This window comes from Vanellus vanellus (assembly GCF_965231255.1).
Source record: "Vanellus vanellus genome assembly, chromosome: 2".
Taxonomy (NCBI): Eukaryota; Metazoa; Chordata; class Aves; order Charadriiformes; family Charadriidae; genus Vanellus; species Vanellus vanellus.
In genome coordinates this window covers 44,682,148-44,802,790 of record NC_138906.1, presented here as the reverse complement: position 1 = coordinate 44,802,790, position 120,643 = coordinate 44,682,148, and the positions used below count along the sequence as shown (strand labels likewise).

The window sequence follows — 120,643 nt, the reverse complement described above, 5'->3', positions numbered from 1 at the left end:
ATGCAGTGAAAAGCAGTCCCCATCCTGAGGAACTTGTGGTCAAGCAGCAAGTTGTGACAGCCCAAGAGGAGGCACATGATTGTCTGGATTTGGCTAAAACAAATTGAATGAAAGCACAACATAGATAAGGGGAAGCTTTAGAAAGTGTCAAATTAGAGGATTAAAGCTTGTGCTTTGCATAAGGGTTAGATATGAAGAAAAATACTGTCATAGAAAACAGGGCTGGAAAGGACACAGAGCAGTTACTCATTGTTGTCCCAATTGCTTTGAGTTGTAATCTTCCAGAGTGCTCACAGCTCCCTCCAGTTTGACATTGTCTGCAGATGTAGTGAGTCTTTACCAGCTTCCAAAACACAAATGTATGTATTGACTAGCTGGGGTCCTAGAGCAGTGTTCAGCATAACACAGGTTGATATACTTTCCAGTTGGGCTATTTCTCATTGGTAACTCATAATTCTGAATATGTTTTTTCCATATTGTTTTGCATCTGTCTTACAATGTTGTCGTGGCTTGCCTGTGAGACTGTTACGTGATACAGCATCAAATCTTAACAAAGAAACGATTGCTTATGTCTCCGCTGGGTTTTAGGCTTGCTGCTTGCCTTAAAGGAAATTAACTTGGACTGAAGTGACTTGTTACTGGCAAATCCCTGCTGATATGTCCTTATCTTTAAGGTGCTTACATAAGAGTTGACTGATTTGTTCTGGTGTCTTTCCAAGAACTGAAGTGTTAGGTTAAGTGCTGTGTCATTTCTAGGATCCTCCTTTCTCTCTATTTTTACAGATAAGCACTGCATTCACCCTTTTCTGTTTCTCAAAACCCTCATCCTTCTTCCACAAATTCTCAAAGATAATTAGTAATGGCTCTGAAATAGATTCAGGCAGTTCCTAAAAATATTCTGGGGCAAACTTCACCAAGGCTCAAGTCAAACCCCTAGTCTGTTCTCTTTCTTTCCTTGATGGAATTATGTCTGCTTTGTTGGTTATATTCTGTCTAATCCCAAATAATTAAAAGTGCCTGCTAAACAGATTAGTGGCCTATAGTGTCACTGTAAAGGACTTCTGTTGTTGCTGAGTATAGGTAGTAAGTCAATAATAAGCTGAGTAATAGAGAGGCCAAGAATTTGTAGGAGATCTCAGAAGCCAGAACAAGCAGAGAGTACTGAGTAGAAAAGAAGTGATAGTGGAAGAGTTCAAAGGTGGGGGATGTCATAAAGCAAGTGTTTTGCCAAGGTTATTCTGACAGTGGAGCAAATCTACAGTCTGGAAGACCACAGAATAGAAGACTGAACAGTCATGGAGAACAGGAGAGGTGCTTGAGAACTGGAGGAAAGCCAACATCGTGCCAGTCTTCAAAAAGGGCAAGAAGGAGGATCCGGGAAACTACAGGCTGGTCAGCCTCACCTCCATCCCTGCAAAGATGATGGAACAGCTCATTCTGGATGTCATGTCTCAGCATGTAGAGGAAAAGAAGGTTGTCAGGAGTGGTCAGCATGGATTCACCAAGGGGAAATCATGCTTGGCCAATTTGATGGCCTTCTATAGTAGCATGACTGGCTGGGTAGATGAGGGGAGAGCAGTGGACATTGTCTACCTCAACTACCTCAATAGCAAGGCTTTTGACGCTGCCTCCCATAACATTCTCATAAGTTAGCTTAGGAAGTGTGGGTTAGATGAGTGGACAGTGAGGTGGATTGAGAACTGGCTGAATGGCAGAACTCAGAGGGTTGTGATCAGTGGCACAAAGTCTAGTTGGAGGCCTGTAACTAGCGGTGTTCCCCGGGGGTCAGTACTGGGTCCAGTCTTGTTCAACATATTCATGAATGACCTGGATGAGGAGACAGAGTGTACCCTCAGCAAGTTTGCTGATGACGCAAAACTGGGGGTGGGGTGGGGGGTGGCTGACACACCAGAAGGCTCTGCTGCCATTCAGCGAGACCTGGACAAGCTGGAGAGTTGGGCAGAGAGGAACAACAAGGGCAAGTGTAGGGTCCTGCACCTGGGGAGGTATAACCCCACGCAGCAGTACAGGTTAGGGGTTAACCTGCTGGAAGGCAGCTCTGTGGAGAAGGACCTGGGAGTCCCAGTGGACAAGAAGTTGACCATGAGGCAGCAATGCGCCCTCGTGGCTGAGGTGGCCAGTGGTATCCTGGGGTGCATTAAAAAGAGCATGGCCAGCAGGTCAAGGGAGGTCATCCTCCCCCTCTTCTCTGCCCTGGTGAGGCCGCATCTGGAGTACTGTGTCCAGCTCTGGGCCCCCCAGTTCAAGAAGGACAGGGAACTGCTGGAGAGAGTCCAGCGAAGAGCTACGAAGATGAGACCTGGGTGTGTTAACCTGGAGAAGAGACGCCTGAGATGGGATCTTATCTATGCTTATAAATGTCTAATGGGTCAGTGTTGAGAGGATGGGCCCAGGCTCTTTTCAGTGGTGCCCAGCAACAGGACAGGGAGCAATGGGCACAAACTGGAACACAGGAAATTCCGTCTCAACATGAGGAAAAACTTCTTTACTTTGAGGGTGGCAGAGCACTGGAACAGGCTGCCCAGAGAGGTTGTGGAGTCTTCTTCTCTGGAGATACTAAAAACCTTCCTGGATGTGATCCTGTCCAGCCTGCTCTAGGTGAACCTGCTTTGGGAGGGGGGGGGGTTGGACTAGATGATCTCTGAAGTTCTCTTCCAACCTTTACCATTCTGTGATTACAACATCTGTAGTAGTGCATAGTTAAACATTGACATCTCTGAATGCAACGGTGTCTGAGAGAGCTTGTTTGCTTCGGAAAAAAGGTGGAGACTTCAGTGTAGCCTGGATGCAAGGATCCACAGGGAAAGCTGTGTCACTAATGCCTGTTATGGGCTTGAGATGCTGGGGCCAGTTCATGCGTAACTGACTGGCTCCCCCACCTGTGCTTCATATGATGTAAGGGTTAGCACTGACCAGCTCAGCTATTTTGAAGGCAGTTAAGCTCTGGCTATGCTGACATTTTAATATATTTTTGTTGAAATGTACTGGCTGTCACTCAGTCTGAGTGGAAACAGGAAGAGACAAATATAAAAGGGAACAATACGTAACAGTGTATACAATTATGTACAGAATTGTTCTTATTCAGTCCTCTATCCCCTGCTTTCCATGGAGGGGAAGCATAAAGCTCAGTGCTGTAGATCTTCTCTATGAATATTCTTACCTGAGTGGGAACCATTTAGAGACAAGGTCTTGAACTCAAGACCACTTATTTTTGAACATTTTCCTTATTTACAGAATCTGCTTAGTTATCGGAAGCCTCATTTATTCTTTTTTTCTCTTTGTCAAGATGAATTACAAAAAGTACTGTCTTTCTTTTCCCTTCACTTTTTGTCTTTCTAAAGACTTTTAGTTACAGCTTAATTAAAATGTCTGTAACCCAGTAACAGGAATATTTAGTGTATTTTTGTTGTCAGTTCTTGTGTAAAGGTCTTGGAAAGCTAATACCCTTCAACAAAAACATACTCAGACATCACACCCTGGTTTCAGGTAACTTGGATTATTTACAGTACTAGCTTTCTAACAGTTAATTACAGTGCATGATCTTGTTACCAAGGATAATGAAACTGATTCGTCTATCTTCTAAACAAAGAGCTTTGTGTTTTTTTTTCCCCCCACTTTCTTTGTTACACGTTGCTTTCTGCTGTCAGTGTGTAATTTGTTCTGATTTATTCCAGTATTAATTGCCCATGGAGGCTGCATTGTAGTGGTCATTTTTAACCATGGGCATCTGAAATGTTCCACACTGCACCTTTTACCAAAGGATACCAAAGTCTAAGCATCACAGGTACTAAGTAATTTGCAAAGCAGATACACCTTCATTTTTACTATTGAAAACTCAGAAATGACTTTTTGACTAGAGTCTTAAGTTAATTAATGACTAGAGTAATTTTCTTGTCTGTGCACACTTCCTGAACAGATGTAGTTTTCCATTCTAACTGGTGGTTTATCAGTTGTTGGTATGGAGAGAGCATATGGGTGAACTATCTAATCAAAACATTTATAAACACCAGATACTGGAAAAATTGAAGAATGTGTTTGTCAAAAGGGAGGGGAAATAATTTTCTATTTCTTAATTTTGCTACTAGTCGAGCTATCTTGACTATGGCCATTGTCACAAGGTGAAAGGGTAGTTGATTAGAGGAATAGCATATTCTTCTCACGTATTATAGAAGAAACTTCCTAGGTGGTTGCTGTAGTTGGGTGAACTGCAGAATTTGAGTTAAATAAAAGTTCTGTGCATCTACAAATTATTTATTTTCATAGCACAGTGAAATAATACATTTCAGTGGTAAATTAAATTAATACATTTACCAGTGAAGAGACAAAATGCCTATTTGTATACGGTTTAATCATAATGATTTTTGAAATCCACAACAATTAAATACATTTTTGAAAGATGGAGTTCGTTCTTCAGACACACAAGAAAGTTGTCAGTATGGCAATCAATCAATGCTGTGCCATTCTCCTGTAACTGAAGGTAACAGTTAAGGTCTACAAGACAAGACTGAAAAGATGTCAATTGTTAGTCCAGGAAAGAGAAATCAGAAGAAAGATGAAAAAAGTCATCAGACAAGATACATACAAAATGGAAAGGAATGAATGATTCCATATGTTGTTTGTGCATAGCACTTGAGTTGCAGCAAGTGATGTTTCGACTGGATGCTAGCAAGGCCTCATTTAATAGCTGAGGTAGTTAGCACTCACAGAGCGATTCTGCAACCTTTAGGGGAAAAGATAAAAAACTGCACAATCCCTGTGTCAAGAATCATATAGGTACTGCCGATTCTGTCTCAGGGCAGGAGAGGGAGACTTCTAGATGAGGTTCCTTCTGGACCTGTATTCTATGCACTTTGAAGCTATTTTAAGGAAGGAACTAAAGGATGAGCTGGAATCAGCTAACCTTATACATGCAAGTATTGTGAAAGGTGCTGCCAATATTATTCAGTACTAACTGTTTTGGTACCCTGGTTCTGTGCATGTAGTGTCTTCCTCTTCCACTAACGAGTCTCAGGCAGGAAAATTGCCAATTGAGCTGCATAATGTCTGAACTTGTTTTCTAAGGCCTGAGTTCACAACTTTAGTGCTTTTGTTTGTGAAATCTGTAAGACAATGTTGTATCCCCTCTCTCTGTGTTTGGCTCCAGCAGACGGAGGTGTGGAACCTGAAGGCAGCCACAGAAAAAGAAAAGTACATGCTGATCACCGTAGATAATGGACCAATGCAAAATATGTAACCTATGTATGGTAGGTTTCGTACCATTTTAAATTTTAGATCCAAATGTTATGGAGAACACTGACATTTATACTATAAAATTGATAAAGACATTTTGTGGTGGCCAGTGATAATCTGCTTGATTTCTGAAATTGACATTTGTGACTTTGTAAAGGAAGAGTCTTTGTCTTCTTCCTGTGGTTTATACATAACGTGGTCTTGTATGTTAGACCAATCCATGAAGCTTTCAAATTTATTTTAATTCCCCCCAAAAGAATAAAGGGTTAATTTTAACTGATACACCGTGCTCAGTATGCAAGATGCTGCCTTGACCAGCTATAATAAGAAGTCTAACAATTCTTCTCATCTCTCCTACTTTGTAAGTTCATTAGAAGCAGACACACAAGATAGAAACATAGAATCATTTAGGCTGGAGAAGACTCTTAAGATAATCAAGTCCAGTTGTTAACCTAACACTGCCAACTCCACCACTAAACCATGTCCCTCAGCGCCACATCTACACATCTTTTAAATACCTCCAAGGGCTGGTGTCTCAACCACTTTCTTGGGCAGCCTGTTCTAGTGCTTGATAACCTTTTCAGAGATGAAAGATCGAAATGGCTAAAATATTTCCTCCTCAGAATTCATAGATGTCTGCATGAACAGTGGTGCAGTTCAGTGCAAGAAGGCCATTTACTGGCCCATCTGTGTAGCATTGTCTCTTGGAGCACCTGAAGAGAAAGGTACCTAGGAATTGGCAGTGGCACTATCAAACTGAGTAACTGTGGCTTCTTCCTATATGCTATAACAGGTAGTGGGGAAGTTCTGCCAGTGTCTCAGCTCCATGTGCAGCAAGTTGCATTCACTTAGTGAAGCTGCAGACATTTTCCACCAGTTCACCTGCTAGCCAGTAACGAGTCACTTGTGTTGTGAATTACTCTGGAAGTGTACATATCTTAGTTATTTGCTACAGGAAATTTTAGGATGTGGATTGCAGAGGGCAGAGTGAATAATCCAACTCTGGTATTAGGACTTGGTAAGGATGTGGTCCTGACAAAGGTATGTTTTTCAAATATATGTTTAATGACTCAGGTTGAATCACTTGATATTCAGTGAAATTTAGGTTTGGATTCTCAAAGATACACAGCTGCCCAAATTCCTCAGATTAGGAATTAAGCACCTTAAAAGATATAGGGGTAAAATACTATTGACAAGTACTGATATGTCATTTTCTGAGCAGGTCTGGGTGGCTGATAGGCATGCAGGTGAAAGTTTACTGGGAGGCTGGAATATGAGTGAATGTGTTTGCTGCGTGTATTTGAATGAGCTGTTCTTGGCGCTGCTTGAAGCAGAGCATGTTTTTACCTGCTCTCACTTATTTTAAAAGTATCACTGGACTCAGCTCTTTTTTTTTAATTTATTTTCCTGTGGGATCATAAATACGTGACTTGGTGAAAGTGTGATAGATCTGCAGCATCTGTCTGAATGCAGCTGGCTGCAGAGGGATTCTGCTTAAGTTATGCCAACCTGAGGCAGGTCTGTTTATGCCATCAATGACACTATGTACCAGGATTTTAATACAGAATTACATCTTTTTTCTTTCTTAAAGGCAAAAAGGTACTTTAAGTGGGATGTAAAAACATTGCAGCAGTACCTGTGTGTGTGTTGGAGAGAGGAAAGATTTCATTTTAAGGCTTATCAAATATGTTTAAAGGGAAAGACCAAATAATTCTTTCTGGAAGTAGGACTAACTGTGAGAAAACTTTACTAAGTGGGGTTCCCAGTTCTGATTTTGCTTATTTGTGCTTATATAAATCTGAAATATCTGTACTGAAGTCATTGGAGCTGTCCTGAATTAAGCTATTGCAGAATTTACATCAAATGGTCCTCAGAGCTCTTTGTGCTGCTGTAAGCAGTAACAATTCATAACAGTAAATGAGCTAATATGTGTATGGGACATTCTTTTTGGATAGTGAGGTACAGAGACTGTCAGTAAAATTTCACATGAATGGAATTTTCTACAGCAATGCTGAAAAAATACCATTTCCTCTTAGTGGAACTTTGGAAACTTAGAGAGATAGGAAATTCACTTTGAGCAAAAAAAAAAAGTCCTTCATTGGTATCTGGGTGATATTCTTATGATCTTTTTACAGTCCTCAATTAAGGCATAACACTGACAATCTTTAAAGTCATTTCTGTCAGCTAAAATAGGGCTAATGTTAAGAGGCCCCGTTACTGCAAAACTAGCCTTTTCTCTTTCTGGTCCAAGAAGCAGAAACAATATTTTATTTGGATTGCCCTATCTCTAGGGAAATAATAACTTGCATGTACACCCTTTTAACTAGTTAGCAATTTGACGCAACTTTTTGGTAAACTAACAGTGTTCCACACAAAGCTTTAAATTTACTGTATCTAACATTAGATGTGATGCATTCAATCAGAGAGTTTTCCTTAGGCAACAGCTAACCACAAAACTAAAGGAAATCAAAGCAAGAATCGAAACATTTTATGGAAAGCCATCAGTCTCTTTTCTCCATTGCATCCTCTCTCCCTTTCACTTATTAACAGATTTTATTAATTTATTTTTAGCGAGTCTTCAGTCACCTATCCTTCAGCTGAAAACAGCATTACCACATTGCCAAATACAAATTTCTAGAAAAAAGCTATAGCTGTAAGTCCAAGTCTGCTATTCATTTTATTTCTCCCTCATTAAGATAGTGTAATGTGTGTCCAGTACTGGTTCTTCAAGAGTGTTAAGCTCATAAAAAGTGTTGTAGTTGCTTGCACTTATGGGATCCAAAATGTGTACTTAGCATATCCAACCTGTGTAGCACTTACTGTGTGAAGATGTCATATAAATCATATATTGTATTAAAACCAATGATACTGACATTTAACCATGAGACAGGAGGAGGTACATTTTTCCAGGTATGCACATATCTACTGGCTAAGTTGGAAAATATTTAAATATGACTGACTACTTACAGGAAAAGATGCTTCCATGGGCATGGAAATAAACAAAAAGAAGTCCATGGTTGGTCAGATTAATTTTTCACAAATAATATCCTTTGCAAGAACAGCAGAAAGATAAAACCTGGCTTGAAGTTTTGATAAGGAGTTATTAAATTACTTCTATTTCTACAGACCTGTTCCAATAAGATAACATAAGAAGCAAATATTACACGCACAGTAGTCAATAAACAGAAAGTTGGTTTCAACCTAGCAGCAGTGATTTGTGTGACACAGGCTGCCAGTGTGAAGCCATGTACTTTGGTACAGCATAGAACAGTGAATACAAATCAATCTCTGCTAGCAGAAGCAAAGAGAGAGGCTATAGTGCTCAGGCTAATTCCAAATAGACGAACTCAGGCTGACTGTTCGATTTCTTTATGCCTGTCACCAGTCTTGGCCAACATGACTAAAGCAAGGTCTGACACTAAAAGCCAGAACAATTAATGGCCTTTTGCTGCTTGGATGTTGTGTTTGTGCTTGGGGTCTTTGTGGTGTTTCATTATTATGAGAGACTACAAACAAAATACATCAGGCACTGAGAAGAGCATCCTACCAGTGTCCAAAGTACTGTTCTGTAAGACCCTTTTACTGTGCTCCATGTCCTACAGATGTGTGTTCAAGGTCAAGTTTCCATGTTTTTCATTGCAATAACAATTTTATATTCCATAAATTTATTAGGATTTAAAAACAATCTGGCATTGCTTCTCAGCTTTTTCACCTTGCCACCCTTCCATTACAATGGAAGTGGTGCAGTTGTATGTCTCTTTTAGGACTGCCTGTATCAGAGGAGTTAAGGAGATGGACTAGTGCTCTTCGCATTGCGTGTGAAATGAGTACATGCTCCTGGGACGTAGTCCAGGTGCCCATCAGGAATGATCAGGAGTAGCAGCAGAACTTAAGGCTGTTTCTCTGATGCAAGAAAAATTGATTTGTAATCACAGTTGGGAAGCTTGAAATCCTGGATTAGTGAGTCATTGCTTTTTCTATGAAAACTTAAGGGAGAAGGGACATTGCCCAGGTGGGAAGTATGCCCTTCAGTTGAAGGTGGTGATTCTAGATTTTGTGCCAAAAATAAGAGGGGTTTCTGAAAGAATGCTTTTCCTGGTGGGTCAGCAGAACTCAGTCCTGCCTTTCTTGGCTGCATGTGACCTTCCCTCGTAGCACAGTGGAGAGGGAGCACTTCACTGATGTGGGATGGCTTTCTAGGGACTTTTTTTCTGAGCACTGAAGGAACACAGAAGCACATCTTCAGAAGTGCAGATCTTTTAAAAAAGCTGCGAGCAGGCATCTCTTCCTCACACTGATACACTTAAATTAATGCCATTACAGTGTGAGTAACAACTGCAAAGGCTTTGGTCTTTCCACCCTCCTTGGCTCATAGCATTGGATAGGAGCAAGGATAGATTTCATTACTACCTAAAAAGGCACCGGATGTTGAGTTTGATAGCTTGACAGGCCTCCAATAGGCCTAGATTTTATATTCCCATTGTACATTATCTTACTATATTTTGCAGATGTATGGAGAAATTAGAAATGGGTGGAACGGTCAGAGTGTCAGGATATTTATTTGTAATACTTAAACAGCCTTCGTAGCTGCATGAACATATTCAGTACTGTAAAACTGGGTGAGGCCTGAAAAGATAACGTACACTATGTTGAATAGGATTGTAATATGCTGATGTTTGTGCACTACCTCAAATATTTGTCTGTGTAAACATGGTGGCAAGATGCTAACTTTTGACCTGTGCCATTTTGCTTTGTTTGATCATATCTTGATTTAAAAAGAAAAAAAAAGTTTAGCAGTAACAAATCAGAAGATATTTAATTAATAATAATAAATTCCAAAACCTATAAATTCTTACATATTCATTTGTCTTAAAATATATATATTTAAAAAAAAAGAGGAAACTTTCCAGATACTGACTTCCTCTGTATCAGTCAGTTTGGTTTAGCTACAGTACAGACAGATAAGAAGGCAAGCTATGTGGCCCCGTGAGCACCAAGTTACCCATGGACTGAGTAGTTATTGGTTTTGCAACTGTCTGGAAAATTTCATCTTGCATTCTGCAAGATGCGTGAATGCCATCCAGTGAATACCTTGTCAAAATTCATTGACTGAGAAACATATTTGGGTGTGGGCACTTGCATAGCAGTGTTAGCAAGTGCCTGTCAGCTGCACTGTGGGAATTAACCACGTGTGGTCTCTGCTTGCTGCAGTTGTGAGGTGAAAGGTGTTAGTTTGAACTGCTTACTTGGGTGTCGTGGGGATGCATGTAGCTGCATCTTGCAGACAGGTTAACAGGCTGTCACATGCTACTTTCAGTGCTCTGCTAGCCTTCTGGTGTGCTTCTCAGTGCAACTTCTTGGTCCTTTCCTTCAGTCTGCTTCATTGGGACGTATCTCTGGATCTTAAAAAGTCAAATTATTTCTTCCCTAGCCACGTGTATACATCACATACCTTGAAAAGGAGGGGAAATGTAGATTGCAGACTTCCTGAGTAAGAAAAGTATGTGCCAGAGTCACTAGAACTGTATTCCCTGACTGTTACTGTGTCTCTTTCAAAGTCTAGGTTTTACCTGACTAAGGACAGAGCTATTCCTATTGTATGTGAAGTCTGTATCCCCTCCTCAGTGTATATTTGCCATCAGGGACAACTCCTCAAATCCATCCTCTGTAGGCACTGCCAACTGTCTGCCTCCTGAGTCTTGTGAAGCATGAGTGACAACACAGGAGTGGCAACATTGCCAAGTTTGTCAAGGACCTTTCTATTCTGGAAGAGAGCAACCTGGGTTGTGTGTTTTCCTCACTTCTCAGTCAGGCTCTTGCCGTGCCTTTGCCTCGTGTGTTTCTCAGCAGAGCCCAGTTTTGCTTTCCACGCTGCAGCAGCCACGTAAATGTGTTCTGCAGTAAGGCAGTACAAGCCCACAGGCCTAAGGGATGCAAGAATCCTTTCCCAAGCAGCAATACAGTTTTGAGCTGGAGGTTTTGTGTGGCAAAGTGGGCAGGAAATGGGCTTTGCAGAAAAGGGTGATGGCTCTCGTGTCTTGGTTCCTGGGTGGTGAAGTTCTAGTGAGTGACTGAAGTAGATATTACCTCAGGAACAAAGAAACTGTGGGATAGTTGCTGGAGGCTTGTTCTTACCAGGACCAGTCATGTAGCACCTGTGCTGGCAATCTACTATCAAAGTATGTCTAAAGAGTACAAGTACTGCTGTCTTATTTTAGTAACAAAGTCTAGACTTTGTTACTAGGAATCTTGTTTGGGCCTGTTAACAAAGGTAATTTGGACTGGCAAAGATTTATAGTATGCATCTTGCTTGAGGACTGTAGAAAGGATAGAACGAACAGCCTTTGATTTGTCCCTACCTTATTGCCTGAAAAAACCACGCTGCTAAGTGCTGAGTCACCTCCTTTTCATCCTGCAAGCTTGGTGTTTTTGAGGAATCTCTACATTTGAAATAGCACGGGAGGCAGCGAGGCATCTCGTGTCAGCAACATGCAGGTGACACACAGAGCTTTTTCACCAAAGCCAAGATGTGTGGACTTACTTTGCTAGAACCAGGCTGAAAGTGGGCTGAAGGTTAGAACGTGTCTGAAGACAGAGTGGAAGAGCCACTGTCTGGTGTTTAGACAGTATGATAGGAAAAGCCCAATCCCTCCTCTCTTTCATAGTAAGGCCTGCTGGCTTGGGTCACTCTGCTGCTCCAGAAGACAAACCTGCAGCTGTAGTGGCTTTTCATTACGGAACCCTATTTCCTTCTGCTGAGCCTCACAATAATTCATGTTTCCCTCCTTCAGACTACACTACTGAAATGCAGGCACGGTGAGCATGGATAATGGCTAGTTTAGTAGTGTCTGGCCCAGCAGTAACACAAATGCTCCTTACCTCACAACTCTTTTTTTTTAGCTATGTATAGTCATGTTTATGGCAATAGCAACAGGCACCACCACTTGAAGTATTGCTACTGGTATACACATCACATACTCTGGGAATGGCTGCTCTACTGGATCTAGGATATGTCGATTTTATTGCCTTGTGACTCCAGCTGAAAGTTTTGTCTTGTATTTGTACAGTATCTAGCAGAGACATAGCTAGTGCCACAAAGAAGACAGTCACATAAACAAGTCTTGCAAATGGGCAGGGTAAGTAAATAAGAGGGATATTTTTGATCTATGTTAATAGGAAGTTGTCACCACAGGTCAGCAATTTCACCCATGTTAAGTGCAGGGGGATTGGAAGGGGAAGAATAAGATAGCTCGGGGGATGCTTACAGAGAGCTTTGGCTAACTGTGAGAAGCTGCATGAGGAAAGCACAAGGCTTCAGTCTGAAAATCTAATGGAGGGGACAAAGGAGTCTGATGTGATGGGCAAACCGGAGATGAGAATAAAGGTGCAGTATTGCAGCTACTGTAGCTGACCTACTGGGGACTGCCATAGTCCTTTCTCATTCAAGGGCTGAGCCACCCAAAAATGAATCCTTTTTTTTTAGGATTGGTTTTCAGCCAGTGCACTTCCCTGAACAATTGTAGAATCGGCAGTGCTAGGACAAGAGAGGTAAATGGTACCGTGCAGAGGAGAGCAGGACTGCAGCAGCTCAGATTCAGATTAAATTACACAGCTAGGGGACCACACGGCAGCCTTCTGACACTGAGTGAGAAATAATAGGTGCAAGGGAAGGAGTCTCACTAGTTGTGAGTTGATTTTTCCTTACTGCCGTGAGCTCCGCAAACAGCTAATATGAGCTCACTCTCAGGGACTAGGTTTGAACAGAGCATTTCAGTGGTAGAAATAAATTGTGAGACATACTCCCTTGTATGGGACAATGTGCAAAACTCGAAACTTGGTAGTAGCAATAAGCACTAGGATTGTAACTTGTCTCTGGCCTAGACATCTTGTGAGGGCAGTGATATAATAAAACACTTGAGGTATTTTCGGTGTAGCTTCTTACAGGGGAAAATCCTTTCTCTCTGTAGCCAGACGGAATGTATAGTAGCCAGAAATGTTTGATTACTGTTGCTTCTGCTCTAAGACATAATGGAATTTATCATCTGTGTTGCAAAGCTGTCCTCTTTTGATGGAACCATTTTTGTCCACTCCAAGGCTTCTCCAAAAATACTATTGGCAAAAGAATTTTTCATTAACTAAAAAATGAGAAAATGGAAAGCCAGATGTGCTTTTGAAAGTGAATTATTCTGGCTGTAGAAGGAATTGTTTTTTAAATAACATAAGTCCTTGCAGTCTGTTCCTACTAGTGCCAGAGTTCTTTGGGGAGTTATTCTAAACTCTAGTCCTCAGCAAAGTAAGCTTTCCTGCAGCCAAGTATTAGAGTTAACCTCCAAGCTTTATTTTTATCTAGTTTTCTTGGCAAATTATGAAGCTTATGTTAGGCGTTTTATTTCCCTCTACAATCTTCTATCTTTGGTTTGTATTACACTTTCCAGAGCTTAGAGCTTATACAGGGTTTTGGGTGGGTGATATAAATTCTAATAAGTTTCTATATAACCTAATTTAGAAGCTTAAACAAAGAAAGCTATATCCTGTATTGGAAGATTTGTGCAGAGCTTTGCTAAACTGATATTAGTGTTGAATGAACAACTACTTTCAGTAGAGTTTTGTTTTTCTTTCAAATGAAACTGTAATGGAAAAGAAGGTGGAGAGCAAATTTCTTACTGAAATGCAATAGAGCAGTAACGCTTAAATATCTTGGAGGACCCAAGACTAGAGGCCAAACCAGAGCCCCTAACTTTGTCATTATTATGTACATTTACTTTGGGAAATCAAATCCTAGAAACTGTTTTATAGCCAATTTTGGTATGCTAGATTTCTGGAATGTGTTTCTCTGCAGCTTTCATAGTAATTTTTTATTAGATAGAGCAAAAAGTAAGTGTATATAATGACTGCAAGACTGTGTGTTCTTATTGTACCTTGCAATTAGGGAACAAAAAGTATCTTACAACCATTAGTTGTACTAAGTCAGAACTGAATGTGTAAACCCAATTTCTATATCTGGTGATGTAAATGGATGTTTTACTCACAGCTTAAGCAGGACTGATTATAATTGAAATTGCCAAAAGTGCTCCAAACCATACCACACAGCTGAATATAAAAAAAGTTGTCTCTATGTTTTTACTTTGAAAGAACAATATAAATAAAAGCTTAAGACAAATACCGATGGGGAGATAAAGTGGAATGCCAAACCATTGACAGTGCCTGTTGCCTTTAAAGTTCAGCAGGGTGGTGGCAGTTTTAAACAGGGAAGTCTCATATGGGTTTGTTAAACAGACTTCTAGTACTGGTTTAGATCCAGAAATTGGGAAGGAATAAAATAAGAACTATTTCTTGGCTATAAATGGCATCTCACATAAAAGGCAAAGGAGAGTCATAAAATGTCAGCAACTGTCTGAAGGTATGTCTATATGAATTATTTCTCACCAGGGTGATTAGCCCCAGCAGAGTGTCATGCTAATGTGCCAATTTGGTTCTCAGTTCAGGATGGTCTAATGTCTGATCAGCTTTTTTCCTCTGTCTCTCCCTGCACACTTTTGAGATGATATGCTGCTATTGCTTTGGCTGTACATGGACTGCTTGACACGAGTGCAGTCAGTCAAGCCAGGGTAGCCAAATTGATTTACACAAGCTGCAAATCTTAAGTAAGGAAGATTTTTGCTCAGAGTGTATCTTGTCCAGGGAATAATGAAACAGCAGTGATTGTGTTTGTTTTTTTCTACCCCTTCTACATCCAGGCCAAGATGTTTTTCTGTTAGACATATTTAGCATGGGTCTTTCTATTCAAATAGTGTTGGGGAATTAGAACTATAAATATGCGAAAAAATAAATTCTAAGCTCAAATAAACAGACTGCAGGAGAGTTAAGTGCTGTACATGGGATCTTGAAAGTGGGTATGTGTTAATTATAAGTGCAAAGATGCATTTAGATCACTGGTAGAAATCATCAAAGTCAATATCCTAAAAATCAGCTTAGCCTAGGATGTTTTAGGTGATACTGGTGTTGTCCTGTGATACTTTGTACTTGCGGCAACATTCTTCCTTTGGTGCCATAGGAACTTCCATTGTCCTGGAGATAGTGATAACATTTGTTTCAAAAATCCTCTTATATCTATTGATAAAATGCTTAAACCAGAATAGTGAACATTATGGGTTTTTTTAAAGAAGAAAGAATCTGAAAATTTGTATCAAAACTAGAGGTGAACCAAAATTCTGTGTAGTTCATCACAAAGTACTAGTGAGTCTGCTGATATGTCTCAGAGGCACTGCTTTTAGTTGATGTTGCTACTAGGGGAATAACATTCATGTCAATGTGGATAATCCTGGGAAAAAGTGAGCTCAGTGTTTAGTGGTGGGCAAACTAACCAGCAAAATGTTAGAAATTATTAGGAAAGGAATAGCAAATAAAAAGAAGATACTGTTATATTAGTATGAGAAATCTGCTGTTTCAATACTGGATGCAGCTGTGCCTCAGAGTACAGCAGAGCTGGAGATAGGGACAGGGGTTCAGTGGTACAAACTGACTTTTATGCAAAGGAGGGACCATAGTGACCCGGTGTCATCAGTCACCCCTGTCCTCAGGAAAAGATAGCCCCCTCCTCAGAGACATAAAATGACAGAGGTTTACAAAAATCATGTGACATGGGGAAAACTAGCAAGAAATGGATATTGGCTATTTTTTGTAACTTAACTGTAACTTTTATTTTCATTTGCTAAGCCTCTGCTGTGGGCCAGCGTCAGAAGCAGAATATGGAACATAAAGAGCTATGATTTGATCCGGTACAGCAGTTTTTATCATTTTATATTTCTTCTTACAGGTACCCTGAACAATGAGCCCAAATGAGGTGTGTGTTCTACATGATACCAAGCCTGAGGGAGTAACACAGGGATCCTTGCTTTGTTTTGTGCTTTAGACTGGGAATACTTTAGCAGATGCAACAGTCAGCAAAGTAGGCAAGAGTTTTGTAACTGGGAGCTGACTTGAAATGAGAGTCATGAGTTAGGGTCAAGATTTATGCCTGTTTTCTTAACTTTTTTTCCAAGTTTGACTATTTGAAATTTAAATGGTTACATGTGCACTAAGTAAAGAACATAGATTTTCTATTTTCTTAAATTTTAGAGTAACCACTGTAACCCATTTGGCACATGTGGCAATCTAGTCACTAATACAGACATGTTGTTATAGATGTAAAGCATTTCAGGTTAGGTAGCCTGGTTTAAAAGTTGGAAGTAATTTTTTGTGTCTTGTGAATCTCGTTCCCAAATAATCCACTTCCGTATTCTGTTTCCACTTATTTTCTCTTTCTTTATTATTTATTTAAACTTAATTTTTCTAGATATTGATTCTACCTTAAGTTTTTAAAAGAGAAAATTTAACATAGAAAGTTGCCAGAATAGTCAGTAAAGAGTATACAATAAATAGCAATTCAAATATATTTCATAAATTATCTGATTTTACTAAAGTCACTTTGGATGAATTCCTGAGCAAATATTATGTATGAAACTTTCTGCTATGGTAGGTAAGCTGCACGATCACAAAGAAAAGTTTTATCTTTCAAGAAATCTGACTTTTTTATTATCAGACAAGAATTTGAGACTGTCCAACTATGGTGCACCTTTAAACCAGACCATAATAAAGAAGTAGCACTGTGAAGAATATAAAGAGCGTTTTAGCAGCACAAAGATAGTATGGTCTATCCCATGTATTTGTAAAGCTGTGCAGAACAGCTTTTTGCAATAAGAAATAAACAAGAAACTCATAGTACAAAGGAATCTTGAAGGCACCCGTGTGGAAGCTGACTGTGTCAATACAGACAGATAATTTTTGCAGATGGGGAGACAGGATAAAATTCTAATTTTGCAAATTCAGAGGAGGAAAATCCAGGAAGCTCTTTATCTTTTCTGTCTAAATTTTGATATGGATCGACTCCAGCTTACCTTCTCACCTCATCCCCCACTAATATCAATCAATCAATCAAAAGAAAAAAAGACACTTTTGAGATAAAATCCATGTGGGCTGGCTTTAGGCATTTTAATCCTTTGCTAAATAAAGTACATTTGCAAGTACATTAGCAAACTTTTGCTGAACTTCTATTTTTTTTTCCCCCGGATTGGCCTGTAACTTGACAGGCAAATTGTTTTGCAATAGCTGCTGAATTAAGGTGAAGTCCGTAATTCAGATCTGAAACTCTTAAATGCAACTTGTCCATAATTGGAAATTCAGTGCCTAGATGTCTGTCAGGGACACAGCTATTTGTATCTTGCCAAAAACAACTTGCTGGTTTGCAATCATAAGGGAAAACTTAGCTTCCCAGCTGGCTGATGGGTTGTAATCTGACTCCTACTCAGTTACCAAAGTGCTGCAGAAACATGTGTTCCATTTGTTGACAGAACAATTGTCCTGGATAGCATTTACTTACAATTCGGTACTTTCATAAATATTATAAGAACTTATGTCGTATAGCACAGAAAGTGCAGGTAGTAGTTTCCATTTTCACTGTGATGGCCTAGGGCCATCACTTCTGAGCACACTGCCAGCTCACTCAGTAAATCTTCTAGAGTGAAGTATAGGCAATTTAGGAATTGAGACAGATCATGCTGTACCTTGCTTTCCTTAGATGGCCATTCTCATTTCTGGCTGCTTTCTTCTTGCTCTAACTCTCATAGCTGCTTTGCCCAAAATTGCCTAATGGGTGGGATTTGTGCCACGGTGATTTCCAGACTGGAAATAGAGTAAGTGATTAGAATAGAAAGCACATGTGGGAAGCGTCCTGAATGACAAGAAGAGTGCACTTTGACACTGGCTCAGGAAAATCACAGAATCACAGAATGGTCAGGGTTGGAAGGGACCTCTGGAGATCATCTGGTCCAACCCCCAAATATTCAACTGTGATCTGACTTTTCTAGACTTTTTTGTGGACATCCCACCTCTTAGAACAATCTGATGAATACTTCTTCATTAAGAAAAAGATAGAAGAATAGATCAGATTACAAGGACCTGGAAAGTTGTTTTGTGTTATCTGTTGGTGATTTGTGAGGAGTCATCTTTCCTAAGAAAAATATTCAGAGGGACAGTAATCTCTGAATTTGTGCTGTAATCGCTTTATCTCCTGAACAATGCAGCTAAATTTGCCGTTGATTCTTTTTCCTTTCAGTTGAGAATCTTCACGTAGTACGTTGTTACAGTATATTCTTTAGGTGTCTCAGATAGGAGACTTGAACTTTCTAGAGGTCGCATTTACACCAGGGACTTCGACAACAGTCTCCTCGTGAGGAGGCTATAACGTCAGTAATTCCTAATCTGATTTGCATTAGGGAATATATACAGCTCATTAGCAGAACTGTCGTCTTAAAGTTAATTACAACATAACAAAATGTGGGACATGAATTTGACTTGTAAATAAATGTTCCTTAAATCCATGCTCCTCTATCAGTGCCAGAAAACCAGAGACAGAGGGGATGATGATCTATGCAGTAAGTATTTCTCTTTAAGTGAGGGAGGAAGCAAAGTAGGCCACCCACTTCCTCCCCCAAAATATCACAAAGCTGTGCCTAGTGGGACGTGTAACCTCATTTGCATCTGTCACGTCCTTCATCAACAAACACATTTTTCACTATCCTTCCCATGCTCTGGTAGAAACAACATTCAAATCTGTTCTGTCTCAGGAGGCCAGGAATGAAAGAGTTGCCTCCCTGTCTTATTGATATATTCTTGCCAACTCTCACCTTCTTGCTTAATTCCCCTTTTAAAGTAAAGGTTCCCTAACTCTTGTGGAGGAAATAGAAATATATAGGGTTATGTTTGAATGTAAGACTAGGAAAAGGCAATGTTTAATAAATTTGATAATATTCAGTAAAGCACTGTAGTTGCAATCTGTAATTAGATATTTTATTGTAATTTATTATAATGATTTATTAAAGGCTGTGGCTTTATTATGTCGCTGTTTTCTGTCCCTAAGTACCTTACTTTTCAAGAGCTGAAATTTGTCAAATGTAGAAGAAAAGTTAGACATGCTTTTTGGCTTTGTTGTTGGTCAGAAAGTAAAGACCACAATAGCAAATTGAAAACTTAGTATGTAGTAAAGCTACTTCATTTGTAAAGGTTGAGATTGCATAAATATAGTGTCTATTTTTGTTATTAATTTTGTAGCCCAGTTACATAGTTTCATAAACAAAAATTAAGCTACTGGTAGCGTACTGAGTAAAGAATAGTTCTACTCATAAAAACTTAAAAAAAACCCCACTTTTATGTTTAAAATGATTATTGAAAGAAAGGAAAATTATGTTAATGCAGATCATGTTACAACTGTTTTTAAAGGTACAGTCACCCGATCCTGGGTTAAGACCTTGTGGTACGACATTGTGAAATAGAAATGCCAACTCTGAAGGCATTTTGTATGTAGATAATTGGCATGTAGTTAATTGGGCGTTTTGGAACTGAGTCCAGAGGGTGTCCAAACTCATTTAGAAGTTGGCTTTTCATCACAACAGGTATGATTAAACTCCCTGGGGTGATGGAAGAGAAACTGTGTGGGAAGAATATGATCATCTAAAGAGCCTTATGGGAAAAGAGATTTGTTGTCCCATATTGCACAATTTACCTCAACTACCTGGAACCCAGGATATATGAATATCTTCAGTGTTTATTTGCTATCTTCCTGCTGTGCATGTGAAAAATTTTTTACAGAAGTTGACTAACCTTTAATATTCTTCATTGGCTGAGGAACGGGTTAAAGGTTAAACTCGGGACATTAGGCTAAGCAGTGCTATAATAAAGGGTGCTGATTGTTTTGGTGATCTGAAGGCCTGCACAGGTGAGGTTAAAATATTACACTGAGAGCCTATGTAGAATACAAGGAACAAGTGCAGATGTGTAATGTGTGAGACCACAGGATTGGAAAGAACTTCTTGGAAGCTTTTCTTGGAAGAGTCCTCTGCTACTGCAGGCATTTACATGCTAAAATCCTTAATGACTGCTTCAAGGTCCATCTTAAATGAAGTAGTTTCTTGCTTTCTCAAGGTTGCCCTAGACTTAAAAGTGTTTCTTTCATTCTTCTGGTATCTAGAAACTTTTTCCAGCCTAAATTGTGCCAATGTTGTCTTTTAAGTTAAACAACTGTTCCTTTCTTTGTCCTAGGGAAAAAAGTAAATATAATGGCTACCATAGAGCTAAACAATATAAAGGTGGAATGTCAGGAAGACCTCTTCTTGTAGTAAGCTGGCCATGGTGATGCTGAGTTGGTGCCCTGATCCAGTAAGCATTAAACATACGATTAAGTCTGAGGATGGATTTCACTGCTTTTCTGTACTGGGGGTTGAAATTTCTTGAATTTTAGATATTGCACACAAGCTGGATAAGGGAAGAAATATAAATTTGTGTTAAAAATCAGGTGCATATATTTTCACATGTATAGAAATTTAACTGAAAATTTTCTTTGAAGTCTGCTGCTGCTATTGTTGATTGCCAAATTCCTTATTTGTGTTACTGTGCTCATACAAGGTAAGTACTCTGTATGAGTAAAGCTGGTAATAAAGAGGGATAAATAGCAACAGACGGACACACAATCAAGACATTTGGTAGATTGTTAGAGACCTTTCATACTATCTGACCATGCCCCCTAAAATGGCTGGTTCTATAACTGGAGCTAGTAAATCTTTGCCTTCTGTCAGAGGTCGGTACTGATTTCAGTATTGTGACATGATTAAGTGGTAGATTTTTCTTCTCTTTTTTTAAAGACAAACTGAAACAAATTTCCCTAGCCTAAATCTCTTTTGAACTATGTAACAGCTCAAACACATACCCGTTTTAAAATGTGTATTTTTCTTTCTCTTTATATGGAAGAAAGAAAAAACATAAACACAATTGATCTTCTAAAAGACAGGAGAATTGAGGAGAGAAAATGAAGTGGAAGTGATTTTGTTTCCTAAGTAACCTGTCTTGACTTGCTATATACCTTTCAAATCTACTTTACTCATCTGAACCTGTACTCATTCAAGCTAGTGACTGTAATGATGGTGACATCACTGCTTTGTTTACACTGAAATCTCTTTTGAGGGCATCACAACAGAGGTGGTTTTAGGAGAGGTATTGATTACGCCTCAACTTTGGAATTTGGTAATTTTGGTATACCTCAAACATGCTGCACTTGTCCTCTAGTCTGCTTTTTTTCTTAGCTTTAGATTATGAACTCCTCAGGCCTGTGATTATTTCTTCATAAGCATTTAAAAACCACATAGAACAATAAATCTTCTGGAAAGAAACAAGACTAGCTTTGATCCCTGGCCATATTAATATACAATAAATATTTGGTCACAATTTTGCATTTAATATTGCACCCACAAACTGTGAGGAGAGAAGCACTCAACACTTGTAAATCTTAGTTTAGATCTGCCAGAATGCAGGTTGCTCTTAGTTTTGATTTGACCCTGTTGTTCATATGCCTTATGAGATGGTCTTAATTTACACAGTTGCTTCAGTTAGTCTGTTTTTACAAGACCATTCTTACTGCATTCAGCCCACCAAAAAAATGACAGCATTCACTTAATGAACCACTTCTCAGTGTTTTATCTTAGTTCTGCAGGCTTAGGATGTATTTATGACTTTATTATTTACTGCTCTGGGGATCAAAATATTTTTCTTTTGTGCTTTTTACTAGTATTCATCTTTATATGTCTGGTTGTTTTATAAGCATTGACTTTCACGACAGCTTTCACAGGTAAAGGAAAGGGTATTTATCCTTTTGCAGATGGCTAGCCAATGTCAAGAGCTTCAACTAATATTCAGTATCCAATTTTAGACACCTGCAACTAGTCATTTTTTTAAGTGTTAAGTATTGTATGACACTCATCTTCAAAATGCAACATCCTCTGGTTTTATTTGCAAGTGTCTTTGGCTTTTTTGCAGTCTGAACCTGGCAAACGGGTACCTAGAAAGTAAAGAATGCATGGTTTAGTTGCATTCTAAGTTTCGTTAATTAAATTGTGATGTAGAAAGTACATTGGCAGGGGTTCTGAGACTTCAGTTTTTCTGCTATGTTTTGCTTCCTAGCAGAGAACTCTTCTCTCCCTAGACCCTTTACTTTGTATGTTAACACTAGTATTTGTGTCTCTCTGCCCTTACCCCTTTTGTTTGACTTTTGTTAGTCCTATTTAAATGTTCTTTGTCCTACTGCAGCTATAGGAACTAGTTTTTGCATATTGTGTCCCTCTCCTCCTCACACAGTAATTTCATTTATTGAATTTTTGTTTGCTTCTGCCAGCATCAGATGCTCTAATGAGAAAGAAGAGCCAGTCCCCTTGTCTTCTTTCCCCTTTCAGCTCCTCTCTCGTTTTCTTTTTCCATTGGTGGCTCCTCAGTCTGAGACTCTGTCCTAGCCATGGAAATTATTTCTGCTTTCTCTGGGGAGAAAAGGTAACAGGGACTATGGAATACTGACTCTTAGCATTTTCTTCCTTCACCATTCGTAGGGCTCTTCTTAGGGGTACTACTGCTGCCAAAATAATCTCTTGTGATTACCTGCACCCGGTACTCCCCACCATTAAAGTTGCCAATGTTTTCATTAATGATATTGTGTCAGTCTGTAAGAACAGCCAGCATTAACAGCCAAAAACCTTGAGAAAGAGTCTGCTTTAGTGGAGGTAATGCCTGTTGCAGTTATCCCATCAAATGCCATCTTTTCATCCTGTTTGTGAGGTCTGTGGTAACTTCCTGCCAGAGGTCATACTTGCCAGAGCAGCTGATGACTGGAGTGGATTGGATGCTGGTGTCAGACTGGATGGAACGTGCTTTTATCAGCCCCTAACTTCCCTCCTTTGAGCCCTGTAAGTGCCTGATAGTTGGCAAGAAATTAAACAGCAGGAGAGTAAAGTGTAAAGCTGACAGTGATGACTTTGCCTTAAGGAGACAGGCAATTTCCTAATCAGAGATCCAGCTTATCCTGCAATTTCTGTCTTTTCCATCCGTGTCCAAGAATGTGTGTGGGGATGGGGGGAAGAAAGGGAGGAAGAGGAGGGGAAGAAAAGCACCATCAGGCCACTCTTGGTGGACCAGCTACATTATCTTACTGCAAATAATGATGATCCACTTCTTCAGTGCCACATGAGCCCTATCCATCTCCTTTCATATGTTATCTGGTGTGTCAGAGACAGTTGCACTGTCACGTATGCGCAAAGCTGGCTTGCTTCTATTTCAGTAATGGCTTTTGGAAAAGGTAGGTTTTGAACTTTGTGAAGCTCTGGTTAACTTGATGTGAACAGAGGTATCACTCTTTTTACTCAAGCAGCATGGCATGGGGAAGCTAGGTTGGCCTTTTCTGCTATAGTTATACATACAGTGACCAGATGGAATGCAGTGAGCAAACAAGTTTTTCAGCTCAGCAAATGACTGGGTGTTCACCTGGAGATACTGTTCTGAGCATAGTGTGCCAAAGGAAGTACGATGAATGAATGCTGGGCCCTACTGCCCTACTGCGCCTTGGTTTGTCTATTGGATGTACTCTGATGCCAGGGGAAAGAGTGCTAGAGCATCTCGGCAGAGATCCCTCTTCAAAACCCCTCTTCAGAGATCAAAAGGATCATGGAAAAGAAACATCCTTTAATGCCAAAACCTAACTGACATTTATGTCAATGGGCTCCTTTCTGATGGACTAAATGTTCTCTCTCTGGCTGAGTTTTCAGAAATGCTGTCTGCTGTCCCCTAGAGGAACCTCACTAAATACTGTAGTTTACTGCATATTACCGGAAGTCCTTATGTTAGATATTACTGTTCTCTGGGCTGAGTCTCCAGAGAATGGAGAAGTTCTGTGCTTGTGAAAGATGGTTTGTGTTCACCTGACTATCAAAGGAGGACCTTTGTGATCTGCCTCCCAAGACACCTATTTAGCACTAATTATGTGGGGCCTGAAGTTACAATCCATCTCAGTTACTACCCATGCTGTCTGGTATGAGATCATTTTCAGTGGTTTATCTGAGTTGAAACTCTGCCGGTACTGTTCCTGGAAGAGGAAAGGACAGAATAGGTCACAGTTACACTGCAGATGTATCAAGGCATTTTATATCAAGGTTATTATTTTTGTGGCAGTGGTGCACAGTGCTTTATTTCTGTCTATTATCTGTTCAAACTCAGCTGAGACCTGATCCAGGTCATAATCTTTGATTGAAGAGTGTGTTAAGATTGCTGCCTGTTCAATCAGTTCCACACAGCTTGCCTTACTTCATCTCCTCAGTACAACCAGGCAGGTGTAGCTTACACTAATGATATGTTCCTCAAAGTACAGGTTATAGTGACCTGGTGTAGACCCGTGCCAAGTCATTCATTTGAAAGCTTCCTCCAAGCTGTGTGGGTCAGGAGCTTTGGCTTCACAGCCGGGTCTGCATCTGTGGCCAGTGCCATCCAACAGTGTGTGCACCTGCTGTTCCTTCCAGGACTTCTGCTTCTGTTCAGAGAAACAGTGAACTATTTTCATCTGCAGAATGATCTGCCTCTGCCAATGCCTTTCCTGAAAAGCATAGAGAGGACTGCTGGTCACCAACCAGCTCTTCTTGCCCACACTCAGGCAAGGGTTCAGAGGCTTTTGCTAGCCTGTGGCCAGCCTCCAGAGCAGGCGGCTCCCGAAAGCCCTGCTAAGCCTCCTGCTGGTAGGCAGCAGGAGAGGCCTGGTTTGCCTCTACAGCCAGGTTTACATTTTTGTCTGCTGCGGGCTGTGCAGAGCCTCCTTTTATAGTGTTCCTAGTCCTGCACGGTGTTTGCTGATGCACACATTCCTGTTGCTTGCTGCTTCTAAAGCTGCTGATAAGACCAGCAGCTCTCTTATCTCCGTTCAAGAGGTCTTCTTTGAGATCCAGACTAATTCTGATCCCCTTCCCTTGATCTGCCTTGACCATGTTACACGTGCGTCAGTTAGCCTGCCTTCTCTCTTACAGTGCATCTCCTCTGATGCCAGCCTGATCTTCAAACCTCTGCGCCTCTCTTCAGGTCACCCATCCAAACTCTCTTTCAGAGACAAGCAGGGACTGGGCCTGCAATTAAGTCACTGGTATTTTCTCCCTGACACTTCAAAGTTCCCCCCTTTTTGAATAAAGGATTGTTGGAATATTTACATGAGGGCAAATAATATTATTTTTGGAAATGACTGAATTATTTTGGTTACACGCCCCCGAAAAAAAAAAAAAAAAGCACAACAAAATCAGCCCGAGGAGGGCACCTGGCATGGAAAATTTGAGGTTGCGTGGTAAAAGCTTGGCAGAAGTTACCAGCATGTGAAAAGGGCCACTGCGCCAGGCAAGCGTCAAACAGCCGTCGTCTACTCAATCTCCGTCCGCCGGCACTGGCGGCTCACCGCGCGCCGCTCCCGCCAACCCGTCCCTTCTGAGTCTTTCCCTCAGGGCAGCTCCCCCCGCCCCGGTAACGGGCGGCCTCCGCGCGCTGCAGGCGGCGGCTGAGGCTAGATGGGGGCCGCCCGCCATGCGGCTCCGCGTGGATCAACACTCCCCGCCGCCCCCTCGCGCGCCGCGCCCCGCCTCGGGTGTGTGTGAGGGGGGGTGGGCGCTGCTGGGCGGACGTGGGGGCGTTGACGCGCCGGGCGCTGCGCTCCCTCCCCATTGGCTGGAGGCGCTGCCGGTCGCGCGCGCGGGGCGGAGGGAGCCGGGCGCGCCGAGGCGGTCTGGGCTCAGCCTCTCCCCCCCCGCCTCGGCGCGGCGGAGCAGTTGCGGCGGTGCCGTCCTGAGGGCACCAGCGCCGCCCGGCTCCGCCAGGCAGCTATCTAGCCTCGGCTCCAGCCCGCGCGTTCGCCTCCCGTTCCGCTTCCCTCTGCCAGGCGATCTCGGCGGGACCGCGATGGAAGAGGAGCGGGCGGGCGAGCAGATGAGACCGTTGCTCACCACGGTAAGGCAGGGGTGGGGTGCGGGATGTGTGTGTGTGTGTGTGTGTGTGGCGGGGGGGCGCACAAAGGGCCGCCGCGGGGCAGCGCCTCCCGCGTCCCGTTACCCCTTTTGTCGAGTGAAGGAGAGGGGAAGATGGGGGACCCTCCTCTGGCTCCCCAACCCCCCGGCGGCGGTAGGACGCGGAAGCGGCGCCGCCGCTACCTGAGCGCCGGGGGGTCCGCGGCCCCTCTCGCCGCGGGGCAGGAGGGCGCAGGTGTGCCCGCGTGGTGGCCTCGTGCGCGCGGCCGTGCGCCCCCCACCCCCGGTGGCGGGGCCGGAGCCTTTGTTCCGCCGCCGGCTCCGGGCGCCGCCGCGGCGTCGATCGGCGGCTGCGTCCGCCCCGGCCCCGTGTGTCTCGTCGTCCCCCCCCCTCCCTGTCTCGCTGCCTTTGTGAGATCCCCGCGGGGCTTGTGCCGGCAGCGGTGGGCGGGCGGCGCGGCGCCCCCCCCCCCCCCCCCCCCCCACCCCCGGCCTCGCCTTTCTCTCCCTGCCCCCCGGCTCCGCTCGCTGACGAGTTCCTGGGCGAGGGAGAAGTGCGCACACATGGCAGGCAGCGAGCTTCCCCTTGTCCTCATGTTGCACGGCCGCGTAGTCGGGTCAGGTGGTGGATACGGATCGCCGGCGGGTTTCTGCCCTGGTGGGGCGGGAGTTTTGGTGGGGGGGAGAGATGGATAAAACTACGGAGCTCGGGTTCGTTTTCTTCCCTGGCCGGTGGCTAAGTAAAGCAGACATGTGTTGCCGTACTTCCTGTGCTACTGAAAAATACATGTGGTTCCACAGTTGTAATTTCCCCTCCCTTCAGATGACTCAAAGTCTGGATTTTGTTAATGAGCCTCTGAGCCCTTGCTCTGATACTCTCCTTCGAGGCGTTTTCCAGAAAGGTGTCGCACAGCGACTTGTTTTCAGTGCCTGAAGAGGAGCGATGTGTAGTCTGTGACACAAAGAGCGCTGTGATGGACAGAGAAATAACACTGAAAACGTGTGAGTTTTCATCATCTTTCCACTACTCCTCAAGGAGAGACTTGAGTCATATTTGATAAAATTGGCAATCTAATGAAGTGTTGGCTTCCTGTGGCATCAGGATGTTTAATGTGTCTTTCCTTTGTTGTAACAGGAGCGTTGATAACTTAGTGGTTCAAAGGCCCGTGAATTTTGCAAATTCCTTGGATTGCAATTTTTGTTTTCAGAAGTTAAAGTATGTGCTCACCTCTAAAGATTTTGGAGATCTGTTCTAGACTGCTTCTCCACCTTCTTGTCTCTGCCCCCATATTCCTAATTAGTGTTAGCTTGTTCAAGATAAGTTCTTGGTAAGGGCAGACTGCTTGATAGGTTCAACTCTCATGAAAACTACCTTCCCTCTCTGTAGGAGGTATCTCTTCTTAGCTGGCAGGACAATACTCCCATCTAGTAAAGAGATGTTAGGCTGTGTGGAGCAAGTTGCAAAAGCTTTGGGCTTCGAGTGTGTGGGGTTAAAGGGGAAGATGCTAATCATTACCCTCAGGTGAATCTAAATGAAAAGAGGATTACAGACTTCATGAAAGTCAAGGTGCCCTGCAGGAGTCACTTACATTCTATTGTAACAGAAAATAACTAGGGGCTTTTGGGACAAACCCGTAAGCTGCTGTACTTACTACTGTATGGACATTTTTGGTGTAGGAATTTTGAACAGAGGCGTTCAGTGGAGCGGTCCAAGTTGGTTTCCTTGCAACAGCAATGCCTAGCCAGGAGCCTAACCTTGGTGCCGAAGTGTATTCAGGAGCTAACTGCAGCTGAGACAAAACTGAAACGGTTAGAAGGGTGAGAGAGCAGAAAGATTGGTAGGCACTAGAAAAAAGGAGTTTCTAGAGAAAACACATGAAGTAAATGGCTTAAAGAAATGACGGGACATGCTGATCTTTGGGCAATTACATAGTATAGCATTGTTGGATTTGTTGGAGTCTTTGTATGCAAGAGGTATAATTTTATATACGTGAAAGCTACTTAATCCAAAACATGAGTATTTTTGACAATACAGCTTGACTTAATTTTTCTAATCTTGTGCTTCTGGTAGTACAGGCCACCTTCCTGCTAGCAGAGCTTGCTGAAACTGCTTACACATGCATAGCTTTTTCAGAAATAAACGTCTCGGTAAGGCAAAAGGACTTTGTGGAGAGTGTGAACCAAATCTGAGAATTTAAGTGCTGCGGCTTAAAAATACAGAAGCATGATCAAACAAAGAACTCACTAATACTTCCTTTTCTTCCTTCCTCCAGTGTTGGTAAATTAGGTGGTTCTGTGTTTATGTAGTATTAGATATGTAATGAGTAAGCTCTGGTGCTCCTTGCGTGGAGGAGCACCCCTGTCAGTTAGGCCCCCCCCCCCCGAATTTATTTAATCAAAAGTGTAAAACTTTTTTTTGTTAGTTGTTTTGTATTTTAGGTCTAGTCTTAACAAAAAGAATGATCAAGGGTTTAGGACTGGTATTTTGAGGAGACTGCTTTGCGGCAATGTGTACGTGAAAGTCGAAAGGGGGAGGTGAAACATGCCTGATAGAGTTATTACAACCAGAGAGCAACCAATGTTCAGAAGATCTGGGATGACTGGAAAATACAATAGGAAAAAGATATGTACTACATAAGGTATGAAAGAAACATGGATTTACGTACTGTAAGCTGTTCTGTCCCTCATGTTAGAAAAGTTGCATTATTATTGGAAAAGGTTCACTAAAGGGCAACAAGATGTGAATTAACTCCTAGATGAGAAATATTTGAACAGGCTGGGACTTGTCAGCCTGGTAGAGATGATGGGACAATGATATGGTAATGCTCTATAAAACTCCTGTGGAGAGCAGGTGAAGATGGAAGAGGAGGCACAGTCAAATCAGAGGTAGGGACTACGTTCAGAACAAAAAAAAAAAAAAGGAGGTGGTTCTTCGCTCATTGTAGGGAATTCAGAGGTATACTTGCTGTACGATGTATCCACAAGTTTTTGTGGACTTAAGGGGAGGTTGGACAAACATTGGAAAACAGATACACTGAGGTTGGTAAATGATGAGCAACAGCCTCAGGAAGTCTGAGCTAGAAATAGCTGGAGGTTGTGAGAGTCTAAGGAGGAGTTCTATGCTTGTCTTCCCTCAACAGCTACTTATGCTCATTCCTTTTTTGTTTGTTTAAGTAGGAGTGGAGCGTGTTAGTATGTTGCTTTCTATACAGTGGTGAGTTTAGGAGTTACAGTGATGGTATTAAAATACTTGGTACTGTAAACCAGTGATCTTGGTTCTAGCTTCTAGTGTTTGTCATTGTGGGTTTCTTTGCAACAGCTGTAAGTAGCATTTAAAGGAACATATATTGCAGTTCTGTCTCTAGGTACTTTGCAGGTAATATTTTCAAAATACTTTGTTATCTTAAAAAAAAAAAAGTAGATGGAAACTTTTTTCTTTAGTATTTGATACTACTTCATGTATATCATGAAATGGTCATAGCCCATGCAGTAGTGCTAAGTAATGGGTTTCTGTTTCTTTGTGTCTTCTTTTTCCTTCAATGAAACAAGTCTGGTTTTATCACTGTTCTACTATAGATGATGATAGAACTGAAAGTGGCTCTTGTTGGAGACGGGCATATTTCCAGGCTTCTCCTTCTGGCTTTCCTAATCAAGGCATTAAAGTAATGCGGTCTGCCATATCTGACTGAAGAGGGCATTAGTGTGCCTGTACTTTTTCTGAAGTGGCTATGTGGTTGGCTACCGCTTTTATTTTTTAACAGCTGTGCATGCACATTATCAGGTGGGTTTTAGACTTTCCTGTTCAACAATGGCTGTGTTTCAGTGACAGCTTTTGGGCTGTCACTTCAGGCTCTGTTTGAAGACTCTTTTAGGTACAGCCCATTTCACCAGCACACACCATTGCCTCAAATGGAGTCTGTTCATTCCTTTATACTGATGCATCTTTTCAGAGGGTAGCGTCTAGTACTCCAACTTCTCAAATCCATAACAAAACCCATGAAGGATTGTAGGAGTATAGGGTAACAGATGTCAGAACCACTTGAAATTAAAAAAAAAATACACAAATTGATGAGAATTATCCTAAGTATCAGAATCTGCGGGTAGTTACAACTTCAACAGTTTAATAATCAAAAATACAAAGTGCTTTTTCTTTTCAGGAAAAATCTTAAATATAACTTCATTTTTTGTGAATGGATTTCAGGGGAGAACCAGGTATTTGGTGGCAGCTAGAATAGAATACATGGTTTTCAAACTAAGCTTTGGTTGCAGTTACTGCATTTCAGAGAGCTTGGCAACTTTGTCTAACTGTAGTACTTAGCTGTGTGGATGGTTATTGAAACAATTTCTTTTAAAATATGCTCTAAGCCTTGATTTACCTTGGTGCTACTTTATATGTAAGTATGTAAGTAGCATCAGTACAGTAAAACAGTTCTACAAAGTAGTCTGTTCTGTATCTTTCCACATATCTTGGATTACATACTGTTTTAGAAATTAAATAGTGGAAAGTGTTCTTTTGTGTGATTATTTGTCATCTTATTTGACATGTGGCTTTTGTGACAGTAAGTCAAATAATAGGTCTCTGAAGAATATTATGCTGGTACATAGAATTTTTTTTCATATTAACATAGTAAGCTCGAACCAGCATTTTCCCTTTATGGCTGGACAAGGGTAACTGAGGGTATGTTTATACTGCATAATTGAGGACTGTGCAGGAAACTGTCCTCCCCCATGAGTTCGTGGCATCTGGCCGAACACATGCTCTCCACAAGTTACAGCAATACAGTTATACTGGTGTGGCAGTGCTCTAGCTAAATAGCCCTGATGAGAGAGAATTTTACTAGCTTGACAACCTTGCAGACTTGAGTCTGACTTTTGAGAGACAAGCTGCTTTTCTGTATTGTGCTGTTTGGATAGGGTGCATACCTTCTACAACTTGCACCATACTGTGGGCTATGAGCAATGTCTCTGATCACCTCTGTAAGCTGCTGTTCAAGTGTATCTTTTTGAGTTCTTAAAAAGTTGCCATGGCTGTCAAAAACTTGATGTGTTACTTGAACTTTAATTAGGCTTTCTTGCAGTAGTTCTATTTGCTGTCCAAAATAAACTGTAGGGTGTACTGGGTACTTGTTGCCTTGTATCCATGGGATTGATCTGCTCCTGTAGGTGACCTTTGACATGGCACCGTGATAGTTGTTAGGTTTTGAATATCCATATCCTTTATAAAAGGATATCTGTTACACAAGATCTTTGGTGGCTGTGAAGTAGTACTTAGTAAATAGAATGGCTCTATAACTAGTGATTAATAAAATACAGAGTGTAACTTGAATATACTTGAACTTAGCTAGAGAAGGTCTCAAAAGAATACTGTCATACTTTTGGTGTAGCATATTCTGGAATGATAAAGTTTAGGGACATTTCACATTTTTTTTTTGCGAAAATTAAGGTAGTTGTCTAGCTAATGTTTTGAAATAGTGATGTGAATAGTGAGATTAGAATGAGGTTTTTTGAAATAAGCAGATGGAGAAAAGCATTACAAACTACTTAACCCTGTAGATCAGTCAATGTCTGAATGTGAACATGAGACTATTGGTTCTTATACAGATGAACTTACAATATTCTTGAATATGTTTTTTTAAATTTACATTTGCACAATTAACAATGTAATATTTTTACCTACTGCTAGTTTTAAAAAAGTAAGTTTGCATTTAAAAAGTCAGTCCTAACATCTTAGAAGCTCCTTTTTGTGTTACTGAGAATAAATATCAATCATGCAAGCATCCCAAATCTACCTCGCCAACATATCTCAATGGTTATTAGAGGGCATTATCTGTGTAAGAGTCGGTGTTTGTGCTTGGCACCCTCCAAGTTCCTTGTTTCATTGGGAGTTAAATTTGCTGCGGTAGAGAGAGCATGTCGTGACAAAGGAAACGTATATTTTAACCAGTAGATGGAGCCATTTTAGTTCCATATTTACGTAAGCTTTTGAAAACTTTGTTTCTTAGTCTTTTCAGTCATTTTGTCTTTAGAGTATGACTTATAGTTATTTTATAATTTCTTTATCTACAGAGAAGAATAAACATTTTATTCTTCCAGTAACAGTGCCAGGATTATACAGCAGGAAGGCTATTCCATTTTCATAAATGTGCAAAATAGTGAATTATTTGGCTTTATGGGAATTATAGTTATCTCTGTAAATTGTCCAGTGTCACATGAATAGAGCTCTATAGCCTTTGTACACCTTGTGTTGCCTGAAGTAACACTTTGGAATATTGATCTGTGGCTTTGTATCTGACAGGATGGATGCACTTGTGACTCCTGCCCGGGAAAGGCTGTTAGCTTGAACTGAGACATTTTCCTACTCCAGTACCTTAAACTAAATTGACTCAAAGCAATGTAATGGAATGGTTGTCCTATTTGGGTATACTGGCACAAGTTGTCTTATTTCAGCAATGCTGGAGTGCTTCGTAACCTTGAAACACCCTAGGCTTATTAATTCTAGCAAGTCCCATTTTAGCAGAAGTATTTGCAATGCTATACTTGTATCATCTTGTATCCTCCTTCAGCACCCACTTTTCTAAAAGGTATATTTGTGTTTTTCTTAGTTTGACTCTTTGGCACTGAAGGTTATTTTTGCTGAACACAATGTCAATTTGAAGAGTAGGACCTTCTTCAAATCTTCATTTTGAACTCTCTCAATGTATGGTATTTTGTGGGGTATAGGTGTGTTGTCTTCTTCCCCAGATTCCTTCTGTGAGAGACTTTGAGATTGCTTGTGGCTCAGTTTTTGTTTATTTTGTATGTGTGTCTACTTATTCAATCTCATTGGAAGCTTAAATTTTCTACAAATGATATAGAATGAGTACTGATATTTTTTCATTAGAGGTGGTTTTGCTGGAACAAACTAGACTTGGCTTGGCAGTATGGCTAAGACAGTATCCTGAAATACCAAAATATTTTTAAACTTAAAAACAGACTTGAAGTTTTTTTTTTTTTTTTTAACTAAAAGAGAGTCTTCAGTAGAAGTTTTCCAGACTGGGTACCTGTTGTCATACTGTTGCCCCAGTTTAACAGAATTTCTGGAGTCTACCTCCCAACAAACTGGAGCTCTGTGTGGATGAGGTGTGTGGGCAGAGGCTGCAGAGAGGAAGGGGGATTTTCTTACAGAGCAGTGTCCCCTGTGCCCTAACCATCTGATGTATGTTGGTATTCTGCTGTTTGACCTTCTACTCGGCCCTCTGCTACTGTTCCTTCTACAGTACAGCTATACTACTGAGGATCTGTTAGCTGAAGTCCGCTTTTAGGTGAGGAGCACTGAGGACTCACATGAAAACTGAACTGTTTTTTTCAGTTGCTATCTTTTCACTGTGTGTGTGTGTGTTGAGCATGTATGTGGACAGCATGTCTTGAAAAACTGTGCTTCCCTAAAGAGTAAGGTGAAGATTCCGCCCCCCCGCCCCCCCCCCCCCCCCCCCTTATTGTTGTACTGGGCTGATTCCTCTGCATTTTCCATGACTAATGTCTACTAAATATATTCTGGCTATGTCTTGACTGGGATCTATTTTGGGATGAAGAAAAAGACAGCTAAGTGATTGTAAATACCTAGGTTATGGCAAGGGTAATGTTATCAAAGTTATTCCTTGCTAGAAAAAGCTAAGAATTTGCTTCATCGAAATGTGCCACTTCTGAACACCATAGCTGTTTCACTAGCAGAGTATACAGAAGACTAGAGAATCTCTAATCAGACTGTCTTGTTTGTATATCTTTGTTACCGAAGAACAGAAAGAGGTTAAATCAAACCTGTGTTCATAGTTGTGTTGTAATAGAAACTCATTTGGTGTCCATTTCTGAAATGTGATTGCTTCCCAGTGCAAAAGTTCTGTTGCCATGTCAAGAGATTCAGGCTGCTGTGTTCTGGATCTCAAAAGTCACGCTAAGCAAAAGCATGCGTGATTTTTTTTTTTCTTTTACACAGGGTTATAAGTGAGCTAGTGCTGCTAGCAAATCATGTTTATTGCTAACTGATCAGACTTCAAGTTCACATTTAGAAGTCCTGATTCTTCAGATTTTCTCTTACATTTGTAAGAAAAAGGTGTATAGCATACGCTAATGTGCATAACACCTTGTTGTACAAAGATCTGTTTTCTGTTTCTGTTGTGTAACTTCAGTTTTGAAGGAAAAAAAATAAAATATGTTTTCTCCCCTCCCTACTGCCCTCCACATCCATTGTTAGTTTCAACTCCAGCAGAGCTTTGGCTTATCTGACTCCACCCCTGCACAATTAGATGATGTCTGCATATTCCTCCCACCCGTGCTTCTATGGTTCATGTACTCTGTTTTGCATTTGAGGTCAGTCACAGGTTCCCTTTTCTTTCACACTGGTCCATTGTCAGGCCTGCTTGAGTTCCTGCATGCAGGAATGGTCCCTCTTGTGCTTTGAGGAGGTTGTCTTTGATCAGCCAGCTCTCACAGGCTTTTCCTTCACCCTCCGTGGTGGTCTTCCATGAGATTCTTCCATGAGATTCTACCAAGAAGATCCCTGAACAAGCTGAAATTTTGGTCTCCTGAAGGGCCATGTTGTAACTGCGTGTACTGGGTCTTGCGCTGTACACTGTACTATTTGTCTTTCTCGCTTCTCTCAGGACTTTAAACTCCACAATTTCATGGTTGCTGTGGCCAAGACTTCCATATGTCTGTCTGGTTCTTCCTTGTTTCCGAGCAACAGGTCCAGCAGAGCATCTTCACTAGTTGGCTCGTTGTCCACTTGCACCAAGGAATCATTTTCAGCACACTTGAGAAATCTCCTGGAGCGCCTGTGCTTGGCCACAGCCTACCAGCAGATACCAGTAGTTCTATACCCCAGTGTGTACCAGGGCCTGCAATTGTGAAGCTTCCTCCAGCTTTTGAATGAAGGCTTCTTCTACTTCTGCTTCTTGATAAGGGGCTCTGTAGCAGGCACCTAGCACGGCATCATCTATGTTGGACTTTTCTCTGATCCTTACCCATAAGGTCTTGACTGTCTTGTCACTCATTCCAAGCAAAGCAGTGTTTGTTGTAGTCAGCCCTTTGCATAAATTGAAACCTGTGGTCCTTAACTTTCCAGCCTGACTTTTCTCAAGAGCTTATATCCATCCGTTGTAGCACTCCAGCCATGTGAGCTGTCCCACTCTCACTGTAATTGCTGTGAGGTTATAGCTCTGCAGCTGTGCATGGACTAAGTCCTCCTGTTACTTCCCATGCTGTGTGCAAGCACTTGAGATGAGCCCCCAGACATGCCTCTTTCACAAGGGAAGTGTGAGAGCTTTCTGTCATGTGATCCCCACGTCTTTACTTCTCATGTGACAACCTTTTTCCACCATACCTGGTTTAAAGTCTTATTCACAAGCTTAATGTGCTTGGTGGCAAAGACACTGTTGCCACACTTTGTCAGATGGATCCTTTTTCCTGAAAGAGGTTCCTATGGTCATAGTAGTAAAAGCTCTGCTAATAACCACATTATTGACCCTCTGGATGTATCTACTGTGTGCTGAGCCTTTTGCTTCTCACTGGAGAGACTGACACCACTTAGGTCTCTTCACCCTTGCCCACAGTGTTCAGTAGTCACTCTTGATTTGCTCAGTAGTTACGGTTTGGAAGTGTCACTGGTGTCCATACGGATTATCAGGAAAGTGCAATAGTTTGAGGACTAGATGAGCCTCAGTCTTTCCAAAACTTTACTCAGCAAGCAGCAGGCCTCCCAGGATGTCCTGCTTATCTTCCCTGCTGTGCAGTGTGTTCATCCCCTCCTGCAGGGCTCTCACCTGGCCACTCGGCACCTCAAAGATAGCACGCCACCCTCAGATGAGGCCACTGCTATCAACAGCACCAGGGAGGAGCAGCGGGTGCTCCCTGCAGCCCAACACCTGGACAGTGACATCCTCCCTGTGCAGTTCTTGGAGCTGGGATCTCTGATGTGCAAGGGACAGTTACTTTGGCTGGAGTTGGGAGACTTCACCCTGTAACGTGTTGCACAATCTTGAACAGTGTTTCAGGGCTTTTTGTAGCTTTGTCCTGTGAACTGCTGTGGCATCTGTTAGCTGCTTCTGTTGGCTGAGCCCTGGGAGATGTGCTGTACCCATGTTTATCTTGAACTATTAACTGTCTAGTCCTGTTCACAATATAGATTTAAGGCACACATTTTTATGTGAATGTTTTGTTCTGCTTGCAATTGGTTTCTGCTAGACGCATCATGTCAATATTATTTTAACAACTCTAGTATTGTAAAATTACTTGTAATGACTGCTGTTTCTGCAAGGCAGCTATTCATTAATAATAATCATTAATGTTTTTAGTTGGCCTGTGCTGTTGCACTTGCTGGTGCTATTGCAGTGGCTGATGATGTTGGCCTCTCAGCTTGGAGGGACCAAACACAATAGATCTTCATGTTCATGTTTTGCCAGGTCATGTACCTGTAATAATACACATTTCTTTCCCTTACCTTGAAATACTTAATGAGGTATTTATTAAATGCTGTTATGTAGAGGGGAGACAATTCTGCCATATTGGAGATGCTTCAGTTGAAAAGTCTAAATTTTCTTCTCTTTGTCTGTGATATCTGTAAAAATTATTTGTTGCACGTGGAAACACTGCAGCTTCAGTCTGTGTTCTAGGAGTTACTTCCTTCATCACTGTCTTTTTTTATAGAGTGGTTTTAACTGAATAATGCTACTGGTGCTTAATAGCACAAGACAAAGCTAGAGTGTCTTTTCTAGTTGCTCCCCAGAAAGAGCACTTAAAAGAAGGAATCCTTCTGTGGGTTCTCTTACTAACTTGTGAAGTCTAAGGGCTGATTGCAAGCTCTTTAATTAGCATTCTAAACAATATGGTAGGATTATTTAGACTACTGCTAGATTTATTGCTTCTTTGTTTCTATCTTAAAAAAAGCTATTGGAAAGACTGTATTTAAACTACCGCTTGTTTTAGGCTAGTGACTTTTTGCTTATTTTTTTGTTTGGCTTGTACAGCACTTTTGTGAGGATATACCATTATGTAAACACATGCATTTCTTTAACATGTCAAACATATTTCCAGACAGACTTCATGTACGAAAAGGAAATGAGAAACTTCTTGGTGAATAGCCACAGTTGGTGTTACTGTTGGTGGTAAATTCTTTTTGTTTGTCAAATGACTGCACCCTACCAAGCCATGCATTTTAAAACTGTATATATAAAAACAAACTGATAGCATCTGATGACTATTATGACTCATTTAAGGAAGTGATAAAACCCAAGAGTAGCAGAGAGCTTTTCCTTTTTCAGCTTGATTTTTATTAACGTTGCTGCGCTTGCCTGCTGTTGAGAGAGATCAAAAAGGAAAAAAAGGAGGCAGATACTCCTTTAATTAATATTTGGTTGAATTGCAGATAGTTAGATAATGATAGGATAGAGAGACATGTTTCAGCTTATAAATTAAGTGTACAAAACCAGTTACTGGACAGTTTTAATTTTAGATTGTAAATACAAGCACATTTATTAAAGTTTTTCTAACTGTTTTTTGTAGAAATTCTTGAGTTTTGAAAACTGATGATATATGCCAATCAAAAAAGGAAGAACATCAACCAGTATGCTTGCAATTACATTTTTTTAGAAATGCAACCAAAGTTTATTATCAGCATATTTTGTAATGTACTTTGCTAGATTGAGTTTGCTTACTTTTACTGAAATACATAAATGTATATGATTCTGTGTATGGTAAGGATAAACATTCTTGGGTCTTGTTTTATACGCAGATGCTCTAGGCAGAGCTTCAGCTGAGGAAGTTCAGTTTATTGAGAAGATGTTGAGAGTATTTTTTGTTAGAGTCAATAGAATGAACCTTTATTTTTAAACTAAGTAAAATTATAGCTTCAAGCCTTCAGAACAGGGAACCCATAAAAGACTAAATATCTGATCCCCAAGAAAGAAAAATTAAATAAGCGTAGGATGCTAGCTTTTTTTTTTTATCGAACAGCTGTTCGCCAAATGATTTTGTTTGACGTGATTAAAAAACTATTTGTCAAACAAAACATTTTGTTTGACGTGATTAAATGTACTTAATTTATAGCCCATTTATAGACACAAATAAGTTCAAATTGTTTATAAATTTTGTATAGTGCAAATGTGCTTGGTAGGTAGCCTGTTGGCTTATAGTTAAGGAAGAAGATGGCCATATTCTATTGAGTGAAGACAAATAGTGTTAGTGTGAGGCTTTTAATTCTTGCGCATGAGTAAGTTGCCTTTGCTATGAAGACACAAATAAAGGACAAAATATAAACAGGGAACTGAAGCATTTGATATGCTCAAGGCCAGAGAATATACCTACTCCTTGTATTCTGTTCTTTGAATGGACAGAACCTTTTGAAAAGAGAGAAAGCAAGTAAGTTCAGTGTGCTTTTATCATTGGGCATAGGGCCGACTTACTGTAGCCCATTTGGTGTATGGGATTTTAGCTAATCCTCATACAGCAAATAACTTGCAATATACTGCTTAGTTAAATAAGGTGGCTAATTTCTCAATGTTCATTCAGTGGTTTGTTGTATGACTGGATATTTAATGTGTTTGCATTTATGGTAGCCCAGGGTGGGTGTCTAATGATTATAAACTTCTGGATCCTGGAGGCAATGTAAAGGTGAGAATTTGCATGTTAAAATAGTAGTTCTCAAACCAGGTGTACTTTCCCAAATCATATTCCATATGTTTCAATGTGTACAAGGGGTATGCACGTAACCTGCTAGTCCACACATACCAACTCTGTAGCTGTTTTTCTTTGGGGAAGAAGCGGGAGAGTAGGTCTACACTTTAAAAACTATATTGTGATTTAATGCATTCACAAACAATTAACTTCAGCTTCTTGAAGAGGCTTATTTTTCTTTGGCTGTACTTGGAAGAAACTTGTAGGGCATGATGACCACTGGTTAGATAATGAAGTTTCAAGCAGCTAAGGCTGTAGTCTTGTCTGTTCTGTAAGAGATTGCTGCAGAATACTTTGAGTTGAAATTATCATTGGTGCATATTTTGAGCAAAGTCGCACGTGTCTGCTTCCAGGTACTGGGGGAGGTCACAGCCAGAAGGTGACCTTGGTGACAGTGAAGACATCAGAGAACTGGGAAAACGTGTATTTGTTTTAAGAAGTAGCTTCTAGAGAATGGTGGCAGTATCTCCAGAGGTTTAAGTTTGTTTTAGAGGCTGCAGAGGTGTCAAGAGCTGGGGAGAGACCTGGACAATGGCAGTACAAGTGTCAGGGCTGGGAATCATAGAATCATAGAGTGGTTTGGGTTGGAAGGGACCTTGAGTTCCAACCCCCTTGCCATAGGCAGGGACACCTCCCACTAGACCAGGTTGCTCAAAGCCCCATCCAGCCTGGCCTTAAGCACCTCCAGGGATGGAGCTTCCACAACTTCTCTGGACAACCTGTTCCAGTGCCTTACCACGCTCAAAGTGAAAAATTTCTTCCTAATATCTAATCTAAATCTACCCTCTTCCAGTTTGAAGCCATTCCACCTCATCTTATGGCTACATGCCCTAGGAAAAAGTATTTCTCCAGCTCTCCTGTAGGCCCCCTTTAGGTACTGGAAGGCTGCTATAAGGTCTCCCTGGAGCCTTCTCTTCTCCAGGCTGAACAAGCCCAACTCTCTCAGCCTGTCCTCGTAGGAGAGGTGCTCCAGCCCTCTGATCATCCTCGTGGCCCTCCTCTGGACCTGTTCCAACAGGTCCATGTCCTTCTTATGTTGGGGACTCCAGAGTTGGATGCAGTACTCCGGGTGGGGTCTCACAAGAGTGGAGTAGAGGGGCAGAATCACCTCCCTCAGCTTGCTGGCCACACTTCTTTTGATGCAGCCCAGGATACGGTTTGCTTTCTTGGCTGCGATTGTACATTGCTGGCTCATGTTGAGGTTCTCATCAATCAGCACACCCAGGTCCTTCTCCTCAGGGCTGCTCTCAATCCGTTCTCTGCTGAGCCTGTATTTGTGCTTGGGATAGCCCCGACGCAGATGTAGGACCTTGCACTTGGCCTTGTTGAACTTCATGAGGTTGACTTGGGCCCACCTCTCAAGCCTGTCCGGGTCCTTCTGGATGGCATTCCTTCCCTCAAGCACGTCTACCTCACCAAACAGCTTGGTATCATTGACAGACTTGCTGAGGGTGCACTCGATCCCACTGTCTATGTCTCCGACAAAGATGTTGAACAGTACCAGTCCCAGGACCAACCCCTGAGGAACACCACTTGTCACTGGTCTCCACTTGGACATCGAGCCATTGACTGCAACTCTTTGAGTGTGACCGTCCAGCCAGTTCTTTATCCACCGAGTGTTCAATCTCTCAAATCCATGTCTCTCCATGGGAATGGTGCTGTGGAAGCTGTTAAGAGCCCAAGGGGATTGCAGCTGGGCAAGGTAATGAAACTGAGTACTTGTGCAAGTGACAGAAAGGGTATCTGTATGCATGCATGTTTCTGGAAATGTAAGTGTACAACATGCATTAGTTTCTACTTGAGAGTAAAGAATATATACCTCCAAGATGATATATTGGCTTCTGCGTTGTGACTTGCATTACTGCTATTTCTTGTCAAGCTCAGAGGATCAGTTGTGAGTTTGTGGTAATACATCCTAAGACTGTGAATAGTTTAATGTATATGGCCGCATTATGATATGAAGAACCTGTTTCTTGCTTCAATTGTCTTGTGGTATAAACAGGCTCTTGAGTGGAGAAAAAAGAAAATTTCCCTTCCTGTCTTGAGGGTTACTAAAAAAAAATACCTAAATGCCATGAATGGATACAATATACTGTACAATTTAATGAGATCTGAACAGTGGCTCTATTATTGGTGAATGAATTGTTCCTGTGTATGTGTGTATTTATCTTTAAGATGTACTAAATTTGACTGGAAGACGGTACGTATTGTTACAGAACAGTAAAGAATGGACATGATCTTAATTTTGAGAACCGGTCTCCTGTAGAAATGTATATCAATAATAATCAAAAATAATTTTGTGTTGCACAAGTCTAATATTTCACTAACAGATCATTAATAAACATATTTTAAGTCAGCTAGTATTCCTGGAGTATAGGACAGAAACAAGGAAAATAAACTGGGAACTGCTTTCAACATCCTCTTGCTTATATAGCAATCTTTGAGATAAGATAACAATGAAGACAGTGGCTTGCTGTGAGGAGTGATATGAGGCAAAGGGGAGCTTGGTGGTGTCCTTCTGTAGGCTCTGTGGCCAAAGTAGTTCTCAAGAATTCCATGAGAAATTCATGTGCAACAGCAAGCAACAGAGGTGAGTTTTAGGTATGCCTTAACAAGGCTGCTGTTCTCCACTTCTGCTTTTATTTTGGTTTCCGACTTTGCCGTTAAGTATCCTATGCTTTTCTTTGTTAGGAGGAGCTTTGCCTGACTTTTATCCTTAACCTCATCCGTTGACAGATGGCCTCAAAGGAATGGGATTGTCACTGACTGCTCTGTTCTGTGTGAGCAGTGAGTCTGTATTCCTGTGATGTGGAAGGATTCCCATGGGACGTCTCCTGTATGAAAATGTGTTTTGTGACTGAAAAATTAGTGTGCTTTCTCTGTATACCTACAAAGATTGACAGTAACTTGTACTGCAGCATTAGAGAGAAATTTCTCTTGGTGGCTCTAGACAAGTGCCCCTCTGTTGGAGTGAGAAAGAGAGCATTTGCAACCCTACAATACTTCTGTGTTTCATATACTGCTTCATATATAACTAAACACTAAGTTCCTTCCAAGTGGTATAATGTCACCTTTCCTCATGTTACTGTGTTAGTATCTCTCAACTTTGGCGTGAAGTGTGTTCCTTGTTCATTTTGATGAATGAGATTTTAAAGTGTGGCTTCTCTTTAATAACTAGATAGAGACCCACAAAAGCTTTCCAGTGTGTTAATTCTAGGCAGACAGTAATGAAAACTGAACTGTAAATGATGTCCTGGCTGTTACTAATTGTTTTTGAAGTTTGGTTCTCCCTGCCTTGTGTTATTTGTATTACTGATGAAAGTACTTGTTTTCTTGGGACCAAATGGGTTTACATCTTTGTTAAAAGTACCAGAAATTGAAGAACTTATAAAAATAATCCTGTTTTCCATTTGATGTACATGATCATGCTTTGAGACAGTCATCAGCAGTGATGTCCTGATTTTGTGTCACTAGTGTGGACAAAAGTTTCAAAATAAGTCATATGCTTTGTGTTATATCTGATAGATCAATAATCCTGTAGCAATCCAAGTCATAGAACATCCAAACCCAAAAAATCTTTGTTGGACGTGAAGCAAAAAGAGTTTAAATGAGCTCTGTAGCTCTTGGTGCACTTGATCGTGTAACTCTTCATAGATGAGAAAGCTGGTCTTTGTTAAGCGTCCTCTGCTGATTATGTAAGTTAACGTGTTTAAACTTACTTGCAGCAAGCAGTTTGACAGAAGTCTTATTAATGGGAATAATGGTTTATATCGAAGTTGTCTGAGATTAGATGTTATGAAACAGAGCCGTAATTACTTACTTTGAATAAATGGATGTGGTCCTTTCATGGTATCCTAAGACCCCACTTGAGCAACAAGCAAGTCTTCTTTTCATCATAGAAAGTGCCACCCAGCATACAGCTACAGCACAATAGAGGAGTCTAGGATTGAGTACAGGGCAATTTGTCTTCCCTTGCAGCTGAGGGCTGTGAGGTATCTGGTTTTAAATACTTGTGCCTTTGTTTTTTTTTGTGTGTGTGTCAGTTTGTTACTGTAATAGACAGAGCCTATAATTCAAGGCCTGCTCACAATGTGTTTGTGAAGAGGTCCCTGATTGACAAGGGGGTATAGTGCGGGGGAGTTCTGTTCATGGCTTCTTAGATCATGTGTTAGTATTATCCTGTTATGAATGGTAGCTCCTTCAGTGGCTTCCTAATTTAGAATAGAATTTTCCTCTGTGGTTTCATAAATTTCCAATAACAGCAACTTGAGCAGAGGGTTTTTGTGTGTTGTGCCTTTATTGCCTTTTTTTTTTTTTTCCATAAAATCTTGGTGAAGAGAATAGTGTTTGAAAAATTGTATTTGAGTCGATGCTTCAGAATTAATGTTAAATGTTAAGGATGTTCCACTTCAGTAGTGGAGACAATGTGTCTCCAGTAGAATCATAGAAATCAGAGTCATTTAGGTTGCAAAAGACCTTTACAATCATCAAGTCCAACCATTAATGTTTGTGCTTTCTATTAATATGCATTGACAGTTGGATTGATAACGTTAGTAAAAAAAACTTGAGTCAAGATAGTTTGCAACACCTAGAAAATACATGAATAGTTATTGAAAGTTATGTGTGTTTGATTAAGATATCTGATTGCAGAAATTTGTTTGCTGTTGCTATAGTAACACATCCCCAGGGCTGTAAGCTGTAGTTGTTTCTATTTTTTATGTTACAGTAAAAGCAAGTCTTGGATTATGTGTAGATGGCTTCTCTATGGATTTGGTACTATCAGAAAGATATACTTAGTCTGGAGGCTTGGTTTCTAAATTGTTAGGAACGTCATGCAATAGTGTTGGGGTGGTGTGTGTTTTTTTTTTTTTTCTTTATTTCCTTTAGCTGATTTTTATAGAAAATTCATTTGGGTGCCAGATACAGTTGCCATTGTCTAGATCAACTCTTGCATTTTTTCCAGCATTTAAAAGTTCCCTACTAAGATGTGAAAGCCTGAATTACAAACATTAAGATAAAGTTCATGTAGCCATTGGGTACATCATATTTGATTCATATTGCTGGAAGGTCTTTTGCTTAGGTCTCCAGTCTGGATGATGTATTTTGTGTATTTTTCTTAATGTTTGGTTCCCTGTGTATTTGACTTAGTATTTTAGCTTTCTGTCTGTTAATGGGATCAGTTATGTTTGTAAGGACATCTTAAAGCTATTGACTCTGTTTTCAAGTTCAGGCAGAAAATGCAGGAGGAGAGTTTGTATCTTGGAGTGTGACTTGATATATTGAAGGCAGCTTTAGAGTTCCTAGGGCTGGTCAAAATTGCCATGGTTGTATCTCAGGGAGCATGGGTCTGGTGTAAGCTTACTCTGCAAGTTCAAATTTGCCTTACCAGAAAATCATGGCAGTAGAATTTTTATGGGTAAACTTTATGCAAGGCTAGATAATTGTTTGTCTGCCAGAAGTCAATGTGAAAGCCAGAAGCCTGTCTAAATTCCTTGTTGTTCATGCTCTCATTTCACTTAAAATCAGTCTTTCTTTGAACTTGTATTTGTGCTACTGGTTGGCAGTGTACAGATTAAGCTGCGTGGAACTGTGGTCTAACTTTGGCTCTATTAGGAAGACAGGTAACTTGTGGTGTTGCTGTTTCCAAAATGATTAAAAATGCCTCTGTATTGTTTGAGTAACCTTTTCACAGAACACCCTTTTTAGTAGTCATTGGCTGGTTAGAACTCCCATGCAAACTCAAATGTTAATGTCCTCTAAAGCAGAGAATTCTAAGTGTTTGTTAAACAAATCAAGAATATCTAATTTGCCTGCTGTGTGTGGATGCATTCAACCTTTTTACTAAATAGACCCTCAAGTCATAAGTTTACAGTAAGAGTGCTACCACATTAGTTTTTCCTCTTCAAAAGAGAAATGCGTGCATCTTTCTTTGAAGTACTGTGTTGTAGATTGTCTTTTACGTGGTTATTCATAAAAGGAAAAATTATAATAAAGTACAAAAAAAATACCTTTCAGTGGTTGTTCTTGAGACAAAGGATGCAGTAGTTGCAAAAGAGGTAGTTTTTCTTTTTTGATGAATTGTTAGATCTGTCAGATTTTTTTCCCCTTGCATTTTGCCAATTGAACTTTCCTGTAAAATACATACTGTGTACAATGGTATGCATGAATCTGTTGTGTCAGAATCAGCACTTTACTTTTAAACTGACTTCGCCCAGAGCCTCCTAGTCAGGCACAGGAAAAACATCACATTTCTTGGTACATGAGAAAATCAGCTGCTTTCTCTCTTTACACAGAAATGATAGGAGCTCAACTGTATACCTTTAAATGATATTAGGCAAGGCAAACGAGAAATAGAAATGGATCCCCTTTTAAATGTCCCTTCAGTGATCCTTCCAAAGGATCTTATGCTGGTTCCTAGAAGCTTAAAGTTCTGACAGTTTTTTGTCTGGCAACATCTTCCCTTATAAAGGTTATTTCAGACTTTTAAGATACTCTGTTTTCCTCCTGTGATTCTAAAGCACAACAGAAGAAATGTTGTCAAGAAAACACATGTCTTAAGATACAGCTTCATGCAAAGGCTGAGCTGGACCAATTAGTTCCTGATATCTGAAAGGGAGGTGTTATTCTCCCTTTGTCCTGTCTCCTTTCCCATAAGCTGATTCAACTTGTGAAGTTAGCAAAAAAAAAACAAACCAAACCAAAAAAAAAAGACAACCACCAAAAACTCAAAAAACAACCCAATGAACCAAAACAAAACTTGTCAGGGTTAGTTTTCTGAAATGAATGTTAAATGAGTTACATGTTTACTCTGTGATCAGGAAAGCATCAGATCTAATGTAAGGAAAGGATGGTGTTATGTTTATTCAAAATACTGTGAGGAGAAGTTGTCATCTGACTGGTATTCATGATAAATGTAGATTTCAGATGTTTTGAAGTTATTCAGCGTAACTTGGGAGATGTGATCTGTGGAATGTATTTTGTATTAAAATAATCTGCAGACAATAACACCCGAATCTTGTATGTTACACCACTTGGAAGGTTAAAAATTTATGATGAAATCCTGCCCTCATTCAAATTGCAGCAGTCATGAGTGGGCTCGGATTTTCACTGCTGTTCTGCCTGCCTTGTTTTTAAGATGAAGTGGTGTGGCCCAGTGGAGTGTTGATACTCCTGCTGTATCAGTCCTGCTACCGATGTTGGCAACATTGCCTTACCTTTCCGTTATAGTTTGCTGAGCTTTGATTTGTAGGTAGTAATTTTTGTTCACTGTAAGAGTAAACGTGTTGTCAGTAAAGATACTTGATTTGACTGGGATGCAATTATATGAATAGAGGAAAATTCGAGAGACAGGAAAAGTTGAAGGTGAAGAAATTAAGTCTTGAATTCATGTGAATTGGTGAGATTCATGATCTTTCACTTTTCTATGAAGAGAAGGATATTTAGGTGAATAATAATTCAAAAATTACAGCATTCATTGAAAGAGTAATTTTTTTATTTATTAACTGCTGATGTTTGGTGTTCTTGTCAAGGAACTGTTCTGTGTTGGGTGTAGCTTGGTTTGGTTGTATTTGTAGAGTCTGTCCTAACTAGATAATTTGACTTTTTTTTTTCCTCTTCCTTTTTTCCCCCTTTTTTTTTTCCTTTTTCTTTTGCTTTTCTCTTTTCCTCCTGAGGATCTGCTGTCAGGGGAAGGCTTTCATATGCCTGTACTCCAAATAATGTCAGTACCAAACATAAAATTATCTGCCCCGTATTGTGCTGCTTTATATCCGGACTCATTAGCTGTTCACTTTTATACCATCTATTATTCTGGGACATGAATGTTTAATATTTGTACAAGTGATTGTAGAGCATTTAAACATGTGGCCTTAATAGTGTTGAAACAGCCTTGGTTTATAGTTCTTGTGAACTTGCACAGTGATCCAAGACTTCTTTAGGATAAAGAAAAATTAGAATATCTCTCAAAAATGCTGCCAAAACGCCTGGAGATGAATTTATGTAAAAGCAAGAGATGATGGGTACGTTGTAGTTGTAAAGTGAGTGGCTTTGAATTTAGAAAGTATCTTTATTCTTTTGCCAAAAAAAAAAACCAAACCCAAACCCCTAACCACTAAAAGAACCCCCAACAAATCAAATCATGCAACTCCCCCCTAGCCTAGCTCAATGCCATTTGCATGGTGACCACATGCTCATACATGTTGAAGTGAAATTCTTGGTAGTGTTCTGTTTGAACATGGTGAATTTCTTCCATCTATCTCTACTGAGGGATGTTTTTGAGTCCAGGAATAAGTAAAGTACTCTAAAATTTTACATACATCTTTTGTTTTTCTCCTTCAGTGTATTCAAATAAGGACTGCAGGGTGATTAATGAAGGAGTGTGTACAATAGAGTACATAGTAATCTTACTGATGATGATTCAGATTACAGATTTCAGTGGTATCCGCTCTAGAGAATAAAGATGCAGTTCTCAGAATAATGTGTAATTCTGTAATGTCAGGAGGGCTCAGACTAGTGACCTGTCTCATGCTCGCTTTCAACATCCTGGTGGCTTGTGACAGCTGTCCTGCAATGCACCGAGAAACCCAAGAGTCCACTACTGGGGCAATACACCAGAGAGTATCTTCACAGAATACATCTATTCCCCCCCCCCCCCCCCCTCCTTTCCCCCTTTTCTTTTTTTGGAAACACTTGGTTCAGTGTGTACATGCTGATACAAACTGAAGTGTGCTGTGCAGATGACCTCTTGGGAACTAGCTGTTATGTGGAAATTGTATTCTGGAAAATACTTGTAAGCAGTCAAAGTCTTGGTTTTTATGGATAGTTTTAATTCATTAAATTATGAGCCACTGCCTATGAAGGTTTCTGTGTTCCCTTGCTAAGGGAATAATGTCTTTTTAGAGGAATAGCTTACATTTAATTTGTGTTCAATAGCAAATTTGTAGGAAGCTCTTCTTAATAAGAGTTAGTAGGTTCCCATTTAAGAAGGAGCTGAAGAAAACCATCTGTAGTGGTATTTGACATACTAACATTAGACAGTGTGTCATGGAACTTGCTCCTGCATCATCTTAATCCCCTAGCACCTTGCCTCTCCCTCTGACTCCTCCATGACCTGGGCCACCACCCCCCCCGCCCCCCCAATCCAAAATAAAGCCTCATTTAGAAGTATTTTCTTATTGTCTCATTGATAAGTATTTATTGTTTTTTTTATATTCTTTTCTAAAGAGAGGTGCTTTGAGTTTGATAGATTCTATCCTTTCAGATACATGAAGAAAGGTGACAGTGAACTGGGTTGGGTTTTTTTTGGGCTGCAATCTTAGAAAAGATTGTAATTTTCTTTTTGTATAATTTGTTCATATAAGGAAGGGTTGAGTTTGGATTATAAACGTACCCCACTCCCGAAACAGGATTTTAAAGTACCAACAAAAACCTCATACCAGATCTACCAATTTTCAGGGCTAGCTGTGTGGGTATGTCAGTATGGGCTCTTTGCAAGCAAACGAGTGCTCAGTTACCTTTTGCTCTTACCTGGCTAGGTCGGATAGCGCTGGGCTTGAGCTCATGAGGCAAAATCCTGCTGAGAGCACAATCCTGCCCACCGCAGCTACTTTAAATAAAAACACGCTCATGTCCTGCCACCGTGGAATGGCAGATTAGGCACAGCTCTGCCTGCTGGAGACTCTGCAGACCCCGCAATAAGGCAGTTTACTGCCACTTCATGATAGACTGGGACCATAATTGCGTACTCTTAAAAAGAGCAAAATTTGGAGGATAGGAAAGAAGAGCCTGAGGTTGTAGTAATACATGCAGCTTGCTGATGTGTTAACTCCAGTGTTGCTGTAAGATGTGATAGGAGATATTTTCAGATTGATCCAGAAACTAGTCATAACAAGTGACACGAAAATTACTCTTCTAATCCATTGTAAATGTTTCTGCATTCCACCCCATGGTTAACACAGGTTTTGGAATGGGTCCAACTTAGTTAATTTTGAGGCAATTTTTAATGGAAGCCTGTACTGCTTACAAGGAAATCATGGACTGTGTATCACTTGTGAAAAGATTAAAACTTTTGCAAAGACCTAAGAGCTCAGATGAAATCTTTCTTTTTTATCTGGAGAAAAGATAAATATTTTTTGGACTCTTGTCTTTCCAAAAGAGTGCTTTTATAGCTGGAAATAAGCTCAAATTAAGTGGAACTTGAAGGGGCATAAAAGTGAAAATTAAGAAGGAAAGATTAATGGAAAAAGTCTATATTTCACGATGACTACTTAAGTTTCTTTTTGTTTTTAAAAAAATAAAGCCCTCATACACTTCATAAAGATTCTTTTGCAGCATCAGGCATACAGTTGAAATATTGCTGCAGCACAAATAGTTTTGCCCCGAGTTCTCACATTGTTGTCACAGAACATGTTCAAGGATGTGATAATTTTGAATATATTTGCCTACAGTTTGGTTTAGAATACTTTTGTAGTTAACCATGTTGAGGCAGTTGCAGTTTGAAGTTGCTGTGTTGTTCTCCATCTCATGCGACTCCCTGGTATTTATTCTTAGGTAAGAGCAGACATTTATCCACAAAGTGTTTTGGAGTGGGACTTAAAAGACAAAACCTTCCATCTGTTTGAAAACAAACAAACAAACAAACCAACAAACAACTTGTTTATTTTAGAATGTTGGATTTTTCAGCTTGGCTCTACTTGCATGTGTTCTTTCCTATTTTTTTTTTTTTAAGGAATAAGGCTTCTGACTGTTTTTATTTTTTGTTCCAAGACTGAATGCCTATTAAATAGGAATTCATTGACTACAGACAAGAAAGAGATTTCAATAAACTGCTTCAGAGAGGTTTTTATTTTTTGAAAGTTTCCCAACCATGTAAGTATTCTTTCCAAAACTTAGAAAAATTAAAAAAAAAAAAATCAAAGGTGTGATTCCCAGCCCCCTCCTCCCCCCCCCCCCCTTACTCTATCCCAAAGGAGTAGATAGCCTCTTTCCCTTTCACACCACACCCCCCCAAACAAACCAACTTTTGTACTTTTAGAAACTGAAGTACTTCTAGTATGGTTTTATGCTAAGGAAGACTGTATTAAAGTGCAGGAGAGCACCAGAACACAATTCAGCATAGCTGTTTCAGTATTCATCTGAGTAGCCGAAGAACTGTATGAATCTGTTCTCTGCATTAGGAAAAGAATAGGTTTGGTTTAGGATGCTCAGTTGAGTTAGGGTATCTGATATTTTTGTTTAACACTGTTCCTGTATGAATCATTCATAGTCGTGTACATATAGTAACAGAGAGGCCTTCCAATAGCTTGGAAGTGAAAAGATTCACACACATGTTAGAGTGAACGTCTATTTACAGAGTGGAAACAAACTACTTTTAAACTCTCTTGTCAGCACTATCTGAGAATACTTGTATTAGTCTATGGTTAGAGAATTTTCTGGACTGAGAAAGGCAGTGAGGGGAACTAACTGATTGTGGTCTTCTGAACTGCTAGGTGATAAAATGCCATCTTCACAGTTACACAGTGTGTCTCTTTGGCTGGTAGTATTTGCCCCAAGTTTATGAACAGTGTGTTATTTGTTTTGTTTAGTCCAAGTTCTTAGTGTGTTTGTTGGTTGGGGTGGCACCAGTCCAGCTTCATTACTAGAGTTCTTGTCATCCAAGAAATAGGAATGAAAGAAGAAAAAAAGAACAAGGAAGGCAATGGCATGTCATGAAGGTTAAGTTACGGATAATGCCTTAAAGAGCCAGTTTTCCTACATGTTACATGATGGGACAAGGAGATTAAGGTATGTCAGCAATGAAGAGGGGAGGAGTGAAATGAAGCTATGAATTTGATCTGCTAGAGTGGAGGTTGCGTTTTTCTGTGGTTGACTTAAGCAAGGAAATAGCTACTCATACCATACCTGAAACAGAGGGGCCAACTTACTCTGGAAGGACACATTAAATTAATTGCAGCAAGCGGCATGGCTTTTTTAATTCTTCAACAGGGGAAAAAAAACCACAACAACTAGGATTTTTTAGTAAGCCCTGGTTTATTTTGCTGAACAAGAATATATGGCTTATGTAAAAAAAACTGTTTTGGAATGAGTATTCAGTGAAAGTTCAATAATACAGCTATAAACACACTTAGCAGATGTTTGACTTTTGGGTTGTTCTGTTCTGGGACCTGAGGTACAAATGTGCTTTCATTTTGTAGTGCTAATGAAGTCTTGGATCAGAGCGAAAATATATAACCTTGGAGCTGTTCTTAGCTGCTGTTGATGCAGAAAACGTTAAGTCTCGAACTCTGCTTCAGTTCCTTTTTTGGTATTCTCTGAGCTGGAATTGAAGGCATGCCGTCTTGCCCATTTTGCTCTTGTGCGACCCTGCAGTAGCTGTAATCAGCGGCCTGGGAGATGAGAGGCTGGCGAGGGAGCGATTGGCTGCAGGGCTGTGGAGCAGTTTCCCGGAGTACATCTGTGTCAAGCAGAGCGAGCTAAAGCAGTCATGTATGCGCAGTCTCTGATCTCTTGGGAGGTTCATTACAGGGTCTCGTACAAGGGCATTCTCTGTTTCTGCACATCAACATGGAAGGCGCTCGTCCAGGGAGGAAAATGCAACCTGTATGTAACTAGCCAGCTGTATAACTTAATAATGGTTTGAATGTGCTTTGATGTAAGCAATGTTTAGCAGCTGTGTCTGAGGATGGTGTGCTACCTTAGACTCGCTAGTTGTGGAAGAAATTTTTGAAAGATCTGGTGTTAGAAGTAATACTTGAAGTAGAGATTTCTGTATGAGGGAAGATATTTTCTGTGTAGTTAGAATTGCTTAATCATAGTAACTGGCTTAATTCAGAAGGGAAATGTGCTTTTACAATCCCAAGAGTATACTACCAGATTTTGAGAGTGGTTGAGTGTGTTTTTTTGTTTCTTTCTTTTTGTTTCTTTCTTTTTTTTTTTTTTTTTTTTTTTTTTGCATTAATTTGAGTCAGCTTTTCCTTTGAATATTTCTGTGCAAGTATAGCAGGGAAGTTTCTGGTCAAGAATCTTGAAGTAGCCTATGGATCGTGCCTTTTGACCAAAAAACCCTCAAAACCTGAAGACAAAAAAAACCCCAACCCTTAGTGAGCTGTGTAACTGAGGGAAAATGTCCATGGAATTAACATTTTTTTCTTCAGACTTCAGTGGCATAGCTGCAAAACTCAGTGTTTTTGGGATTTCTGCGATGAAGCAGTGAACTCTTAAGTATTAGTGTTAATAAGCTATTGCTTAGCTTTTGCATGGGTAGTCTTTATCACTGCCATTTAACTGCAATGCAGTGTGTAACAGAGACTGGGATGGAATTTTCCCAAGCCTTAAAGCTTTAAAGACCCCTGAACTGTGTTACGTTTTATAAGACTACCACTAAATTGTCTATTTCTTTGTGTGAACATAAGTAAGTTTCATTTAGACATGTTAAAATGCATTAGATTGCAGTGGTCTTGTTTGTTAGGGTCTCTGCAGTACAGTGATCGATTTTTGATTTTCATTGTGGTGCTACCTTCAGCTCTGGACACAGAACTCTTACCAGGCATGAGTATGTCTAGAAGACTAGGAAAAGATCTGAGGTGACTAGTTATAAAGATTCTACTACTACTGCTTTTTCTAACTGTAATTTGAGAAATTGAAGTGAATGGAGCTATAGATTTTTTTGAATGAAATTTAGTGCTGTGAGGCAGTGATAAAATGCAACTTTATAAAATGACTACTATAACATTAGATATGCAACTTGATATCTTGGATTGGATTGGTCACATTATTTGCTAACTTTATGCATGGTTGTGAATTTTCTGGCTTGCAGAACACTTGGGTTGAATTCAAACAGGCTTCTAATTTTAGTCAAATGTTCTCTTGCATTTTAGTCATGCCACAATATTAATCAAGCAATCCCTTTTTCTTATGTTTGTTTTAACCCTTTTTTTAATTGACAAATTGCTGCAGTGTGCTGTATTTGATAGCCAGTCACTACTGTGAGCCAGTCTCTTGTCAGTGTTCATGCTTCCTTTTCTTTCTGACTTTTTCTCCCATTTTAATTTTGTGTTCTGATTAACACAAGCACATTGTGTTTGCTGTTCAAAGACTAGTGTCTGATTTGTCTGGGACATGGCTTGTCTTGCAAGTTGTGGTGGTGGGCATGACAGTGGCCAGAGCGATGCCTGCTAGAACCACTGACATAACATGTTTAGAATTGCCTTTTTCCAAAAGTGTAATGGGGTTTTATTTATTGTTGTGTGGTGGATTTGGTTGTGTTTTGTGTTGTGTTTGTTTTTTAAGTAGCACACATACATGTCTCTCTTCACTGTCCTCCACATATATTTTTGGAAAAGTAAAAATAAAATGCAACTTCTGGAGAGTCTTACTGAAGTCTGTTGGACATACTTGTCCAAACTGAAGGTTTGTATAGCTCCTGGTGTGTTGTTTTTTTTTTTTTTTTTCTTTCTCTTTTTTAAATCTTCTAGAAGCAGATTGGTCAGCTGTATATAGTAGGGTAAGCTGAGCAGTTAATTAGAGGATTAATAGGCTAGAAAAACTTTTCTAAGTATTCCTAACCTCTTGTTACAGCTATGGTCTTACTGAAGTCTAAGCTTCAAACCTTCCTGTGAGGCTCTTGAGTATTGCTTTGATTAGGAGGGATCCTCATTTTCATGTGAGGTTAGTTGTGTACAATAGTATTTGTATAACCACAGATAAAATTCAGAAGAAAAAAGCAGGGGGAGGGTGGGAGCAACACCAAAACCCTTGAGCTGTACTGAGTCTTTCCTGTAGCACATAAGCAATACCCACTGCTACGATAGTAGGAAAAAAAAATAATCTGGAAAGCTGCTGTTCCTGTGCAAATGAGACTGTAGCAAATACAACCAAGGGGGAGCCCATCTATATGGTATGCTTCCTGTTTTAAACCTGGTAAGTGTTCTGTTTGTGAATTATTATTAATTTTACTCTCCTCCGTATATATTTAGAGGGCAACAGCAAGGCCAGGTAAAAATTGTATGCTGACAAAATGAGACAGGGCCATTTATATTCGGTGCATTTTCCCTTGGCTGTTAGGTTGATGTGCTTGATTTAGAACTGGTAGTGTTTCATCACTTTGGCAACTTCTGAAGTTACAGTATTGTTGTGTAGAACAATACTATGCCCAAAGAACTTCAAATGCATTTGTAGAACTGCTTTGCAGTTCAGGTAAAGGCTGCTTAATAGGCTGAATAATATCTTCACTTAGTACTATTTAGAAAGAACTTTGATTTTTTTGTATCCTGGCTGTCCTTCAAGGAGGCAGCAACCTGAGATGCCGCCCTCCTGCCCACCATAGGCTCATCTTACCTCTGGTTTAAAAGCAGAATCAGTCTGACAGAGAAGTAAAACAATATATTTAGAACTTACCAAGTGCTGCTGTTAGTTGTTCCTGCAGGTGTCAAAAAGCCCTTCGTATTAGTTTACTCACTCTTAACTAAGGCTACTCGATGCTCTGTATGGGTAACCGAGGGAGAGCTATAGCGTAGACCTAGTCCTAATGGTTGCCAGGGGTAGAATGATTGTCATTGAACAAAATGACACAGATGTCATTAACAAATATACTAATTTTCTGATTTCTTTTCTTATCAATTCCAGGGTTGCTGTCGCTGGTAGACTTGTAGTCCCACAAAATTAGGAGATAACACTGATCTGGTCTAAATTCTATATCACCCCCTGTTATTAGTGGTTATTAGCTTGCAGTTTGGGGAGATTGAATGGATAAAGAAGAGGCTGTTATGTGCATTCTGTAAATAAAAGATATATTTTATTTCCTGACTGTTATGTGTGCTTAGAACAGAAATGCAGTGTTCTGAAACAAACCACTTGGGAAATGCTGCTGTGAAAATGAATCATGAATTACCCTACTGGTTCTTAATTTTTCTGAACAGTGTATTTCAGTAGCTGTGTGAGAAAACAAGTTTGTGTGTGTATCTATCTACAAAAAAGGTCAGTTTTAAAATATTTTCTATGTGTACATGCACATATCTGGAAAACAGTTGTAAAATCAGGTTTTGTAGTTCCTCTTTAGTTATTTTTGAGATATGTGGTCAAAATGAAGGTTTTAATTTCTTTTTCCATCCAAACTTTTATTTGTGAAGCAGAGCAATAGTGGTATTTCTTCTTTATTTAATTTTAGTTTCTTGTTGCTGGAGCCTCCAACAAAGTGAGGGCTGATTATACAACAAAAATACTGCTTTGGCTATGCTTCCTAGCTCTAGGTCAAGCACCATTTTGAATTCTGCTTGCACTGATTTGTTAGTTTATTGGGAAGTTGCTGTAGGCCTTTAGTGTTGTATCTTCTTGAAGACAGAATGCTGGGTTGGATGGATGGTTTGATCCAGCTTAACTGTACTGACAATGAAAGAATGAAGAGCAAAGTGCACTGTACAAAAATTCTCATATGCTGTTGATCTTAGTGTGTAAATCTACAGTAGCATGTTATATAGGTTTGCCAGTTGGGTCTGTAAGCAGTGTGTGCTCATGTTTTGAGGGGAATGGTTGGCTGGTGCCACATTCCAGCCTAAGAGCTAAACCCTGTCTGCCAGATCTGGTGACTCTACAAAGGCAGAGATGTATCCATGGGTTCTTGTTAGAAGGCAGGAGGAAGTATTTGCTTTCTGCTTAAGCCAGAGAGGGTGGGATATAATTACAGTCATAGAGCAATACGTGTGTTCGTTGTGGGCAGTTGTACTAGATTAATATCAAAATTAAAAGTCTTAAAGTCTTGGCCACACACAGATGTATAAGGGAAAAAACTTGATATGAACATCCCCCAGCCCCCACACCCCTGGTTTTTGTTTGTTTTAGCGTTTGCATGTACTTGGAGTAAACGTTGTAGTGAAGGTTCTTTGCAGCATGGAAGTGGTAATGTAATTTTTTTCTTTGGGGGGAGAGGGGGTAGTGGTGGTGGTGTTTTTTTTGTTTGTTTGTGTCCTCTCCTGTGTGCCCTACTTATTCCCGTCATACTTGTGCGATCTCTTCTGGTGCTGCAAGTAGTTGCCCAACTCTATTCAGGAAGAACTTTGGGCCAAGGGGATATAAATGGAGCATATGAACATTGACTTAGCTAAGTAGTGGTTTTAAAAGCTGAACTCAAATTATTCTCAACACAATTACTGTTACTCTTGCATTTCAAAGGTTTACAATTAACTGTATCAGCCATTTGTATGATCACTGTCTATCACCAGAATGAATTGATTGAACTACATTTCAAGCACCTTAAAAATGTGTTGCTAGCAAGTTGTATGTCTTGGAAGTGGTTATTCAGTAATGCACTTTGGCAGCATGCCCATCTTAAGTCTGTCATGTGTATGTGACCGCATAAGGTTAGGCAAGTTGCATGGTGAGAAGAGCTTGTACAGAGGACAGTGGAAAGTTTCCTTTAGATGTAATATTGTGTGCGTCATATTTGTGCCAGTTCACTAGACAGTAACTAACACATGCTGCTGGAGGTTGACAACTTAATTCTTGCAAACTTGAGTGCTTTCCTTAGTGATTCATGTAATTTAGCATTGACTTTTTTAAATACTGCTTTTAAAAATGTGTAGCACTAATATTTTAGATGTGAAAACTGTGCCGTACTAAATGAAGACAGATGTTGGAGAAGGTAAATAAGTGAAGTGTAAACAATTTATGGATACTTGTTTGTCTGCAATGAAAGGGGAATTACTCTTTTTTCCTGGATTGAGAAAAGGCATTTGAAAATCAGAGTTGGCAAGAGGAATCCTATTGGATTCTGCTAGAGCAAAGAGTATTTGAAAGTCTTGTCTGGTCTGCAACAGTTGAAAGGGGATGTCATTTTCATGCTGGGGAAAGATGGAAAGCTGAGATGACATGTTGTAGTATATGTAGGCACCTCTGGCTGAATACGAAGGTTTTACTGGAAAGTTGTTTCTACAGTATGTTTGTGAGTATCAACAAATTTGGTGTTAGGAAGAAGTATACTTAGTGTATTTTAATACAATGTACTAGGATTTGTGTGGGTTGTATTTTTTTTTTCCTTGAAGTGCTCTGGATTTGTTCTGCTTTTATAAATTACCATCTTGTGAAAAAAGATACCAAAGGTGAGGCTAGGGCACCTTAGTTGCTACTTGTGATGTTTTTTCCCTTCTCAAGTGTTCTGTCTCTTGACTGAACAGAGCTGTTTGGTAGATTCCAGGTTAGTCTTAAATGTTACTTGGGCTTGTCTTCATCAGCTGGTTTTTGGGCATCTGTGGGATTATTGTACATAAAGGTTCACATGAAACGGATGGTAAACTGCAGAGGAATGCTTAATGCTTGCTCTAAGATGAAGTCATTCTCTCTGCCTAAAAAAAGGAAATTGACAAATTTTAAACCATCCCACCTCTCTTTATTTATATATGTAAAAAGTTCAGAAAATCAAAGAGGTAACTAGGATGGAAGTGTGTTTTGATTCAGCAATTGAAACAGTTTTCTCTCACTTTTTTTCCTTAAACTGACACGGTAGACCTATAATTACTGGAAACCTATGCCCTTCAGACTTTATTTTTAGTAGGGAAAAAGCTGTAGTTTGGAATTAGTTTTACAGTGTATTTGACTATTTTGGTTTTTTTTACCTGACCTAAGGCAAAAGTATCTTATGGTGGGATTTGCTATTGGCATCACAAAAGGTTATGTTAAAATGATGCTTTGTGTTTTTCTTTCTCTAAACAAAAGCTGTAAATGATATGCTTTCTTCATGTATGATATTTGTGGTTGCTAATGGTTTATTCTTGGAAGAGTCTTTGCATATGTTGAGTACTTTGAGACAGTGATAGAATGGTTTGCAAGGGCATGCATGCCTTTCTGTAATCTAATCTCAAAAGACATGTAACTTTCACATGATGTGGTTTTGAAGGCAGCTTCTGTATGTATAAGGTTGGTGAAGTACCTCTGTTACTAAAGCAAAAGGTGATAAATATTAATAACATGGTATAAGGCATACAGCAAGTACAGTTTCAAAATGTTATTGGGAGGTAAAATTTTTCTTGCATGTGTATTTTCCGCACTGCGTATGTAACTTTCTACCAGTGTGCAGTAGTTTGTATAAACTGGAGAAAAACTTTTGTCTTCCTTCCTGTGTGTTTGGCAAGATTCCAAGTGTCCTAAAAGGACTATTGGGGGGGGGGGGGGGTTGGGGAGAAGTTAGGTAGAGGGTATTTCAGCAGTCTGTGGCTGTAACCATGAAGCTAATTGTAGAAGAGATTTTGATAGCAGTTTTCGTAATATTAGGAGTTTTTCTCACTCATAAGTCACTTAAGATAATTTAGAGGATTTGTGATACTTCATCTATTTCAGTCTCTGTTTTGAGTTTTCTGGTAATGTGCAGGATTTGTGTGTATATCTGTTTCTGTGAACTGGAGTGTACTACAGTCCTATAATTTTCTATTTCTGTCACTGAAATAAATGGGAAAGTAGGTATGCTTGACTCCTCCTTGGTAGTGTTATGGCCTTACCAATGCAGTTAAATGTTTTGCTGTGCTTATTTGGTGCCTCAAAAGATCGTTAACTTTAACTTTTTAATGCTGCTGCTTAGAGACCTCATTTTGCTATTGGGTTTATGCATGTTAAATTTTTTTTTTCCCAAGCTGTGTTGAAAAATCCATCTTCAGTAAAGATAAGAGCCAAGACTCACTTTGCAGCTGTGTTTTTCCCTGCCTCTGCAATGGTTATCAGAGAGATAACAGAGGCCAATTACATTATGAAGGCATCTTCTAGAAGGCTCTTTAATTTCATTTTGGTGTATAGGATATGGGAATGTACTACTTCTCCTCCCCCTTCTGTCCCCCATCTTATCACCATAACACTTTCTAAATTTCTGCCACTTCTTTATTAATAGATCCTTGTAACATTTTCACAGATTTGCCTATCGGACAGAACTTTGGTTTAAGTCACCTGAATTTTTTAATTGTAGCTGTCAGTACTGTGCAGGCATTTTGATTTTTTTTTTTCTAACGTGCATGGAAAACTCTACTTTTGTAATGCAGCAGTAGCGACGAAGTTACATTACTGTTAACACCTTTCTTGAAAATCACATTCTTAGGGACACAGCTCAGAATCGACCGTTATGTAGTTTTCAGATGTTTATTCTGCCATGTGCCACTCTTTTCTTTTGTATCTTGCTTGTTTACATAGTGCCAACTGCTTCTATTTTTTATGTGGTGTAACTGCTTTTAACTTTGTTTAAACCGCATCTGAATTCTTATTCTGTATCTGCCATTTGTCATCATATTCTTTAATCAACTTTCCTCAATAGTCAAATATTTGGATTTTTTTGTGTGTATGTGTGCACAATACACTACAATGAATATCTGTTTTATTAAGACTAAGGAGTTATGTGTTCAAATTTTTTTGTGGGTGTTGCTACAGTATGTTTTAGCTTGTACCTGTTACAGTTATGTTGTTTTTCATCCTTGTCACTTCCCCTTGAGATGACAAACCTGTTCCATATGCAAAGTATTGCACAATTGAGTAATTCTAAGACCAAAGTTTAGGTGAATGTCAACACTGTTAGGGTTCCCAGTCCCTAAGAGACTCCTGATTTAGGTTTCTATTTTTTCATCATGAAACCATTATCACAGATCCCATGTTGATCGATGTAAATGCACCAGTGGGCTGCTGCCAGAAGCTGTGATCAGATTTATTTGTGGTGGATCTAGCTGTCATATGGACACGAGAAAACTCAGTTTGGTGAACTGATCCAATAGAAATCTAATTAAGTTGTTAAAAATAATGAAATCCATTGCTTCAGCTCTTTGTGTCTCACTTCATGATTGATAGATCTGATTTACAGAAAAAAAGTGTGTGTTCAAGGGAGCAGAAAGAGCAGGGATGCTATTCTTCAGTAGTTAGCTTGCCGTTATACGTAGTTAGGTGTAAATTAAAGCTTTACCCTTGGGGGGGTTCTTTTGGAGAACCAGTTCTGCCAGGAGGCTGTAATTTGTGAGTTGTTAAAAGTGGACTTTATTCTAAGGAATGCAAACATTTGGAGAAAGGCAACTTTAATATTGTTTTGATGTCAAGCCTGAGATGAGACTATGAGATTTCTACTGCTATTTTAAGGTTTATTTCTGTGAATACTGAGCAAAAGGTGGTGTCTGAAGTTCTGCTTTAGTGATGTGATAAATGTGATTAGAGGACGCATTCAGAGATAAACCTCATTCTTGAGCCTCTATTTCAGATACTGTGTTTTTTTTGTTATGAGTGGTATGGTTTCAGTAGTAATGAAATCTGAACAGATTGTCATGCAACTGCTGTTTTCTCACTTTGTGCATAAAAACCTTGAGTTAGATAGGGGCGTGGTTAACAAGCTGTCTGTTGAAACCCGAGTTAAGCAGTTATTTTGGTCTTTCCAAAACTGTTGGTCTAGGAGAGACTCCTAAGTTGTGTAACTTAACTCTTTTGCCATCCCTTTGTATAACCTTTGGTTCACAAAAGCTGCTTACTTGTGCTGGAAAATCTCGTACAGGAATTGTCCCCTAAGCAAATGGGTTCAAGATCTCTGAATGTTAACTTATGTAACTTTTTCTAAATTTTCCAGTCATTTCATTGAATTAGATTTGATTTTATTGAATTAGGTTCATTGCTGTTGAATGTAAAACTAAAAGAATATTGCATTCCTGAAATGTATGTCCCGATCCTTGATACAATGAAATCGAGAGCATTGCAAAAGGAAATTGCATGGTATTTAGTATATCTGTTGATATACTGTTTTTCCTTCAATACAGGGTAATACTTTCTTCAAGAATTGGATGGGGATATTTTCAGTGATGTTTTCTTTCTCATTTTCTAAGAGGTAAAAATGTGTTTTAGAAAATTTCAGCAAACAGCTTCAGAACTGCAGAATATATATAGGGATTTAGAAAAAAAAATTAGTTCTATTTAGTTTTAACTTAAACTTGTGTCTTGTTTCTTCAGGGTCATGATGAAGAAGCTGTTGTGGATATGGGCAAAATCAGCTCTACTATCAATACAAACTTTGAGAAAGAAGAACTAGAGAGTAAGTTTGTGGTGATTTTATGTTGGCTTAACATGCATTTTTTTGCTGTGGGATTAAAGATCTATTTTTCTTCAAGTGTAGCCACTATTGCTAAAAGGAATTAGAATTTTATGGCCATCATGAAGTTCTAGGAATAAAACCAATGAATGGCAGGTGACCTGTGCTGTTTTTGTCTCTGTGCATGCTAATAAAAATTCACTGTTAATCAAATCTATCACAGAAAAAAATATTAAAAAAATGTAATTTATGAAGCTTTCCAAGAAAGGCTTGCTCCCGAGACTGCAGGCTTGAAAAAATAATTGCTGTTGGTAAGTAATTTCCCTGCATAAATGATGTCAAGTTCTGCAGAATCAAAACTTAGTGAATAGGGGCCATGAGGGACATGTATGTTTGCTTTTCTGAAAGTTAAGTATCCTTGTGAGTATGGTTAAGCACTTTAAATAATGAAAGCCTGAACAGGTGACAGTTCTTCTATTTCCATGGTAAACTATACGTTCTGCAATCTGAAGTCAGTTAAAGCATTATGGAATCCTGTTAGTCTTCATTATTTCACTCGGGATCCTGCATTTAGCAACAAAAATGGCATAGAGTTAGTTTCACATAGCAAAATCAGGTACTTCATCTAAGATACAATTTCCTACTGACAAAAAAAGTAGATTGGGGTGAAGATTCATGGATGCTATTTACTGAAGCCAGAGGAAAAAGCTAGGGACATCCAATGTTAAAATCTTATTTATTCACCTTTCACATAGAGTGCTTTGAAGCTTAATTAACATTTGTAAAATGCTAGAAGACTATCAGTAGATTCACTAAGTAGTATTTCCTGATAGTGCTGACTCTTACTGCGTCAGAGCACCAGAGAGCCATTATAGCAGCAGTTCCTAGCTGAGAAAAGTTGATTTAGGTTGCTGTCACATTTTCTTATACTGTGGTATAACAAGAGACAGTTTAAAGTGATTAAAGTTGTTTGTTGCTGTTGCAGTCATACATACTCCTTGCTCTGTTCCCTTAAGGCTGTTCCTGCTTTTTGTCTTGTACTGACACTTTTGTTTGTCTGACTGTACCATAAGCCTGGTTAAGTATGTTAAGCCAGCAGAAAATGTAATGGTCCTGACAAAGGAAAATAATAAGAAAGATCTTAGCAGTTGAGCACCCCAGACCCATTTGCCACACAGATGGATGTGTGCCAGTGCTGAGCAGAGGAAAGCAGTGTGAATATGAGGCTGAGAGGTGCAGCAGTGGAGGCAGCAACAATGCCAATTTAGATAGGGTTGAGCTGTGGTGAAACAGCTGCTGTGTCTGTTTCTGCAGTTAAATCTTCAGTGCAGACTTAAGCTGTCTCCTCTTTTGTTTCCTTCTCTTGGTTTTCCCTGGGACATGGCCCAGAAGAATTATCTGTGTGTTTTGCAGAGAGGCAGGGGTTAAGGGGAAGCAGGCGTTCAGCTGGAGTAGTGTGCTGTGCAGCAGGAACAGCTGTAATGCCTCAACCACTAAGAATGATATGGGAACGTGCAGCCAGATCGCTTCCCCAGTCTCTTTTGTAGCACATTTGCAGGAGTACTTCAGCTGGTACAGTGCTGTAGTTACACAAGATACTGGGTGGGAAGGTGGCTTCAGGCTGCTTGAGGCAATTTAAGCACTTGTATTGCTGACTATGGAAAATACCCCTGTCTTACCCATGGCCAAAGAATAAATTAAAGGTGAAACCAAGGCTTCTGTTTCATGACCAACTGAGTCAATGTGACAGCTGTTGAGAGGAAGAGATGAGGAGATCTCGCTGTCCTCACCTTGCTCTCAGCCATGCAGCCTTACCTTTCATTTGGCTATATCTCACTGTCTTTGGAGTGACCCACTGTAAATGTCTCAACGTGAGAGGGCTGGCTATGCAGAGGTTAAACAAGTTAACTAATAAGTATCTGACAAGAAAGTTGTATTCCAGCAGAATTGTCACATACCTGAAGCTTCATATAGGCACCCATTTTCACACATAAGTAGGAACTATTTTTGGTGATTACGTATATTTTGTAGTATCTTACATATTTGTAAGAAAATGAATCCTTTTTTTTTTTTTTTTTTTTTAATGGTAGAATGGAGAAAGGGAGGGACAGCATGTATTTTGACTTTTATCAGTGGAAACTGTTCCAAAGTAAGAGCAAGAAGTTCTTCCTTTCCTGTAGAAAAGAGAAAGGTATGTAAGTAGTACAGTTGTTTGACTCACACGGTTATCTTCTCTGAGATTCACCAAAAGAGAGTCTTTAGATTCAGGGCATTTTAGAGGATAAATTTATATGAACTTACAGCTCTGTTTGAGATCATTATTTATAAGCTATTATGATTAAAGTAGGTGTGTAGGATTTATGGGTTTTGTTTTTAATTCTGTTATTAAAAGCTGACAAGGGGAGAAATGGAATTGTTGACGGCAAGCAGTAAAAAAAACCTCAGAATACTATTCATTAATGACTTGTGAATGTTTTCATGTAGGCTTAGGGAGACCTATAGACAAGCTTATGTATTCTAAGTGTTTTAAGACCCGAAGCTGTTTCAGTCCAGTCTTCCAACCTGTGTTTCTGGTGACTTGAGAAGGACTTCTAGGAATTTGGAACCTTTCCAGAAGTGTGTGTTGATTCATTTTCAGGGAGAGGCAGCAGGCAGTTAATTCAGTTCAGCTGTAACGTGAAGCATCAACCCTTCTAGACCCAGCATGGGCAGGTGATATTTAACTGCTTTAAAGCCCATACAAATTAATGTTTATTGGTTTGATGCTGTAGAAGGCATAATTTTGCTACTAATATGAAAGCAGAGGCTGCTTGGTGTTGTCAGTATTGGATGCTTCTATTTTCTGGAAATTCTGTGATGAAATATTAATGGCAAGAGGGTCAGATGCTAAATGGGAAAACAGATCTTGGATTCAGGGCTTCCCAAGCTCTGCATTCTATTTATGGTGGCTGGGAAAGTGTGGTACATATCTGGAGTGACAGTGTTTAGGTTAGAAAGGTTACGCACAGGCTACTTGTTTTGTAACTGTCTTCCTGTAAAAGAGAAATGGGTAGAGATGGTAAACTGCAATTGTGGGCAGACTGTGTGCGTACTAAATAAAGGTACTGCTCTTTACTGAAGCTGTAAGGCTTTTTTTTTTTTTTTTTTTTTTTTTTTGAAATAACAAATGTCAGTTTACAGAAGAGCTAGAAAGGGGAATAACATCTTAAAATAACATTTTTAAGAGCACCTAATGTTCTTAACTTGATGCCAGACTCTTTGAGCTGCAATGAATGAGAGTAATAACAAAGTAAGGCAGGAGTTGGCAGTAAGACAAGAATAGTAATGGCAGAGGTATTTCATGCCATCTTGTAAAAGGCATTTTCTGTTAAGAACCATGTTCAAGGAAAGCTTTCTTAAACCTGCGTTAATACATTTGGCTTGATATTGCCGGGCCTATCTTTTTAAATGTGTAGTTTGTTTTCCACCTTGATGGGGGGACACATTTACTAGATACAGTTTAAAGGAAAAGGCATATATTCTGTCATTCTTAGCAGACCGGTTACAGGCATAGCAAAGATAAGGAGTTTACACATAACAGAAGTCTTGTTCCAGAAACAATCTGAGGTCAAGAGTGCGTGTCTCAGTAGACTAGTTTTCTGTGGCATAAATCCAAGAAGCAGCTTTCAAGAGTTAAGATGATTTAGTAGCTACTCTACTCTCACACTATCCTGTGGCAGGTGTAATAGGGTCACTTGAAATGTAAATGCTACTTATCTCTGATACCTTCATGCTTTAGAGCATTATTTTGCCTTTAAGAAAACAGCTGTGCTTTTCAGTTAATCCTAGTTGATAAGGACAGATAGTTAAATAATCCTGCATATTTTACTCTCGAGAAGTGAATATTTTATATCCAAGTGGAAAACTTGCTCTACAAGTGTTTTGCAGTTTAATGTGTTATGAGTAGTTATAAATTGTTTCAGTATTAGGAAATTTTGAAATGCTATTTGTCATGAAGTTGTGTCTTTTTGTGTGGTCAAAAAGTAGAAAAATGTGAAAAATAATTTAGAACGGTCACTAATGATTTTTGCAGACCACCCTTCATCCATCCTCTCTAGTGATATAAGAACTGGAAAGATTTTGCCAGCTCCCTAGTTTGCGTTGAACTGAGAGCAAGCAAAAACGTGACTATTCAGATACAGTACAGCTAGACATACTCTGAGTTATATGCAACATCAACAAAATGTTCACAAGCACCAGTTGTGCTGCTACCTGGTGCAGGATAATTTATTTTGTCCTTTTAGTTCAGAAATAAATGTTAGCTGTGCTCAGTGCTTCTCTATAAGTCACAAAATTTGAGAATGTTTTCCTCATACAATTTTTAATGTAATCGTGATTAATTGAATTTTGGAATTGGGCTGCATTGCTACACCTTCATCACACGTGTTGAAAATTTAGTTATAATATCTTTTTGCTATGGGAATCCTGCATTATACAGTCCACAAGCAAGTTCTGTAGGACTTCTTGTCCTATGCATTTATGCAATATGCAGACTTCTGTGTAGAGAGAATAATTGTCCTCAACTTATTTTATTTTATTATTTGTGGTGTTCGTCACAAAGGTAAATCCTTATTAAAACTAATGCTCTCAAAAGTGTTTTCAGACTGCCTTTTGAGAGGGGAAGATTGGCAACCTAATTGTGTAGATGTAAAACTCAATATGGCACCCAAAGTTGACTAGACACAATTTTCAGCATTGATGTGTTGTTGGTTTTGGAGGCAGAAGGTTATTTCTAGTTTTTAGATCATTCTTTTTGGAAGTTGATTCTGATTCTGCCAAACACGGTACTTACAATTACTATAAATTCTGAAATTCCTACTTGCGTGTTAAATTATTTGTAAATTACTGGAAAGACATTCTGTAAGCTCCTGGCGAGTGATGCTTAATAGAAGTTACTTGAGACAGACTTTTTTCTTTTTTTACATTATGAGACTTGATGGTAGCCTGACAAGACCTGAGTATAAAAAAAAAAAAAGCATAGACAAGTGCACCCCCAAATTTATGCTCTTTAGCTAGATAATAATTGTATTAACTTATTTTCCCCTCCCCCAACAGTTTTGATGCCACTGTTGTCCTCATTGTTGAGCCAAATTGCTCAGTTTCTACAAACAGATCTTCTTAAGGAGTGTCCTTGAGACACTTACTAATTTCTTATTTGTGGAATGGTCTCAACAGCTAAAGAACGCTTTGCATACTACAGTTGATGAATGGCTGTTGACAGGATGTTTTACCTTGCTAAATGAAACGTTACCCAACTGTACAATCTTTCTGACTGAGTTGGGACTGACTAGTAGTATTCACACTGAAACTGAAGTCAACATTCTTGCATATATTTTAAGTCATTCATTAGAATAACAACAGTATTACTATTTTGATTTTATTTTTGTGTAAAATACATCGTATAGTATATGTATGATGCATAAATCTGATATTCTGTTCTGCTTTAAAGTAAGGAAAACATTCTCAGCTTTTGTCATGACAAATCTATTTAAGGTGTTGCTTTATGGGAAGTGTAGACCTTATTAATTTCAGTGATTTCTGCATAGGAACTGCAATACGTGTGTAGGGAATCATAAAATTCATTTTAGCTAAGCTTCCCTTCTTATGTAGCCAATTTAAAGTAGAGGACCTTTCTATAAATACTGAACCTTAAGTGAAAATAATCTTTGAAGGAGGTGATGCAGAGAAGTATAAGTTTTTTCCGGTATGCAGCTACCTTTTCTGTAGAAGTAGAAGGCAGTACTGAATATGTTATCCTTGAATTGTTACAATTTCTAACAAGTTAGCTTAGATTATTTAATATTCATGCTCCAAAACAGACAAAACTGTTCAATCACATTGTTTATCCTCTAGTAAAGTTTTTTTCAAAGTGAATCAGTGTTTAAACTTGAATAAGTTCATGAGACCAGCTGGAGCTGACAATAACTTTGCTTATACTTAAATCTTTAAAATCCATTTTGGGAAATGTCCATGCTAATTTTAGCATTTCCTCTTAAAACAGAGTTGTTTTTAAAATGGATACCATTCAAAACAAATGCCTTTTACATAAAGATGTAAAATAAATATTTAATGTAAAATAGAGTAAGATGGAAGCAATGCTTTTTAAAAGTGTATCATAAGACCTGTGTCCTAACTTTTTTCATTTTCAAACTTTTTATCTGTATGAACATTATGTAGTGTTTCTATTCTGACTGCATCAGAAATTTTATAAAAAGGTTACTAACTGCAGTTTTATAATCTGAAACATATGTAAAATTGTTATTCAAGTAGTGCGGCTATAAAACTGAAGTTTTACCAAACAGCACCAATTGAAACTTAAAACTTGCAGTGAATTTGATGGCCCCAGATTGCTCAAATTTAAAATTTTTGAGATGAGGCAGAAGAAATAAGAGACTGTACTTGATTCTGCCACCTGTTGTTTCTTGATGGCTTTTGATAATATTTATCTTACTATTTTTAATCTCTTTTGAAAACAGTTTTTCTAAAAATTAGCTAAACCTGTGACTTGATGTCAAAAGTATTTCTGAATGGATGACACTTTTCCACTTGCAATTCACTGAAAGCTAATGTTTCACAGCAGTTTAAAGCTTTTAAAGTGTGAGGTTTTTATTTCTGAACATTTCTTATTTTGTAAAGAATGTGTGAAAGTTTGATTTGTTTTTTTTTCTTTTTCTTTTCTCAGAAAGCGTAACCCTTACATGAGGCAAGATTCTCTCTAATATTTTTAATATCTTGCATTACTAGGAAATAGATACACTCGAGGGCAAGCTGATCCATTTAAAGATGTATGCAGCAGTTTAAAAGAGTTGAGGGGTGATCAAATTTGTAATAAGAATGTATTTGTGGCCCATTGATGAAGCAGGAAAACATTCTTGCAAATGTTTCTTCTGAAATGCTTTACAAGCACTGTGATATGAATGTGGAAGCCTAGTGTTCTTACAGGGTATGGCATCTGTGAAGGGCTGAGAACGTTGGTTTCTTTAGTAGTGCACGAAGGGCCAATCTTTGTTCTTAATGGGACTTTTGATTGAATTGTGTATATCTAGGTTATCTCTCCTCCAGCAGAAACAACTCTTTGAAATTATCTCGGGTATGTATCCTTTTTCCTGAGCGCTGCTGCAGAGACGGGATGGACCAAGAATCTTCAGCTCAGATAAAGTGTGGGGCCCAACTACAGTCTGACTTGGACATACGATGCAAAGGCAGCTAGTCCCCCTCCTACAGGTACCAAGTGCTGGCTCCTTTCCCTGGTGAGGGAGATCGGTGCTGGCAATGGACCACAAAGACTTGGGATGGACGTACAGTGCTAGAATCCCTGGGCAGCTCTGTCAGCTGGCACTAAGCTTTCCCTATTACTATTACTACTTGCATGTCTAATGTAATTACTGGTAACGCCTTCTTGAACGTTGTTGATTGTGTCAAATAGAAACGTTCAGTGCATTTTTCTCTTATGACTTCCACTACCAACTTGTATTTGGTTTTAACTCAAGAAAAAAAAAATCACTTCTGTGTGCAATGAGAAGTCTGACATTTACTATTTCTGCCAGTCAATGTAATATGATGCTCTCTTTCATTGTGTAGTGAGAAAACACTCTTACTGAGCAGTTTTACCATATGCTATGCATACTAGATTTTTGGATTCTACTTCTCAATTTTATCTGTCCAAGTATTTCAGTATAAAGAGCATATTCTCAGATATACTTAATTACTAGGCAACAGGAGATTTGAGAATACAGCCCAGGAGGCTTAACAGATTCTAAAATATGCTGCACTGTGGAGAAGCTTTGGCCTCCAACTATGGCATGTAACTGTCCCATGAAAGAATTGTCTTTACTCCTTTGTATAGAATTGGTTATAAAATTTTATTTCAAGTGTTTTATTCTGAAAGCAAGAGATAAATTTTGTCACATAATTCTTCTAACAAAGCGCAGAAAAAGAATCCTTGGTAATAATATGGAAGAACAAGATTATATTAAAATATTTTATGTTTACTCTTACTGCATTAGTTCCTGAGAAAACAATTTTGACTGTTTCTTGGGACTGTTTTGTGTGAGAGAAGTTCATAGAATAAGCTAAAATACTGCTGTTTAATTTGAAATACTTAGTTTGTATCTCACGGAGAACTTCACTATGAATATTAAATTGTATGTTTAATTGCATACTTCAGAAATGTGCATTACATTTAATTAGAAAATTAGAGAATTAGCATGGTAGGAGTATTTTCAGTGAATTACTGACTTGAGTGAATTTTTCAGAATTTTCACTATAAATAAATTAACTTTAAACAAAAGGGGGTGTGTGTGTAAATGAGGAGTTCTACTTGTTCCTTAAGTTTCACCAGAGCAGAGAATACTTGGAGAAGACCTTGGGCTGTCAAGTTTTTGGGGGCACAAAAAGACTTTCTTGTTCTCATTCTTTACTTCTTTCATCCACCTAAGATTATTCTTCCTATTTGTGTGCTTCTGTCTTCGGAGCAGACCTGTGACAGAAAAGGTAGAAGTTGTGCTAACAAATTGCATTGAGCTTATTTTCGTGCGTACAAGTACTTTCTGTGATCTAAGGGGAATTACTGTCAGGGCATAAGACAATGATAGATTTCAAATACTTCCTACTAGGGTAATGTGTTTGGGGATGTGAGTTAGAAGACATTGAACAGCTGCTTTTTTCTCCCTGTTTTATGGTCTTAAGGAACAGATTAGCATCTCTCCTGCAGATCCTCCAGTTTTTCCGTACTGGAAAGGTCCATGCTGGGACAAGATAGATTGACATTATTTGATTAAATAAAGGCTCCCATGTAAAATAAATCATCTATCGTCAGATTACTATTTGAAGATTTTTGGAAAAATAGTAATTCTTGTCATGAAGTTTTTGTCTTCAGCAGACTGTTGGGAGCCTATGGAGAAGATGGAGTCAGACTCTTGTTGGAGGTGCACAGTGAAAGAGTGAGAGGGAGCACACACAAGATGCAGTACTGAAAGTGCCGATTAGATAGTAGGAAATTTTTTTCATGCAGTATGTTGTTACATGTTGGAATAGGTTGCCCGGAGAGGCTGTAGAGTATCTGTCCTTACAGATAGTCAAAGCTTGGCTGGTTGTCATCCTGACCAACTTGATCAAAAAGATGACTTCAGCTTTGAAGTTGGCCATACTTTGAGCAAGATTGGACCAGATAGCCCACCTCCAGATGTCCCTTACAACCATAATTAATATATAATCTCTGCAGTTCAAATTTCTATGTAACAGGGTTTGAGAATTCACATAGGTATTAACTTGGATTTTCTTCGCTTTCCCTTCTTAACATGTGGAAGAATATCCTTTGTATGAAGGTTAAAAAGGCATTTAGCTAACTGATGGTTAGAAAAAAGAAGGTTCTTTGTGGAATTGTACTTACAGGGTTGCCACATCAGAGCATTTTTGGATACATGTTTTTGATCTCTCTTGAACTTCAGAAGTTTTCTATTACCACTTCTTAGGGGCTTTGGGAAGAAATCAGGGAACTGAAACAGAGCATTTTCTATTCTGTCAGGAATTCTAGGACTTGATATAAACTGACTTTTGGAGTAAGACCAATCACGTGGTGGAGACATGTAGCAAGCTCCTAACGTTTGAATTTGTTTCATACTGATAAGGACCTTAAGTAGTAAATACTCTTCATGGATTTGAACAGCTAAGCTTGGATAAAGTCATGTTAGATTAAAATGAACAATTATCTCTTGAGCTTTGTATTACTAAATTTAGTATTGGGCAGTCTACTAATTCTATTGATTATTGGTTTAAAGTAATTCTATAACAAGCTTTGCTTGAGAGTGGTACTGTGGTACAGATGTTTGTGTGAGTAAAGCTTTGAAGGTCACATAATTGTACCTTTCAAGCTTTTGAAACACTATTCAAGTAAAAGATTGCATTCCTTTTGGAAATAAAACTGATGCTAGTAATACGAATTCAGACCTTTTCAGGATTAACTTTTTCTACATTGTGTTTATATTACTTGCCTTTCTGGCTTGTTTTTGGCCAGGGTGAAAGGAACTGCAAGTTGTTTTGCCCAATTCATTGGGAATGAAGGAAAAAAAAAAAATCCATGTGTTCTTACAAACACAGTTTACAAGGAAAAACAAGTAAATCTTTATCTATCCATCTGTAAACATTAATTGCTCCTATCTGAATAATGAAACTTAAGGGAACACAGACCTACTCAATACAGCTGTCTTTATTTTCAGAGGGCTTCTCAGTGCTTTACTTTTAGAGTTAGAATCAATGTTCAGCTTGTCCAACCTTTGTTATACAGTTTTGCTGAATATACCTGCAACGTGTTTTTGGATAATCATGGTAGTATACCCAACAGCAGTAGTTTTGTATTTGCTAGGTAGCAGTGGAGATTTCTTTGTTTATGAATGTTCCTGATACTAAAAAAAGGTTCCTTTCTTAAGGAACAGTCTGGTGCACTCATAAGCTGCTGTTCGCAATATCCAAACTTTCCTTGGTTAGTCTATTGTATTGCCACCCCTCATGCTTGCTTTGAAAAAGGAAACAAAAATTATTTCAGAGGCTCTTTTTCAACATCAAGTTTTTTCTTGAAGTCATTCTGATAGAATTACATTGGATTGTAATGCTTTTTAATTAATAATAGCTGAAAATCATCTTGCTTGTCAGCATTTCACGTTAGTCCCAAAACTCAGCTGCAGGTGTAGCACTCTCATCACTTTGCGTATACAGAAGTGATTTGGGGAAGGTATTCTTGTTTTACATTTGCTTGCAAGACAGTGTCTACATGAGGAAATAGCTATTCATACAGTAGTTGCTTCTGGGCAGCGTGGGCTGAAGGGTAGGACAACCCACTGCTAGTGTGTTCCCCTGTCTTTGTGATACTTTAATCTGTTAGGGTAGTGAGAAGGGACTTCCTTGAAAGTTCCCTTCTGGAGTAGAAAGTAATATCATACGTTGTGGGCTGACTGCTCAGGTTGAGGACTTAGTTGGCAGTGCCTACTTGGTGTGCCTTCAAGCAGCTCTGAGGCACCTGGACATAGTGATAGCTGAGAATTCAGTGCATTTTGGGTAGGAAAGCAATTTGCTATGGTTGCAGGTTGTTGAAAAACACCTTCAGTTTGTTGCTTATTTCAGCTCAGTTTTCCCTAGCTTTTACCTGTTCCCTTGCAAGGTATCTGGTCTCCTCCAAACTTTTCTACTGAAAAAAAAATTTCAACCAGACTGCACTTTTGTAATAGGAGATAAACTTCTCGTTTCCTTGTTTCACCTCTCCTCCATACAGCAACATGGTCTTTGACTACACTATTACAAAGGCTAATTTTTGCAATAGCAGGGTGCACTGTTTAAGATGGAGGCTCTTGAAAAAAATATATATGCGTTTTTTGTTTGTTCTATAGTAAAGAAAGCAATGTGGGATTTTTGTCTTAATTTATGGACACAGCAAGAGACCAAAATGTGGAAGTCCTCCTAATTTTTCAGGAAGCAGAATCTTGAACAATTTCAGGTGCCTGAAATTTTCTAGAAAGTAATCACCTGCAAGTTTTTTTGGTGCAATGATCAAAATGCATGCTTAAAACAGTCTTATTAAGAATATTAAAAAAAGAGCTGATAATATAAAATGCTCTTATTACTAGAAATATGATTGAGTTTCTCTTAGGGAAAAAATAGTACCTGCAAAAAAATCAAACACTGACGATTAGTAAAACTGTTTAACTATATATGTATAACTACAGTTTAATACTTGCTAATTGAATATATAAAATGAAAGAAAAATCCCAGGAGGGATGGTAACAGCATTTGCAGTGAGTGGTGGGTTTGAGTGGCAGCTTTGAGTGGGGGGTGGTATGTAATGCAGCTATTCTTGAACCTAGTACTTTTGTCTTCTCTATACATAAGATTATTGTGTCACAAGGGTATCAGTAACGTGACCATTGTTAATGGTACCTAGTCATATTATCTATCAAGTGCATTGATATATTTTTAGATGTCATTAATTTCTCTGGGAATTGCATTGTGCAGGCTGCCTGACAGGGGCTGAATGTTCTTGTTGGAAGAAGCTCACAAAGGAAAAGTCTTTCTCTATAAATAGGACTGATAAATGCTTCAACAAATTAATCTGTTTTCCACTCTTACAGGGAAACAAGTAGCTTTTAATATGCTTAATTTCAGATTTGGTCATAGTGCCAATCAGTCGACTCTAATTAAAGCTGGTGTTGGAAGTCTGTCAAGAATCAGGTCTTCTAATTTGAAAAGGAATCTTGACCAAATTAATTAAATGTGGAATTTACTTGTGCATTATTCCTGATTTTTGCTTAGTCTTTCTGCTCATGTAGCACTGTAAAATACTGATTTATAAAAGTTTTGTGTATCTTTTTGGGCTTAGATATTCTTTTCTTGGAAAGCAAGTTTGACGTACTACCACTCCTTATTTCTTTAAAGCTCTGTCATCACCAGAATTTTTCAGTATCCTTAATCTAGTGTGTGTGTGTGTGTGTGTGTGTGTGCTATACACACATACATAAGTGCATGCATTTGTACAGTCACAACTCCTAGGGCTTGCTTGTCTTCTATAAATTTGCTGAATTTGCATCTCTTTTAAGAGCTGGAAAACCACTTCCTTTTCCTTTTGTTAATGTCAGTCGTCTTTAATAACTCTTCTACAGTATGAAACAAAGTATCTAGTGTTAACTTTCAGGCTTATAGTTAATGTGTCTCTTCCTGAGATTGTTTGTTTAAAAAGGAATTGAAAAGGTTATTGTATATGCTAACTCCCTTACAGGAGACATGGTAGTAATATGTTCATAACAATCTGTTGATTGATTTCTTTTGCAAAGTTGTTGATGTTAGTATTGCTTTAATGTGAAAGGTCAAAAGAAAAACAAATGTCGAAAGTACATGTTTTAAAGAGCAGTATGTATTAATTTGAGGTTGCACTGCTTAAATTTATTTAAAAATTCTAGAATAAACACCCCTCACCCCCTCCCAGCCTTCTCTGTAAATTGTTTGATGTTTTGGCATACACTTGCAAATATAAGTGCCTTTTACACTCCTAAATAGGTACTAAATTAATGGTATAGTTGAACATCAGGTTCACCTAGATGTGTCACGTGCTACTTGAAGAAATATTGGCAGTTCATTCAAGCAGAGAAAACTTGCAGGCACTAAACAATGGATAATTTCTTAATGAAGTTCATAAACTGAACTAGCGGATTACATCCTGCCATTGTAATGACTATCCTGATACCAATCCCTGCAAACAAGAGGAGTATCATGTAATTTCTCTGCCTTGCCCTGGTGTTTATCAAGTAACTTCTTTCAGTCTTACAGGTCAAGCTTGTGTTTCTATATTGTTTCACAACTGAGTTGGTAATGGTAATACTAGTTCACTAAACTTTTGCCAAGTGCTTTTGGGGTTCTTTTTGTCAAACTCCTTGTCTTTTTGACTAAGACACTAAATTTGGGCAGGAGATCATTTTTTGTTTAATTGTTTCCTTTTAAACTTTCTTGAAAAGGCCACAGAGCTGTGTATATTGGAGTTCACGTTCCATTTGGAAAGCAAGGCCGTCGACGGCATAGGCATCGTGGGCACAGGCATCACAGAAGAAAAAAAGAAAAAGAAACTGACAGAGAGGATGGCCGAGAATCTCCATCATATGGTAAGAAATCTGTTGTGTGAGTTTTGTGTCTCCTGAAAACAGACTTGTAGTAGTTACTCTGTGCTTAAATGTTGTTTGTTTTGTGCTGTTTCTTTTATTCTCACTGTAATTAATGTCTTTCTGTGTACAAACAGCCAAGGATTTTGTGGTTGTGTTTTATCTAAATCATAAGCTGTTGGACTTCATCCAGGTGTCTGCATGAATGTTCAGCAGCCTGCACTGAATAGGTTAGACCAGAGCTTCGTAATACTCACCTGTAGCATAAAAATTTGTTATTTAAATTAGACACCTTTTTTCAGATTGTGTACTCTTGTGTTATTCTTCCTCTGTCACTCAAGATTTTTGAGAACATGAACAGAGCTGTGAAGCAGCATTTGCTGTGGTAATTTGACCAATGATCTATTAAAATATTTACTTCAGCCTTCTTGCCGTCCGCTAGTAAATGTACTGTACTGCCTCCTAAGTTTTTGTTTGGATCAGACACCACCCCCATGGCCTGCACCTTATCCTCAAGAGATGACAATTTTGTCATATCATTCTCTGAAATGAAATTTCTCGGCAGTACTCTCAGCAGTTTTTCTTCAAGACCTCAAACCCTCTTTTATTCCTAGGCTGTAATGAATGGGAAAGTTATGGTGCAATGTTACACTTAAAGCGTGGACACCATGCTGTTCACTGTCGCCTTCGTATGACTAAACCATGTTCTACATGGGGCCAGTTCCCTGAAACAAAGGAGTTTTCACATGGGAATGCTTTCACAAGTCCCCTTTACCAATCTCTTATAGCTCTTAGTTTCTTCTGTCTTCAAAACTTCCCCACACGAATACAATTTATTATCATTTGATCTTATGTTTGTAGAGTATTGCCATACAGGTTCTGAAACAGCAAGTAATATTAAATAGATAGAAATTCACTTCTTTCTTCTGGTCACTTCTCTATCCTGGATACACAGGATGTGGCAGGATTCTTGGGATATGTTGGGTTTGGGACAGAAACAATCTGCTGTAGGTCTTTGTTGATAATAACTGTTGCTTGTATTCAGGAGTTCATTTCACAATTATTTTACTGGATGCTGATGTATGCTAGAACAACAATGCAAAAGCAAAATTCAATTCTGAAAGAAGTTTATTAGTCATTCAGATTTTATGTCTGAATCTAAAAGGCGGTCTTCCTTCTGCAGTGGAAGCATACAGTTGTATGGTCAGATCTAGCAGCTGAGTGTGATGTTTTGGTGAACAAAGTAAAGTTTTTAAAATTGAGATGTACCTGGATTTTCTACCTCTGACCTTCCTTGAGGTACCATTGTGAATACTATGTTATTGAACCCTTGTAATTTGAAAGCTCTTCCTTGAGTTGAAATAAGATCTGTGTATAGGTATTAAAAATATTGGTAAAACTGTGTGTTTTTATCATTGTTTTTTTAAAAGTTTTGCTCATAGCAGTGAAGCTCACTACTTATATTTGATCAAAAAAGAGTTAAATTTTGTTACAAGTTATTACTGAGCCTGTTCCATTAGGCATTATACTATGAGAAGTTAAAATATTTCCTCAACATTTTAGCTCTGTAGTTTCTACTTTCCTATGCTAATTTATGTACAGTAATCCAACCATGCGATGAGAAAGGTAATGGTTTTGTCCATGCTACATCAGTAGTGACAGGCTGTTGAAAAATCTGCGGCTCTAATAATATAAGTACCTGGCTACCCACTATGTAGAGTAGGAGGGTGGGAGGAAGAAAAAAGCAATCCCTATTTAGCATCTTGAATTATTACTAGGGCAGCCAGTCTGTAAGTCAGAGTATTTATTCTGTTGACCTGTTTTTCTCCTTTTTTTTTTTTTTTCCTTTCTTCTTTAGTTTATATCTGTGTCATGATGGTATCATTCATCTTGTTCTCAAAGTAAAAACAAGGTTTCTAGCCCTTTGGTATATTAATTTTTACTTTCTTACTAATTTTGCTGTTGATGTTTATTTTCATATTCTTAACTCTGTAGAAGAGCTAAAAATACTTAATTGTGTTACATAAACACAAATTTCCAGATGTTTTGTTTTCAGAAACAATGAAAAATTTTAAAAGGGTCTCCTTCTAAAGAAATGTCCATGTTTCTTTTGTTCCTCCTCCCTCTTGAAGAGGATATTGTGCTGCATATTTCTAGCTGAGAGCAGGAGACTTAACTCTTATGTGGTGTTTCTTGCATAATGGAAGTATGAATTCTGTTAATTGTTCAGTTTATCCTTTTCTTCAAGACACGCCATCCCAACGAGTGCAATTTATCTTGGGTACTGAAGATGATGATGAACACATTCCCCATGATCTCTTCACTGAAATGGATGAACTTTGCTTCAGGGATGGAGAAGAATATGAATGGAAAGAAACGGCTAGGTATGCTACATAAAAGTAGATTGTTTCAACATGTATCTTCTAGTGATTCTGTTTCAAAGAACTGCAAACCAGGTCTAGGTTAGAAATTTCATGAACTATAGGAGTTGTTCACCCAGTTCACACTCAGCAAATTGAAACTTTTGCTGTTTTTGTCCAACTCTGGAAGAATCAATATGGTTTCTCAAGAGAGACTCAGTCTTAACAATGCTGAGTTGATTTTCCTAAAACTGATCATGCCAAGCATTGTGAAAGGGACAACTGTGTTTGGTTATAAATACAGGTGTTCAGCCGTGGAGCCCAGTATTTACAACCTCAGAAATCTCTTTGCTCTGTTATTGCTGATACATAAATGTCAGTTTTCTTTTACTCAAACATAAAGAAAATAGGGTATTTACATATGTTCTTTGTAAATAGTATTTGATTATTTGTTTGCAAATTGCATGCGTGGACATTAAAGGATGCCACAGTTAATTCTGGCCCATACTGGTTTCATTGCTTCCTTCTACATATGCATTGTAATAAGTTCTTCTGCATTCAGTACTTCCAATTACCTTATTGCATGCTAGCTTTTGCAGAAGTTCAATTTACATAATGCCTGTGAGTCAGAATCAAGATCAGTTTATAGTTACATATTTTTAGTGTTACGTAGCTCTTATGTCTGACTTAGCACCCTAAAAGACTTGAACATTCCATATGGTGTGTTTCAAACAGCTTTCTAATCCTAAAATACTGATGAAACTGATATGCAAATCAAGTAACAAGGCACAGAACCACACTGTTCGCAAGAAATTGTGAATAGGCAGGTATTGTTCAAACTGAAAGAAGTGAAAACTAAAACATTTGAGTGTGGTTAAGAGGCCTGATAAAAATGTAACTGTTAATCATTTGGGTTGTCTGAGGAAATGAATGCTGGTATGAATGAGCTGATTATATTTCCTGTTACATGTCATACAGAAGTCATAGGGAAGAATGGGATTACTTGCCAAATTGTCTGTCTTCCAGGAGATATATAAGTGTATGTATGTGTATCCATTTCAGGTGGCTAAAATTTGAAGAGGATGTTGAAGATGGTGGTGATCGATGGAGCAAGCCTTATGTAGCAACTCTGTCTCTGCACAGTCTCTTTGAACTGCGAAGCTGTATTCTTAATGGGACGGTCATGTTGGACATGAGAGCAAACACACTAGATGAGATAGCAGGTTGCAGCAAAACTTTTTTTTTAAGAAATATCCCTAAACTTTAATCTATATCTTGACGTTTTCGATGGTGTCTTTTTGTTCTTGAAAATACTATATTGAAGAAATAGGTATGTGCATGCTTACTGCAGTTTTCTTCATCTGGTTGTAAAGAGCTGATCCTATAAACTTCAGTTACAAGGAGCTACGCTGGATGAGTAGGACCTCCTCATTACGTTTTTTAGGATGAGGCCCAGAATTTGCCTTTATATTCTAATACCGGAATGTGTTCTTTGTCTTTGTTTCTACAGATGAAATGTAAATATCTGCCAGAACATTTTAGGACTTATTTGTGCACTTTAGTACCATAATTATTAATCATAACATGGCTGATGTTAACTTGATGCCATTAGTGCAGTTGATTGTTGCACATCTGGTATTTTTTTCACCTTTATAAGAGGTGAGCAGAAATAAATTTTGTACATGTTGTTTGACCTACTATGTTGAGTGTCCTCACTAATCACATGGTCATTTTGGATACTGTAAAATCAGCTTTGAAGGCTTTTTCATATTTGTATGTATATACCTGCTTAGCCTGAATACCTTTGAACTATTTTTACATTGTTTTCCTGGTATCTCTTGTTACAGGTACCACACAGTAGAATGTCTTCTCAGGAATCATGCTAGGCTTAGGGCTGCCCAACATGTAGGTGAAGGACAAGGTGTTTTGGCATTAAAAACTTTGGCAGTGCTTGAAACATTTTTTTTGTTTTGGTTTGAAATCTTCGAATTTCACTCAGGAAATTGGTATTCCCTTCCTGTGTTCCTGACTTGCTGAGTAAGAGTGTTCAATACATGGTTTGTAAAAGTAAAGTTTTGAGGTTTAATTTATTTTTAATAATTGAATTTAGCAGTAATCTTAGTACATAAGAAAAACAGTTGTTGCTTAATTACGGGTAAACAGCGCTCTTTTAATAGCAGGTATTTTAGTTGGAACTAGGGTATCTTAAGAGATTGAATTTGTTTCAAGTTAGTTTTAGGTGCCATTACTAAGCATGTAGGATAACAATACTCGGCATACAAATGTATTGTCTTGTTTCATTGAGCCAGGAATACCTAGTAGGTATTCCTGTTTCTCATTAGAAACAGGAGGGAAAGGGTGGCCAGCTTCCTTTTGAGAAACTGTAACAAAAGGTTGTGTGTTGCCAGTAATCCCAGAAGAAAGCTGCACTGTACTGACAGACTGCTGCATATAATTGTGTCTGTAAGGTATTCTGAGCCATAACCTCTTTCATTGTGAAAAGTTCTATGTAATTGCAGTTTACCAATGCAGTTAGGTTCTCATTACATCAGTTAAGACTGGAAAAATATATTTTAAAAGTTGTCACATAGGTTTGTGTTGATTTGTGCAGGTTTTAGTGTGTTTTTTTTATGTTTTTGTTTTAATTAATTAAAAAAAAAAAAAAAGGAGCTAAAAATCACAGCAGATATTTTCCTAGTCTTGCAGGCTTTCTTTCCTGGTGTGGGCATACTGATGAGGTTCCCTTTCGAAACTTGATGTTGTTTGACAGCTGATTAGTTAGTTTTAGATGATGTAACTAGCTTTTGTATTACACTTCCTCTTCTAAAGCATGTGAATCGCATGTAGTTTGGTAGAGAGCCTCAGGAATTTAGTGTCTGAAGGTGACAGAGGAGGTAGGGAATTCATCTCATTCTATAATAACTTTCACTACTCTCCTGAAGTGTTTCTGTCTCTGTGTTCAGTTCTAGTACTGGGTTGTTGAATACATAGATGGTTTTTTTTGAAAGGGGGTAGCTGTAGAAAGTTGAAGTGAATGACAACAAGTTATAAAATATTAAGTAACTTTTTTCTTAAAATGATGCTACTAATAAATACTGTCTTTTGGATCCGCATGTTGTGCTTTCCTTATTCTCACATTTGCTTGTTTAGTGACATCTTTGAAAATTTCCTGTGGACTCTTGAAGATGACTTTGCTAAAGAAAAAGCTTTTTTTTTTTTTTTATAGATTTAATTTTTTTTCTTACTATTTGGTGCAACTTAAGTGTTTGAGTGTGGTGAAGGAGAGATTTGATCGCTATACATAAAATATTCTTTGTTGTTGTTGCTATTGTGTAGATATGGTTTTGGACAACATGATTGCCTCCGGCCAGCTCGATGAATCCATAAGAGAAAACGTGAGAGAGGCTCTTCTAAAAAGGCACCATCATCAGAATGAGAAAAAATTCAGCAATCGGATTCCCCTGGTTCGGTCTTTTGCAGATATAGGCAAGAAACATTCTGACCCTCACTTGCTTGAACGAAATGGTGAGATAAGTTGTAGCATCCAGTTTGTTCTAACCTGTTAAATAATGTTCTCACTGGGAGATGAAGGAAATTCAGCTGATAATAACAGATAAGTGTTTCCTTCTTGATAAGCAAAGAACTAATGATAAGTGTGTGCTACGTGTAGCTGTCTGATATTTCCGTAAATTTTTGAATTTACTCAAACGTTCTACTGGTGCCTGTATACACTGCATGCATTATTGTTTTGAAGTATAGAAATAGACCTGCATTGATCCTAATGTTTTTTAGGATATGCTTGAATAAAATGTGTAATGTTTGAGGAATTTCAGCATCATGGCATAGCTTTATAAGTTTGTCAGATGGATCCTGCTTGCTTATTCAGTCTTTATACTGGAGATTTACTTTGTGGTCATGTCATGAGTTCAGTGATGCTGACAATTACTGTGTTTTAATCCAGTGTTGTTATGTTAATATGACTAGAAAAAGTTCATTATGCTAACGGTGAAGAAATAACTTTTAGCTAGGACACTTTATTTTTACCTTCTTTGTAGAGAAGGATCTAACAGGGGCGAAAAGAAACCTCAAACCCAAGAAAAGTATTTGTAATATTTTTTATAGGCTGTACCACTTCTTTTAATGAATCGATTCCTGAAAATGTGCTGGAATATCGATACGTTTTACTCTAGACATTCGGTTCCAAAGTCCGAATAGCAATACATACTGCAGAGCAGTGTATTTTTATTCTTATATTTCTTATGGCCTCTATTTTTATCTCTGTTCTTTGTTTTCTTTTGCCTTGCATTAACTAATACCCATATAATTTTGACTGAAATTTTTTGGTTTAGTGAAAACTTAATACTAATTTCATGAATCGCTCCTTGAAGTGAAGTTCTTTTCCTGTCTTGAAGGATACCTCATTGCTTAGAACATGTTCCACTTGGAGAGGTCCCAACAAGGACTTAACTGTTTGATACATACTTGGAGTATGCTTCAGCAAACGTCCGAGCTTGCTGATAATTTTTGTTAGCTAGTGAATATATAATACATGCTTAAATATTTCCCTGATGGTTTGAGTTATTTTTTCCTGGAATTCTAATACAGCTCATTTCTTTACCAGCATAATTTCTTCTATAACTTCTGACTTTCCTCTTTTGTTTAGCAAACGTGAAAACTTCACATATGAACTTGGTTTTGCCCGTCCTTGAACACTTGTATCCCCAGTTGTAATTCTGAGAATTTTGTATTCAAGGTCTCTTGCTTGTCAGTTACTTTTCATGTATCACTTCCACTTCGCAGTGCATTTTATTCTTAATACTATTCCTACAATAGAATGTAGGATATGCTGAAATAAGAAACCAATATGACACGATGGATTCTTTGCCAGTGTATACCGATTTACTTTTTCTTTATAATCCTATGGTTACCCTCTAATAAACTGGTAAACCAAACACACATATCTCTGTAATACTTTTTAGGCTCCTCATGTTCATGATTCATCACAGATATACTGACGGAAGTCTAATTATTGGTTGATTTTTGTCTATATTAATCACTACATCAGTTTGCTTTATTGATCCTCTTGTCTTTACTGCACTGCAGTTTTAATAGCTGATCTTTGAGGCTTGCTTTCTTAATTTAAATCAAGTTTGTATCTATAGGATCCACTCTTCCATTTTTAGAGCGGGGGGAAAAAACATATGTGACCTTTACCTAGGCATACTTTTCTGCACCTCCTTCTTGTATAATTATTCTAGGGTTGTTCAACGTATTGGTCTCTGTAGTGCCTAGTATAAATGTGAGACTAAACGTGTCTAGTTTGCTGTTTCCTTGGTTGGTGGCATGGTACATAAAAATAGCACGTTTTTGATTTCAGGGATTGTAGGAGAAGTAAGCAGTACTCTTCTCAAGGAGTCTGCCACCCCAGGAAAACTGTTAGTGGTAAACGGGAGGAATGGTACTGCTAAACCTTAATGGAAGTGTGTACTGATACAAAGATAGACTCTCTCTCTTACTGCTTAAGGAAGAACTGAAATCCATTACAAACTTAAATCTGAGAGCACCATGACAAGGAACACTTCTATATGAAATTAATTGGACATTGAAACTAGATAGGGCAAGAAAAGTAACATTGGATTTTGGTTTTAGGCAAATGGGGATGCTTGGTAAGTCACAGTAAGCAAAAAGGGAGATGGGACTATCTCATTCTCGTGCCCTCTTCAAAACTATACATTGAGACTACAGCTGACTAGGAAACTTCTTATTTAAACAAGACTTCTATTGGAAGACAGCTAGATATGTTTGATCATGTTCTTCTTGAAATATTTTAATTTTAGAAATTAACAGTTCTTTGTATGTAAAGGATACAGTTAACTGTGAAGTCTTGTAATGTTTTGGCTGCTAATGATTTTTTTAATGCATTTTTTTTTTTTTTTGGATGGCCTTAAAGGTAGCTGCTGTGCAATTTGGAGTGAGAAACTCTTCTCGGAAAATTTAAGAGTCAGTTTCAAGAGATACAATTTTTTTTTTTTTTTGTTACATTAACAAATCTTACTGACTTTAAGATAATATCTTCTCCCACATATCTTTGGCGTTCCAATTAGTGCTCATCAGTAATTTCTAACTTTTCTAATGTCTGAAATCAGATTTGCTCTTATCTGTTGTCTTACTTGCATGAGTATGACACTTTTGGCCTGTAAAGCTTGCAATTTACTATGTAAATTGTTAATGCATATTGGTGTCTTGTGTTTTTTTTTTTTTTTTTTTTTTTTTAGTGTATCCCTGTTGTAAGCCTCATGGTGTTTCATTTGTTTTATCTCAGGGGAAGGCCTTTCAGCCTCCCGCCACTCTTTGCGAACCGGTCTCTCTGCCTCAAATATTTCCCTGAGAGGAGAAAGCCGTTTGTCAGTTCTTCTCAATTACCTTCTTCCTTCTTCAAGAGCTGGAACCCCGGCAACCTCAAGGTGTACCACCCCTGTAACTACCCCTCAAAACACACCACCCTCCAGTCCTACCTGCAGCCACCCGCCAACCACAGGTGCCCAGCCAAGTCCACTTCAGGGCAAGGAATTGCTGGTGTCACCTGCCAGTGATGATATTCCTTCAGTAATAATCCACCCACCTGAGGAGGACTTAGAAGTGCAGGAAAGCCAGGAAAAGAAGACAGAGGAAAATATTGACAAAACACCAGGCAACTATCAAAACTTAAGCTGTCCATGTGTGATGCTCTCTGCATCTGGATCACTTGCATTGCGATGTTTTTGGCACATAACTTGGGCACAAAGGAATATGATAACTGTTACCTCTGCCTGCATGTTTTATTTCTTCTCAGTTGTGACTGTTTTCTTGTTTGGCATTTTTAACTTTGTAGCTTTTAACTAAAGCCAGCAAAAAAAAAAATCTTTAACCTTCATTTGTGTAATTAAAAGGAATATGGTTTAAAAATATATAAGCAAAATGTCAAAAATGGTGGCCTTTTCCTTTCACTCACCTACAGTCCATGTCAGATTTTGCTTTGTTGTTTTTGTCAGTGGTTGAGTTAGTATTTTAAACCAGTGTTTGATATTCAGAGATAGCTACAGCCAAAGACACAGTGAAATATTAGAGAAGAATATGAAAAGAATTAGGAAGGATGCAATTATCAGTGATGTTTGTAGTTTAGTTGCATCATGAAGTCTTTAAGCAGTTTTATTTTTGCTTTTGTGCTTTTAAAACCCAGGGCCATTAAAACCAGTAGTAGTTTATGATGGAACTGGTAGGTTCAGTTCACCTTCAATTTCCAGGTGGCTAACCATTAATGCACTGCTTCACCATCAGTCACTTGATACGCTTTTGTTGTGTTTGATAATGCAAAATAGGATAAGGTGGTTAAGAGTTTATTTTGTAGGTCAGAGCTCAGCAATTTGATAATTTGTTGTCATGCAAAACTGTTGTTCGTTACATGTAAAAAGGTGTGTAGATGTATAGATGAGAGAAAGGATGGAAAGTTCTGAAGGTTTCTGTAATAATTTTTAGTAAATGTTTCATAACTTGTGTGTTCTGTTATACTTGCTTTACTTTTGCAAAATGATCATCTATTTAGATAGTTTAGGATTCTCCTAGATAGATCTTGGTTTTTAAGGGGATCACCTTTCTTTTTAGCCTTCAAGCTCCTCCTGCTTTTTTTTTTTCCTTCCCAGAAATTTCTCTTGCCAAAATCTAGCTTGTAGGTTTGTCTGCTTTATGCTTATGTGTATTTGTGGGGGTAAGCTGATTTCACTCCGTTCTTTCATCTTTGAGGTGTTTCTTGGTTTCCTTCCTCATTTGTTTAATAAGTAAGAGCACAGTGCTACGTAGAGCAGTGAAAATAAGCTGACAGAGAAAAGGCTGTAGTTATCTGCCTTTTCACATTTTGCAGTCAAGTCACTGAAAAGAGCAAACTATGTTGTTGTCTGACATCTTGAGTTGAGTAGGGCCACCATCCTTACTTGAATCACAAAAGGTAAACAAAGACCTCTTTCTCTGACTTCCTTATGGGAAATTAAGAGAATTGACATGAAGATCATTCTTTCTTATAGGTGATCTTTCAAAGGTAATTAAAAAAACAGAAGTAAAATAACAGCTATAATTGGTTTTCCAGTTCTCTATTTTTCTGCTTGTCTGACAGGAATGACAACATGCCAGACCCAAGGTCTTTAGAACCCAAGGGAAGGCAAACAAATGAAAATCAAGTACTTGATGCTATTATTATCACTAGTAAAGCTTTCCACCAGAATCTCCAAGTCCTGTTCAAATTGCTTTTGTGCCTCAAGGGGATGTTTCTAATAACGGAAAAATCCGAAAGGGATGATTTCCCAGTTAATCCATAAATAAATGTCATTCCAGAGAAAGATGAACACCAGTAATGATGGAAGACATTTTTGTTTTCTGGGGTTTCCCCCCCTTTTTAATTCAAGAAATCATCTGACCACAGAATGACACGGTTTCCTTAGAGATACCTTTGAAGACACTCTCAGACTATGACTTCAGGGCCATAACTGGACTAATCTCTGTCTTAGGAGACAGACTCAGAAGGGAACCCTGAAGACCAGGTCATCTTCCTTGTATTAATTCCAAAAAAAAGAAAAAAAAAAAGTCATCTTGATCCGTTCCACTATAGATTGTGGTCCATATTACTGCTCTGGTAATTCAGAGTATTGCAACGTCATCTGCATGATTGAGTTGGGTTTGCCTCCTGTGAGCATTAGGATGTGTTCGTCTTCTAATAGGTGGCTTTCTTCTGTTTAGCGTTCATCTATCCTTGGTCTTGTGCTATTCAGACTTTATGTTTTAGTCTTTAGCTGTAAGGTTACTGAACTTAACATGAATTACTGTCAAAGGAAGGAGAGACACTTTCAGTCTACCACTTTTTATTAATCTGTTCATAGTAAGTCAACTGGGCAAAGGGTTCTCTTTAACAATTTTTTTTCTTGTCATCAGTTGAAGAATAGCTTTTGTTTTCCTATCTTTGAAGCTGTTGAATAATCAATTCTATAGGTAGAGCTAGGAAGAGAGCTGTGTCACAGCTAAGGATGGACACACTTAATTCACCAGCATCATTAAGCTTTCTTAATGTCTGCAAACAACAGCAAAGCAGCCTGTTTTAAGAGGTCTTTTGACTAACTGATAAGTGTACTTTAAAACAGAGTTAAATAATATTTAGAACAGCTTTGCTCTAACAATAATTACTTACTGAAAATAGTAATTCAGAAAGGTTTACATATTTGTCTTCTAGGAGTAATTTTTTTTTTCTTTCACATTAAGGCTGCACTGGAATTTATTTAAAAAACTTGATTCTTATTTCCTCAACTACAAATATGGTCTGACTTTGTATTTAAAAATTTTGTATTTCATAAATGTTATCTATATAAAATTAATTATATTAGAATAGTCATGCTTAGGTGTTGAACTCATCTTGTTTCCCCAACTTATTTTTCTTTTACTGAAGCAGAGATGTGGGGCAAATGTCTGTATTCTTGCTTTCTTTTTCCAGTAGATAATGTCCATTAGATTTTTGTGATCACAGTATTAAACTAAATGTAGTTGGCTAGAAAATGCACGTGATCTTTAGTGAAGGTGTAGCTATAAGTACTTTAACTTGAGTGATCTTTCGAGGTATTAATCCAAACTTACTCAAGACTCAATCCACTGTTGTATTTTGAAGGAGGCGAGTGTTATATCTGCCTAACAACATCAAGAAGAGTACTGTTTATTTTTAATGATCCCCTCGCTAGCTTGGTAAGACTAGATGAATTTCTGTCTCGCAGTCTGGAAAAACTACTAGGTAAACTTCCTTCTAGCAGTGACTTCTGAATTTGTATCTACTGAATTGGAGAAGAGAAGGAAATAAGTTTTTATTAGTGTGAGATATGAGTAAAAGTGGTTTGCTGTTGGAGATGATAATTTTTTATTCCGAGATTCCCTGCAAATGTCTGATTGATATGCACAATAAAATGCAGTATCATATGGAAATGCTTGCTCAGGTCTGAAAACCTGTAAGCAGTATTGTCTTGTGAATGCAGCAGTCTGTCCAGCTGCAAGACCAACAGAGAGGAAAACTGTTTACGCATGGTTTAGGATCAGATAAATGTTCCTGTATCAGTGCCAAAACTTGTGGACCTTAACTGTGACTGGTTTGAGAAATTTTGAAGGCAAACCATTTAGAAGAACCAGTATCACTTCAGTACTGAAACAATGAATTAGTGTTTGCTAATATGTAGAATCCTTTTTCTCTGTCCTCCTCCTTGTTTCTCTCTACTTTTTGATCTAGTCTCTGCTTGCTCTTGCACACAGTGAAAAGTGCAAAATGATGCATTATTGCTCATCTTTTTATCAGTCATACACATCTTCAGCTACCTTTACTTTTATGTAGGGAGAAGAAAAAGTGAAAAAAGTTTATATGTATAAACTTTTATATTATGGTCATCTTCTGCAACAACTGTTTAATGTTTTATTTCTAGTCCCACAAACACATCTTAACATCAACTGTTATGCAGTTAAGTACTTTGAACAGCTGATTTCACAGGTGGTTGATTGCTGTTAGTTATTCTTGTGAATAATGTATACATGCTGGAGCAGAAGGGTAGAATGTGATGTTTTAAATTTTTTTTTTTTTTTTTTTGGTCTAGCTAACTGAACATAGTATCTATAGTGTTACCTAATTACTTGTGCCTGTTAAGATTCACACAGGAAATTACATCTTATTAACTTCATTTGGTTTTTGCTTCAGGAAAAACTACCCACACCACTTATCCTTATAAACTGTAAGAATGAAAATTAATGGTAAAGTCTTGGACCTGCGTGTTTCCCATTGATATGATGGCTCTTTGAAAGAGTTTTTGGGAAATAAATTTGGGGATCAAATAAAGTGAATTTGTTTGTCATTTGAAATGCTAAAAAATGTCAAATTACTACATTATAATCATGGAGGGATGCAAGTAGTTACGTAGCAGTAGTTATGATAGAACAATAGCCAAAAGGTAGCCAGCTTTATCATGACTAGAGTGACGCTTGACCTAAGTACAAACTTTCTGCATGTAATACAAAGTTTAGACATAGTCTTTGTCTAGATGTGGTTCTAAAAGCATGTTAAAGCATATTTTATCACCACATCTGAAAGGTCTAGTGTAGACAAGCAAGGCCAAATGCACTTTTAGTGCATGTTAAACTGAATAAGTAAAAGCTCTGTAATCCTAAAGAAGGGATTGGGCTTGGTTTTGCATGCCTCGACCAGCTTTGAAATGATAGTTGGGTAGGGATAACCATGGCGCAACATGGAATTCAGTGTGTATGAACACCTGGGTTACTTGCCTTTTGCACCCTTTACTGAACTTGCAATTCAGTGTTGCTAGTAGCATAGCGAGCTACATACAGCGGTTTTGTGTTGGTACAGATGTTAGAGGGAAGCTGTATCTTTAACTTGAATAACTTCCTCTTTAGGTAATGTGTTAGGGCATTTCATACAGTAACATCTGGTCAGATCAATAGTTGGAGCTTCGGTCTGTTGATTGAAATCAGGCTTTGCAAGCTGTCTATCCTTCATGTAGTACGCTATTTGCTTGTATGGGTTAGTTAACTACCAAGGTATCATTCCTCGTAGTTGTAGCCTGAGGCTTGACGAGGCTTTTTACAATTGAAATAACTGCTGCACAGCAGACTAGATAGCAGAGGTGTTTGCTTTTGTTGTTTGAGGACTTCTAAATATGGTGAAAATGCTATCTACTAAAGCGGTTATGATTAAAATGTCAGCAGTTGTTCTATTTTCTGCAATTAAAGTAGCTCTTCTTTTCTGGTGACTGTTCTGCAAATGGCCATCATTTAGGCAATATTTAATTTTTTAAATTATGTCATTATTTTGACAACACAATGACTTCTTAATGTTGCATTTATGATACTAATGTAGGGCACTCTTACTGAATAACTTGCACATTTGCTTTAAGCAAGCTGCCACGTTGAGTTTTGGTAGTGTCACATACTCGGTTCACTTCATACACAAGTTTGAACTTGCTTCCTTTGTTTTAATTTAGGGCTATTAGCATCTCCACAGTCAGCACCTGGAAATCTAGACACAGGGAAAAGTGGAGATGTTAAAGGTACTGGGACAGGAGGAAGCAGAGAAAACAGCACAGTTGATTTCAGCAAGGTAAGTACCATTAAATACCTTAATGTTTGGCACAAAATAACTATGTAACAAAAAATGTGGTGGTTGTAACTTCCCTCTTAGTTAAAACTAAGACACGTATATGTACACATGTACGTTTACACAAGACATATGTACTAAGACATAACTTTTATGTGCAAGTGTCAGAATATGGTGTAGGCTAACTTTTCACAGTGGGACTGAACTTTCCATTTCGTTTTAGGATCTTTTCAGTATTTGGTAACTTCAAGAGTGCAGCCATTGTACTTCTCATTTAGAGGGAGATATTTTCAGATCTGCTATAAGGAAAACAATTTTGTAGATGGTGTTGTAACGTTTGTTTTTTTTTTTCTAGGATGGACTTTTTTTCTAAAGAGGATTTTTAAAAGGGATTTGCTTAAAATGTTTTATGGGTTTGCTGTGCAAAAGTTACTGTACATCTTAATCATTAGGAGCACGTAATACCACTTTCTGAAGGAAATACTGTTTAATACTGTAAATCCCTTGTATTTCTTTCATAATTTAAGTTTGCTGGGAAGCTCTATTTTGGCTTTTACTATAAAACTCTGTCTGTAGTGTTATCTGTACTGTGGAAGACTGAGAAAATTGGTTTCCCAAGTTAAATAATTATGGTTAAGGAAAGCTAACTTACACTGTAGTTTTCATCTAATCATGGCAGGTGCCATATATTCCTGCTGCTCTGTCACGATTTTTATGTTTTTGCTTGGCCTGTCCTTCTGTACACCTGCCTTGTCTCCTGTTGGGCAGGAGTCAGCCTCCTGGCACTGTAGTTGTGGCACACTTGGTGTGGGACTCAAGAGGCCATCTGTAAGTTCTCTAGATAGCAATGTAACTGGTGCTTGTGTGTGTGTATGTATGTGAACACAGAGTTCATGTGCTGTACCATTTTCTAATGCTCTTCTGTAATTATGTACAGAAATGAATGATAAGATTTTCAGCCACCATATTCTTTATGGATGAAAACATAAACATACAAATTATTTTTCAAAATTATGTCATATTTATAATATGCAGCTATTAAATAACTAATTGCATTCTAGAAACCATGTGTAATTACATGAACTCTCCTTAGTTAATTGTGCATAGATTTTTGTGACGTTATGTCCTATCATGGAATGTTTGTTGTGATAAGTAATATTAGAAAGGTGGTTATGCAGTTTGGAGTCTTCTAGAGTATAGTAGGTGGTAGTAATTCTAACTTTTAGAAAACAGTTTATTACTAGTTGGCTGGCTGATATTTTCAACATATGTTTGTCTTTTCTGTACTTTGGGATATTTAATTTGCTTTTTTATTTTTCTTTGTAGCTTAAATATTTAGTAAATACTGATAAAATTAAAATTATGTTGTAGAATTTCTGCTAACAAATGTAAGGGAATAAACACTTGTTTCATCTTTGTATGAATAGGTTGATATGAACTTCATGAGGAAAATTCCTACGGGAGCAGAAGCATCAAATGTGTTAGTGGGAGAAGTAGATTTTTTAGAAAGACCTATTATTGCTTTTGTGAGGCTCTCCCCTGCTGTGCTTCTCTCAGGTCTCACAGAGGTTCCAGTTCCTACACGGTAAATAAATGCCTGGAAAGTCTGGCTTTACTTATAAGATAATAATATTTAAGATCTCAAATAGTTGTAAATTTTTATACATACTCTATTAAGCTCAAGAAATGTAGACTTTTGTTTAACATGATGCCAGTCACTTGCTGAAATATTTGAAGGAATGAGATCTGCCATAAAATTTTCTGAATGCTTTAGATATATGTAATGATGCTGTCTTAAGCAAGTGTAGAAGTTGAAGCTTAAAGCTCACCTGGAGCAAAAGCTATGAGTCTGCCAAGCTTGTGTTGCCATTTTTAAGAGGGTCATGAAGATTGTTAGAGTTCCCTTCAGCACAACATAGCGTGACAGTGGGGAAGAGTCTGTTAAGTCTGAAAGTCCCTCTCATCTGAAGCTATGCTCTTTATATACAAATGTGTTGTAAATGAGTAACCTAGATGGTGGAAAAAATTATTTATTTTAATTGTATGCCCAAATCTACATGATTGACACTGGGCTAACCAATCTGCAGCTAATACATGGAATCTGTTTTCAGTCTGTAATATGCAACCCAGCCTGGTGCACCCTACCCCACGCCCCCAAAGCCATGGGTCTCACTGTGGGTGTATTTACCACAGAGGATCAAAACGTCAAAATGCAGGTCCCATGATGCAGATAGCAAGTCATTTCATCAGTCGTCATGGAAGACACTTCATTTTCTGTGCACATTGATGTATTGGGCTGTTCTGTGGTGTTTGGCATAAATTTGTACATTTATGGTTTTTTGGTGTGTTTTTTTTATGTTTTGAAAGTGATCAAAGTGCCTGTTTATCTTTGTAATTTTCAGCTTATATATACTCTAATGAAAAGCAAAAATAATCTTGGCAGTGTTCTTATAAATAGATGTGAGAGTTTTCAGAAGGTAGTTTATGTTAATGCTCGTAATGTTTCTTGGGAAATTCCAAAATTTCTGCACGCAGATTATGGTATTAATGTAGCTAAAATTATCCTGTCCTAAATTTTTCAGAATGGTGTAGACTTGCAGATTTGGAATAGCATAATTGATTCTGAAGATGCAATCTCAGTTTCAGTTAGGGTAGTGAACTTGCAAAGGAAAGATAACATTGACCTTTGTATAGTGAGGTGAAAGAAGACATTACTTTTTTCATGTGTTGTGCTTGGGAACTTTATTTTCATGGAGTATAGGAAGATGGTTGTGAAAACAGTTACTGAGGCTCACTCTTTGGTTTGTATCCATTTGAATTTATAAGATACTAACCCTGTTCAAGTTCTTTAAAAAAAAAATGCGATAACTATTATTGTTATTGGAAATAGAGACTGTCAGTTAACTTATGCTGTGACCCATCTGCAGATTGGATTCCCTTCCCAAAATGTTACTTTTACCTTCTTAGGTGTTGAAAATGCAGGTTCCCTTCCTTTTCAGTGACACAGGACAAGGATATGCCTGTATAAGTATGTCCAGTGTGTTGCTTGAAGTATATCTGTGCAATGAGGAAATACTCATTGAGCTGTAGCCTGTGGATTTCTACTACATTTAAGTCATTATAAGAAGTTGAAAAATTGGGCTTAATTAAGAAAATTTCAGAGTAACTTCTGGTTCAGGATTCTAGTTCCTTCCAGTAATGACTTTTTGAGGCGTGTCTTTCCTTAGTTTTGCAGCAGCCTTTAAGACTTGAAATGATGAAGAAATTTTTACTTCACCAATAAATTTTCTTTAAACATTAGTTTGAAAGAGCCCTCTGAGTACATTCCAGTGAGTCAGCCGTATTCATCTTGATTGCTTTCTCCACAGCTTTTTGTTTTTGTTGCTGGGACCAGCAGGAAAAGCTCCACAGTACCATGAAATTGGAAGATCAATAGCAACACTCATGACAGATGATGTGAGTGAAGTATTTTAAAGAAGTCTAGAATAATGTATTTACTGACTGATTTCAATAAATGTATTCCAGAGTGACGGGTTAAAGAGAAAAAAAACCAAAAAATATCGTTAAATGAAGAACTGTAAACTTACTTATTTCATGTGTTAGTGAACTAGATAACGGTAAATTTAATTTTCCCCTTGTCTGTCTTGAAGAAATCCTAAATCTGTTTGTGAAAAAAATATTTTAGCTTTGGTGTATAGATTTCATTTTTGTATTAAATTAGGAAATAGACCTATTAAATAGAACTGCATCTTAGTCACTGTATATCAAAAAGGACACTGCAAACTGCATAAGTGTTCAGGACCAGAAAGCTTAAAAATGCGTGTGTTTGAGTCATCACAGATATTTTTTTTTTTTTATCAAAGCAAGGTCAAGTAATTAAAATTAGAATTTTATTAGCCATTTGAAGTCATATGTTTAGAGCTGTGATGGTTTTAAAGAGCACGGGGGAATCCAGACTTCTTACAGCTATTGTCATCTTCCTGAGGAAAACGAGTGTGTTTTAATTCTGACTTCACATTTAGCGCCACCTACTGAATTGCTGGTAGTTATTATGGTTATCTAGCAGAATTTCTAATTTTTTTTTTACTCTAGAACAATTTAAGTTTGGAAATGTAAACCAGAAAGTGGTCATTTTACAGTTGGCAACCAATCTGAATTTGTTCATTGTGAGAAGTGAATAGTAAAAGCTTTAGTTGCAGCTTATCACTTTTTAGGTAAGCTGATTTTTAGGAATACTGTAGATCATTGAAATAGAAAAATTCAAAAGTTTTAATGGTCTAAAAACACCTAAATAGGCTCAAAGAAGACTTAATGGTCAGCTTTTTGGAGAAAAACTGTTCAGGTTTCAAATGTACAGAAGCAATTTAGGATCATCTTTTGCAAACAGTTTTTTGTAGCAAAATTAGCAGGTTTTTTTCTCTGTATAAAATGCAACTTGGGATTCAGGGATTGTTTTGTTTAAATACTACCTGTTTGTCAATTCAGAGTTTGTGTTGTAGTAGTCTTTAAAACAGCATAGGGTTGAGTGCTTTTTGAGTAGCAGGAGGATTGCTGCTGTGTGCTTTTCAAGAAATCTTTGAAAATTAAGCTAGAGGTATACAAATGAAGTTCTTATTCTTAATTACAACTTGTGTTTTGGTTTGAAGGTTACTTAAAGTATTTTTGTCCTGATTTAGCAGAGCATAGTGGCACAGTGGCTGTAGGGCAGAATTATTCAGACTATATTACATGAACTTGATTTACTCAATATTGAAGTTTAACTTTTTCATTAAATTTAGAAATGAACTCAATATTCCTTTTGACTTTGGAGATATAACTTCCTTATTTTGTGTTCCATAGGGGTGTGCATATCAGTAGTTCTTAATGCAAAAGTGTACAAGTAAAGTAAAAGCCTAACTTTAGAGGACCTTTAAAAATTTTCTTATGCCTTTTTAAAAATGTGTCCCTTGTAATCAATTCCTCTTTCAAAAAAAAAAAAAAAATGTTGTGTACTTTCTTGTAGGTTTTCCATGATGTCGCCTATAAAGCAAAAGACCGAAATGATTTGTTGTCAGGAATTGATGAATTTTTAGACCAAGTGACAGTCCTGCCTCCAGGAGAATGGGATCCATCTATACGAATTGAGCCACCAAAAAGCGTTCCTTCCCAGGTAAAAGGAAGGGGGAAAAAAAAAAGTCCAGTAGAGAACTCGCATGACTTTTTACTCTGAAAACGCTATTTCCCAATGCAAGTAAATTGGGTGCTGAGTATGAACTGTGGTAAAACATTAGGAAAGCTGCCACGCTTGTTTGAAAGAAAAACTGGATTGACCATTTAAGTAGGGGGGGGAAAAAAGTGTTGGATCGGTTTTCTGCTATGTTTTCCAGTAAATTGTATTTACTATATTTCCTTTTGTAATACTGAAATGAGTTCATGTGAGATCTAGGAGAATTAATCTGAAATTGTACCCGAGTTGCTATTATAAACTTTATTATTACTCTAACAATGATCAGCAAGAATATTGGAATTCTTATAAAAACTTCTATTTGCATACAATATCGATTGAAATGTTTTAATGTGTATTGGCTCATGTATAATGTTCACAGAATATTTATGAAATAGATAAAAATGGATCATATCGCTCAGTTGTGATACAAGTTTAGAAGGAGAGCCTGGAAGGGGAAGCTGGACCTTAGAGGGACTCTGATTTCTTCCCTTTTCTCCCTCTTTACAACTGAGGGGAATTCCTGCCACCAGGATCAAAACTGGGGAAGAGAGACCAGTGCTCTTGGTTCAGAAGGTTGACGTTGTGGTGGTTTGGGGGAGCAGGTGGAACAGAAGGGGTGACAGCAGTGCAGCTTATTCATGGATAGCCTGAGGCTACCACTTAACTCGTTTCCAAAATAAGCAGGGCTTGGGGGGTTTTGGAAGGCAAGCTCGACTGAGAAATTTATGAGGAGCTGGTGAGCAGCGTGCTCAGTAGGGGAATGACTTCTCATTTATACTTCAACTAAATAAAGAAAGTGAGGTCAGTTTCTGTTAAAAGCCAGAAGCTTCTGGTCTGGAAATGAATGAGGAAAACAAAATCTAAAGATTTTTTACTAGGTCTCATGGTTGAGCCTCTACTGTCTCTTGAAAAAAGGTAGGCTTTGTTTCATCGTGTCTCAGGGACATATTTCTTGTACAAAGAGGGAAGAATAATACTGTTGAGCAAGGTGCTGTGAGAGCTTTTTTGGGGGTTGTTGTACAGTTCTAGTCATCTGTACTCAAATGAAGGACTGCTGATAAGCTGGGAATATGAAAAAGGTTTGGAAAGCACAGAATCTCTGCCTGCTTTCTTTGGATTATACTTTTCAGCGTAAAGGCAGTCTCAAAGTATGATTTTTTTCTTTTTCTTCTTTTCTTCTTTTCTTCTTCTTTTCTTCGCACCCCCTCAGGAGAAAAGGAAGGTACCTAAATTTCCAAATGGATCTACTCCTACAGGAGAGACTCTCAAAGAAGAAGGCCATCATGCTGGACCTGAACTTGAGAGAACTGGAAGGTGTGTTCGCTTCCCTAAATACTAGCTACCAAAGAGAAATAAAAAGTGATAAATCTTTACAGTTTTTAATGATGACATTTGAACATAAAATCATGGTAGAAGTGTCAGAGCGCATCCTTTTTCCTTTTTAAGTGTTGGATTCTTGCCTATAAATGCCAATCAGCTTAAAGCATTTTCAAGCCTGTGGCAATGTTTCTCAACACGTTTGTGAAGGATTTCATATAAGATGCTGCCTAATTTAACTGACTTTTAAGAGTTGGGTTTAATTTTTAATTGTCAAGAGCATGCAATTATCATAATTATAGCAGGAATATACAATTTTCGGTATTGGGCTAGGTACTAAAAATTTCCATTAATGCAAATCTGTTTTATTAAACGTGTACAACATGGAGCAACAAGGAATGTAAAATAGCAAAAAAATACTTTGGTATTGGTTAGGTTTCAGGTTCGGTTAGGCTTCCTTTAGATCGAAAATAAAATTGAAGGAATTTCTTTCAATTGAGTTGCATTGCTGTTCTTTGTTAATTCTGAAATACTTGCCAAAAAAGTCCCCAACATTGGAAATACATGGTTAAGATTAAACCTTTGTATCTCATATGAGAGAGTAGAGATTAAGTCAACTGAGGAGTTCTGGAAAAGATGTACAGTGTTGTTATCTCCAAAATGATAAACTTCCAAATGAAATGCATCTTTCTCATACCTTTGGAAGAAGGACTTTACTACATTTTGTATTGATTTTTACCATTTTGGCTTTGTTATACTTACTTTTTGCAGACAGTATGTGGAGCTGAGAAGTTCATTTCTGCCCACAGAATTATTTCTAGATAAGACTATTGTTTTTCTCAGGAATGGATTTTCTTTTTTTTTTTTTTTTTTTCTAGCATTCAAAATGAAATCAATTTTTTGTAGGTGCAAATTATACCTAGTATTTTGAAGTCTTGAAAACTTTTTGGAAACTGCCGAAAGCTTTTTAATTTCTTGCTAATAACTTACCAGTTGAACTGATTTATATATGTTTGGGTTTGTGTTTCCATTTGTAGAATATCTCTATACTTTGGGTGAAAACACTGTTAAAAATGATAGACCTAAACTTATTTATTGACCTAACCATATGTATGTAGAGAATGCAAATAAAAAAGCTACAACGACTTGTTGGAGTAGTAATATCTAGCATATTTCTTCTGTTCCTTGTTTTGAATATCATAAGACAGATTTGACTTTAAACATTATTTAGGTAAAATTGTTTGCAAAGATATTTTTTCAGTATCTAGCCTATATACAAAAATACCTAGCCAGCCTTTAAAACTGTGGATAACTTGCTTGTTTGTATTTGGAATACTACTGAATTGGAATAGATAAGATTCTCATTTACATTTTAAACTGTTATAGTTTAATCTGGATTATGAAATAGCTAATTTGTGCTGGCAATAGGCACTGGCAGTCATGTGTAGCCCATAGTTTTGAACTAGCTAGAATCCTTTAGTGTACAGTTTGACGAGTTTCATCTCACCTATTTAGGCTTTTTGGTGGTTTGATACTTGACATCAAAAGGAAAGCACCTTTTTTCTTGAGTGACTTCAAGGATGCATTAAGCCTGCAGTGCCTGGCCTCGATTCTTTTCCTATACTGTGCCTGTATGTCTCCTGTAATCACTTTTGGAGGGCTCCTGGGAGAAGCTACACAAGGCAGAATAGTGAGTACAAAGAATGGTAGTGGCCAGGCTTTTAGACCTTCAGAGGCAAGTCACTGTGTGCATTTGTCTCATTTATTTATACTTGTATTTGAAGAATTTACCCACAGCACTTGATTAGCCTGCCCCAAAGCAGACCTTCCCCAAAAGGTAATTGCTGTGGAAAATGTGGGGAACCCATGTGAACAGGAGAAGATGCACAGTGGAGGTAAAAAAAATGTTTATCCTGCCTTATTGGATGAATGGCTTCATGAATTGAGAAAGGGCGTGCATTGCCTTCTTTTTGGCTACTTAAAAATAATGAATAGCAGTAAAGGTGCACCATCCCACTAGGCCTACTGTAGGCAAAGTCAGAGGCTCAAGGTGGATAGCCAAGAACATGTACTGGCCTTGAGTAGTAGGCCTACGAGGATGATAATGCCTGCAGTGTATGGGTAGCAGTCAATTGTGTATTTAAGTAATGGACAGGATATGTATATGCTTTCACTAATGGTATGTTGTTAACATTGAAAGAAAGTGGCTAAGGTTTATAAGCAGAAAATACTCTTCTTTGTACAAGACTTGAATATAAACCATACATGTACGAAATTTGGTAGTGTTATGTTGGGCAGTAGATAACACCAGCATCTTTTTAACCAAAATATCATTGCACTTTGGGTTTTGGAGCAGGGAAAGAATACTTAACATCAGCAATGTTAATAACTTAGTGTTTCTGTCAATTGGCTTGTGAGTAAACTAGTTTGAAGTGTATTTTCTGTTTTTAAATCTATTATGAAGAAACAAGGCTCTGTCATTTTGGGGGTGGGAAGGATGTATTCAGACATGTCATTTACAAATTTTATGATCCTGGTAAAGCTTATGATGCTATAAAATTCTTCTTGATACTTGGATCAAGTTTTTAAGCTTCTACTATATTAAAATTAAGTTAACTATTTTATCTCTTTCAAGTAATGCTGTTGACTCAAAATTTTGTTTATTGATGTAGCACTTCAAGATGATAGCAAATACAGAAATAAATTATATCTTTTCTGTGCACTGTTTTTGCCACTAAATGTAGGAATGGTTATCAAAATGTTGATGTAATTTTTGAATGTACGTTGTGTATAATTATGAAAATACGCTCCTTTTAAAGCTTGATTCTTAAACAACTTCTTTCTTTTAGCTATCTGGAATTGTTTGCGGGTTTGTTCCTGCCTTCAGATACTTGGTGTGCATCATTGAATATAAAATTTAGTTACTACACACACATGTTCAAGCACAGTAGCTGACATAGTAAGGTACACAGTTTGTGTTTGAAACCTTCCCTCACATTCCCAGAGGTCATCACCTCCACAGTACTCCTGTCCCTGCCACCCTGATCGAGAGCCCCAAGGTTAATGCATTGACTAACCAAAAGCACTAATTCAAAGGTAATAGAACAAGAGACTGGAATTATATAGATTTTTTTTTTCCTAATGTAATGAACAAAGGACTCATGTTTTCATTTTTAATAGCCCCAGTTCAGCAAACCATTTTGCCCAATTTTAGATGCTTTCCCGAATTGGAGCTTAAGTTTGCATAAATATTGTTTTCTTAGGCTTGCATAATTGCAAAATAACAAACAGTCAAATTCCCCCAGGAACCCTTTAATCTGTAATCCATGACTTCTTATAGTTGTAAAAGGTGTAGTTAACTATTTTCAAGTAACTTTAATATCATTTTAGTATCTAAAAAGCCCTGCTCCTCTCTTTTGAGGTGCATTGTAACTTTTTTTAGCGGAAAATATTATAGTAAAACATTTAATTCAAGAACTGAAGTAGATCTCTTACTTCAATGAAAAGAAATGCATTACCAGGTGGGACATTGGTTTACTGCTCATCTATTTTTGGTGTCATGTATACATAAACCAATATCGTTCAGTAATTTCCCCTGCACCTCCACCTGTCAGTTTTTCTTTTGTAATGCTTGGTTGATTGATGCAGGTTTGATACGGCACACCGTATCATGCTTTGGTACAGGTACGTTGCAATGTATATATATATATCAATTTTCTTTACAGAGACAAATAATTCTTTCTATAAATTACATGTTGAGTAACTTTTTTTGTTGTTTAAATTTGTGGTAATTGTTGGTATGTTTTCCCTCCATAGCTAGCAGGACTAGTAACTTGTTCTCATGGTTTTGGATGGCTTTATGTTTCTCAGGAGTGAAGTTTTCAAAATCTTTTGTCCATGGTATTGTTACTGCAAAACTGTGTTGTTATTCTTGTCTCAAACATCAATATTAATTGCAGTGTTTTTGCATCTTGTCTTGTTAATGCATCTTAAAACTGTATTTATGCAGATGTGATGCCAAATGCTAACCTGAAAGGCAGCATAGTTACAGCAGTTTCTTTTCCCCCAAACAGAGTGCAATAGAGTCTCTCTTTGGAGCCTCATTAACTGGGATTGCCTATTCTCTCTTTGCTGGGCAACCTCTTACTATTTTGGGGAGCACCGGACCAGTTCTAGTATTTGAAAAAATATTATTTAAATTTTGCAGGTAAGTGATGTTTGTATTGGCTTGATGCACTTTCTAGCCTGTTAGAATAGATGTAATTGAAAGCAGATGTGTGTTTAAAGTGGAAGTCCATGAAGATGTAAATGCAGCAGTAAGAGATGATTGTGGTTTGGCAAAGCTATGAGGCACTGGTGCACCTTAATGAGAAAATCAGTGATAAGAAGTGGCTAGGAATTAAATAAAAGTTATGTTCTGACTGTGTGGAGATGTTGGCTTTGATTCTGCAGGGGTAAACAGGGATTGATCTGCCCTCTAGGAGAAAGCACCTAGGTGGTTCTGAAAAGATCATCACTCTGATGCTTCCCAAGCTAGGTAGTTGCACCCTCGATCCTAGAAACACCTTGCTGTGTTGCTTTGCTTTGGTGGAAGGTGAGACAGAAAGCTTCTGCTTCCTTCAGAACTAACATCAAGGATGAGAAAAGTGGTGAACCCGTATACAGCTTGGCCTCAGTATCTGTTTTCAAATAGAATATAGTATAGATGACTTCTGGCTCAGTTAATACTTTTGTTTCTTTCTTCATGCAGGGATTATGATCTTTCCTACCTCTCTCTGCGAACTAGCATTGGTCTGTGGACTGCATTTTTATGCATAGTGCTTGTAGCCACAGATGCCAGCAGCCTTGTGTGTTACATCACTCGATTTACTGAGGAAGCTTTTGCAGCGCTTATATGCATCATATTTATTTATGAGGCATTGGAAAAGCTTTTTCATTTGGGAGAAGTATATGCCTTCAATATGCACAATGATTTGGATAAACTGACTTTATATTCGTAAGTACCGAGTTTCTATCTGTTAGTAAAATACATAGGGAAAATGTTTATAGTATAGAGACATACCATTTACTAAACTGCAATGTGTGCCTCTCGGTGAAAGGGTAGGAGGAATGCTGGGGGTGGTACGGGTATGAGAAACCTCAGAAAAATGCTGTGGAATTGAATTTTCTGTGTTAGCTATGGGTGGTTGGAAGGGATGAGGGGCTGTGACAATGCCTGTTTTAATTGCAGCTTTAGTAAAGGTCACCCTGGAGATTAAAGGAGTTCTGCCTTGACACTTCTAGGAATCATGATAGTTTACTTGACCTGGGTGAGGATTATTTCCAGGTAGCTGAGGCATGGAGAGCTGCTGCAACTATGGGGACTGCTATATGGAGTGCTATGAATGGGGAGTTAACATCTTTAAACTGTGTTACTTTCTACTGTAATTATGGGGAATACTTGAGTTTTAAAAAAAATTTTTTTTTGAGAGAGGAGAATAATAGAAAATACAATACAACCGTATTTTTTTTTCTTCCCTGACTAAGTAGAACTATTAGTTCTTTTCATCACAGTAACTAGGAGTAAAACTGTCAGTACAAAAATATCTTTATTTCATTTAAGGGATGCAATAAGCAAGCTATTTAGGTGTATCTTTTTTATATTTGATTTATTTCTGTGGCATCTGTATGTTATCTACCCATGGTGGGTTGACCTCGGCTGGACACCAGGTGTCCACCAAGCTATCAATCACTCCCTCTCCTCAGCTGGACGGGGGAAAAAAAACATGACAGAGGCTTGTGGGTCAAGATAAGGACAGGGAGATCACCCAGCAATTACTGTCATGGGCAAAACAGGCTCAACTTGGGGAAATGAATTGAATTTATTACCAATCAAATCAGAGTAGAGTAATTAGAAAATAAAAATTAAATCTTAAAACACCTTCCCCCCATCCCTCCCTTCTTCCCGGACTCAGCTTCGCTCCTGATGTCTCTTTACCTCCTCCCCCTGAGTGGCGCAGGGAGACAGGGAGTGGGGTTACTGGTCAGTTCATCACACAAACGTTGTCTCTGCTGCTCCTTTGTCTTCAGAGGGAGGACTCCTCACACTCTTCCCCTGCTCCAGCATGGGGTCCCTCCCACAGGAGACAGTCCTCCACAAACTTCTCCAGTGTGACTCTTTTGCCCAGGCTGCAGTTCTTCACGAACTGCTCCAGCGTGGGTCCTTTCCGCAGGGTGCAGTCCTTCAGGAACAGAGTGCTCCAGCATGGGTCTCCCATGGGGCCACAAGTCCTGCCACCAAAACTGCTCCAGCCTGGGTTCCTCTTTCCACAGGTCCACAGGTCCTGCCAGGAGCCTGCACTAGCACTGGCTTCCCATGGGGTCACAGCCTTCTTTGGGTGCATCCACCGGCTCTCGTATGGGGTCCTCCATGGGCTGCAGGTGGATATCTGCTCCACCGTGGACCTCCATGGGCTATAGGGGGACAGCTTGCCTCACTGGTCTTCACCACGGGATGCAGGGGAATCTCTGGTCCGGTGCCTGGAGCACCCCCTCCCTCTCCTTCTTCACTGACCTTGGTGTCTGCAGAGTTGTTTGTCTCACATATTCTCAATTGTTTCTCCTCGCTGCAGTTGCCTTGTTGCACAGTAACTTTTTCCCTGTCTTAAATATGTTATCCCAGAGGCACTACAACCATCACTGATGGGCTTGGCCTTGGCCAGTGGCGGGTCTGTCTTGGAGCTGTCTGGCATTGGCCCTATCAGACATAGGGGAGCTTCTGGCATCTTCTCACAGAAGCAGCTCCTGTAGACCCCCTGCTACTAAAACCTTGCCACGCAAATGCAATACACTACCTTTTGGTATGCAGCTGTACCATTTCTGAATTAAAAAAATTTGCTTGTATGGTGAAATTAGCATTGAGTACTTTTTATACTGTGTGTCTTGACACTCTGTATTTTTTAGTTTCTGATGATATGCTTAAATGCTGCTTTATCTTTCATTGCTCAGTGTGGAGTTTCCAAGCTTATGGTATAGTTTCATGAAATATGATGAATTGGGTTACCAGCTCACACTTGCGAGAAGGAGGAGATCCTGGTAACTATTGCTGAGAGAAACTGCTCATTTCATATAGTTTAAACCAAATCAAAAGCAAAGCTCTTCTTTGATTCATCGACAATGTACAATGAATCAGTGATCCATTCGTTCAATGTCAGTAATACAGCAGATAAACAACAATGTGAGACGCTTAAGAAATACTAGTAAGAACCTACACATTTTTAAGTTGTCTTCTATTACTAATCCCCAAAAGTTGTAATTGCACCCCCACCAATATTTACCCTCCAGCCCCAGACGTGTGGGTTACAGTCATCCACCATCTTTGAGGAGCACAGGTTTCTCTGCTAGTGCTCCCGTCCTGTTGCGGATGTGTGTCCTCTGGCTTTATTTGTACCTCTGTGCTTCTCTGTAGGCTGCTGAGTCACAGGCTGGTGAGAGAGCCCCCTGCGAGGTCACTTCCATACACCTGAGGTGGGAGTCTCTACTTGTTGCACCCTGCAGCCAGTCCCTAGTTGGAGGACAGAATACTCACTGTCCTGCTGGGCAGTTGCTCTGCCTGGGTGAGGCAGAGATCACGATGCATGCAGGGTGACTTCTGGCAGTGTCAAACCATGTTTTGATTACTGCGTTTCCACTCCAAGATCTCTCCTTACTTTTAGAAACATCCGTGCTTCTTTGGCACTTCCTTTCAGGATGATTCATTCTCCCCCAAAAAAGTCTTTTTGTAGTTCCTTTGTTATTATTTAGTCCAGCTGATAATCGTCATCATCTTCATCTTCTTTAATGTGATCATTTTTGGGCAAACACCTTCTCAGACTGCTTCTTGTACTCAATTCACATATGGCATTTTCATCTCTTTCCTGTCGTTATCAGCTCTTAAGACCAGACCATGTTGCCAGGAGTGGACCGTGGGGGTACGCTCACTTCATAATTTCCCCCTTTCTCCTGGCTGCTCATCCTTATGTTTCAGTGGCTCTGGGACCTCACTGCACTCCTGTGGGTGCGTGTTAAATTCACTAATCTGGCAGAAACTGTACTGTTGTTCTGTAGGTCTTCTGACCCTTGGCATCTGATTGTGTCATGCTACACTAGCATAGACAGGCCATGAGGGTGGAGAGAGGAAGGTGTGACATTTCCTTGGTTTCTTCTCCTGTTTCCTTTTGCTGTTACTTTAGGATTCAGTTATCAAAAGAAAGTATATTTATTTCTTATTTTTTTTAAGTGCCCTAAATATTGTCCTCTGCAAATCTAGGTTGTTTTTGCCCATGCACATTTAGTACTTTGTCCTTCTTTACGTTCACGCCCTCAGGATGCAAGTTTGCCCTTTCATGGTTCTTTGTTTTTCAGTATCTTGGTGAATCTCAGAGTAAAAGGAGACTTATTTCTTGCTTATTATCTGTTTTTCTTCTTTTACATAAACATTTATATGTCAAGCTTATGGTTTTTTTGTACTTGATTAGCTTTTTGAAAGCATCCCATTAAATCGATATTCAGTGTGTTGTGGTTTTCTTAACCGATGGGTACTTCTGTCAACCTGTCTGACAGAAAGGATTCTGCAGTCCGAGTTTGCAAACGACTGCAGTAGAGACACTTTTACTTGTTCAAAAAGTTATTAAAAATGCGTTTATGCAGTTGCTTTAAATCTGAGTAATTTATGCATTTATATCTTCAGTTACCCCACTGCATACTCAAAAATTGTGTCTTAATTCAGGGTGACCAGTTTTGTTCGTGTGTCAGTCAGAAGGCATGACAAATGCAAGATAAATGGCTAACTACCAAAATTTTAGAAAAGACTCGGAAACTTCTAGAGGCTAATGACGTATCTGGTTTGAAAAGGAGTTGCTGAAACTGAGTCACCTACACCAGTTTTTTAGATGAAACTATTTCAATCTGTTTTCTCTTACGTTGATGTACAGTAGGACTAATTGAAGTTTGTCTCACTGTGGGACGTTATCTAAAAACCTTAATTTGTACACATAAAAAAAATTTGATAAGTTAGTTGAATTATGTAGAAATCTTTAGAAATTACACAATATATGTTAGTATAGGGTTGTTGGAAAGTGGGGTCATTTGGATTATCATCTTCATCTTTTATTCACAATATGTAGAAGTCCGCATATATTATCTACTTCATTTTATTTTCAGGCATCGTTCTACTTAAAAACTGGCAGATCAGTCAGATAGTTAAGTCAACATTTTTCCTGCTTCTAATTCTTTAAAATACATAGTTTGGGTTTTTTTGTCCAGTCTGTTAAACCTTCTAAGCAGTTGCTTCCTCAATTCTTCCTCCCTCTTTCCCTTTCCCCTGCCCAGTAATCCTACTTCATGTCATGTAAGGAGGAGCCTGGTACTCAGCTTCTTTCACAGAAGGTTGGCATACACTCCGGTTTAAACTGTTCAGGATTTTTGAAATTACTGCTAATTGCTGCGTTTTGGCACATACGGCTCAAAAGAGTGTAATTTTTTTTTTTTCTTCACTTCAGATGTGTGTGTTCTGAGCCTGAGAAACCCAGCAACGAAACTTTGCAGGTGTGGAGTAGTATGAATAAGTCTGTAGAAGATATAGCATGGAGTAACCTTACAGTTTCTGTGAGTACCTAAAAGCGCTGTAAGTGTGTGTATGCGTATGAATAAAAAAAATAAATGCCACCAGTTTCATCTGGTTTCTTTCTTGATTTGAACCTGGACTGTTTTGTTTAAAACTGTATTTTTGAACTCTTTTATTGTTTCCATAACGCTTTAAGCAGTCGTTGTAGTGGTTTGAATGAGTGAGTCCATGGCAGTAAATGCTAATATCATAAATGTTTGTTTGAGGTAGCTGCTTTAATCCTGGTAGGCAGAACAGTTCTCTTTCTGAAGTGCAGATGAATATGATGAGGTGAATAAACAGGAGATTTCTTCCTTCAGTTTCCTGGAAGGGGTGAACAGATCTTTTTAAAAAGATGTGAAGATGGAATCTGCAGTTAAAATGTGGTAGCAAACACGTTTCATTAGTTTGTTAGACGTTGGTATAAAACTCCAACACAATCGAAGAAACTGCCTGAATTTTGACTGGAAGAAAATAATTATTTTGAAAATTGAAGGTTAAAAGAAAAGGGGAGGAGCTGTTTGAAGGAATAGGCTTGAAAGCATTACCTTATGAACTTGACATTTCATACTGAGATCTAATTTTGTGGGTAGGTGAAGAGGAGGAAAGTTACCATGTGGAAGTGATACTGAAGGCTTTTAGGAAGAAAGATTTTTGCTGATTAGTTCTTCCTTGGATGGGATTCAGTTGCATAAACGCAACTGTCGACAGCTACTATGCATAAACTGGCATCTGGTTTCCACCTACATCTTAAATGATTTGGATCTGCTATAGATTTTTGTGTTGCGTTTGCTAGCTGTGTGTGCCTACTTTGGCCATCTCAGGCTATCTAAAATGGCAGTAGATATCTGGGTATGGACTCACCTTGCATCCGAGCCTAGATGTTAATGCTGAAAGTAGGTGTTTTGCTGTGCAAAATACTTACGAAAAACCTAAGTTCTTTACTTGCATTTTAGCTGTAGTGTTTTCTCTGTACCATTAATGACTCCTAGTCTGCCATAATCACTTAGGATGGCAGTTTCTCTTGAACTTAGTTTTTATATTTATTTTATATACCTTTTCATTCTCTTAAGCATCTTTAGTCTTCCCAGAGAGACGGAACTGATCCAGGATTTGGTTGTGCTTATAATCAAAGTAGATTGTTAACAGGGAGAACTTTTGTCATGAGTTAAATTTTCAATAAATTAACCTGTTTAAAGACAAGGTTGTTGCAGTGCTGCTTCAACTATTTGATTTATTGGCTTGTTGTTTCCTTGTATTCCATGTGTCTTCTTTACTTTTCATGTCAGTGAGCCTTTCGGATAGGGATTTTCTGACTTTTTCTTTTTTATTCAAATCCATTATTTACGATTCTTTTCTACTTTGCTAGAAACTTTTTTCTTACGGGGGGGGTAATCTAATTTTGTAAGAGCCTGTTTTTTCCTTAACTGTACCAGGACAAAACAAAGTCAAAAATAAAGAGGTGGGAGAAACTGAGGAGATCCTTTTTTATGTTCATTAGCTTGAAAGTTGATGTTGGATAGTCTGCTGAATAGACTGGGCTTAGTCCTCAGTCTTTATTTATACATTCAATCTTGTGGTGCTTTGAGAAATAGAATAGAAATGAGGTGAATGTAAAGTAGTTGTTTCTTCTTGGGGGCATCTCCCAGCATTTTGTCATCCTGAAATACTGTCATGGCTATTGTGGCTCTTCTGGAACAGACAGCAAACATTTTTAGCATTTCAGGATGATGTAGTGATGACGGAAAGAACCCCCTTTTTGGGATTGTGAAAGTTCTCAAATGTGTTTTATATTGAAAAGCTACAAGTTAGGTTGACTGTACTAAATGAATAAAACAGAAATTTAAGAAATTTTTCCTCTTTGCAGGAATGTTTAGAATTTCATGGTGTGTTTCGTGGATCAGCTTGTGGCCATCATGGACCATATATTCCAGATGTTCTCTTCTGGTCTGTCATATTATTCTTTACAACGTTTTTCCTCTCCTCTTTCCTTAAGCAATTCAAGACCAAACGTTATTTCCCAACTAAGGTAATTCAGATTAGAGACTATTGTTATCTTGTGGTAAATACATTAATATAACTTAATGGAGTTGAATTTCCTGTTTTGCTTCACAAATTTGTATTGAGAGATTTCTTTTAAGATAGAAAAACTTAAAATGGAAAATTAGTCAATAGTTAAAAAAATGAAAACATTAGATGAAAGAAATTGGCTTTAGAAAAGTCCGTATTTATTCTCTACTCTCCTATAGTTACAACAAGATGTTCTAAACATTAGAAGACCTAAGCAGTCCATCTCCCCATATTAATGGGTATTGCCAGGTATTGTTTGGAGAGATAATACTGCTGCTGCTTTCTTCACCTAGCCATACAGAACAACTAATTGCTTTCCCCAAACTGCTGACGTATGAAGGGTTCTGAGTGGTTCCTCAGGGAACCACTCCTCCTACTGTTTCTTGTAGAGGCTAATATAATGATTATCTTTGGACTGATTTACGCAACTTACTCCAGCTAGCCAAAATAAAGTGGGTAGATCTTCTATAAACCTCAGCTCATCCCTACAATGTGTTCCTAACATTTAATAAAGTCACCTTTGAGAACCTGAATCTGTTGCAAATTATGCCTCTCTAATCTATTAAAATGTCAAATGAATCAACACTGATTTCAGAACAATTCAGTGATGTTACTGAATTAGGCTACAAGAGACAAGCTGTGATGACCCAGCCTTCTGGTAGGATTGAGAGGATGGGAAGATGAGGAAGGTGTTATTTTAAGTAATTTGCTTCTTGCAGTAGATAACTTTTAAATGGGATAATAAGATGAACAGTTGTACAGAATGCTTACCTTCTGCAACTTCATGATATGCTGGCAGACAGCTTAAATTTTAAAATAAAAAGAGAAAATTATATGTTCAGTGATATAATATAATGTAAATAGACTTCACTATTCATAGGGGAGAAAATTGTTTTTCTGTACATGCAAGTTATGATGAAAAAGGAGTTAATACAGGTCTTTTCTTTATAGGTACGTTCTACCATCAGTGACTTTGCAGTGTTTCTGACCATAGTAATCATGGTTTTGATTGACTATCTTGTAGGAGTACCTTCTCCTAAGCTTCATGTTCCAGAGAAGTTTGAAGTAAGAAATAAAACCTTTTAAAAAACTTTACTTTTTAAATACTTGCAGTTTCATAGACAGCAGCACAACGGAATTGTGTAGAAACAGAAATTTATCTTTTTAACTTACAATGTAGTTGATAAAGTAACCTCTCTCTTCTGTCTTGGATGTATCTCTCATCTGACGGAAGAGGCTATGCCTTATATTCTAATATCACTGGAAAGGGAGTAATCTTTTGTGCAGATGTGCACAAATGAAGGAATGGAATGGATGTGTGTTAATTTTTTCCGTATAAATGTCACATTCACATGTAACACCTAAATCAGTCTTTTGGTCAAAGCCATAGGAAAAAATCTAAACGCATATTTGAGTCTGTTGATCTCTTCATTGCAGCTGTTTCTAGCAATAAAATCTGCATTTTATTTTAGTCCTTTAATTCTTTTATTGATGTTTGGTTTTTCAGCCCACCCGAAAAGACCGAGGATGGTTCATAGATCCTCTTGGAAGCAATCCTTGGTGGACGCTTTTGATAGCTGCTGTTCCTGCTTTACTCTGTACCATTCTTATTTTCATGGATCAACAAATAACAGCTGTTATTATAAACAGGAAAGAGCATAAGCTGAAGGTAAAAGTCATTTTCACACAACTCTAATGTTGTGTAAGCGAAGTTTATTTAAATCGAATTCATTCCACAAGTCCATGAAATGTTACCAACAGCTACTAAATAAATGTTTGTATTGACTAATAAAGAACAAATATAATCTTGTGGACACTCGCAAAGTATCTGACTTCTGTAGTTATTGGTTATTTACCAGCTAAGTTGTAAATATGGCATCAGATAAATAGAAAGTTTATCAAATGATTTGTTTGCTTAATCTTACAGAAAGGCTGTGGTTATCATCTTGATCTACTCATGGTTGGTGTTATGTTGGGGATATGTTCTATCATGGGCTTACCGTGGTTTGTTGCTGCAACTGTCCTGTCTATAAGTCATGTTAACAGCCTGAAAGTTGAATCTGAATGCTCAGCACCAGGAGAGCAACCAAAGTTTTTGGGAATCCGTGAGCAGCGAGTGACAGGATTGATGATTTTTGTCCTGATGGGGCTGTCGGTGTTCATGACCTCTGTGTTAAAGGTAAAAGACAGTTTTTCTGAAATATTTGTATTTTCTTTGTGCTTTCAATTTTGATATTGTGATTTAGCATTTCATAATGTTAGGAAGTTTTATTATGTTAAGTAAAAATATGCCTTGACTCATTCTCAAATTGTGTTTTTAACAGGTGTTAGTTGATTAGAAATGATGGGGGGAGATGTAAGAAAATGAAATCTGAGCAAGCTAGAAATGTAGTGAGTAGTGAAGAAAGCAACCTTTGTCTGTTACATGATTTTCTTGCCAGCTATGTTTTAGTTTCACGAGTCCACGTTACCTGAAATAGTTCCATAGTTTTTAATGTGGGTGCATAAATGGAGAGAGAAAAGGAGTTGGGATAAAGATCTAAAGTTACCTAAGTGAAAGTAATATAATATAGCAGAATAAACAGAAATATCTGGTTTTAAAAAGCATATGGCATATATCTTTTTAAAAAGATATGGCATAAATTGCATAATTGCTGACACTTTTAAAGAACTTTGTAAAAGTCTGTTTGAACACAGATCACAAGTCATTCCACAAAAAGGTAGCTTCCAATGCCTGTTTAAGTTTAGATAATAATAAAGCTATGAAGGCACAGCTCCATATTATACATTTTTAATAGTTAACCCTTTGTGTGTGTTAAAGAATGTAAAGGTCTGAAAACAATAAGGCAGTAGCAGGTACTAAAAATGAGTATTCAGATTTTATAATCTATGGTTTAAAAGCTACCAAGAGCTTAGCTGTATAATCAGGTGATCAGAATCAAAAGCAGAAATATTGAAATAGACTTATTGTTGCTCAAAAGCAAAAGATAAAGGTGCTGATTGCTGAAGCCAGATGCTTCCCCATGTTTTAATTGCTGATTCTTAGAAACTAATACTTTTATTTTTTTATGGAACCAAGGATAATAAGAATAAGAATTATTACTACTTGCTTTTTATTAGATGTTTTTCTTTTTCAATGTGAATGGCTGTTGTTCAAAAGAAGGAAGTAGAACAAAGCCTTGCATCTGTAGGTTGCTGCGCTTTTGTTCTGTGTATGGATTTGTGCTGATTTAATGCGGTAGAAGTTAACATAAATGAAGTACTAGCATGTCAAATTATAGAGCTTACAGTGAAGACACTAGCTTTTATATATACACACGCATATATGTATATGCAATAATGAATCCCTACGGCATAGTTTCATTCCACACTATTTAAGTTTCACTGAAGGCTTTTGTTCAGGCTTGATAGCAGCAGTTTTTAAGATTTCTGATCGTGTCTTGGCTGTCCTTTACTCAGAAGTTTCATGAATTCAGGAGCAAAGAAAGCTTCACTTGCTTTGTGTAGCCTGCAGAGTGTAGACAACTTCATTACCTTAGTAAGCTTTAAATTGATCTTATTGGAGCAAAAATTAGCCCTGAATAATTAGTAGATTTTCATAGCTCAGTAAGTATGGTGGGTTTTTTGTTTCATATGCTCCAGAAATGCAAGACTAGTGATCAAAAAGTAAAACTTCATATGGCAATTTCATGAAGTTAATAGTCTCAATACAGTTCCTATCAAATAGCAACGTAAAGTACCATACTTAGCATTAATAGAAATCTTGGTTGCAACACAGAAAAGTGAATAAGTGGGCAGTCAAGATGGAACTACTTTTTAAATCATGGTGATAGTCTTGTTAGCTCTAGATTTTTTTGCTGCTCAATGATGCCTATATTTTCTCTGTAAATAAAAACCCTCAGCTTTTACAGATTTCACTTAAATTAAATATAAAGTAAAAAATAACTTGGTCCATGTCTTTCACTAATGTGGACTGCTGTGTTATGCCGTGTTGATTCCACAAGTAACTGTGTGGGTGTTTTTTCCTCCCCAGTTTATTCCAATGCCAGTTTTGTATGGTGTCTTTCTTTACATGGGAGTATCTTCATTAAAAGGCATTCAGGTAAAGTCTGATTTTAATGAGCAATTTGCTTTTCGCAGAATGGTAGGGATTGGAAGGGACCTTCAGAGATCATCTAGTCCAACCCCCCTGCCAAAGCAGGTTCACCTAGAGCAGGTTGGACAGGAATGCATCCCGGTGGGTTTTGAGTATCTCCAGAGAAGGAGACTCCGCAATTGCTCTGGGCAGCGTGTTCCAGTGCTCTGCCACCCTCAAAGTAAAGAAGTTTTTTCCTCATGTTGAGATGGTATTTCCTGTGTTCTGATTTGTGCATGTTGCTCCTTGTCCTGTTGCTGGGCACCACTGAAAAGAGTCTGCCCCCATCCTCTTGACACCCACCTGTTAGATATTTATACGCATTGATAAGATCCCCTCTCAGTCTTTTATTCTCCAGACCCAGGTGTCTCAGCCTTTTCTCATAAGAGAGGTGCTCCAGTCCCTTGATCATCTTTGTAGCCCTCTGCTGGACTGTCTCCAGTAGTTCCTTGTCTTTCTTGAACTGGGGGGCCCAGAGCTAGACACAGTACTCCAGATGTGGCCTCACCAGGGCAGAGAAGAGGGGGAAGATGACCCCCCTCAACCTGCTGGCCGTGTTCTTTTTAATGCACCCCAGGATACCATTGGCCACCTTAGCCACAAGAGTACATTGCTGGCTCGTGGTCAACCAGGACTCCCAGGTCCCTCTCTGCAGAGCTGCTTTCCAGCAGATCAGCCCCTAACCTGTACTGCTGCGTGGAGTTATTCCTCCCCAGGTGCAGGACCCTACACTTGCCCTTATTGAACTTCATTAGGTTCCTCTCTGCCCAGCTCTCTAGCCTGTCCAGGTCTCACTGAATGGCAGCACAGCCTTCTGGTGTGTCAGCCACCCCAACCCCCACCCCCAGTTTTGTGTCATCAGCAAACTTGCTGAGGGTACACTCTATCTCCTCATCCAGGTCATTCATGAATATGTTGAGCAAGACCAGACCCAGTAGTGACCCCCGGGGAACACTGCTAGTTACAGGCTTCCAACTAGACTCTGCGCTGCTGATCACAACCCTCTGAGCTCTGCCATTCAGCCAGTTCTCAATCCACCTCACTGTCCACTCATCTAACCCACACTTGTTTGTTTAACCCTAAATGAGGAGGAAACTGTAACACATCATGTGAGCAACAATAAAGTTAGCTCATATTGTCTGAATAGTTTGTAGGGTAATTTCCTGAGTGTCATGTTCAGATAGTTGTTCTTACCATGTTGTGCCTTCACTTCTCAGTTCTTTTGCAGTTATTTTTTCAGTAGTGTAGCTGATCAACAAATTTTCTGAAATACTCTGAAATTTTGTAGTAGTAATGAGAGGTGGGGAGGAGAGAACCCAACAAAACAAAGCTGCTCCCAGCCCCACCCCCTTGAGTGTTCAGTGTAGTATTTTATTTGCGAATAACTTATGTTTCTGGAGTCCCGTGAAAATGTTCATTTCCTTTCGGAGGGGAAGAAACTAATGAACTGAAGGATGATTTTATTTTTCAATGCAGTTTTTTGACCGTATAAAACTGTTTGGAATGCCTGCCAAACATCAACCCGACCTGATTTATCTACGTTATGTGCCACTCTGGAAGGTCCACATCTTTACAGTTGTTCAGCTCACTTGTCTAGTTCTGTTGTGGGTGATTAAAGCCTCTGCAGCTGCTGTTGTTTTCCCTATGATGGTAAGTTTTCTGTTTTACAAGTTAATAAATTTCCAAGAGTATGTGCATTATCCGGGATCTCTTCAGAACATATTTGGTGTCTTAAGAAAGAAGGGAGTGGAGAAAAAAACAAAAGAAGCTGTAGTACTTCACTTCTGAAACACAAGGAATTTTTTCATTTCCTGAAAGTAAGCAATTCAGTTGTGAATAGCTATTGAAAGTGTAAATTACTTAACTCTGTGGTAAGATAAAACTATTACTACAAAAAGGGGCTTCAGTTAAAGATTCTGAATGTACTGAAAGTGTGCGTGCATTTTTCTTCATTTAAATAGTTTAATATAAATGATTTCATTTATGGTTCCCTTAAGGTTCTAGCATTAGTGTTCATTCGCAAGCTCATGGATTTATGTTTCACCAAAAGAGAGCTTAGCTGGCTTGATGATCTTATGCCAGAAAGTAAAAAGAAGAAAGAAGATGACAAAAAGAAAAAAGAGAAAGCAGTAAGTGTGAAAACAATCAAACTAAGCATGTTGTAAATTAGTAGAAAATACTCAATGAGACTGAAAAGAATTTTTCGTGGCCTGAGCATATGACCTTAGATACCAAATGTATATTTTGAAATTCTTTATTAATAAAAGATTTAATGCTAGAGGAACTATTACTGGCAATTAAGTTAAGGAAAAATCACTGTTTCAGTGTGTTATGAACCATGACTCTTCTTTGTGATTAAAATTAGCAAGCAAAGTGAAAGAAGATGTTTTTATCATGAAATGTTGTATTCTTTGTCTTTCATCAGGTTAGAAGGAGCGAAATGGGAGAGGGAGAGATAAGCAGTGGAATAGGGATCTTAACCCTACTTCGGTTCACCACAAAACTGTTCATAATACTGGGGAAATTTTGCTTGTGTGTGTTTGCAGAGCTGTAGTTAAAACAAATTGCTAATTACCAACAGTAATGTAAGACAGTGCGTTAACTTCTCTGTAAAAGTCTTACCTAACTGTATACCAGCTAGCAGAATTCCTTACAAAACTTGTAATGCTCTCCTTCCCCACTCCTTCATCCCCCTTACCCAGATAAAACACTTCTAAGAAAAAAGGTTTTAAACTGTATTTCTAGCATTCAACTCCAGTACCTACAGAGAAATGCTCCTTACCCCTATGGAAATTAACTGTCAGCATGAGATACTTCTTTATGTGTTGCATGAGTAATTTTATAAACTTTTTACTGGGAATTTACAGGAAGCAGAGAGAATGCTTCAGACAGGGGACAATGAAAGCGTACACCTTGCATATGGAGAAGCAAACTTGGATTTTCCTGTAAAAACCCTAAAATACAGGTATAATAAAATGTTGGTCTTCTAAGAGTTTTTGTATCACATGCTGTACTTGGCTTTATATTAAATTGATTGTGTGAGTTGACTTAATTTTTTTCCCAAGCTTCTAGCTCAGCCATGATTAGGAAGTATGAAGATATATCTCATGGTGCTATAGTAGCATTTTTATGTTGCATTTTTCTTTAAAACTGCATCTTAATTATAAATTTACATGACCATCTTGAACAGATCAGATGACTCAATTTCGACCAGCTGTACTCAAGTTGAAGAAGCTTCCTTGGTCAGTTTTTGTGGAATATTTGTGTGTAACTGTGCATGAAATACTGAGTATTAAGTAACTAATAACATCAGTTGAGCCATGTGTTTACCAGCCACTTGGATTTTTCAGAAAAAGTCTAAGTATGCAGTTCTTTGATGGTTTATTTAAGTGAGGGCTAAAGTCTATAATATCTGTGATATATAAAAAAAAAAACTTTTACAGGCAGCCATTTTTACTTTAAAAGGTCTGAAAGCGAATGTGAGGACAGGGGTACCAGTTCTCTTCCTGAAACAAGTGCTGGAATTTCACTGATGGAAATTTCCGTCGGCACTGAAAGGTGTTTAGTCTCAGTATGTATATCCCGTACTGGCAATGTATTCAGCTTAGTTGTCAGGTATTAGAATCATAGAATGGTTTGGGTTGGAAGGGACCTTAAATATATCATCTAGTTCCAACTCCCCTGCCATGGGCAGGGACACCTCCCACTAGACCAGGTTTCTCAAAGCCGCGTCCAACCTGGCCTTGAACACGCCCAGGCATGGGGCCACCACAACTTCTCTGGGCAATTTGTTCCAGTTCTTCACCACCCTCATAGTGAAAAATTTCTACACCCAGAAGATGTGACAGATAAATAGCTTACCAGCTTTTTTGCTTCTCTGATACTAAGGGTTCCTAAGTTAAAAGTTAGCTTTCCTATGGATCTAGGGTAGTGTCTAGTGTCAGGTCTACCCTGATGTGAGTTGGCAACAGGCAGATTTTTGGATTAGACAGATATTCCTGTTGAGTGCTATTGTCTACTCTAAGTGCAGGCTTAATCAGATTTTAGCAATTCAAATGAAAATGCTAAATGCTAAAACTTTTTAAAAAAACATTTAAGTTGCTAATTGCTCTCACAGTAGAACTATGATTTCATCAACTGTGTGCATGTGTGTTTACTGTATATTTCACAGTCTTGTATCTTGTGGGGATTCCTGATGAAAAATGGCGTTGAAAAATTTCTATGCAATTTGAAGAACTCTCACAGATACTCTGGGATAGGTTCTGAAGCTTAAGTATGGAACAGAACAGAAAACATCTACAGACAACACCAAAGTCTGCTGTACATATCAATGTGTGGAGGGCAAAGGGGGAAATAGGTTTTGATTACTGTCTGTGAGGGTGAACTTACCTTCTGTAGGACTTGGGGGGATGGTGGCAGAAAAAACTTGAACAATCTCTAATAAGGCTCTGCAGGAAAAAAATAACTTGAAACCTGTCTAGATTATTGGGACTTCTAGATTTTTTACTAGTTTTAAATTTCAACGGAGTTATCCATTTTCAAAATTTATTTAACGTCTGGTCTTTTGCCCTTGATTATTTCCTGGAAACAACGTAAAATAATTCTGATTTATGAAAGGCTTAGCAGAACAGTGTGATTAATTTCATTATTTCTGAGCATGCAAAATAATTTCCTGAAGTTACAGGTAATCTAGAAATGAGATATCTCTCAAATAATCTCAATGTCTTAGTGCTGTCTATGTGAAAAGATGTTTTAAGATGCTGTGTGATTAAGGTATTGCTAATTAGTTAAATTTTCAAATTTTTGTTGAAATATGTTTCTAAGAGATTAACTTAACTTGTGGCTGTGTAAATATTGAAAGAAGGCACAACTGATGTAAATGATGAGTGACAGTAAGTATAATGTTGTTGCAAGGTATTGAATACTAACCAGAAAGTATGTTTGTTCTTTAGCCTTGATCCCTCAGTTGTAAACATATCAGACGAAATGGCCAAAACTGCACAGTGGAAGGCTCTTGCCATGAGTACTGAGAATGCCAAAGTAACCAGAGCTAACCTGAGGTAGCTATTATTACTCACGCATTTGCTAACTATCGACTTGTGTTTAGCAGCTAATAGCTATACTTGTATTCCTTGAAATGCATCTGAAAAAAGAAGAGCATATGTGGTTTGTTAAAAATCTGCATTGACTTTCTACTTTTGAGGAACTTGAATTTGAACTTAATATTTTGCTCTTTACTCTGAAGTTAAACAATTTCTATGAGGAAGTCAAATATTTTGCTAAGTGTATTATTACAATTTTAAAGTACCTCTTTATTTGCTTAATACAATTGTATGCTGCTCTGATGGGCTTAGGGTTTCTAAAAGCTTTACTAGAATGTTTATGAGCATGGAAATTGTTTGATCCTGAACACTACAAGTACCAGTAGGAATAAAAGGTAAGTCCAGCACTTTCATTGTTGCTTTGTGCTGCCCTAGGGTCTGCCCCCTGTTTTTGTGGGTGGGTTGGTTGGTTTTTCCCCAGCTCATTGTTAATCTCTAAAAATTAAACCTGACTCAAATATTAAATTCACTGGGTATGAAATACACTTGAATGAAGTACTGAGCAGATTAGGAGTCCTCGGTGCTATGAACGTTTCCTATAAGCTGAAATGCATCTTCTGTGATGGCCAGGAGTCTTTTTCTCAGTGAGCTCCCCATCAAACAAGAAAAATCTGTATACAGTGAATCATTGTGCTATTCCATCCTAGTTTCTTCCCTGTCTGGCTGAATCTAATACTCAAATAGAATATTCCCAACTTCCTGAAAGTCGTGTAATTTGTAGGGACTGGTATCTGTGTACTCTTCCATCACAGTGCAACTATTGTTTAGTAGTTTTTATGTAGGAAAGAGGGGAGAATTGTCCTGGTTGACTTGGAAAACTAAGCTTTTGCAGTCCTGCTGTCTGTACCTGCATCTTCTTTTGGTTGGTCCTTTTCAGCTGATCTGTCAAAGGAAGGCAGGCTTCAGAGATGTGAATTTGTCAAGTTTTGTGGACAATTACATCTAAGTGGAAGAGTTTGTGGTGAGGGGGTATTCATACATAATTGTCCAAGCTATAGGGTACTGTTTAGCTTCCATCATGGAAACAACATTAGTGGCTGGCCACTTGGCACTTCTATACTATCTGTTCGTTCAACATGTGCATGGCTCCAAACTAGGCATGGAAATACGCTTTGTTTTGCCCAGACAGTAGGTCAACCAAGGGTGAAGGAGGAGACAAGGAGAGAACTTGGAGGTATTGTAATAGGAAAAGCTGAAGAGACTCACTTGTGTAGGCATCATTTTCAGTGAATCTTCGGCCTGTATTGTTTAAACACTTTAAAATATTTAAATAAATGTTTTAAACATTTTTAAAACACTTTTAAAAACTTGAGTAGCACAGAAGCTAGACTGCCAGGAAGATAGATAACAGAGCAGGTGTGTCAGTATGCCCTCGTATTTTAATTGTTTAATTCTTTTCATGCTCAATTCTGAGAAACCTGGTACAGAATTTGTGGATGCTTCTGGTATGTTATCTGATAGTCATTGGGTGAATAAGGCTTGAAGAGATACAAACCCGCATTTCTCTTTCCAGAAGAACTAAAATTTTTAGATTTGGTTTTCAAGCAGTTAGAAATTGGTACAACTCCATCTTGTGCTTTCCTGTTTCCGGAGTAGGTTAAGTTAGTATAGAATAATGTGTAGTGCTAGTGAAATAGGCTTCTGACCGGTTTGCAGTGTTTTTTGATCTACTTAGGTCATATTCAGTATTCCATCTATTTTTTTATATTTTGCTGGAAGACATTTCCCTTTGATTCCATAACATGCCCCACTTGAGATTAGTATGCTAAAAATTGCATCTTGAACGGGAACTTGCTAAAACTGCAAACTGAAAATAAAAAACACTGGTGCTGGTAACTAGCTCTTTCAAGAGGTAATCTGATAGTAGCATGAACCTGGAAGATGTTAGAAGGCAGGACTTCCTCGAGTCTTAATTAATTGGTTGCTGTTTTGAGGTATCTGCTATCCTTTTTTTGTATAGTGGGTGCTGGAGAGATTTAGAGGTGTCACCACTGCTCAGTCAAAAATAATTCCCAGTGAATTTTTGACCTCAGTTCTGTTAAGGTTTTTCTGTGTAACAGTCTTCATCTGATAGCATGGACAGATGCTGTGGTAAAAATGATTCTGTAGGCACTGGTATTTTCAGATTTACAGGTTTCAAATAGGATACAGTTTGAAGCAACCAATGTCTTTAGGAATTCCAGATGACGTGTTGTATGGGTTGGCATTATTTCTTAAAAATCTTACCTTTTTTTAAAAATTATTTTTTTAATTTGTTTCTTTCCTGAACTGATCCAGATTGCTTTTCCTTTCTACCTCCTCCACCTGTCATTCTATAGACTCTTCAAAGTCCAGGCATGTTTATATTTTCTAAGGAATCCCAGAATGTTTCTCGACTTGAATTTCTAATACTTTTTTTTCCCCCTTAAAGAGCAACTCCACAGATATGTTGTCTTTTCTAAAATGCATGCCTAGGCTGTTCCAGTTTCTCGTCTACTGTCTTGCAACTACCTCAGGATGTTCCTTTCTGTCAGCGGCTGTGTCCCTAAGAGTGTCAGTTGTTCAGGTGCCAGCCAGTCAGCTGTCTTTCCGGTCTTCCGCTTGAATGGACGCTTATGCAGACTTTTAACTGTCCTCCACTGATGTTAAAAGTGTGGTTCCCCATTTTGTGAAAACTGAACTGTTTTCACAGTCTTGTATTGTGAACAAAATAGTTGCCCTGCCCAATAATGAAGGAGTATTAATAATATTGCTTGTTAAGTATTTTTGAGTATTTTTAACTAGACATTTTTGTGGAGTTTGGTTTTGTTTGGTTTTTTGGGGTTTTTTTGTTTGTTTGTTTTTTTTCAAAAGATCTATAGAATCAATAAAAGCAGTGGGACTGGAAATGGTATTTATAGATGAGATCTTGGTAATTTCTCTTTTTAAGCTTGTACTGTTCCTGTGAATAGTATGTAACAATTACTAGAATGTGATAGAAACGCATCATTATAAAAGTATCTTTACATAAATAATTTGTGTTCATTGTTAAGTATAAAATGTTTGAAAGTTAACATTTATTAAAGTGAACTAAACCTTAACATTTTACTCTTTGCTTTCAAACAGCCCTGAAAAACCAGAAAGTGTGAAAATAAATGTGGAAGATTCACCTGTTGTGAAATACGTGGATGCTGAAACATCTTTATAGAACTGAACCAAGGGGAATTGCCTATATTTGTGTGTGTGTATGTATCACTGCAGGATATTATACCATTGAAGTGTGATTTCCAATTTAAGGAGCAACATGTATTTAATTCTGCCATTGTTTAGGGCACTGTAGATATGCTTGCATAATGAGAAGATTTTCCTACAAATAAGATGAATGGTAATCACACTTCAGCTATTTATTTTATTGGAAATTTTATTTTCGTTTTTAAATAGGAAGATTGTAATGAATGCATATTATTTTCAATAATCAATATGTGCATAAAAGTTAAATCAGCGTTTGCTGACAATTACTGGTCCACATTGCTTAAAATTTTGCAATACCTCTGTTTATAATGTGCGCTACAGAAGTTTGTTTTTCATGCAGGCAGTTACTGCTTGTTTTTGCAGGGTATACTTTTTTTTTGTGATTTCATAGAACAAATATTAATGTGCTGTTGACAAGAACTACTGTGTTTTATGTCTCCACTACATGCTAGTGTTTCCTGGATTCTGTCTCTCCTATTTTATGGAAGTGGCCTAGAGCCCAAAGTCAGGTGGTTATTTCATCTTTAAAATACATATAAATACCCTGTTCTGCTACTTTTTAATTCACTCTTGATTTTTCATTGTTATCCAGTAGCAGTATGAGTACAGTAATTGTAGTTACAGACCCAAGTCAGTATTTGTCATTCTGGACACGCCGTGTTTACACAATATAAATTGGATTTGCAGACAGCAATTTGTTCTATAGGAAGTTACACATACTTACCAGACTAGTACTTTTGAATTCTTTTGTTCCTGTTTTTACTTACATTTTCCCATCAACTTTCAGAGTCTGCTTTACTCAGCTTTAAGACTGAAACTTTAGAGTATCTCATGTCCTCATCAAATATATTTCCTGCTTAATTAATTTTTAAATTCACTGTGTATTTGATTAAATTAGCTGTAGTTTAACTCTGT

At 38.3% G+C, this 120,643-nt stretch overlaps 1 protein-coding gene across 4 annotated transcripts; it reads left to right on the top strand.

The window, feature by feature from the left end:
• Positions 1-25,964: 25,964 nt before the first annotated feature.
• Positions 25,965-119,956, top strand: SLC4A7 (solute carrier family 4 member 7). 4 transcript variants are annotated; one of them, XM_082479985.1, is made up of 26 exons: positions 25,965-26,130; positions 60,795-60,876; positions 74,409-74,552; positions 76,798-76,933; positions 77,972-78,132; positions 80,246-80,434; positions 83,232-83,600; positions 88,954-89,069; positions 90,494-90,651; positions 92,435-92,522; positions 94,069-94,215; positions 95,483-95,586; positions 97,105-97,279; positions 99,663-99,796; positions 100,340-100,585; positions 105,108-105,213; positions 107,079-107,240; positions 108,233-108,346; positions 108,789-108,950; positions 109,209-109,460; positions 111,315-111,383; positions 112,893-113,066; positions 113,414-113,545; positions 114,284-114,381; positions 116,369-116,476; positions 119,603-119,956. In XM_082479985.1, the coding sequence occupies exons 1-26, from the start codon at positions 26,083-26,085 to the stop codon at positions 119,682-119,684; spliced, it is 3,756 nt and encodes a 1,251-aa protein (XP_082336111.1). In that variant the 5' UTR covers positions 25,965-26,082; the 3' UTR covers positions 119,685-119,956. The 4 variants fall into 4 exon arrangements, with proteins under 4 accessions (XP_082336111.1, XP_082336112.1, XP_082336113.1 ...); XM_082479986.1 differs by lacking the exon at positions 116,369-116,476 and having other exon boundaries at positions 80,246-80,395; XM_082479987.1 differs by lacking the exon at positions 83,232-83,600.
• Positions 119,957-120,643: the final 687 nt, after the last annotated feature.

Excerpts from the sequence above, each read along its gene's own strand:
- SLC4A7 (XM_082479985.1), top strand. The coding sequence starts at position 26,083 with ATGGAAGAGGAGCGGGCGGGCGAGCAGATGAGACCGTTGCTCACCACG. Across the intron at positions 60,877-74,408 it reads TGAGAAAGAAGAACTAGAGA|GCCACAGAGCTGTGTATATT; the intron begins GTAAGTTTGTGG and ends TTTCTTGAAAAG. Across the intron at positions 111,384-112,892 it reads CTTCATTAAAAGGCATTCAG|TTTTTTGACCGTATAAAACT; the intron begins GTAAAGTCTGAT and ends TTTTCAATGCAG.